The following is a 144,179-nucleotide window of genomic DNA, read 5'->3' on the forward strand; positions in this document are numbered from 1 at the left end:
AGTAAACTGGAGAACCTGGAGGAAACCCATGCAAGCTGAAAATATACAGACTAATGAAATTGGCATAATTGGCATTATTGTGTGTTGAAATCATTGGCATTATTGTGTGTTGAAAGCTGAAAAGCAATATATCATTTTGTTGCTTGCTGCAGATGCACAAACCTATCATTGCTCAATGGTCTTGACCATCATGCGTGTTGCCTTAGCTGAGTAGGACTCAGGGGATCTCCAGGTGTTCCAGTGGAGGCCAGATGCCCATCCCCTATTGTTTCCCCGAGAGTGCCAATTTCCATGCAGGTCAGCTGAGCCACAGCGACTAAACCACCAACCTCCACCCATTTTAGCGCTGCAATCATTAACCGCAATATCCCCAAAAATGCATGGGGAGCAGCCATCATTGTCACGGTCATATGTACTGAAACCATAACCATTCTGGTCAATGCCAGCATATTCCCCACGGATAGCATCACCTTGAGATGAGAGAAAGTGGAGAAAGGAATGATTTGCACTAATTACTAAAAGGATTGGAGAAAATTATTAACATTCTTGTTCTCAAGCATCCACTGGAAAATAAACTATTAGATCCTGTCCACACATAGCTGATTTGAATTATCTTAAATTTGTTTTGGTTAGCTTAAAGTACTCACTCAGAGGGTAAACATAATGAAAAATATTCTTGGATCTATCTGTCTATCTAAAATAATATTTATATTATGTATGTTTAGGTCATTTTGACCTGAGCATTGGAAGGTGAGAGAAAGGTCTTGGTACATATGAAACAAAGTGGAAATTTAAGTCCATATCTGTTCTTATTCACACTCCTAAATGTACATCCACACTCAGCCATTAGGAGAATCCTAAAGGTATATTTTCATAAATGCCTTATGTTGTCAATAACTAAGATAACATAAACTGTCATGGTTTCAAAATATACTTTACACTATTTCTGTATTGACATGAAATTAAAAGAGATGGTCTGGTATCCTAAGTAAGGAACCTAACATGGTTAAACAACATAAAACAGGTTAGTTTTATCCTGGGATGAATGCTGAGAACCTGCCTGGTTGACCTCAACATGTCTTATTTGAATAAAGATGTATAGTTTAGATACTGTACCTGCAGTGCCACTGTATATTCCAACATGCAGTTTATAGGCTGATTTCTCACCGCCGATCCTAAAATCTTGGTAATTTGCATAGACAGAACCTCCTTCAAAGTCCCACAGGTCTACTCTGAGCACTGATTTATGCTGCTTGCTTCTGGTTAGTCCCCATATTTTGGCAAGGCCCAGCCAATGGTCATCTGAAAAATATATACATTTAAAACGTTTAATATACATCCAGTTCTCAAGTCTTGGGGAATGATTCAGGGGTTAGCAGTCTGCGAGTAGATACTGTACAAAGTTCCTACAGAGAAAACATTCAATGTTTCACTCAGCCTCAAAGAGATAAGAGTCCATTGCTTAGTATACAATATATGTTATGTATTCTCACATTCTAACAATTCAATCATATAATTGAGATTATATAGTATGATTTAACAAATTCCATAGCTTTAAGCAAAACAATCACACATCTGCCAAAAATATCTAAAATGAGTGACTGCATCCATCTATAGTCAGGTCCATAAATATTTGGACATTGACAAACTTATGCTATTTTAGCTATCTACCACAGCTGTGACAAGCAGGAGGGAGGGGCCAGGCTGTGAGGACACACGCCTGGCACTGAGTTGGCTAATCAGTGGGAGAGAGGGATAAAGGAGTGGCTGGAGATGCCAAGGGGGAGAGAGAGATGCACGAGTGTTTTGTGTTTTATGTTATGTTTATGTTACATTTACGATTAAACGTTACGTTTATGTTCCCGCCTTTTCCTTGCCTGTCTTTGACATTTGTTACAACAGTATATTAGAGCTGAAATTAAACAATGAATATAAGCCAAATATGCAGACTTTCAGCTTTAATTGGAGGATATTTACAGCCAAATCCGGTGAAGAGTGTAGGAATTACAGGACCTTTTATATATGGTTTTTAAAGTATATGTGAGTTCAAAAGTAATTGGATAACTGGCTGCTTATCTGTTCCATGGTCAGGTGTGTGTTATTGCCTCATTATTTCACATACAATAAGCAGATAAAAGGTCTACAGTTGATTTAGAGAAATAGCAAACACATTAGGTGTGGCCAAATCAACTATTTGGTACATTCTTAAACAGAAAGAATGCACTGGTGAGCTCAGGAACACCAAAAGGCCTGGAAGGCCATGGAAACCAGCTGTGGTGTTTGACAGAAGAATTCTTTCCCTGGTGAAGAAAAACCCCTTCATAACAGATGGCCAGATCAAGAACACCCTTCAGGAGGTAGGTGTATCTGTGTCAAAGTCAACAATCAAGAGAAGACTTCACCAGAGTAAATATAGAGGGTTTACCACAAGACCACTGGTAATCCTCAAAAACTGGAAGACGAGATTAGAGTTTGCCAAAACACTTCTGTAACAATATCCTATGGTCAGACGAGATAACGATTAACTTGTACCAGAATGATGGGAAGAGAAGACTATGGAGAAGGGAAGGAACTGCTCATGATACATAGCATACTGCATCATCTTATGGCATGGGCGTGTACGGCTGCCAATGGAACTGGTTTCCTTGAATTTATTGATGATGTGACTGCTGACAAAAGCAGCAGGATGAATTCTGAAGTGTATAGAGTTATATTATCTGAGCAGATTCAGACAAATGTTTTAAAACTCGTTAAACCACCTGAGTTGCATTTCACTTGCTGAAGGCAAAACTGTAGGTAAAACACCCCAAGAACAATCAGGAACTGAAGACAGCTGCAGTAAAGATCTGGCAGAGCATCACCAGGGAAGAAAACCAGTGTCTGGTGATGTCTATGGGTTCCAGGCTTCAGGCAGTCATTGACTGCAAAGAATTTACAACCAGGAATGAAAAATGACAATTTAATTTATGATGTTGTAATAAATTAAATTGTCATTTTTCATTCTTGGTTGCAAATTTTTTTAATTTAACTTGTGATTTTGTTAGTTTGTCTGATTACTAACAGTGTAATTCCTGCACTGTTCACCCGATTTGGATGTAAATACAGATAAATTAAAGTCTGCACTTTACATATACATTATTTAATTTCAATTCCAGTATACTGTGTTAGGCAGCTAAAATAACAATAAATTTGTCCAATTATTTCCGTACCTGACTGTACACTATCTACAGTTTAGGTAATTCCTTATAGACAACACCTACTCTGAATATTTCCAAATCCCCACTTATATTTTTGCCAGTTCTTGTTGAAGGAAACCTTTCCACCAGACCTCCTCTGGATAACAGTCCATCCTCCATCGTTCCGCATCTCACAGTAAACCTGTAAACCACAGTAAAAGTGTTTTACTGTAAATTAACATGTACAGTAGAACAGGATATATACTGTAAATAAATATAAATAAATACATATAAATATAAATTAACATTAGTTTAAATAAACATTTAAGCATATATAAATGTTAGCACTAGTGTACTCTTCTTAGGGCCATTGCTGAAAATATTACCACCTACATTGTTCTTTATTTGGTAACAGTCTTTCAGCTGTTATCTTTGATTAGACTATTGATACTGATGTTAGTATCCTATTATATTGATGTTAGTACCTTGAAAGGATAATTAAATCCATTTGGTCGAATGGTATAGATGCCACTCGATGCATCTGGGGAAAAAAGTTTTATCTCTGTGCAGTCTGTCCCTGAGAGCGAGAGAGAGAGAGAGAGAAAGAGAGAAAGAGAGAGAGAGTTATTCCAATTCTGCTGAACCTCTTTATAAAAAGAAGATACCCACAGAATGAAGAACTTAGCCCCTTGAAGCAGAATCTTTGTTAGCCAACTCAAAAACTAACTAATTTTAAGGTGGACTCAAATGAAAACCTTGATTTATTTTTATCTGGCATTTTTATTGCAAAAAGCTCTCACAAAATGTATCATTCTTCTACATAATTTCCATTTCCTTCAGTGCAAGTGTTCCAGCACTTAACAAATGACCAGACTCCTCTAGAAAAAAATTTGGTTCAATTCTAATTTATGTCACGCTTTGAAGGGTTTCATTTGATTCATTCTTGTATAATAATGCCATTCAGCTTTGAAACAGGGAATCATGCATTCAAACAAAAACAAGTCCTAGTACGAGGAATCTGGATCTAAAAAGACTAAATGAATTAAAATAGCATCAATTATTTCAGATTAAACAGAGCATGGACATATAAAATGCATTTTAGGCTAAAATAACCTCTTTACCCTGTTTAAGTAACCATAAAATTATAGATAATAATTCTCTTGTGAAGCCATTAATCCACCCATTAATCTGAGATTTTCAATGTGCACAATATTTCATGGTTCCCTGGAGTTCTTAGCTTACATGTGTGCAAGGGTTTTCACAGGTTTTCCGGTCTCCATAAATTTCTCCATCATTATGTAATGATTTTTTTTTTTTAAATAATTGACATATCATGCACCTATTCTTTCATCTCTCTCTGATTTCCCTCATACCCAACTTCCACATCTGCATTATTAAGTGTCTCCCTTTTTGGACATTCTGTGATTCTGTGGCTTTATTTCTGCCAAAACTAAACCTGCCTACTGTCTGTGTCCTCTCAGCGTCTCCTTTCTACTTTATCAAAAACACAAAGGACCAAAATTGTAACACATTTTATTATTATGCTTATTACTTCATAAGATTGTATCTCTGGAGGAATCTGAAGAGAGAGGGAGGAACTAGACAAGAGACACTGAAAAAATATTTTTCAGCAAATATGTGAATTCATAGTGACTCACCTTGCACAACTGTAGAGCCTGTGACCACTCCCAATGACATTAAGAGCAGTCCGGCCCAGCAAGTCATCATCCTTACTGTGCTGATCATCTAAGAGGAAAAAATAAGGCACTGAGCTGCACTGAGTAAACACAAAGCTGCACTGAGGAAACACCACAATGCTTTCTATACATGGTGTCAGACTAGCAATTTTGTAGTTCCATTATCTACATTAGATATGTTTGTATGTGATATTGCTGAAACCTTCATATGAACTTGCTACTTTGAACACAGCAGACACAATTTCACAAGGAAAGCTAGCTTTGTGTGTATACACACAAAAGGCAGGGAGGAGCACCTCCTTCCTGAGAAGTTTCCCAGTTGATTAATGCATCTCAATCATATCGTAATGTTCTCAGGAAGGAGGTGCTCCTTCCTGCCTTTTATTATTTTTCACATTTGTTAATAGCACATAGAGAAGACAAGGTTTCTTTATCTTTATGCACAAGCTGATCTTAAGTTTGATGGCAAATCAGGGTGTAAAGTCAGTCCTAAACAATACATTGAGAGTAGTTACTTTAAAACTAGCATGGTGTAGAACCTTTATAACTCATATCCAAAGAAACATTAAACATGGGATATAAGTCGTATGCCAATAAACAATTTCGTCAAGTTAGATATGATAGGCTCTAAATAGAAGTTTGAGGAATAAAAAGCTCTATGGCTCCAAAAAAAATGGCCAGATTAACATTATACAAACCACAAATATTTTCATCAATATTGTACAAATTAATTAAAATTCGATAACAGTTCAATTTGCTAAAGTGAGATGCGTAGTACATTATAATGAAGGCACAACTTGTTTTGGAGCAATAGTTTTGACTATTTAGAAGCTATTAATTTTTTTTCAAAATAAAAATTTGCTAAAAAAAAATCTACCTATTACAACCCATTACTGGGGAGACATTTCTTAGTTTGCATTCTTTGCAAAATCAATTTCTGTATTTTATTTCGTCTATATTTCAAGCAGTAATTATGTTGCAATAGATGTACCTACAGTAGATACAAATTACCTGACTTTTTAATAACTTTAAAACAAGCAAGCAAATAAACATATAAAATGGTTATGGGTATATGATAATTACATTGTGAAATACATTAATCATTAATGTACTATTCCTTATATTGACTACCTTAAAGACATTATATTTATTATTTTCGAAAGAAAATAATCTGTGAATATGGGGATGTGAAACTAAATTTACTGCAGTAACTTAAAGCTACATTAAAACTAAGCCTTTTAGTAGTGTATAATCTCAGTTAAGAGCAATGGACATGTTCAAAACAGGCCACAGAGTTTGGGTTCTACTTGTGCAACCGGCTGTTTTTTTTTTGTTTTTTTTTTTTGGAAAAAGCACAGGTGCTCCCTAAATCTTGTTTTCCCATGCCTTATTCAAGATAAGCAACAAAACATAAGTGTACAGAATAGTAAATTCACAGTTCTAGTTCTGTGCTTTTAAATGAACTAACTACATATTTCTACTCACCGTGTCCGAGGCTTGTGTTAGAGTATTACACAGAAGAAGTGACACTGTTCTATTTAGTACTAGCAGTCTAAATAGTTGACCCACCCACTTATTATAAGCCAGAGCAAACAGGTCTAAATCCCTGGCCTGCCCGGAACATATTCTGTAATAGGACACATGTCAGACAAGTTATGTTCCAAAGTTCAGTGGCTTACAACTATCATATTTTCATTTGACCCTGTTTTTACTGTTTGTTTGATAACTGTTTAACAACTCTGGCTTTGTCAGGAAATAATTCACTGTTTATAATATGCATGAATATGCATGTGACTTTTTCAAACACTGAAATTGAGTAAAAGTATTGCACCTGTAGTAATTCTTCACTTGTGTAAATGTAAAAGTATTAATCAAGAAAATTACCCTTAAAAGTAAAATATGTCTGGTGAAGAACTACCTGAGTTATTACTTTACAAATTACTTTTCTTTTTGCAAGTGACACAACTAGCTATTGACACAGCTTATCTGATGTTCTGTATCTGAGGAATGTATCATTGAACAGTTACGTTAACTAACCAAGATGCAGATGTGAACACCACCTCAATTATTAATAGTATATATAGTGTATAATAGTATATCGGTGTATGTAAAATCTTAACCCACCGGAATTCTGATATAATTAAGTGAAGCTGAAATAAATCTGTTGCTAACTCATTGTTTGAAATTTCCAGATGTGAACAAAGTAGATACCCTAATTGACCAAAATAAATGTATACATGCAGATGGGTGAGAAATGGGGAAAAAACAACATAAAGTGTCTTAATAAGGTGTTGGGCCACCATGAGCCGACAACAGCTTTAATGTGCCTTAGCGTAAGTCTCTGGAATCGTACTGGATGGACACCATTCTTCCAAAAGATATTCCTTGAATTCTCGAATCTGATTGGTCAGAAGATATTGATTAACAGCAGCACTGACAGTAGTATTGGCTGCAAGGCAAATTACAGGTTGTACACTTGTTTATTACATTATCATTTCTATAGTAAGAACTTACACAGGGACTTGCATGGTGAATGCTCCACATACTCTGATGAATAATACACTGATAAAAATTAGCTTTCTATTCAACAAAAGAACATCTCTGAAGCTTTCTGTAAGGAGATTTTATTTAAACGTAATGGAAGGAGTCTTCAGTGTGAGTGCTTTGTAATAGTCAGATGTTCCTTTAAATTTTCTGCCATGGCAGAGTCATCAGAACTGAGGACTTTCTCAGTAACATGACAAGCTATATTTTTGGTGTTACTAAAAAGAGAAATAAAAGCGGAAATGTTATAAAAAAAGTTTAGAGGTTATTGAAATGTCATCCTACCCTTCAAACCCCAAACCCCATACTGATGCTTAGTAGTGCATAGTGGTTTCATTTCCTGCTGTTGGTTGTTAAATATGGCAAAAATTGTATTTTAATCTTTTTTGCCAATTTTGCATTTAAACTACTACTGTTTAAATTCATAGATAACTATTCAATCACATACCACATTTTCATGATTCACAAGGCTAAAAACTGAGAATAGCTCAGTATGTGTGAGTTGCACCCATGTCTGTGGGTGTAGGTTCAAGGTAGATGTACCTAGCGAATATCATCCCAGTGTAGATTAATAGGGCAACACGAGGATGATTCAGCAAATCATCTGATGGAACACAGAAATTATGCCGTAGTGATTTTGGTTATTTCAGTGAGCACAAAAATGGTTACTGGGATCTGTGCCATGGACAACTCTTCTGAGATTAATTACAAATGTATAGCATACATAAGTGTGTGCGTGCGTGCATGCGTGTGTGTGTGCATGTGTGTGTGCGTGTGTGTGTGTGTGTGTGTGTGTGCGTGTGCGCATGTTTGTGTGTGTGTGTGTGTGTGTGTGTGTGTGAGAGAGAGAGAGAGAGAGAGAGAGAGAGGAGAGCCCAATACGATTTCTTTGACTAGCCATGAATTCACACGTTAGTTCATTTAGGTATCAAGACGAGATTAACTGTGGTGGGACTCAGAATTTAAGACATGCTTACATTTGTAGCAGCAATGGATCTTGATAAAGAAATACTGCAGTGTTTGCAAATGCAAGCTGTTTTTGTACTAGCACGTAATCTTATGTGCTAGAGTAGCATAAAGTGAGCAGAACAGCAGATTATAAAGCCACTCGGGGGATGTCATTTCTTAAGAATATATGCATATATATATATATATATATATATATATATATATGTGTGTGTGTGTGTGTATATATGTATGTATATATATATATATATATATATATATATATATATATATATATATATATATATATATATATATATATATATATATATATTAATACAGTGCTATAGAAAACACAATGTTTTTGGTTATCATTTTTATTTATTGGCTTACATGACCACTAATTTTTGGTTTACAAAAGCAAAAGAAGCTTCTTCTTTATAGTTGTCCAAACACATCAAAGCACTCCTCAGTTTCTCATTTATCAGCTGCCCTACAATATATAATATACAATATATGAAATAGTCCTGCTCTCCAGAATTTTAACTGGCTTTAAAACATCCACAGTAGCAGATCTCATCTTCTCCGTAGTCAATCAGAACAGCCACTTAAGAAACGAAATCCAGCAGGATTTCATTTACCACACTATGTAAAATTTGTGCTTAGTTAGTGGCCATCAGAGAAATAGTTGGATCAGCTGCAGCTGTGTCATTGTATTTGTAGAAAATTGATAAGGATAGAAATAATATATTTTTTATTTTATATATTAGAACTTTGCAGACTGTCTTGATATGCTGAATAGCCCCTGGAGGTGGTCAACCCTGCTCCTGGAGATCTAGCTCACCACAAACGAATGCATTCACACACAGCTAAGAAGAATCACTAGCATTATTAGTATCATTAGTAAGTATTGATAGTGAATTAGACTAGGGCTGAAGGTTATATAAAATGCAGAGGGATTTACAGCTCTAGCTGTTCTTTTTAAAATTAAAACTGCAAGTCAAAGCAGAGTATATTATGTTGGCAATTTTCACTCAACAATGAATAAATATACATATAAATCCTCTAACATTTTAAAATCAGTAGTTCTCTATACCCCCTTTTTTAGAAGGAATAGTCACCATAATGTTTGAGGGCTTTTGCAGATATTACACAACATACAGCTATTATATACAATATGTGTGGTCTACTTATATTACTCCACAAATACAACTGAGAAGAATTCGTAAAATGCATGGTTAAAAATGCACAAAATAAAATTACATGAAAATCCACAAAATGGCAATGTTTAACACACTGATTTAGTAGGCTACATCATAATTTTTCTCAAAATATAAAACAGTTTGTATAACAAAAATCTTATGCAGTATAGATAACAGTGGGTTTCAGAGAACGTTTCAGAACCCATTGTTTGTGCAGATGCTGAAAGCACCTTTGTATCTCATACCAGTCTTGGGACTGTTTTGTACACTTATTAGACACCATTTACACTTACTCTGGTTTAAAATTTAATGGTATAGTATCTTTCTGCAGGATAGTGCAGCATGGCAGAGCTTGCCAAATTGCCTACAATTACTCAATTGCTATTTCCACTGTCATGCGAGCCGCTCCGTACTTAAATACCCGTGCTGAAATTCTTTACCAGTTTGCCCAGGTGCCATGCAACCTAAGCCAGGACATAGGAGAAGGAGCTAAAAATAATGTAAACCATCTATTGGTTAAACTCTGGCAAAGTGAGTTTGTGATTAAACTCACAAAAAGGCTAGCAGTGAAAGTCTACCAAATTTTCTTACTCTTTTAAAAAGTCTGGCAACATCATAGCAATTTAATGTATCTAATGTTTTCTTATCACTATTATCTTTATTTTACATTTCTTTTACATCTTCTATGACAAATCCCAGATGGCTTCCTATTCACTTGGTTTGCTTCCTATATCAGATATAACAATGGAGCTGAACACACTACATAGTACCCCCACGTATAGTGTACAAAGACATTTGGGATTTTGGTTTTATTTCAAAATTGTTTTTTGTGCCTGTCACCACTTGAAAACCTCCAGAGAAAATGGAAACTACTTTCCCAGGTTATGTGATGGGGAAGGACAGGCCAGTGTATGGACAGTCCTGGGTTTGAATGAACCATAGTGAACCATACTGTTGGAGAAGCGCTGGCAGAGAAGCACTATTAATGATCATTCTTTACTGAAAAATTCCTTTTGCTCTAAGATTAAATTGTTTATAAGTACAGTCTAAGTCCATCTAAACCGGGCTTTTCATAGAACAACTGATACTGACCTGGAATTTCTTAGCGGCCTCGCCTATGAGGCTGAGCAGGTAGGCGGTTGGCGAGCAGGCATGCCAGAATTATACCCGCCACCTGGGTAAAAGCAAGAGCTAGGACAGCAGCAGCAATGTGAAAGACGTTATCATTGACAAAACTAAAAACTTTCTTGAAGCAACCATGTGGGTGAATCCCCACACCTTCAATGCTACCAGTTCCTCCTTCTGGCAGCGGCCTGTTATGACAGCCTTTGCGCCGTATGCAACAACTGTCCGGTACAGACACATAATACGTGTCATTGCCTGAGCTACTTGTCAGTGAAACAGCATCCTGTACAGCCCAGTCAGACAGGAGCCAGTCATGCCAGCCCTCTGCCCCACAGCACTTCAGCGCCCTCTGAAGGCTGTCCAGAGCGTCAGCACGTCCTTCGTCTTCTCCGTAGCCCTCCACTGCCTTCTGTAGCCCGCTGCGGAAACCTCCAGCGATGTCTTCCCTGTAGAAGAGTCCTGAAAGTCCAGCAGCCAATCCCCCCATTAGCACAGCCAGCTGGAAGAAGCCATAGGTGCGGAGAAGGCAGGGCAAGTTGGCTGCCACACCCAGGCAACCCAGGAAACCCCAGGTGGTGATAGCAGCCCCTGTAGCTAGAAGTATCAATGGAGCATTGGGGTAGTGGTTAGAGGAAAGCAGCATGTAGTCGGCCAGGGATGCTTGTGCCCAGACACCTAGGGTGAAGACCGCCAACCCGGCTGCCCAGAAGAGGCAGCTGAAGATGAGTAGTGCCAGGCGTAGCAGTGGCACAATGCCCACCGCTTGGCAGCATGGTGGGGCAGGGTCTGCTTGAGGCACAGGGGGCGCCAGCGAGGCTTTGGAACCTAGTGACGGGGAGAAACGCTGATGATGATGATGATGATGATTGTGGAGGTTGTTTGGCTCCTGGAAGGAAGAAAGTGGATATCCAGGCAGAGCTGAAGGACGACGTGGCACGGATGAGGTGCGGGCTCCCAAACCGTGAGGAGATGAAAGCCTTCGAGCAAAGTGTTGATCATTTACACGATGGGGACTCAGCTGAGCAGGCAGCGAATCATAAGATGCAGTCACAAGGGTGCAGCTCATGGTCCTGGCTGCAGCTTTATCTACTGCCTGCTCCCGCTCTCTCATTTACTCCTCCCTTTTTGCCTACCTCCTTTGTTTCCCAGCCTCCGCTTAGATCCGTCACCCGCCGTCCACTGAATCTTTACAGCTAGTCATCAACAGCTAGCTCTCTGCTCACACACCCACCATAAATTGTCCACAATGAGGCGACAGTTGGCAGGAGGTTTATTTCTGACATTTCTTCCACTTGCTTGGTCATAGATACTCAGTGCCACTGCAGTGAATATAGTATTTGATGCTGTAGCTGCTACACTCTGTTTCTTTAACACAAACGTAAGGGGCGGGGGAGCTTATTGGATGTATCACTGGGATGTCACTGAGGCACCGCATCTAAAAATTGCTACAAAAATGATTACTCAGGATTAGAGTTTGCCAGTGTGTTCAATCTGTGATTTTAATTCCCCCAACAAAAATATAAAATCCCTACAATACATTTAGTAGTTGTTTTTCATAATGTTTTAATCAACACACTTGTGTACAAGCAAGCTGACTGAATTGTTATTCGGAATCAATACCAGTCAAGGGCACGTGTGAAGAAGATGTGTGAAGATGTTCTATTTTATGACATTGGAATTTGATACCCTTAGCATTCAGAAAGCAAGATACCATCATTGCGCTAAGGAAATGAAATTGTATCTGTAATTATAAAGCATGGATGGACAATAACCAAGCACGTCTAATCTATAAGGCTGTAGATGATTTTCCATTCCACAGGGGAGATATAGAGATAGAATAGGTATTCACTATATCCTTTCAAAGTCCACATTCTTAAGCAGTTTCTCATTTGTCAATGAACATTTTGGTTTGTTTGGTTTTTTTTGAGTGACATTGACACTGTATCATGACAACGCCTGTATCGAGAACCTAATAAAGACCCGTTTTCTTAAATACCATGAAGTTGAAAATGTTGTACAAGACATGAGGGTAACACAAACACACAAAGAAAATCTAATACATAATGTAAAAGAGTCACACATACACACTCGAATGGCATCTCCCTCAGCAAGATATATAAATCTCACCCCCCGTCTCTCTCTCGCTCTCTCTCTCTCTCTCTCTCTGTCTCTCTCTTTCTCTCTCAATATCTCTCTGTCTTTGTAATCAATTCAATGCGTCAGTCATCACCCTCCCTCTCTCCATCCGCTCATCCCCAGGAAAGTCATTACTGTCTTTTCCATTAATTAAATGCCCACATGAAATGGAGGCTGGTATTAGCAAAGGGCGGTCATCAATAAACCTGACACAGCAAAAGAAGCAGGATAGGCTTCCACAGCCAGTAAATGGCAATGTACTGGAGAGAACATGAAGGTGGCAGAATATCGACGTCACCTTAGATGTTTTGTTTTCTCCTTTTTATTTCATTTTAGTGCTGGGAAGAAAAATACCATATTCTTTTTTTTTTTAATTACTGAGCAAGCAAGTGTTCAAGAGTCTCATTTTCAATGGAACTTGGCCTACTGACAGCAAGGTAATAAAAACTAATAGGAAATTAGAACTTGCAACATATTAGACAGGAAAATAAGAATGATTAGTGGAGTCCAGTATTATTAAGTATAGCATGCATAAATCAAAATCCCTACAGCCAAATTATAAAATCAAAATCAATGCCAAGGAGTCAGTCAATTAAGAGAAACTTAAATACCTAACTAGTACCTGACTATGATTTATTGCATTCCCCTAATGAGGGACTTGGTAAATTCCCCAGTTTAGCTGTGAAAACTGTAGGGTTATCAAATCATTTAGTTGGTTACTGAATTCAATAAGGAGGATAATTTTTGTTGGTGTTTTGCCCAGTGTAGTCTAGGGTGTTTTCACATATGCAGCATTTAGTCATTTTAAATTACATCTTGTTGTGTTTCATTGTGTTTCACTGTGAATACAGAAATTGCACTCAGGTGTGGATTAAAGCAACACATCCAAGTATTTCCATGTGTTTCCACCCTTCTACTACTGTTGGGCCGTCATTTGATGTTGTACTGTATGACAATAAAATCTAGGCAATTAAACACAAAACTTTACAGAAACTTTACAGAATAAACAGGCATATACACTCACAGTCCACTTTATTAGGAACACCTGTACACCTGCTCATTTATGTAGTTGCTGATGTATCCAATCAGCCAATCCTGTGGCAGCAGCACAATGCATAAAATCATGGAAATACAGGTCAAGAGCTTCACTTAATGTTCACATTAAACATCAGAATGTGGAAAAGGGTGATCTCTGTGAAACAGGCATACTTGTACAGAATAAACAGGCATACATGTACAGAATAAACTGACATCAGAATAAACAGGCATAATTGTACAAAATAAACAGGCATACATTCAAATGTCACCCAAAATGTTATATTTCTTATACTTCTTCTGTCTTCTTTATCAAGTTCCAAGTTAAACCTAAGCAAAATTGCATCCGGAGAACTGATGACAAGATTTAACCACTCCAATACACTCCATGGCACTATATTAAGGGAGCTTTTACCTGGCTAAGTACCAGAAATCTTATAAGCAGGCAAATAATATTCCATAAATATCCTTCCTATTCAAACTATCTGCCCCATTAGCCCCATGTCCTCTCCGCATTGGAATTTGATGCCTAGAGTCAAGCTGATCTTGGCTTCTTAAAAGGAAAACAGATTAAGGATTAGATTGGGGTTAGTTACTAAACCCAATTTCTGGAATACCCCCGTGGTAATATCATTACGTAGGTTTTCACATATAAATATTACCACATAAAGGTTGAGTTAAAGAGAAGCTAAACATAATAGACATGTTAGTTTTAGCCCAATGCAGCATCAAGGTTTCCTACATCTATGGATTTCAGAGAAAATTTGGTACTGTTTTTGGGTTATTTTTTTGCATGAGCCATTGTTATGAAACTAGCTGGTGATGTCAAAAACTGATGATTTAGATGAATTAGATGAATCCTTAAACTCACACACAAATTTTTAGATAAAGTTGTTGTACTTTCTAAATAGTGCTCACGGTTATTTTAACAGCATGAAATGGAGAGGTGAAAAATATAAAGATAATGAAGACAATTCTTCAGTTTTGTGAAACAGTTTCTTTTAAAGCACTTTGCTCAAACTACACAACAAGCAACATGGTGAAGCTAGATTCATGTTTTGTTGTTACCTCTATTAAAAACAAAAACTGAGGAATCTGTAAGACCATTTGTTCTCATAAACAGCCTTGTCTCATTGTCCAGTAGTCATTTTGTCCTATTTCACCCCTCCTAACTGCCAGTGTACATGCATGCTGAGATCTTCACACACTGTCATACATTAATCATTCCTTAGAGCTTTCTCACCAATCCGGTGCAGGTTCCAAATGACAAGGAACCTTGGTGGTTATTTTAATTTAAAGTTTAATTTAGTTGATTCACAGTAGATTGACAGAATATCAATGCTTTGTGTACAGCAGGATTTTTAAAGCAAATCTATATCATAGGTGGCAGAGCAAAGCATTTTATACATGCAGAATAATATTCTGTTTCTATTTCTAATTAAAAAGTAAGATGGGTCTCTGGGCTTCGGCTATATGAGTTGGTTCTGTATCTTTGGCCTGGAATAACATAAAGCACCTTAAAAATTTTATTATACAATATTTAGTTGATGCAAGTACAAGAGCAGGAAGAAGGTTGCTAAATCAGTAGAAGCATTCTTAAAATATATAGATACCAGCAAGAGAAAGAGCAACGGTAAGAGAAAATGTGCTGTTTTACAGTACCGTGGGCTTAAGTAACAAACAGTGTTACAGTAGTGATTTACAAAGTGGCATTAAGTAGCACTGGATGCACACGATAGCCTGGCCCTTTTTATCTCAAAAACTTATTAGTATCACTAGAGAGCAGTTTGGCTATGTCCATAAATTTACAAAAGTGCTATAAAAACATTTGCCTACATGGCATCCCAGTTCTGTTGTTTCTCTGTCATGCCCAGTTATCTAATCTGGCACCAATGTTTCCATTTACGCCATAAAACAACAGATATGTCTGGTTTTAAAATATATTTTACAACACATGAGACAGTCTCATGGTACACAGCCCTTATTTATTTTGAATGGCAGAAAAAGAGATGTTTTAATGAAACATCTACATTGTACACATTAAAAATGTTCAGTCACCCAGCAGATTTCTTTTTATTTTTTGTCCATTTACTGTTAAACTGTTTTGTGAAGTGTAATGTTTAGGGTATCCATGTGAAACCATCCACAGCAAGAGAAAGTGAGTCACAAGTGCAGAAGCTCTGAGCCAATGTAAAACATCAGGATGAATCAGTAAGATCCAGAGGGCAAGATGAGCCAAAGCAGTATCAGGCACTGATCACATCAGAAAGAAACAGATTATTAGTTATGCTCTTATGCTAGAGTGGTTTAAAGGGTATACACTGATCAGAGTGCAGACTTGGGCAGATAGCTATAACAGCAAAACAAAAAGGAAGAGCCAGAAGCTAATTTTGTTGACTTAAAGATTGAGACTGTGTCTGATTCCCAAAAAACTAATTAGATGGCTATTCCATAGCTGGATGAGCTGTGTAGGAAGAAGGCTCTGGCCCCTGCTGTAGTATTCATTAATTTAGTTACTGATGAACCACTATCTTTTGACTGAGGCAGGCATGGTGGTTTATAATACTAAATGGTCATGGTAATATCATCAAACTTTCTGGTTCTAGTAAGAACTGCTCCCAAGGAGCGCAACAGAAAAGCATTCACCCTATCATTCGGAGATTACAAGTTCAAATCTCCAAAGTGGATAGGAGTCCAAGAGAACAAGACTGGCCATGGGAGGGATAGCATACTTTCCCCCCTGTCAATCACAGCGACACTAGGCAATCGTGTTTGTGAGTGAGCTCATGTATGTGGAAGAGGGTAGATAGTGCTTTCCTCTGAGTGTTTTACACTGGCCTGTGATGCAGCATGAGTTTGAAAAGATACAGTTGACTGACTACACATGTCTGAGAGGAAGCACATACTTGCCATCACCCAGTTATCCAGTTGGTAGCTGTGGTATGATAGGGGAGACCTGGCTGGTGGGTGGAAATTTGACCAAATTAGGGAGAAAAAACAAACATGCTGCTGCATCCTGCACTAAAAGTGCTAATGTGTAAACCATTATAGTCCATAGTTGGGGATCTCAAGAACACAATTTTCTTGTGCATAATATTAGAACAGTCTTGAAAATTTGAAACAAGGTATAGTCTTATCAGCATACAAATGGCTCTCAGCGTCAGTGAGCGTCCGTGTTTATTATCTATATTAAATTGCAACAATAAATATTTGGCTGTATACAAAACTGACCATTGTATGACTGCACGAGGAAGCATCAAAACCCTACTGGACCCTACCATCAGTTACATGCAGTTCTTCATGTGAGGTTCATGGGCAGTTTATTCAAAACTCACCGATAAAATGAGGGGTACCACTGAGGTCTGGTTTTCAGTATTAATTTTCTTTTAGAAATCAGTGAGGATGGCTGCACAATGCTGTTTATTTTCCACAGAACAAATGATATTATTGAGGGTTAAAGTTATAGCTGTGACTATGCCATGGTCAGATATGAACCCTGACTGATAATTTTGGAAAATATTGTTGCAGGATAGGAACTGACAATTTAGCAGAGCCTGGGGATCATACTGAGAATTTAGAGTAGGCAGAGATGACTTTTGATGAGACACAGAGCTTAAAAGCATCATAAATGAAAATGTAATCAGTAGTTGATATAATATGTTGTGGTAGATTGATATGTTATGGTGAACAAAGCTGCATGTCTCTTTAAGGATTTCATTACATTCCTAAAATAGAAGGACTGCCACCACTAGCATTTATATTACTCAAGAAATAGTCAGACATGGCTTTTTTACTGGCGCTGAGAACCCTAAAAGCCTGCCAGTGTGAAACAATAAATCCAGCAGTCGCCCTTGCTTTAATCCTTTTATAAATTAACTCAGCCAACTCAGCAGTAAACCAGGGGACAGCCTATTTTTCAGCTGTAACAAGCATGCTTATTAATAAACAACAAAAATACAAATGTGAAATATTCAAGTTTCAATTCGGAATCAGGTATACTGAATCAACATAGACACACTAGGTCACATGAGTGGTCTTTATGAAGGAATGGTTTTCCATTAAATTACTTGAGGGTCTTCTTGAGAATAATCTGTGAACAGATGCAATGGGAAAGTGGTCACTACAGTCACTAGCAAAGACTCCAATGTGAATAAGATGTACTAGTGAACTGTTAAGTCTAGGTGTGGTGGGAATGTGGGAATCGTTTGAGTTACTTTTCAGATAGCATGGGTAGACCATAAACTCCTACAACAATCAACACAAATCATCCCAAATATGGCCAAGCGTAATAGCAAGAGCTAATAACTCAAACTGCTGAAGTAAGATTTGTCAAAATCTGTCAAGATTGGGTCTGTAATGGTTCGTGCAGTTTTTCAGACAGGATTGTCTCACCATCACCCTCACTGTCCTGCATGTCACCAACTCTTCACACCTCTCTGCCACTCACCACAGCCTCTCTCCTTTTTCTGTAGCTTCCAGCACACTATCAACCCTTCCAGACCCTGACTCCTTTTCCTGTCTAGCTTTTGAATTAGCCAACACACACATTTTCTCTCTATTAGTTTTCTTCAGCCATTGACCTCCTCTGCCCTCTATCATTCAAAGCTAGGAAGACTTCTTGCCCTGCTCCTTGGATCTTGACCATTCCTGTCCTTGTGCACAGCATGCATCTCAAATACAAACCAGTTTTATGATGTTTGTAAAGTTGCTTTGAGAGATTTGCATTAAAAAAGGCAAAAAAAAAAAAAGAGAGACATTTTTAATTCTAGGGTTTCTCAACTTTGGCCTCACTTTGTGTACAGGGGCATTGTCATGCTGGAACACGTTTGGGCCTTCCAGTGAAGGGAAGCTGTAATGCCACAGCATACAAAGTGAGATCCACGAAGACATGGTTTGCCAAGGTTGGAGTAGAAGAACTCGAGTGTGTACAGAGCCCTGACCTCAACCCCACTGAATGCCTTTGAGATGAACTGGAATGCCAACTTTGCATAAGGCCTTCTTGTCATCAGTGCCCAACCTCTTGTGGCTGAATGATCATAAATCCCCAAACTGTGACCCCAAATCTAGGGATCCATTCCCAGAATGCTGGTGGTTATTATATCATTTAATAGTCCATATAACCATCCCTTAGAACTGAGACTGGGCCCTATGTCGCAATTTGCCTACTATCCATCCTAAATTGTATCCGAGATTAGAATTAGTGTGTCCCAATTCGTAGTATGTTGAAACAAGTATCCCAAAGGTACCTGAATGGTCTGCTATTTCCTGTAGATTTTCGAAGTGTGGAGCTAATATTGCCCACAATTCCTTGTGCGAAGAAGGAGTAGTTTGTGAAGGTTTGCCTTGCCGAATTCAAGGACGCATTTTAGAGAGGTGTAAATGAAATGTGGAAAAATAAATCAAGGGAATGGTAAATGAAATTATATGGTATAAATTATATAAGGAATAATGAATGAAGAAAAGCTAAAATGCAATGAGGAGTTGGTTTCCTGTGACAGTGTAGGTAACTAGTCAACACCATTCTCTTCCATTACATGACGTGTTAGTATGCCCCGGTACTTGTATAATCTTTTGCTACACACTCAAAAGTATATACTTTTTCTTCACAAAAAGAGTACATACGTTTAGGGTATAGTGAAAGCAGGCGAATTGAGACACAGGGTGGGATTTACTAAAATTCAAAATGGCGCCGGAAGAAGAACATCTCGACCAGCAGCAGGTCACTTTCCCTCCAGCCCTGAAGAGGGCGCACGCGCGTGAAAATTTCGCAGAAAAGTGCTTTTTGGTTTGTGTAACTGATGTGTTTCTTTACTGTTCGTTGCTTCGGTCAGCTTCACGATAATTAATAGTTAGTTAGTAATCAGCTTTTATGTGATTTTCACCATTGTGATAAAAATACATTTGGTTTCCTCTACACAGACATCATGGAAATGGCCACCTCGGAGGTCCAACAAAAAAGTAAGCCTAAAACCTAAAACCTAAAGAAGCTTAGCTGAGGAGCTAAACGCTATCGAGTGGCGGGGTTTTGACAGAATGCTAAATTGCTCCCTACTGGATGTATAGTGCGCTACATGGGCTGTATGAGCCATTCTTTCACACCCTAGATAGTGCACTTGTATAGGGAGTGAGGAGCCATTTGTAATTCGGCCAGAGTGAAGCTGGCTAGCAATTTGCATTCTGTTATTACCTGGAATAGACAGCTATTTTGATAGGAGTATGACTTAGGTTTGTGTTAGTATTGTGACTCAGCCGGTTTTAAGAATAATTAACAGGTTTAAACGCTCAGTATTTTTTTTTAAGTATAACACAAATGACCAGAGCGGTGTGTTGTTGGTGCTGTGTTGCAGCTAGCGCACTGCCTCTCTCCGCCCTGCGCCTCGTGGTGCCGCCGCTGCGCCTCATGTCTGCTTTCCTGTGGCAAGTGGTTCAGCGTCGCAACGTCACACAATACGGCAAACTGGAGCAGTTTGTCATGCTGGTGTCAGAAACAGTACCAGACATCATGAGTCAACATCTGCTTAATAAGCTCGTCTTTCATTTAAGGAAAAAGGTACAGTGAGCAGACACATCTGTACACATCTGGGTTCACTGCTCCATTCCAGATGCTTCTGATTTACTGTCCTGTATGTGCATTTTCTGTTTTCTTGCAGGTGATATTAGAGCTCTGTTTTAAAGACAAAACACCTGATGTATGGATCATTCAAGCACATTTGGACACACTACGCAACCTGACTAACAAAGTAGGTGTGCTTGTATACTGTTTATCTCGGGGTGTCAGACTCATTCAGTGTCATTGTGCTGGTCAAACCAGAAGAACAAAAAAAAAATGATAGTCTATCTATCTATCTATCTATCTATCACAGGCTCATCGAAATGAGACAGTCTGATTGGAAAACTATCACCTGATCTTTTTCCAATGTCACCTTCAGCTGTCCAGTTTCGGTGAGCCTGTGCCCTCTGTAGCCTCAGGTTCGACTTCTTGGCTGATAACCCGATGTGGTCTTCTGCTGTTGTAAGCCTCAAGTTTCGACATGTTGTGCATTCTGATATGCTTTCTGCACACCACGGTTAGAAAGAATGGTTACGTAGTGGCTACCGTAGCCTTCCTGTCCGCTTGAACAAGTCTGGCCATTCTCCTCTGACCTTTCTCTTCAACAGTGTGTTTCTGCCTTTAGAACTGGCACTCACTGGATGTTTTTTGTTTTTCGCGCCATGTGTAAACTCGTGAAATCCCAGCATTTTCTGAAATACTCGAACTAGCATGTCTGAGGACAGCACCATTGACAGTTCCATGGTCAAAGTCACTGAGATCACTTTTTTTTATCTCAGTGATGTTTGATGTGAATATTAACTGAAGCTCTTGACCTGTATCTGCATGATCTTGTGTGTTGCGCTGCTGCCACATGATTGGCTGATTGTATAATTGTATAAATGAAGAGGAGTACAGGTGTTCCTAATAAAGTGTATATAAAATCTAGCTTTCAGAATGAATGAATATTTGAGATAAATGCAGTCCTGGGTCCGTGGGTCCTATCTTGACAGCCCTGGTTTACAGTTACTGGTTTACAGTTGTTTCCATGTGTTTCCATCAATTGGTCTAATATGGTTTTATCTGTACTTCTTACAGAGCAAGGACATAGAAAGTGAAGTCATGAATAACAAATTTATAAAGATGATCCATAACATCTTAGAGGACACAGATAAGAGGGAGAGCTTCCTGCAGGTGAGACGTGGATCTCTTCTCTCTTTTGTCAGTCCGTTCAGCCTTGTTACTAACTTACATTATGCTGTTGTTCTGTCCACAGAATGTTCTTCCTGTAGAGTATGGTTCTGGATATGATGCCGTCCTTCAGAGCTTAGCCTGGGAGTTCCTAACTCGAGTGGATGAACTCCTGCCTGTGCCAAACCTCAAAGAGGTTGGTTATCAAACCTGATTGCATCTTTATTTGGCATCAGTGAATTAATAATTCATTGATTATCAATTAAATCACTAGTCTTTGGCCAAAGTGACGACAAAGCCTACTCACATGAGACAGACAGTTCAGATTGGAGCTTGGGGCAGGGTTACATCTAGTAGGTGGAGTAACGTGTGTTACTCTACATGAAGTTGATAATTGTTTAAAGCATACAAGCCCGGGAAAAGCAGGTGACATAATTTTCAAGTGCAGCAGCAATTAATATATCTGATTACTGATGTATAGCATAAAGAGAGTGAAAGTAAGAACGTGTATTAATAAATAACTTACATATTTGGGTTTATATATTCAAGAAAATGATTTTGTAATTTGACAAGACAAGATAGCCAAGAAATATGTCTAAGCTACCCTTTGTTTTTTCTGTATCATTAGATATACTGCACTCACGATGTGCAAATAAAGCTATTAGCTTAGTAACATACCTAGCTATCGTAGCATGCCATATAATTTCCCATCAGTTACCTAACATTACGTAGACATGTAGTTAGGATATTCTTGCCAAAATGCTAAATGCTTTATTATTAATGCTTGATTGTGCCTAATTTTTGCGTACATAGCTAAATATGGTATGTTTTTGTTTTAAAATACTTGTGTGTCTATACATTAAAAAAAGAAAGTAGTGGTAATGCTTAAAAAAAATCAGATTAATGTTTGTTTTTATGTGTAAACATACAAGTAGAAAAAAAACTGGTCCATCAATCCATGATCACTTCCTTATTCTCAAATCACTAGACACCATCTTGATTGTTATAGCCAATAATATAAAAATAGAAAGACGTGAGGCATAGTAACGTACATCACTACCCACCACTACAAAAGCAATAATCGAACAGCCGATCAAAATACTTGGTGGGCACATACTCCAGATGTGTAACCATGCCCCAAGTTCCAGGACGCAGTAAAGGGGTACTTTATTCCTCCAGATTAAAATTACCCTGTTCACCTGAAACTCTCAGAAGTTTTGTCATTTGCACTTGTGTGCTGTAATTTACAAGGTAAAAAAAATTTCCACGTAGATTAGGTGCTGTATTGTAGAAATCCGATAACACTGAGTTTAAATCAACAGCTTAATTAAACACTGTCAAAAATTAGGAAATGACAATCACAGCCATGTAAGCATGGACATACACATACATTTTATATCATTTCAGTGTGAATTATAGCCATTGGGAAGTTTTTAAATCACAGTGTAATGTAATGTCTGGATTTCTGCAGACAGCCTCGTGGCTCTGTGGCGGTCTGTCTGCCATGGAAGACATTGTCCAACCACTCTCTGACCCAGTGGAGCTAAGAGACGTGTTACAGCATTTCAAAACCAAGAGACATAAAAACAGAAATGGTAAGCCTCTCACAGATGCATTAGTCCAGGTTTACTGCATGCTGTCTGAGAACATTATACTCATACTCTGGTCCTGGGGTTTAACAGTAAGTTCATGGTAAGTAATGGTCTTTTTTTTTTTTTTAATAACTGTGTCCTGTGTATGGGTTGGCATTAATTCTTCCACAATAAAAAAATTGAGACACGTATTATACCATGTTTTATACAATCAACTATTTAATATTAAATTTACCTATTTATGAACAAATGTAGTGGGGTCAAAAATATCTTTGAAAACAGACTGAGTAATTGCCTTGTGATAAATTTGTCCTTCTACTTGCACAACAAGTCTCGATATATCCAGCCACAGTGTATCATTTTTAAAATTGAGCAAGGTTCAATTCCTCCATTTTTTGACCAACCATTAAGAACTGACTGGCCAGTGCGGGAGTAGGAGTAAATAAACAGTCCCCTGCGCACCATCTAGTGTAAAGTTTGCATTTAGTTTGTGCATTGTGGGTTGCTTAGAAGAATTGTATTGACGTATGAATGTGTGATTGCATCCAGCTAAGTTTAAGCACTTAAAAGACTATGTAGAGTTCACCCATAGTTCACTTTTTTTGTGCTTCAAAATCAGTTGGGTCCAATATTGGGGTTTTCTCATCCTCACACTGTAGCTGAAAATTCAGACAACTATTCCTAGCTATTTTCAGAGATCTGTGATGCAAAATTACTGTTCTTTTTTTTTTTTTTTTTTTTTTTTTTTTGAGGAAAAAAAAAAGTTTTTAATTCTTTTCATTACTGTCCACGTTACAGTGTATTACATGTTTTTCTCCATCTGTTTTTGTGCTCAAAGCTCAAAAATAATTACCTATATTTTTAAAAATTCAATATACCTTTGATATAAATTAGACATACTCTGACAGCATCAACCCTCACAACAAATAAATTGTTTTTCCCCTCTCAATGAAAACAGAGCCAGTCTTGTCTTCTGCTTCCATTCAACAAGAGATGGTGTTGCCTGCCAGTTCTATCCCACAAGAGAAAATCTTGCCTCCGTCATCCATAGCACAAGAAACCATCATTATCGCACAAGCACTTAGTGAAAATCAATCTGAATCTGACCGTGCAGCAGCCACTATAATGAGCCCTGCTCATAGTGACACCGAGGAGACGGAGCCTTTGGACAGCGTGGCAACGGAGGTCGAGACAGAACTGCAAGAAGAGGCGGTTTACCAAGAGAACAGTACAGGGATGTGTGAAGTCCAGCAGATCTACCTCACTGCAGACGGCTCTACTGTTATTGTTTCAGAATTGGACAATGGTGGAGAGGACACCTCTCAGCTGCAGTTTCTAGAACAGTCAGAAGTAGTGGAGACTCCTGAGGTGAGGGAAATAAGCATGGAGGAGTGGATCTCGGAAATAGCAGGGAAAGTTCTTCCTCTGTCAGTAATGCCCCCTTCCACTAATGTAGACGTTCTTGCAGAGGAAACAGCGTTCATTCCCATTATTGAAAGACCCCCATCTATAAAATCCATCATCAACAGAAAAAGCTCCCCTACTCAAGCAACGGCCAGCAGAAAGGTGATCACGTTGCCTGCCGAGTCTCAGGCGAACCAAGACATGGGTGAGAAGAAGCACACGTGTCGTGTGTGTAAGAAAGAGTTTCGTTACGAGTGCCAGCTGAAGAATCACATGCGCACACACACCGGAGAAAGACCGTTTCAGTGCTCGGACTGCGGCAAAAGCTTCCGCTGTCTCAGTTTCCTGTCCAGCCACATCAAAACACACTCATTATCCAGACCATTCAAATGCACACAGTGTGCAAAGACCTTCCGCAAGAAAGCCGACCTCATCAAGCATGTTCGCGTGCACACGGGGGAGAAGCCATACAAGTGCAATATCTGTGGTAAGAGCTTCTCTCAGGGCTCATACCTGAAGATTCACCGCGAGTGTCACACATCGGAAGACCTGCACCAGTGTCCACACTGTGAGAAATTCTTCCCTACTGCGTTCAAGCTGGCTGTACACATTCGCTACCATTCAATGGCGCGCTCCTACACGTGCAACGTATGTGGCAAGAGCTTCATCTACGCCAGCCTCCTAAGGAGGCACAAGGGCTATCACATGGGTGAGCGCAAGTACCTGTGCACTATATGTGGCAAGTCCTTTGTGTACATGTTTGACCTGAAAAAGCACCAGCGCAACCATGAGAAGCCACGTGTGCGTATCCCGTGCAGGTTGTGCCACAAGACGTTTGCAGGGCCAGAGATGCTGCGCTGCCACCTCCGCATCCATACGGGAGAGCGGCCCTTTGGCTGCAAGGTGTGCGGCAAAACTTTCTCACAGATCGGCAACATGAAGAGGCATGAGCGTGTGCACACGGGAGAGCGGCCGTATGTATGTACCGAGTGTGGAAAGACCTACAAGCACTCATCACACCTGAAGAACCACATGCTGAACCACACAGGCGAGCGGCCGTGGCGGTGCGCACAATGTGGCAAAAGCTTCAAGTTCCAAGGGCCACTGAAGAAGCACGAGCAAACGCACCTGGCTGAGCGGGCTGAACAAACACGCGGGCGCAAAAGGCACGAAACCAAAAATCCTTAAAGGGTGTGAGCACAGTTTTGACCTGGTATTATATTAGTGGAATTCTGAATTCCAGTTTGAAGTATAAATATCCAGAACCTGGATCAGCTTTCCTAAAGGTCAGACCAGCTTGTAAGATCATAGAAATGGTCACAAAATGGTGTTGTCTCTTTTAAAAGAAATCAGTGCTGATCAGTGAGTGAGCTGATTTACTTAAGAGATAAGTGGAAGATCAACGGTAAGATGGAACTTACCATAGAAGTCTGGTGGCGCCTACCAAGTATAAGAATGAATTGCGAATATATGATATAGAATTTCAATGTGAGATTTAGGAGTATTTCACAAGTGGGTGTTTTCATACCTAGAAAGCATATTTTCATATGTTGTTTTTTTTTTTGTTTGTTTGCTTGTTTCATTGGAACCATTTCTTTAAAATTATGATCAGTACAACCTGTAATACTAAATCTATTTTTGTAATGATCCAACTGATTGTGTTAATCAGGAAAAATGGAGGCTATTCTATATGAGGAACAGTGATCACAATAAGGAAATATTCCCAAACTCCTCGTGTTGTGCTGGGCTATTTGCATTGTACTAATTCTGTAACTAAAATGAATTCTGAATGGGAATTTTTTTAAATTCCTCATCCAAAGTCTTCCTTTGAATCAGATATTGAGGTTATGATGGTTTAGAAAAAAAAAAATCATCTCACCTCACCATGATACAGATAATAAAAAGGTCTGTGGTTTAAAATTGTGTATGTATGCAAATATTTGTGTTTCCTTTACAATTATATTTTACTTTTACACTGCATCTATCATAGGACCCCTGCTGTGCAGATATTATTCAGGTCCAGTAAAAAAGCTGGAAAATACTGTTTGGGTCCAAATTGAGATCATATTAAATTTGTTTGTTTTGACGATCAAACCATCCTGGGCTTTTCAACAGTGCAGTAACCTTCATCCAGTTGTGCTTTCGAGCAAATGACACGAATCACCCAATAGATGAAAACTGTAGATTGTTCTCCAGTGCAGTGTGTAGAACTACAGGGTCCCCAGTTCGATCCTGAGCTCAGGTTACTGTCTGTGTGGTTTCATAGGTTCTCCCCATGTCCACTTGGGTTCCCTAGTGTCTTCAAACCTCCCAAAAACATGCAGGTAGGTGAACTGACTACAATTAATTGCTCTTGGGTATGAATTAATATGTGCGAATGTCGAGTACACAGTGGTCCTTGGATGCAACATGCAACAGGATGCTTGAGTAGGTTGTAATAAAGGAGTTATCTGGATGACAACTTTTACTTAAGTAACAGTATTTTTACATAAATAAGGTCTTGACGACCCACCTCAGTTCAATAGTAGTAAAAGAAAAACAAGCCAAGAGTAAAAAAAAAAAAAGACATGAAAACATTAAATGCCTTTGTTCAGCAATTTATTGTTTCAATAGACATGAATAAAAAAATAACCTAACTGTTTTGCAATAAAGGTAGGAAGCACAGTGAAGATGATTACTAAGCAACTGTCAATTGATGGTAAATGAACCTAACAAATCTTAACTAGTTCATACCTGAAACTGAACCCCAAGTGAGCTTTCTCTCTTATCAATCACCTTCTGTTGTTTCTGACAGTATTACAATGCAGCGATACAAAGTCATTTGTCTGAAAGCTTGTCTTGCTAGGGTTAGGGTTAGACACTAGGGTTAGGGTTAGAGTTAGACCCTAACCCTAGGGTCTTTCTTAATTATTTCTATAAAGTGAAGCGCTATAAGAGCTATAAAGTGCTAGAATCACTAGTGTTTTTTTTTTTTTTTTTTTTTTTTTTTTTTGAAATTCAAAATTTGGTGGTAATGTCTCATTACTTTTGTGAAAATTGATCCAGTTGCAACATGAAGTCTGCTTTGTTGTTCAGCTGGGGTACAAGGGATCTGCTTTTGTTTCCATCTCACATGACTAGAATGTTGTCATTACATCTGCTTCATCTACATCTGCTTTGTGAAAAATACACAAGATCAAAGTCTCCATCATACGCCATACTTTGCGGTCAGGCTTCTTTGAGAGAATATTAGAACTAACACAGAACAAGAAAAAAACATCTTGGGAATAATATCTGCAACAAAACTACAAACAGTGAATCAAAACAACCTTCGGTTCCCTCTTAGCTCTAATGATCTAATTATAGGTCTGGGCTTTTTAACTTGTAAAATATTTCAGGAAAGAGATATAGATATTGAAAGAGTTTGCCTCAATCTACACAAGTTAGAAAAAAAGCAAAAGCCCCACTGCTCTTAGGAAGTAGTGAATGCGAACGCATACTGACAGAAGTGGTCATATGTCTATACAGCCAGATGGAGAGTGATGGGGCAGTGATCACTCCCCATGGCTGTATTACGAATCTTGCTGTCACACAAGCTTGGGAGCAAAGCAGCTGAGAGCACGAAGTAGTCCAGGCGCCAGCCCACGTTCTTGGCCCGTGCGTTCATCATGTACGTCCAGAAGGTGTAGGCGTTGGTCTGCTCCGGATACAGCTCACGGAAGCTATCGGTAAAGCCGGCTGCCAGAAGCTGGCTGAAACCCTCGCGCTCTTCAGGAGTGAAGCCTGCATTCTTACGGTTGCCTTTGGGGTTCTTCAGGTCAATCTCCTGGTGGGCCACGTTGAGGTCACCACACAGCACCAGGGGCTTACGACTGTCCAGGTTGCTCAGGTACGCACGGAAGTCTACGTCCCACGTTTTGCGGTAGTCGAGGCGAACCAGGCCACGCCCAGCATTGGGCACGTATGCAGTAACCAGGAAGAAGGAAGGGAACTCGGCAGTGATCACACGGCCCTCTTTGTCATGCTCCTCTTTTCCTGAAGGAGGAAAGAACGTTCAGGTTAACTGCTCTACTAAGCTCACAACTGATAAATTTAGTGCAGTATAAATAATTGTACCACAATTTAAGGCACAACTTTATTGACGCTGCACCTAATGGTTAAGAACATGTATCTGGAACTTGCCGCCATAAAATCCTATATTCCTACTGATTCCTTTACTCCCAGTAGTAATACAGCTTAAAAATTTTAATTTTATGCTGAACTGATTCATCGTGCATGCATTTTCCTTACAACTGACAACTTCATTAAAAACAGATATTCAAAGTAAATCTATATACAATAAATGAAACTCTTGTATGCTGTAAAGTGAATTAGACTTCTGGTTCAATAAACACCAGTCCAAATGTTTGGAGGCAGTTTTGTGCCAAAAGTAAACATAACATTTTGCTTGAAGATATTGTAAAGTGTGTGTGTGTGTGTGTGTGTGTGTGTGTATGTATATATATATATATATATATATATATATATATATATATATATATATATATATATATATATATATACATATATATACATATATATAAATAAATCTCATGTAGGACCATAATTTAGGACCATTATTTATTTTTTATATATAAATATATATATATATATATATATATATATATATCTCAAATACAAATAAGAAGGATTACAATGAAATTTGTTAAGTGTTTTGATAAAATCTTACTTTTTGTTCAGTACTTGTGGCAAAAAAAAAAAATTCACCCTGTAAAAATATCACAGTCCATTAAACTTGGTTTATGCTTCCGAGAAACAAACTTTGGAAGCCATTAGCATTTATAGTCTTTTAGGACAGTAGGAGGATTATAACTGTCCATCAAGCAAAGAGGGGGTAATAAACAATAAGACTGATAGGCGAAAGCATCCATTTTGTTGTTGCCCTTTGGGGGGGCAAAAAAAAAAAGCTTGAGAATGCTGCCATGAACCTTACTGAGTCCATGGGGTGGATCTGAACCTATTCCTCCTATAAGCCTAATCCTAACACACTTGCCTAGCCTGAAACACACCAAATTCTCTTCACCCTAATGGACATTTGGTTTGACTCTGTCCAGGCAGGGAGAGCTGGATCAGGTCCAACTCCACCCCCTGGACTTTTGGTTCTGCAACAAGGCATACTTTTGGGGTTTTTTATGAAAACAAAAGCCAGCAGAAGCCTGCTCATATGGAAGCATAAATCAAATCAAACACCACGCACCAATGCCATAAGTGACTTTAAGAGGCTCAGTCTTGCACAGCATGGCCACTCCACTGTAACCCTCTTTATCTTCTGAGCCTGCCCAATACTTATATGGATACTCAGGCATAGAGGTGATATCTGCTGGTAAAGCTTTCTCAGCACACTTTGTCTCCTGAAGACAAAGCACATCTGGAGCCTCTTGACGCACCCACTGTAGGTAGAGACGAACAAAATATGGAGAGAAAGAATCCATCACTAGATGACATGCACTAAACAGATAGAGTGTATTTAAAGATTATGCAATGAAAATAAAAAACAAACAAAACACAAGCTTCATATCTGACCTCCCACCCACATGAAAGTCCCAATGCAAACCTCTAGGCCTACTTTACACTTACATCAAGCCCATTCTTCTTAACCCAGGCACGAATGCCATCTACATTCCAAGAGGTTATCTTCAAGTTGGCTGGCTGGCCATCCTTGCTGGTCAGCTTATCTGGGGGATCTTCATATAAAACTGGGGCTTCGGGTTCCTTTGCCTTCTTCGATTTCTTTGTTTCTGGTTCCGTCATTTAGAAAAATGAATAAGGAAACAGTTTAAACCTACATGCACACATCATTTCATGAACTGAAACAGTGTTGCCAACTTAGAGACTTCGTTGCTAGATTTGATAACTTTTTATGCCCCTTTAGTGACTTTAATTCAAAAAAGTGCCTAGGGACAAATCTAGCAATTGTTCCCAATGACCAATCACTAATCTCCATTGTTCCCAATGACCAATCACTGATCACTACTGCCCCCACTCCCAATGACCAATCACTGATCGCTACTGGCCCCACTCCAAATGACCAATCACTGATCCCCATGGTTCCCGATAACCAATCACTGATCCCCATTGTTCCCGATGACCAATCACTGATCACAGTTATTTGCCCCATTCTCTCTCACCTTGTTCTTCTTCTTATTGGAGATATTTACAAGTAATAAAAGCGACTACTCACAACTACTCACTGATGCTGCTTTTTTCATCTGCATTCTTTATAGAAAGTAAAGTATTTTGTAAATGCATAAAAGTTTAGTTTGTGCATGGTACCATGAGCAAAAATACAGAAATAGAAAATTCTTTCTATAAGAAATAAATTACTTAAGAAATATCATTTTTTATTGTGATAAAACTCTATTCTAAGTAAAATCTTCCTTTATTTGTAATTCGACATGCCAATAATCACAATACATTAATATGCAAATGAGTCCGTGACGTCATCTAGCGACTTCTCCAAGCTCCCTTTTTTTAAGCGTGTTTTAGCTACTTTCCCCTGAAAACAGCTGGCAACACTGAACTGGAAGAAATGACTGAGACAACAGCTCAGGGCTAAACGCACTGATTATTACCTGTTCCGTTGTCGTTGCCTGCTTCTGCAGAAGCCTCCTCGTTTTTCTTGGCTCTCTTCGGCATGTTTCTGAGACTCCACACAGCACGCGCACACAGACGCACACGCACACCTGCGGGAAATGCGGACACAGAGAGTCAGAATGCTCCAAAAACACACAGAAATGCGCTTTCTACCTTCTGATTTGCGTATTGCAATACTCTGCGATATCGAGCACGACTGGCAAACGTTATATCGGTGCAGCCCTGCAAGCCCTGAGCACGCAACGAGGTCACACAAGAGCCTATTGGTAAACAATTCAGATTGTTGATCATCAGTGTGCAGTGGCTTCATGCATGAACCTTAAAAACGAGCAAACAATGTAAAGATCGCTTGCTGCCAGTGCTAAAAAATGTACAATAATACTAATAATAATACTACTAATAATACTACTACTACTAATAATAATAATAGCCTGCAGCTGAACTAGCGGCCCTGAATGAACTAATAGCGGAAGCCGCACGAAAACAATAGCAACTATTAGTTAATATTCAGAGATTAAGCTCGTGGTACTACAATATATTACTATACATTTTTTACAATTGTTATTTGCAAAGGTTGATAGTGTGTATAAAAAAAATAATAAAACCGCTTACCAAACACAGCCACACTTAATAAAAACTACTACAGGTCAGGAGTTCTGTGTTCCGCTCAGCTCTAAAGCTTTGTGCTCAAAGTGCTGCACATGTTCCCCAGCATGGTGCTGCCCAAATGTTTGCCTGACTAAAAAAAATATTTTATGTAAGCATCAACTTATTAATGTATAAATTGTTCAGAAGTCATGTCTATCTCTTCTAAATAAAATAAATCGACGATTCATTGTTGTCTAAAGCGCTTGATTGAACCGGAGAAAAATTATATTTTGTTCCGGAAACAAGTCGGACACCTATAAATGTTATTATGGTCCTGAAGGAAGCGGTTAGAAGAGGCTGCTAGTAGTGTGGGGGAGAATAGGTAAATACAGATAACCTATTTAAAAAAATAATAATTCACTACATACATAGCTGTGTTTTATACCACATAGCCATGTCGTGTGATGTGTTAAAATGTCGTGTTCGAGGCTAACACACTGCCAACACGCCTGTTTATTTGGGATTGCTGAGGTTGCACATTGCTGCCTAACTTCAGGCTGTTCGACTCCTGAAGACTGGAAGCGACTCTAATTCCGATTCCAGGTGTTGTGACTCGCTCTAGTCTTTTCCACACAATCATTTTCTCCGTTTCCTATAAAACTTTGACTGTCTACAGATGCTTGTGGTGTGGAAAAGGGCACTGGACTAGTCAGACAGTGAAATCTCTCAGTTTACATCTGGGATGCTGGAAACTGAGCTGAATCAAAATGTGTGTGCAGAGTCGACTCTGTCAGTCCTAGTATGAGTTGACAGTCCTAGTATGAGTTGATTTCCTATCATATGCAAAGCTTTCTTGTAAAATGGTGAGAGGGTTTGGATAAGGGTTTCATGGGGTGAACATATTATGCCAGATGTAATGTGTAATGGTTGTAATAAACATTTTGTAAAGAGTCACTCATTAATATATGATACATACTTCATTTACAGATGTACACTATAAGGCCAAAAGTTTGTGAACACTTGACCATCACACCCATATGTGCTTGTTGAACACCCCATTCAGGATTCATTCCCCCCTTTGCTGTTACAATAACCTCCACTCTTCTGGGAAGGCTTTCCACTAGATTTTGGAGCATGGCTGTGGAGTTTTGTGATCATTCAGCTACAAGAGTAGTAGTGCGATCAGGCACTGATGTTGGTGAGGAGGTCTGAGGTGCAGTCAGTGTTCCAGTTCATCCCAAAGGTGTTCAGTGGGGTTGAGGTCAGGGCTCTGTGCAGGACACTCGAGTTCTTCCACTCCAACCTTGGCACACCATGTCTTCAATGGGCTTTGTTATGCTGGGACAGGTTTGGGTCTCTTACTTCCAGTGAAGGAAATTGTAATGCTACAGCATACAGAGACATTCTATACAATTATGTGCTTCCAACTTTGTGGGCAACAGTTTGGGGAAGAACCACATGGGCGTGATAGTCAGATGTCCACATACTTTTGGCCATATAGCATATTTCTCAATCAAGTAATCGGGGGCTTCCTCTCAGAAAATGGATTTTATACGCATTACAGATTTTAAGAGCTGTGTCATAGTCATAAGTATGTGTGTCACTATCGGTGATTAGAATTAGCAAAGTAAAATTCACTTGCAGGGAATTTGACTTAGCAGTTGCTCCATTATCACAGATTAAATTGAAACAAAGCAGTGAATTAGAAACAAGTACAGGGAATAAGTTAAAAATAGGATAAAATAAAATACGAGATATACATTGCACAGCAGTTTGCACTAGCTGTGAAAATTATAAACCTGACTTCACTGCTATTGTTAAATCGAAAGTTTCATTAATGCATTCATTCATTCAACTTAAGTTCTCACCTGTTTTAGTTTTTTTGTAATCTGCCCCACCTATAACGATCAAGCTGTATAGCCTTACAGTAAAGGTGCAATGTTATAGTTGGTGTAATATTTGTAATCTTTTTTAAAATTCTGTTTCCACAGGAGCCATGACGGTGGTTATCGGTTTTGAGGGCAGTGCCAATAAGATTGGCATAGGGATTGTAAGGGATGGGGAAGTGTTGTCAAACCCTAGGCGTACCTATATTACTCCACCTGGCCAAGGTAGATAAATTGGCATGCTTCTCACAGTGAGTAAGCTGTGCCAGTTTTAAATTTCTATATTACAAGAATGATCTAACAGTTTATACAATATTGTCACAGTATTCAATTATAACAATAACAATACAGTGTCTACCAAGTATCATTATATATTGTATATAGAATAGCACGAAGAATAATTCTTTAGTGTCTTCTGCTGACAATATGTGTGTTAAGAATTCATCTCATAAACACAAAACTTACTGTTCCGTGAACAGAAATAGTGATCGATTGTGAACTAATGTCCTCTTAGGTTTCCTCCCAAGAGAAACAGCCAAACATCATCGTGGTGTTATCCTAACTGTCCTCCAAGAAGCACTAGATGAAGCTGGTTTAAAACCTGCAGATATTGACTGTGTAGCATACACCAAAGGTAATTGTCTAAAATCTTTAGAAGTGGTCATTTTCGACACCACATGTTAACAGTGCTTCTGTCCTCATTTCTGTTACGTGATTACATGTCCAGGGCCAGGGATGGGCGCCCCTCTGGTCACTGTGGCTTTGGTGGCCAGGACAGTTGCACAGCTTTGGGGAAAGCCATTAGTGGGAGTGAATCACTGCATCGGGCACATCGAAATGGGCCGACTGATCACGGGTGCTAATAACCCCACTGTGCTGTATGTCAGTGGTGGTAATACTCAGGTAGGAGTTATACATTGCCCTGCTACATTCATATACATATCTCCTTATTACCTGTAGTTAAAAACAGCAGAGTGAATATGGCAGTACTTGTGGTACATACTGGCTCATTAAAATTTCAAGTTTACGTTTTGTCCTTGGTGTCCCATAGGTGATCGCGTACTCTGAAAGACGATACAGAATTTTTGGGGAAACAATAGATATTGCTGTGGGAAACTGCTTGGATCGGTTTGCCAGAGTCATCAAGGTCAGCATTTTTAGTATATTTTTTCCTTCACAAGCTGTTTTTTTGGTCATTGAGAGGTATTTATACATTATCACACAGTTATTTACATTCCCTTCCCCCACACACAGATATCGAATGACCCCAGTCCTGGCTACAACATTGAACAAATGGCAAAGAAGTAAGTGTAGATACAGAAGCGTATCATGATCACTTTTCAGTGTTTTGTAATGTAATAATCATTACTAAAGGGTGCAGTGCTAAAAGCTTAAAGCACTATCGCAGTGTTGAAAACATCTTGTAGTTGTGTCTTAGCTGATCAGCTGGCAAGACCCATATATGGATCCAGAAAGAAACCAATATATCAGTTTTATTTATATTTAGATTTTTGGTGCAGCAGGTAGCACTGGTGCCTCAGAGCACCAGGGTCCCTGGTTCGATGGTGCACACAGCTTACTGTCTGTGTGAAGTTTTCCATCTTCTCCCTGCGTCCCACCAACCAAAAACATGGATTGGCTACATGAATTGCCCCTAGGTGTGAATGAGTCTGTGAATGTGTGTTGGACTGGCGTCACATCCAGGGTGTATTCCAACATCATGCCCAGTGTTCCTGGAGGAGACTCCAGATCCACCACAACCTTGACCAGGATAAAGCAGTTTCTGAAAATGAATGAACAAATACTATTCTTGGTCTGGGACAATAACATATTTCACCTTTTAGCATGCCCATCATGTGGCACTCTAATTAATTTCAATTGCATTCAAGGTAAAATAATATTTTGACTGATATAAAGAAAACAAAGCCATTTAAAAAAATATATATATATATATATATGTAAGCAGTGCCCCATGTATCAAATCAGTATGAAAGTGTTGTGTCAAGCAGATAGCATATTACACACTGAGGAGTTTTACAAAAATGTATAAATATTTATGAATGTATAAACAGCACTGTTATACAGTATGTAATACATTATATCACAGTGCTGTTGAATTCTTGAATCTGATTGGTCAGAAGATGTTGATTCATTTTCTGTACCAGCAGCTCTGACAGCTGTAATTCCAGTCACGGGTTAATATTAATGCTCTTCTTCGTACATGTTATCATTTCAGAAATAACAGTTTACACAGGGTCTTGTATTGCAGATGCTCCAGGCAAACAGATGTTTAAAAAAACATTGCTGACTGGTAATAGTTGATATGGTGAACATTTCTGCAAGGAGACGTTTATTTATCATTTATGGAAGAAGTCTCTAGTGTCAGTGCTTTGTAACAGTCAGCAGTAAAGCTGTAACTTTAAGTTTTCCGACATGGGAAAGTCTTCAGGACAGAGGGCATTTTTTTGTCTTAATCACTACAAGAGAGGGAATAAAGAGAGGCTGGTTAGAGAATGTCTGTTTATAGCTGTAAGTGACCAAACTGAAGTGATGACAAGAACTTGTTTTTCAATAAATTAAAAAAAAATGTTAGCATTCTGTGGTATAAGTGGAATAAAACACTTCAGAATGTGTGTTGTTAATATTATTGCGTGTCCTGTAAGAACATTACCTGTTGTGTTTTTTTCTTTACTTCATATATTGCTTATTTTAGCACTATGATTATTGGTCACTTCTAGGTTTTGGTTTATTGACCGGATTGTTTTTCTTTTTAAGGGGCAAGCAGTATATAGAGCTTCCATACACAGTGAAAGGAATGGACGTTTCTTTCTCTGGGATTTTATCGTACATTGAGGTAACTACAGTATATCTGTATTTAATTGGTGTATTGGTATTGGTGTATAAAAAGTTAATGTTATTTCAGCTTTACTTAGAATCTCAAACCTGCAAGCAGAATAGTGAGTGGCTGCAGAAATCTTGGCCTGAACAATAATTTTTTACAGATTCAGGCTGTGCACATTAGAATTATTGGCACCTATCTAGAGAACAGGCAAGAATATACACAGTGATTCGAATTGTCCACTCGAACAGTTAGAGACACTACATACCATTCTGTAACACAAACTCATGGTCAGTAGAACTGCTTTTTTGAAAGAAAGAACATTTCTTTATAATAATATTATATAATATTTTCTGTGAAACTCATGACAAAATTAATTAACAACCCTACACACTTTTAAATAAATTGTTAGCCTTGAAACAACGTTGTCTTTTCATTTTTAATTGCTCTGCCTAACCAAATTGTCTTCCATCGCCATGGAGAAAACTAAAGAGCTTTCATCAGATGGCTACAGACTTGCACAAGTCATGTAATACCTTATAATGAAGTTCATAAAAGGTCAAGAAGTCATCAGTATGATTCCTCCATATTTAACTTCCCCAAATGTAAAATGATCGCATTTAAACTTAGACGGTTTAATCACATTTTATTGGCTAACTGCTGCTTTGGTGAGAAACAGATTTAACAGATCGGGATCATGCATTTTTCCCCATTTGTTTTTTGAAAACTAGCTACACTCTGCACATAGGGATATTGACATGAAAGCCACTGAAGTGCAGGAGGTGAAAAATACAGATAGATCTGGTTTGTGTAATTTCCTCCCCTATTACTAACATGTTAATAATTTTTCAGTAGAACTGTCAATACATATTAAATATAATCCTATGCCTATTCATGTAAACAGCGTCTTAAATAATTAAAAGGCAAATTCTGAATACTATCTGGCACCTAAAATACGTGCGGCAATATATATAAAAAAAACCCAATATAATTGTACAGATCATGTGGTGATTTTATTTAGGAAATGTACTCACCCCTCACCCCTGAAAATAATTCCAGGCTACGACTCTGTGTATATTATGTTTTTTAATGAGAGTATTTGTCTGATATTGATTTTTTGTTTTAATCTAGGAGATGGCACACAAGATGTTGAGTTCTGGGCAGTGCACAGCAGAAGACCTGTGCTTTTCCCTTCAGGCAAGGACTGAATTCCTCTTCCTGACATAAAAGTGAGACACTGAAATATTTCTGGATGCGTTTATTTAACCTGGCAGAACTCTCTCTGCTCTGCAGGAGACAGTCTTCTCTATGCTGGTGGAGATCACAGAACGTGCCATGGCTCACTGTGGCTCCCAAGAGGTCCTCATCGTGGGAGGAGTAGGCTGTGAGTGACCCATTTTCACATTTACACATTTCAGTCATGTCACATGCTCTTATGCGCTTATTGATTGATTTTATTGATTAAGTTGCTCCGTGCTTCCTCACACAGGTAACCTCCGTCTGCAGGAGATGATGGGCGTTATGTGTGAGGAGAGAGGAGCTCATCTCTTCGCCACAGATGAGAGGTGAGATGGTGGCTTACTACCAAATGTATTTTACATTTTGTAATGTGTGTATGGGTTTCAATTGCCAAAGCCATGCTACTTCAGTTCTATCAAATACTTGTAAGGTTCTGCATTGACAACGGAGCAATGATCGCACAAGCGGGCTGGGAAATGTTCCGCATGGGTCAGGTAACAGAGCTGTCCGATTCCTGGATCACACAAAGGTAAGAGTTGTTTTGTCCATATTCTACATTCACTGAGCATACACTAGACCAAAAACTGAATAAAATTATATGAAGTTAATTTCAACTACAGATGATTAAACATACTGTATAAGTCAGAGTGGATAACACTAAGTTTAACCCTCAAGGCACTGTATTTTTCTGAATTGTTCAGTAAAGGTGTATTTTATGTTTCTTTTTGTCAGGTACAGGACAGATGAAGTAGAAGTTACCTGGAGAGATTGAGCCATATATCTATTTTGGTTTCAGAGACAGCAGATTTTTTTTTATGTCAAATAAACAAGATTTTGATATGGATACTTTGCTTTTTATTCCTCCCAGATATGATGTGTTCTTGAACTGTCAGATAACTGCTGTCAAATAATTGATTGCAAATCTCTGCACATCACTTTTTCACAGGATTGTTTTGGTTTCCATATTGGTTTAAATCCGCAGCTGCAAAAATGACGAAACGTTAATGCCGTCATTTGCGTGGGAGCATGAACAATACAACTATGTAGTGTCTCAATACTACTGTTTTTCCTCCAAAACTAAAATGTTTCAAATAAGTTGTTAGAAAAGCACCTTTTTTATATATATCTGGTACAAGTGTATAAACTAGTCATTTTCTTTCTGTCGACTGCAGGTGAAATGTATTTATTTATAGTCAGCTGCAGAATTATTGGGTGTTGGGGACAAAATGTCTTTGTGGTTATTTAGTTTAATCTCGCAAACCTTTACTTGAAGTACATTTATTCTAAGATTTTTTTTTTTATGTGACGCATTTATATTGTAATTTTTCAAGTTCACTTAACTGTTTAATGACTCTGAAGCAGCCATCCTTGACTTCCTGTTTCAGTGGTCACACAGAGGCCAAATTCCCTTAGTTGTTCATCGTCATGGGAAAGATTAGACAATACACAAATGAAATGAGACAAAAGTGTGTTGACCTCCATGAATCAGGAGACAGCTACAACATTAGGTCCTAAACTAAGAGGTTTAAAACAATCAGAGCCCAATGAACCTGCCTAGAAGAGGATGCAAGCGTATTTGGGCTCTGTTGTCAGATGAGACAAAAATAGAACTTTCTGGCAACAAACACTCAAGTATGTTAAATATGGTTAATGGGATGTTGAGCTGTTTTTCCTACAAAGGCCCTGGGAACTTTAGGCCTCATTTATCAAACTGGATACGAACAGATTTATTCGTAAATCATTCAAACAAGCGCTTACAGAAAAAAAATATTTCATGAAAATCCTGTAAATTCACAAAAACATTCCTAACCTACTCATGCTCCTGCATGTGTGTAAATTAATGCATAAGAAGGCTGACTAATGTAAACTGCAACTTGATTGACTTCAAATCATATAATTTGCATGGATTACTGCTCTTTTATATCTGGAACATACTGTTGAATTTAAATTGCTTATTTTTATTATGTTATAATTAAAATAATTATAATTATTTTTATTACGTGTATAGCATTTATCAGACGGCTTTATCCAGAGCGACTTACAGAAGTGCTCCGTAGTCTGTATCATAAACACATCCTCATGCTAGTTCACTAGGTCAGGGACTAAGAGTACCACTGAGAACATTTTAGGAAAACCAGTTGTTTGTTAAAGAATATGAAAAATAAAGAAAGTGAGCCAACACAAACCCACAAATTAAGACAAATAAATCTAGTACTTTGATTATGACCAAAAATAGCTGCTGTATTAATGAGCTGCGTCAGGAACTTGCTTTGCACTTTATGGGTGATCAAAAAACACGAGTATGAAGAAAATCAGTGTTTCTGAAACTTGTAAATCTAAAAAATTTTTGTTCAGTTTGCCTTACGGAAACATTTACACACGACTAAAGGATTGATAAATGAGGCTCATTGTTGGTATACATGGACTCAGTGAGGTTTCAGAAGATTTTTAATGAAATGCCAAGACTACAACTGGGTCATGGTTGGATCTTCCAGAAGGACAGTGATCCAAAATGTGTGAAAATTCACACAGAAATGGTTTGAAAACCACACAATCAAGGTTTTGACAGGGCCATCCCAGTCCCCAGACTAAGCCTCACTGAATGAAAACCCCTGAGGCGAGCTGAAGAAGACAGTCCACAAGAGAGGACCCTGGAGGATCTGAAGAGATTATTCATTGAGGAGTGTCTTAGATTGCTTGTTCATTGAGGAGTATCTTAGATTGCTTGTTCTATGTTCTCCAATCTCCTCTAGCATTAGGTATGATATGTGGTTTTGTTGTATAAAATGTACAAGATCAGATACAAGTCAAGAGCTTTGTTAATGTTAATGAGAGAGTTAATGATGTTCACATCAAACATCAGAATGGGGGGCTTCAATCATGGCATGGTTGTTGATGCCAGAGGGGCTGGTTTGAGTATTTCAGAAACTGCTGATCTCCTGGGATTTTCACACACAACATTCTCTAGATCTATACAGAATGGTGAAAAAATCCAGTGAATAGCAGGTCTGTGGTGGAAACTCTTTGTTAATGGGAGAGATAAAAGTATGATCAGACTGGTTCTTGCTTACAAGACTGATATATGGCTACTAAAATAACCACTCTTTACAACCATGGTGAGCAGAAAAGCATCTCAGAACGCACAACACACCAAACCATGAGGTTCATCAGGCTTGTAAAGAGTTTTCTCCTTAAAAATACGTCAGTAGAAAGAAAATGTACACAGTAATCCATTTTGAAGGCATGATGGACATCAAGACAACACTAATGTGTAGTTCCTGAGTTTATTTTCTTCCCTATTAAGTCATCAACAAATAACCAAATCAAAACATTTTAGAGGTGTGGTTTGATCGTATTCAACTTTAGACCTTAGGGAAAACTTGTTGCTTTGAAGATTATTGTTATTGAACAATTGGATTTAGTATCTAAACAGATACATTTGAGAACATCTCACATATCTACATAAAACAAAGCCAACAGTCGTCTGCCTGGCGTCATACTTTAGAAAACAATACACAACAGAATTTTACCCATGATTCATTACCGTATGTGTAGAAATGTAAAGTGACACTGGAAAGTTAAGCTGCAAAAAGTCAAGACAAGCCTAGACACCAGGTTCTAGCATTTCTAAAAATGCTGTTTTACATCCAATAGCTTTAACAAAACACATATTAGAGATTACAGAGCCATGTACCGAACTCGTCACTTCTACATTTTAATAAAATGTTTTTTTGTTTGCTGAAAAGGTGACTGCCCACTTAAAATGCCAACTTCAACACCAACATACTTGAAAAAAAGAACCGGAAATTCTAAAATTGAAGTAACTGTAAACAATTTTAATCAAATTTTAGTAAACACAAGGTTCAAAACCAAAGGTAGCAAGATAACCTGAGTTTTCCCCCCCTTTTTTTTCGGTAAGTACATTTCTCTGCACGTAGTAATAAAAAATAGACAATGGTTTTATACTTTGCTTTTATTCTGCAACACTTCACTTAAATCTCTTCCAGTGCCCCTTTAAAAAGATCTCTATTGTACATTTTACATTCAAGTTAGGGTGGAAATATTTTAAAAACAGCACTAAGAACGGAAATTAGAGCACTGATGCTGACAAAGCATGTCAGCTGTGCCCATGTAAATGCCACCCATGTAAGGTACACACATGATAGGTATGGGACGTAAACACAAAAATAAGAAGACTTCTAAAATTACAGAGGTTCCAGAGAGATGGAGGTCTTCACTGTGAGTACAGAAACACTTTATAATGGGGGAGAAAGAGCAAAACAGTGGGGCTAAAAAGCTACATTAAAGTAAAGTTTTGCCCCTTACAATAAAATTGCCAGATCTTTATAAAGATATTCTATAAAAAGTAAACAGTGTTCTCCACCATGATAAAATAAAGGATGTGTGGAAAGGTCTCCACGCCATGTTAAGTTTTAAGGCATCCATGCATCGGAGACATTTCTTTCTTCATGTGGGGAAGGGGAATTTGGAGTGAAGATGAGTGCAAAGACTGGATGTGTGTCTGTGTGTCTGTGTGTAATTGTAAGTGTGCTAGAGAGAATATAAAGGTGCGTGGAGTACGAGTGTGTGAGGATGAATTAGCCGAAGTGTGCTGTGCAAGCTGCTATGACGAGTCCGTGTACCAGACGACCTTCACAGGATCTGAAAAGACAGAAGCACACATCTCATTCACAATAGAAATACACTCCTGATAGGCAGGGGAAAAAAAATGGTTGGATACACCAAACGTGTAAGCTCTGCATCGGAGAGATGTAGTTTTCTAAAACATCGAAGGAGAAGACAGGACATTCTCTCCACCTTTACAATACTGATGTTATAGAAGCCTGACATATGCAAATTAAACATTCCAACAAACCAGTTTTATCATGCACTGTGAGCTGTCTTACGACATCCGGATTACAGGTAAAGCTTGCGTGGAGGTTTAAATTAAAAACAAATATTAAAGTGGGGGGGACGACACTGAACTGTCTCTATATGATATTACACTTCCACAATGTCCACGGATGTTTACTCAGATATTATTTTGTATCACCAGACCTGCCAACCTTCACACGGTATGCGCAGGAGCTCCGATATTTAACATCAGAGTACGCTAGTACATTCGCCAAAAGAGCAGTTCTTTTTCTCCCCAATAAAACAGGAGGCTAGTAAATCAACATATGAATCTGGAATGACTGACACGGCCACTTTTAACTCTGTAATTATAACAGACACGTCCTGGAAGTCCTGCCCTTCTCCCCATCTCACATGCTCGTGCATGTGAGATCACCCTCGCTTTCTGTCAGGGTAAAAGGAGAATGCTTTGAGTTCATTAACGTGAAATAAAATAGAGCACTGTACAGTACGTTCTGTACAGCTATCATTAGACTGCCACCAGAAATTTTCGGGGAATTTATGAATGAAAGTATTAAATATGCTGGAGTTTTTCCCCCCTTGCCGAGAGATTGTGACGCCCCTTTGTGTGCGATTCCACCGCACAGTAGCTTATTCGCAAGTTCTCAACAGAAACAATAGAAATCTTGAGTACAGATGCAGCACCTGTATGCCTACTCTGTAACATGTGCACGCAAACAGGAGTCGGATTCTGCCAGGCTTCACAGCTGATAAAATCATTACACCCTTCCCTACTCTCCTCAAGCCTGAAATGGTAGAAATGCTTTTTTATCCTGTCAGTTCTGAAAATAAATAGTTTATAGTCTTTTTTTTTTTTTTAAATGGTAAATTGCAAGGAGTGAAAAATCAATATCACACAAGCCTATGAGGCACATCACATTCACAGTTTGTGCTATTTATCCTCGTCATGCAACTCGAGTAAACTCAACTCAACTAAACAGTTGAAACAGTCTTTATTTTGGCCCCTCAGTGATGTAGAACTGGTATAAAGTAGGAAAATATGATAAGACTTGCAAGTTTGTATTTTAAGCGCAGGAGTGAAATTTCTTACCTTCTTTTTGTTTCCTGAAGACTGCACTCCATTCTAGAGAGAGAGAGAGAGAGAGAGAGAGAGAAAGAGAGGAAAAAATTTAGATAGTATGGTTAGACACAATTTTCAAACATTAAGCTCAGGCCATTTAGTAATACTACAAAAAAGTGAAAGCTCGTATTTTGGAGAAATCTGCTACATAGATCAGAATTTTCAGTTTCTAGTTTTTCAGCTAGAGTTCAAACAATAGCAACTTGGCTAAAATAAACACTGTCTCCTATTAAATGTGCGTTATAAAGTGAAGCTGAGCATGATTTCGAGTGAGTGTGTAACAACCCTCACAAAACGCACCTTGTGTATGATACTGCGCGGCTTCCATTAGATGGCGACAGGTGAGCAGCAGCTGTGCAGAATCCTCAGGCTCCTTTGAGCACTGGCTCGGCAAAGCCGCTGAGTTTTCTGAAACCATTTCTCCAGCAACGTGATGAACAATCACAGGTGGACTCTGCTCTGTAACCTCTTCAGCGACTGAAGCGGAGTTCTCCATCACTGGACCATCAGTAATGAAGCTGAGTCCCCACTGATTCTGCAGAAGTGCCCCGATGCCAGGTGGCTCTTCAGCCACGCCCCCAGAGTATCCGCCCGCCTTCACCTTGGAGGCATAACTGACCGCTGGCTGCAGCTTGGCAGGGCTGTCCTTCACCGGGAAGGCGGGAGGAGGTCTGAGCGATGACAAGGTTTCTCCCATCCACCTCTCCTTCTGTGCCTGAGAGGATTTATGGAGTTTTTGACTGGCTCCCTCACGCCGAGGGCCTCTGCCCCTGTTCTGAGCCCTGTGCTCCCTGTTCAAGGATTGTGTGTGAACAGTTCCATGTGAAGATCCTTCATGATGAGGGCTGTTTGATGTCTGATGGGGGGAAAGTGTGTCCACTCTGGCGGCACAGCCACCTCCACCTCCGCCACAGCTGCCAGAGCCAGGGGAAAGCCGCCGGTTCCGGATGTGTGGCTCAGCTTGGGGAGGAGCGACGAGGACGGCAGGGTCACACAACGTGTCAGACTCGCACACGGCATTATTTGACTCCCAGGTACCTGATACAGAAACAGATGCAATTAAAATTTTGTTTGTTTGTTTCATTTTAGAGCATTGTGTCTTGCACAGTGGGTGAGGTTTCATGACATCAAATAGGCTACATGATTTAAGCACCAGGACACAATACAATTCACAAGCATGAGTTAAAGATTAAACAGAAAACAGTGTCCTCCTTAAACCGGCCAATATGCTGACATTTTTCCCACCTCAAAACTTAAGATGCTGTAAGCATTTTACATAAACATGCTGTCCTTATGACTCAACTGTCTTTATGTCCTGGTGTGTGTGTGGAGAAATAAAGTCTGTTACAGCCCATGGGTATGTAATCAGCAACAAAATGTTTCAACATGTTACAGCTGTATTAACCAATGAGGAAACACTGCTGCAGTCCTTCCTGCCTGTCAGTCATTTTGCATGTGACAGGCAGCCCATATAAGGGTGGGCTATAAATGAACAGGAAGTGAAGCTCCAGCATGATGCATGTTAGAGTTATTGATATGGCTGAAGAGGAGCAATGGCAGAAAAAGCTGACCAAAAGTTCAGGTTGTGTTGTTCGACTTGTTCAGTGCTAACCGACAGCAAGTGTGCCACTACTTATCTCAACCATGTTAGTATCAAGAGGTGAAAAAAGACACTCAGATGTACCAGCGAGTACCATGTATGTGTGCGTGTGTGAGAACGTAGCTTATATTGTGGGTGTAGACTTTTGATCCAACCCAGCAGTTGCTTTGCAGTTACAAAGTAGACTCCTGTTTGTTTTGAACATGTACTTTTGCTCTCATCTCCCATCTTTTCTTACAATTGCACTTTGTGTGTTCTGAAGAGGCTGTTATTGAACACAGCATGTAACTACACATAAACAGAGGACCTGCTGCATTAATGAACTGAGGATGAGCTTTGCTTAGTTTTGTTACCTCGAAGTCAACTGTAGTCAGTCCACAGTCCATTAACTTCACCTATTTCCCTCTGTACGAGTTAAAATGGCGCTTCCGAGTAGCTAACTCGTTACCACAGACGCTTCAACATTCACTTCAGTTCAAACTCAAGCTCACTACATACAACCTGCTATGCTCGTTATAAGCAAATCCACCCCTTTGGACATCTTTTTAAAATTATTTTGTTGGAGCAGGGTATCATTAGAAACACAATTTACACTTGTAGATAAAAGAAGAATTTAACAAACGACCTGTTTTAGTGCATGTTGTATTAGGGCGCGCAGGAGTTCTGCGCATGCGCGTAGCTTCACCTAGAAATTTCCTAGTAGCATTAAAGGCGGCCACATTAGCTGAAGAAAGTTCGCCCGACATTTTGTGTTGCTTTGTTTCTTTACCAAATATAATTCAAAAAAGAGATACTTGGGATCTTGACTGTGCCGTGGTAGTGTATAAACGTGCTAATATGCTTAATATTTACAATGGCTAACTAGCTAGCTAGCACAGTACGCAAAGTTCGAGTAACAGAAGCTTAGCCATCATGGCGGATATATAAATATATAGATACAGAAAATAAAATGAACTGGATAATTAAGAGAGTATAAACTAACAGAGTATATAGTCTCTGTTACTCACACGCTTTCGTAAGAAAGTTTCGTAAGACTCGGCTCATTCCGGGCGTTGTTGACTCGAAAACTTTCCAACAATTTGGTGGTTAATGTTTAAAACAAAGCAGACTCACAAAACTACCTACAGCAGGCCGCAGTGTATATAACCAAAAAACGTCTCACCTGTTTTAATATGCATGTCGATGGGTTAAATCTCCGGTTGGTGAAGTGCGTAAGAGGATTATTTGCGGCGTGTTGGTGTGTTGTTTGGCGTGGAGGCTCACTCTGACCGGGTGGAAGCAGTTTAGAGCAAGTTCCGCATTTGGAGGCGCGAAGAGGGGCGGGAAATGCTGCGTTCACGTGTTCTGGAGTCGCCCTGTGCTAAAGTGTTTACGTCGAGGTTTCATAAATCAAATTCTGACTTGTCAAACAGTTTGTTTGCTCGTGTACATTTGCATAGTGTAGTAACATCAGAATGATATATTAATAATGACTGGTCAGGAGTTATTAAACTTTTGACCCCGAATGGACTTTATGAATTATCTGTGACCCCCAAGCCTTGACCACTGTACAGTTCCTGATTTATAATATAGGGCTCCTGTAACATTTGTGCAGAATAACAAACAGACCTTGCTGTTATACGAAAATAAGGGGGTGTGATGTGGCACAACGCACAAGCCGAGTGCCGCTACCCCTCCCAAAGTGTGTTATTCTGCTTATACCAGACTGATTTGCCAAAGATTACAATGTTTAATTTATTAATGAATGACACATCACACATTTTAATGGTTTATAGATATATTTAGTGTTGTGGAAAGTCTGAGAGACAAGTTAATTTCTGTTCTCAATTTCATTATAGGTGCGATAAACAGTCGATCCCTCACCAGCCTTTCTCTCTCTCTCTCTCTCTCTCTCTCTCTCAAAAAAAACCCCGCAGCATGGCATTTTTCAGGGAAACTGGAATTTTTTTTTTTTTTTAACCAAAAAGCATGAACTCCTCCTCTGAAGACTGGGAAACTTTGACTGTTACAAAGCACTTACAACTGAGACTCCTTCCATAAATGTTAAATAAATGTCTCCTTAAAAATCATCACCATAATAAAGATTATACATTGTACTCTTCATCCTCCTCTTTCTTTTCGGCATTCCAAGTCAGATATGGGGTTGTTGGACTGGCCACTGAAGCTGACGGCTCATGCTGATAACAGCAATGGTTATAAAAGTTGGTATGATCTTTCGTGGACCCTTATTTGGATCACAAAGTAGCGGCTTTTTGATTGCTGAGATCTTAGAGTTACTTCCAGCTTTTGAATTCTTATCACTTTCAAAATATGTTCTCATTACTTTCTTTACAAATAGCAGATTTATTCATCCTTCTCTGGCATCCATTCTCTCACTAGACCCTAACATATTGATGTGGTCATTGCATGCTGCTTGTTTCTACTAGCATAGGCATGGAATTTTATCTCAAAATCTTGCTCTGCATCTTTTTTTTGTCACTTGTACTCCAGATCAGAAGTTCAATTGCTTCTCACTGAGTCTCTGCTCCACATATTTGGCGCATTCTATAGACCACTCAAGAGGCAAACAGTTTATATTGGAAGGTTTTCCAAGCCTATTTAAAAGCATCTCATTGTTTTTGCATGTGCTTGCATGTGCTTATGCATGTGCTTGGAGACTCTGGTGTGTTAACTGCAGGATTTTTGTCTTGACTTTAAGACTGAGATGAATAAACTATTACTAATGATCAGCCTGGGAAAATCATCAACATGGTCAAATTTTGATATTTCCTATATATTTCTGAATATTACAAATTTCCCTGTATTTAAATATATTTATCTTTTTTCACTCAACCACAAATAAAGATCTAGCTTTTTAAATTTAGTTAACTCCCAAAAGTTAAAAAGGGAGAAAATCACTTTTAAAGATTTCTAATTCCACTGAAGGACATTCCACCTGCCTACATATGGATCTACTTAAGAAAAATAATACTGCTTTATGACTTTTTAAAAGGTTTTTAAAAGGTTTGTGCCTGTTGATGTGCTATCTGTTTTATAAAGAATACACAAATATCCGTATTATTAACCGCAATGATGAAACTGAATATCCAGTGACAGGTATATCATGGCAGACTGTTTGTATACTCTTAAGAATAGCTAAAATTACAGAGAAGAGGAAAATCAACAGTGATAAATCAACAGGTACCTAGCCTGTAATTACAACTGAAAAGGATGAAACACCACCTCACCCCTTCATTTCGGGCAGTGGTGGCTCGAAGTTTAAGGCTGTGGGTTACTGATCAGAAGGTCAGGAGTTCAAGCCCCAGCCCCTCTGAACTGCCACTGTTGGGCTCTTGAGTAAGGCCCTTGACCCTCCCTTCTCCAGGGGCACTGTATCATGGCTGACTCTGTGTTCTAACCCCAACTTTATTATTTATATATGTTTGTATGAACATGACAGTAACCAAAGTACCTTTAAAAAATAAACAGCAACAGCTTCAGAGTTCAACTGCTTGAAGTGAGGCCTACAAGTCCAGCTAAGAAACATGGTCTCATTGTATTTTATTCATCATTTTTATTCTTTAAGCCTTTATATTTTTATATATTGTTTAAAATGTACTTTATTATCTTCCTTTATTATTATTATTATTATTATTATTATTATTATTATTATTACAGGCTGCACCTGTGTACAAGAAACCTTATTTGTGTAAATGACAATAAAGTTCTTGAACCTTGAAGAAGGCGTTCTTCCGTTTACATTTACATTTATAGCATTTGGCAGATGCCCTTATCCAGAGCGACTTAGTCACGTGCTTTGAAGTCTTTATCAATAAATACATTGTGATAGTGGTTCACTAGGTCACAGACTAAGAATATCATCAGTCTAAACACTCTGTCAGGGAGGTAAGAGAAGTAGTAAGAGAAACATACAGACAACACTTTTTTTAGTGGGTTAGGAGGGCATTAGTCCGAAAAGCACACAAGAAAAGCACTTTGCACTTTGTATTGTTACTACACATAACATACTGTGTATTTTGTACATCCATTTTACACATTCCTGTATATATATTTCATAGTTCTTATTTCTTATCTTATTTCTTATTATTTCTTATTCATTTCTGATTTTTAAATTTTAACTTTAATTTAGTATTTAATGCACAGTCTAAGAGGAGTACGCCAGGTTTCCATTTCACTGCAAGTTATATACTGTATATAACTGTGTATGTGACAAATAAAAATCTTCAATCTTGAAGATATGACATGTATGACTTTATGTCACTACTGAACTGAAGTTCAATTCAGTTCCAGGATGTAGCAGTGCAACATGCGGAAAAGTTCAAGGGGGTGAAATGCTTAGGCCTGCATGTGAAAGGCAGTGCAACTGTGGTGTAGAAGCCTTCACAGGGTCTGTTCTGGCTGCTTGTATTTTTGTATCCAGCAGAGGGCAGTGTAGTCTCATTCATGCTCGCATTGTACAGTCATCTTGCAGAAGAACGCCTTGTTGTGAGCCTCATGCCAAACCGCTGATAGGGTGTATATGTGCTAGTGGTTTTGCTAGTGGACATCTTGCACAGTTTGAGGCACAATGTTGCGGTCTGCAATGGCTTTCCAGGAGCAGTGCTGTGTAAAAGAGGAGTGTGGAGATGATAATATCACTGAGTGCACCGTTAAAACCGAGGAATATGAAACCAGCATAGATACAATAACAAACGAAGGTAAGTAAAATAATAATCAAAAACAAAACACTAGGGGCTGATAATGAGCTGTTTCAGTTCTCAGTGACCAGCATAAAGCGCTTACTGGATATGACTTAATGGTTTTATTGTTTTAAAGTGTTATTAGACTGGGAGATTGGGATGAAAAGCAAAAGCCAAGGCCCAAATCCTTACACTACTGTAACTACCATAACTACCATAACTCTCAGTGCTTCTCCTTCATCCCTAACTTCAGCTGATACAGTCAGTGTACCAGTCAGTACACCTTCTCTCTACCTGGAGGACTGCCATCAAGTCTAGCTTATTCTTTTGTTTAATATATATATATATATATAGTGTATGTGTGTGTGTGTGTGTGTGTGTGTGTGTATATATATATATATATATATTAAACAAAAGAATAAGCTAGAATTGACAATGAACCTATATATATATGTATGTGTGTGTGTGTGTGTGTGTGTATATATATATATATATATATATATATATATATATATATATATATAATACACATACTATATGTATATATGTACATACTATATGTATATGTGAGTGTGTGTATATGTGTGTATATATACATATATACATGATAATTATAAATACACACACACACACATACATACATATATATATATATATATATATATATATATATATATATATATGCTAATTATTAATACATACATACATGCATGCACACACGTGTGTGTATGTGTGTATGTGTATGTGTGTGTGTGTGTATAATTAGCATGGAGCAACTCTTTCAGTTAATACTTTAGGAATAACCAACAGCCCTTAAATTAACTAGTATATGTTGGTTAAAATGACCCAGATTTCTATATTATATACAGTCAACTCCAGGATTATTGACACCATAGGTAAACATAGGAAAAGAAAATGGGTTATGAAAAATGGTTAACTAGCCAAAAATTTATGAGAGAAATATTCTTATTCAATATACACTGTATAGCCAAAAGTATGTGGACACCCCTCCTGAAGTTTTGCTAATGATAACATATACATATGTATGAGTTCAGGTGTTTCAGCCACACCCATTGCCAACAGGTGCATACCAAGCAATCAAGCACATAGCCATGCCGTCTCCATAGAATGAGTCGTACTGAAGAGCTCAGTGACTTTTAACGTGGCACTGTGAAAAGATACCACCTTTGCCACAAGTCAGTTTGTGAAATTTCTGCCCTGTTAGATCTGCCACGTTCAACTCTTAAGTGCTATTATTGTGAAACGGAAGCGTCTCAGAGCAACAGCAGCAGCCCAGTGTGGCTGCTGAGTGCTGAAGAGTGTAGCATGTAAAACTCTCCTATCCTCTGTTGTATCACTCACTACATAGTTCCAAACTACCTCTAGAAGCAACATCAGTACAAGAGCTGAGGGTCATGAAATGGGTTTCCATGGCTGAGCAGTTACACACAAGCCTAAGATCACTATGTATAGTGCCAAGCGTTGACTGGAGCAGTGTAAAGGGTAGAGTGGTGTAAAGCACTCTGCCACTGGACTCTGGAGCAGTGGAATATGTTCTCTGAAGTGATAAATCACACTTCATTATCTGACAGTCTGATGGATGAATCTGGGATTGGCAAATGCCACGAGATTGCTACTTACTGGAATACATAGTGCCTCAACCCCGTTGATTGAACACCTGTGGGATGAATTGGAATGTTGATTCCAAGCCAGACCTTTTCATCTAATGTCTGTTTTGACCTGAATAGGCACAAATTCTCACAGATACACTCCAAAGTCTTTTAGAAAGCCTTCCCAGAAGAGTGGAGACTGTTATAGCTGTGAGGGGAGGGGGTTGGACAACTCCATATTAATGCCCATGGTTTTGGAATGGTATGTTCAACACGCTCATATAGGAGTGATGGTCAGGTGTCCACATTTAGTCATATATCAGTCATGGATGACCACTTGGAGTTCCTAAACACTCAGGGTAAGGCGAGTTTTAAAAAAATATGTATATATAAATGGGAATAAGCTTCTGTTACATTTTGTTCATAAGAATTTCTAGGGGTGCCAATAATTGTGATGTGTAAGTTTGTTTTTAAAAATATGTTTTGATAAGAGATTTTCTTAGGATAAATTTACTTTAAAGGTTTCTCCTCATATTTCCTGTGTGAAATTTAAGCTAATTAACCATAAATTCATGTTTTCATAATATAATTTGTATCCATCTTTTACAAAGGGTGCCAATAATTCCGGATCTGTATATAAAGTTGATGTGCAGCTGAGGTTTCAGTTGGGTGGGTGATGATTGTGTGTGGCCGTTAAGGATGGTCTCAGGATGTTTTCTCAAATCATAAAAACTCAGACTGATGCTGAATCACATGATTAATGGAATGGACCTCATTCACAAGCAAGAAAGCTCAAAATGTTATTCTTTACTAAAAGACATTTCTTCTTTTCAGCATTATCTACTGCATTAGTTAACACTAACATTTACTAATGTGTTAAACAAGGAATTTTTAATCACACCGCCTCTATTTTAGATATTGCTGTGCAGCTGAAGGAGGAAGATGAAGAGCAAAAGGTGTCAGAGGAAACACCCAAAAACACAGAGTATAATGAAGAAACCACAAATCGAAGCTTTCAGAGGGTCCTTGTTTTAACAGAGGCAAGCAACAAAGACAAAACCACCAACAATAATTTGTACCACTGTCCTCAATGTGAGAAGACTTTTGCTAAGATGCAGTTTTTAAAAACCCACCTAAGAGTACATACGGGAGAGAAGCCTTATGGGTGCTTGCATTGTGGGAGGAGGTTTTCTCATCTAGCTTCGTTAACAGGTCACAGGAGAACACATACGGGAGAGAAGCCATATCAGTGCTTTCAGTGTGGGAAGAGGTTTGCGCTTTCCGGCTCCTTGAAATTGCATGAGAGAATCCATACGGGAGAGAAGCCGTACCAGTGCCTTCAGTGTGGGAAGAGCTTTTCTAGACATGCATTTTTAAAAAAACATCAGCGCATGCATTCTGGAGAGAAGCCCTTCTGTTGCCTTCAGTGTGGGAAAAGATTTTCACATCCGAGCTCCCTAAAAGATCACGAAGGATCACACAACGGAGGGAAGCCTTACAGCTGTTCTGAATGTGGAAGGCAGTTTTCTCACCCGAGTTCACTAAAAGTTCATGAGAGGATACATAGTGGCGAGAAGCCTTACCACTGCACTCAATGCGGGAAGAATTTTTCCCATCTTACATCGCTGAAAATTCACGTTCGAATACATACTGGAGAGAGGCCATACCAGTGCTCTCAGTGTGGAAAGGGTTTCTCTCATGCAGGCTTATTGAAGGGTCATGAGAGGATACACACTGGGGAGAAGCCGTACCATTGCACACAGTGTGGGAAGAGTTTTACTCAGTCAAGTGCGTTAAAAGTTCACCAGAGGATACATACCGGAGAGAAGCCTTACCGGTGTTCAGAATGCGACAAATGCTTTTCTCATCCAGGGTCTTTAAAGATTCACCAAAGAAAGCACACTGGAGAGAAGCCTTATCAGTGTGAGCAGTGCGGCAAAAGCTTTTACAGATCATGGTACTTAAAAGTACACCAGAGAATACATACTGAGGAGAAGGAAGTTACTCCTAGCTGAATTTTTTTGCATGGTTTGCATTAGAGACATCTATTTATTATCTCCCTGACTGCTGTGAAGAGAGTTTTAATCATTTTGAAGCTGGGTTGGGTGATGTAATCAGATATTGACGATGTCTAACATGTGATCGATGTTAAGTGAGCATCATTTCTGCACCGCTGTATGTATGCGGTGTACCAGATTCAAGTCTGAAAGTCTACACATGATTCAAAGCTGTCTTATTGAGCTACAGCGCCAGAATTCCGACTCATTTAGCACTTAAATGCAGCATAAACAATGGGCAATTAAAATACACCCGTGAGATTTGGAAATATGTGCAGAAATATACTGTGCCTTCAGAAAGTATTCACCCTCAATGATCACTTCTCTTTTGCTGTATTGCAACATCAAATTTTAAGTATTTTGCAATAGGATATTTTTCTGCTCATTTTGAGGGGCGTCTCTGCAGAAATGTAGTATTTGAAATGAAATGAAACTTGAATGAGTTGTTTAACTGTCCTCAGAATTATTTCAAAAATAAAAAGTCTAAAACCTGCTCAAGTAATAAAGCAAAAATTATCATTAGGGGGTGAATACTTTCTGGAGGCACTGTATCTGCAGAACCCTTGCTGTTTGAATGCAGAATTGCAATTCAAAAAAAAAAAAAGTAAAAGACGCATGAGTACGAGCATGAATAGGTGTACACATTGTCTAGGATTTTCTATAATTCTATAATAACTTCCCTTGCCGTTCATCATAACCTCTCCCTGGCTGAAGCAAAAGAAACACTCATCATGGTGTTATTTGTCCTCTGGAAAAATGTACTCTGAGTAACATTAGTGCTTGATCTAATGTATGACTAAAAATAATCTGTTGTAATTGGATATCCTGATTTTTTAAAAAGATATTGTTCATTATTTTTAGATATCACCCAACCCTGTATTTTGAAACGTTTTGTGTAAATCTTGTGTACATGTACTATTTTTGTGTAAATGTTTCATCTTTGTGTTTACTACTAACTGCAAAATAATGAGTTCTGTTAAAGCCTTATGACTGGTGTAAAAAAAAAGATATGTCTACTGTATATTTTAAGTGAACAGATTTTTCTGCATTAGGATGGCAGTGTATTAAATTATTTGTAAGCGGTCACTTATCAGTATAGAGTTTACATTTATCAGTATGGACAGTTTACATTTTTGGAAAGAAATACAGTGTATTAATTTCCAAATAGTTGCCTTGGAAAGAAAAAACTGTAGATTTCTTTATTTGTGGAAAACATATTGCTAGACTGGACTGCATATATTTACTGTCGTCACATCCTAACACCTAATTAAAGTGATGTTTTTACATGCTATTTATACAAGTCACAAAGCTGAGACTAAAATGATTTTAGCTGTTAGAGATATAAGGTATTTTCGGCTTAGAGTACATAAAACTATCATTGCATCACGCTTAAGGTATACATATTTATGTAATTTTTTTATTTTATGTTTACTGTTATAATGTTATCTTTCTCCTATAAATCACAATTCAAACCCCATCTTTTTTTTTTTTTTTTATGAAATATGTTGTAATATTGAAAATCCCTTGAGGGCTGTTGAATTTAATAATAATAATTATTATTATTATGTTAAGCTGATCTGCTGAGTGGATGGCATTAGTTTGTTAAGGGTACTAGTGTACTTGTGCTTCATTTGAATTGATATCTGGTTGGATATGATGATATAACATAAAGCAGTTCTACTTGGAACACTTTATTGGGAAACACTCAATTGAAAAGAATAAGCATGCAAAATGGAGTCTTTTTAACAGCAAGAGCAAAACATCATACCTTACTTACACACACACACACGTACACACTTTACAGGTTTACAATACCAGTGGCTAAAGATATGTTCTGGGTTAAAACAGATTAGGGGAAAACGTGATGTTTCACAGCCTTGGCATAGTCACTGTAAAGATCACTAATGAGCTTTAACCTAAATAACTAATGAGCGAGAGCAAAGCAGACCAGTGATTTTAAAATGGCACTGGGAGCTTTAAAGACAAACCTTACTTTGGGTCCTGTAGTGGACTGGGAACCGGTTTAAAATGTCTGATGTGGCCCCTCTTCAGTCAGCACAGTAGTTATGACATTTTGTAAGCAAGTTGTAAGCAAGGCAGAGATAAGTACAGAAAAGGTTGAAATGGAATGAAGGAATGTATGATTTTCAGCCAAAAAAAGAGTACAGGGACTTTATGGTAACCAGGGACCCCATTAACTGTAAAGTAAATTTCACTGACCCTCTCAGGACAGATTTATTTTATGAACATAATTTGTTCAAATATTAGGCTCATTATTTAAATATGTATGTATCTAAATATAATATTCTGGCTATTTACTGGAGCCATAGAGAGTTCATACCTGAATTTCAACTGTGCTAATAACCCAGTAATAGATATAATAATTTTCATAATTGTGTGTTATGATTTCCACTACTATATCAAAGTTTTAAAAAATATTCCCCTTGGTTATGTTTCATGGATCAGTTTATAATTGCCATTGTAGTTACCGTCACTATGGTTCTCAAGTGAGGCAGGCTATGAACTAAACAAACACATAAAATCTATATCTAACAATCTAAAGGGTTTAAGACTTTAAGACTTTCTATGTAAAACCTGTCTTCCCTTTTACAAAGTTTTAAAGTGTAACCAATTTAGAAAGCTGGAACCCTTAACCATCCAAAGAGCACTTGTAGCACTAAGCTGCAAATGAAGCCAAAATAATGGAACAGTAGACAAAAGATCATGATGTAGAGCTGCTTCAGGAGCAAGGAACAAGGAGGAATTTATATGTAACTGCTGCCTCTCAGCGCACAACAAAGAACACCCTGAGTTCTTTCTTTTCCTTCATCCTTTTATATATCATATGTTGATGCTTTAATCTACACATTCAATGTTGTATATAGTCTAATTACCTCTACACCGTGATGTGATGAGATGACAAGCCAAGGAATATACCTTCTGTTTTATAACAGAATTTGTATTTATTTATATTTTATTTAGCAATCACATAGCGGCAGAGACGATTACTGATTAATAGTTGTAATCAACTAACAAAATTAGTCACAACGTCAATCAGGCGTACATCTTAAAACTATTGAAAGATGCCAATAATTTTGGATTTCATTCCTACAAAACCTTTAGGCTGTGCAGACGAGGTTGTGAAGTCAATCTTAGAGCAGGAGTTACCCTTTTTATTCATGCTTTAATAACTGCACTCATGTTTATACACCAAACACACCTAGGTTCTGTTTTTTGGATGTAACCATTATAATAGACTGCACTCCTCCAAGCAGAGAGCAGATTATATGTATCAAATTCCATGTTGAAATATAATATTACTACAATTAAAAATGTTTTATTCCCCTTGCTCTCACTAATCATTGTGTTGCTGAAAAAAAAGTAATGTAAATGAAAATGTCTTTTGGACACTATATTTAATGGTTAAATACATGCATGGGAACATGGGGTCGGTTGTCTTCAGTCTGGAGGTCATATCTCTTAAATTAAACATATAATAAACAAACTTGTACATAATCAAAGCCCAGAGTGTCCTGCACAAAATGAATGGAAAATTGTAACATCGTTTTGTTAGGATGAAAAGATATTCAGGGTGCAGATGGTATCATTGCCTTCTCACAGCTCCGGCGTGCCCTGTGCTTGGGTTACTGTCTGTGCTGAGTTTCTGTGCATGTTTTCCTCATGTCTGTGTGGGTTTCCTTTGGCTTCTCCAGTTTTCTCCCACCTCCTTAAAACATGCCAGTAAGCAGACTAGCTAAGTTAAATTTCCTCTAGATGTGAAAGTGTGTATGTAGTGCTCTGTGAAGGACTGGAGTCCCATCCAGGATGTATTCACGCCTCACTCCAAGTGTTCCTGGGATATGCTACGGATCCACCATGACCCTAATCTGGATAAAGCAGTTAGTGAATGTGCTCTATCCTGAAAGTCCTGGGCGAGTGTGTGAGATGATATTCAGCGTGAGTTTGAAACAACCAACCTCAACATCACCATTTTTATACCTTAATAAATACCTTAATAAACCTAGATAAACCTATATCTAGAGGATACCTAGTCTTAGTAAAAGAATATTTTGCTTGAATATAAAATTAAAAAGAATTAACTAAATTCAAATCAATTTACCAAATTAGTTTTAATAGCTACAAAGGCATTTTATACAGTTGTGTACTTCCAACATTGTGCAACAGTTTGGGGAAGAACCACATATGGATCTGATGGTCAGGTGTCCACAAACCTTTGGCTATATAGTGTATAATAAATATAAATGAGTAATTTGACATTTAAATGTCGTTGCTTTTGCGAGACTTTTAATTTGACATCCAATTTCGTCAAGTTGCTTTTACTTGCTTTCCTTATTGGTAGCTTATTGGTAGCGTAACTGATAAACGTGCTTGTGTGCGCATTCCTGTGCATTATATACAATATGAAATAAGGCTTTTGCAGTGTATGTAGTGCGCTATATATATATATTTATATATGAGGGAGGTATTTGGGATTCAGCCATGTTTACCCGCTGATATCGTGCTCTTGTTTTGAAATATTCAGACCGGAAGTTTTTTCCTCACACTGCGCTAAGAGAGTAAACCGTGTTAGTAGGCTAATGTGAAGATATTATAACTTAAGCTAACGTTCATGGCTGAGTTTGCAATGGATAAACAACAGTTACCAAAACCGGAAGACCAAGGTATGTAAATAAATCTATATAAGGGTGTGGTTTATGGCTTGTTTTGCTCATTAATGATGCTAACTGGAAGTGGTGTGACCCTGATCAGTGCTGTAATGTAGTAATTAGCCAGCTGGCTTGTTTACTGAATCCAAAGCAATTGACTACAGTATTGCAGGCAGATATTTTAGTTTAGGATCAAAGATCATTTTCTTAGCTGATTAGGATAAATCAACTGTAACTGTAATTTTAGTACTGTAAAGTCATTTCATTGTGTTTGCTGTGTAATAATTTATGTAAACACAACAGAAAGGGGAAATGAATTGCCAAAGTATTTTAACGTGCTTTCTGTAATGAACTTTATATATTTATATATAACATGCAGTGTGTTTATTGTGTTTCCTGCACAGGCTTCAGACTTCCTCTGTCCTCTGTGCGCCTGTTGGTTCCTCCTCTGCGCCTGATGTCTGCCTTTATGTGGCAGGTGCTGCAGCAGAAAAACGTAGTGCATTATGGGAAATTGGAGGAGTTTGTCTCTATGGTTACAGAGACAGTGCCACACCTCCTGAGTTACAGACAAAGAGTTCAGCTCATCCTGGGACTAAGGGCACGGGTGAGTGTGAACAGCCAGAATCACCATCTTGACATGTTGGGTGCATGTGCAAATCCTCACACACAGGAAATGTCAGAAGCAATGCGTGATGAATTTACAGGAATCACTGGTGCATTTAGAGTTGACCGCGTAAGTTTGAAAAGAACTAAAGGAAAGAAGTCGTCACTTTGTCGTCACTTTGTCGTCACTTTGTCGTCACTTTGTCGTCACTTCTGTGTCTCTTCATCGTCACTTCGTTGTCTCTTTGTCGTCTCTTTGTCGTCACTTCGTCGTCTCTTTGTCGTTACTTTGTCGTCACTCTGTCGTCTCTTTGTCGTCTCTTCATTGTCTCTGTCGCTGATCTGTAGAAGGCAGTGTATAAGAGCTGACTGTTAGAACAAGCTTGTCGGCCATCCGAGTGGTGTAATGGTATGATAGCGGTTGGCACTTGATTGGTAGTTGTTCTCACAGCTATCTGTGCCAAGGAGTCCAGAGCTACATTCTACCAGAATCGATTCCCCAAATATCAAGTAAATTAATTTCTCTATCCTTTCACTGAGTACAGCAGTGGTTCTCAAAGTGGGGTCCATGAAGCACAGCCAGCAGGTCAATGACTTTTTCCAATTTTGCTACAGTTTTCGAAACCCACATTATCAAAATTATCGTATTTAGGAGTCCAAGCCGCAAAGTCAATTTAGACCTAATGTGTTCTGGCAATAGAAAGTTGAGGAATAAAAAAGGATCCAAAAATATGATTTGAAAAAATGTAAATAATGTTCATTAAATAAATCCATATGAGAGGGTCTGTGGAATTTATTTTACAGTTAAAGGGGTCCCTGGCTAAAAAAGTTTCGAGAGCCACTGGAGTATAGTCTTTGCTGTTGTCCTCTGTTGTTGTTTCACCACATTGCTGACACTGAATGCAGGCGATGGCAGTGATATGCGCATGTGTGTTAGAGGGAAAAAAAAACATGAATATCAAGTCTGACTTCATTAATGTCACATGGCCACTTATCTGATATGTATCATATCTAGGACCATATACGAAAGTGGCTACATGGTCCTGAAAATGTGTCATTTCAACCTGGTAATGTGAACATAACACAAGACAGCAAAATTGGCGATGCCGTCTTGGTACGAGGGTTGGATCACTTCCCTGTCAATCAGAGTGACACTAACCAATCGTGGCTCTCTATGAGCTCATGTATGCAGAAGAAGGTAGAGCTTTCCTCAGAATGTGTTCAGGTGCCCTATGACACAGCAGATTGAAAGGATGAGGTGGCTGGCTTCATATGTCTCGAACGAAGCATGTTATCATCCACCCTCCCTCGTTGGCAGTTGTTGTGTGATAGGGGGAGCTAGCTCGTGGGAGGGAATTGGCAAATGACCAAATTGGGGAGAAAACGGGGTTTAAAAAAAAAAAAAAACCACAACAAAAAACAAAAACTTCTTTCCCCCAGAAAATTCGACAAGAAATATGTCAAGAAAAATGGACAAAAATGGCCAAGCAATCTGGAAGAGTTAGGAATGATAAGAATTTTTTTACAGGCAGGTATAAAGCTCAAAAAGTAGATATAGAAATTGTTAGAGAATATTGTACTGAGAATATTGTTTTGAATTTATTCATTGTACTTATGTGAAAAAAAAAACTTCAGAAATTGATGCCTGCTGTAAATGATTTCTGTTTAAGATGATCTTAGAGATGTTACGCAATCCGGACGACGTGAAACTTGTCCAGATCCACTTGGACAGAATGAGACTTCCTGATATTCCAGCTGGATGCCCAGTAGTGAGTAAAGTTCTGCTGCTCATGCTTATTATGAGCCGTGTTTCACAGACACGGATGAAGCCACGTCTTTGGCTTTGTGTCCATTCACCATTCAGAATGACTTTATGCTTAGGCTTAATCCAGGTCTCGGAAACTGACCAAAACTGTGCGAATACAAAAAGATGTTATGCCTTTCTCCTGATCTTATGTAATCTTTTCAGGTTGTAGATTCAGATTTGGAGCTCTGTGTGTCTAACTTTAAGGCACTTATCCTTGCACTGTTGAAGGATCCTGCAGAAAAAGCCTATTTCTTTCAGGTGACTAAACTAATTTCCATTTAGTTTTCTTTATCATGCCTATACTGAGTCTGATTGACAGCTGAATGCTAATCAGTTTGTCATGATATTTTTCGTTTTTTGCTTCCCTTTCTTGATTTTCTGGTGAAGGAGGTGTTTCCTGTGGAATATGGCCCACGGTACGACACGGCATTGAAGGAACTGATGTGGGAACTGCTGTCCTGTCTGGAGAGGCTTTTTCCTGTTCCAGACTTTAAAAAGGTGCAATCCGTGTGCTGTGTTCATTTTAAAGAATTTAAACTCTAGACAAATCACGTTATAACATTTTGAACCGTGTCACAGCCTTGTTAGGAAGCATGCTAGCTCAGTTAACATCCACACTCAACATGATTACATGATTAGGTGCTTTAAGCAGGGTGTAAGTCTAATTATCATTAGTTTTGTCAGCATTACTTTTAAAATGATAAAATTTTGTATTTATAAAAGACTTTTTTCTAGATATTCCATCTAGTACTTCTAGTACTGCACATTTTGAAAAACCTCATGCAGTATCTTACACATGTCTTCATTACGTAAGGAATAAAACACAGTGGGGCATGCTGTTTTATAGGAAAATAATCAATGACGAGATGTATGGTGTGATGTCATTACCACCCCAAAGTTTATTATTTTCCCATAACAGCGTACTCCAAAGTATTGTATTCCTCTTATACTACAGCACTTTTCCAATGGTTAAAATTTCTTAGTAAAAGAACAAAATATTATACTTTTATCATTTTATAGTTACATTTAATGTTTTGAAATGTCCATGAAACAAGTTCGATCCTGTCATCATTTATATTTTGACAGTTATAAACAGTTGTCCCCCTTCCTTTTTTGCTCTTTCTGTTGAAGTTAATAAGAATGCAGCTCATCATGTTACTGAGACACACAAAGCCCTTTATCCTGAAGGCTGAGTTTTACCTCTGCCTGTTACAAAGCGCTGCCACTAGAGTGTCCTTCTAAAGACACTAAATATCTTCTAACGGAAAACTTCACCTTATTAATAATTATAAATTTTTTGTTATTTTTAATAATTATTCTTATGCTTAAATTATGTGTCTGCCATACAGGTAACTGTGAATTACCTTTTACTATAGAAACGATAACTTGAAGCCAGCACTACTATCTGAGCCATGCTCTTATAGAAACTTAATCAGCACATTCTGACCAATCAGATTTGAGAATTCAACAATGATTTGCTATAATCTTTTAGTTAAAAATGTTCTTTGTTCATGCCAGAATATTATCAGTAGAACATAACTATTGAATACCATTAAATGAACTGAATGAAACTCAATGTGTTACAGACTTTATCTTGGCTCGCTCCTGCCCCTGTTGGTTTGGATGAATGCATGCAGTCTGAACCAAAACATCTGAAAGCACTGTTTCAGCAACACAAAGTCATCGGCAACGTGGACCATCAAAACTGGGCCACAGGTTCCACATCAGGTAAAGTGTATCTTAGACTAAATCTCCCATATTAACATAGACCCTCATCAAGAATCTCTGTGCTGTGGTTTATTGTACACAACACTCAAGTGTCATCACACATGGAATATAAATGTTTAATCTTACATTTAGGATTTATTTCTGAACCTACTCTGAAGTTAGAAATAACATGTATAATTAGAGATATATTTAACTGTCTTTTAAACCTAGTCTGTATCCATTGCATCTGTATTTTATGGTGATTATCATGGGCAATAAGTTTAATATGCTTCCCTGTACTGAATAAAGAATGAGAAATCAGTGTACTTGAAGGTTGCTGATATTACAAGAGCTATTGTTGAGACTGTCAACAGCTACTCAAACAAATTTCAGTTCAGGAAAGCACATATGCTACAGATTGAGTTCAAGTTGAAAAAATTAATGGAATATTCCTTTTAACAATTAACATATACCAAAAATATACATGTGATTGGATATGACTGATCAGGGGTCCACATACCTTTTGGCCATATAATGTATTTACTATTATTCTTTTTACTTGAACCTGCAGGCACTCTTCCTGCTACTTCAGGGGACTGTATAATTTCCTCGCTTTCCGTCCCTCCATCGACACACATGGCGGTCACCACCGAATCCATGGTCTACCACATCCAGCCGACCACTGTGACCATCCTGAGCCAGAGTGCCCTTGGCCAGTTGGGCTCTGAGGCCATCATTGTGACTGATTACACTGAGGTCGAGTTGGGTAGTAATGAAGTGGCTGAAGAGTCAGTGGACAGGTGCGTAGAGGTGCACGCCGGAAGCAGCTCGGTGGTGGCGGTTCTCAGCAACGAAACTGCTGTAGAAGAAGAGGAGATGATTACTGTGAACCAACACGTCGAACTTCCCAAAGACCCAGAGAGCAACAGGAACAGTGAGGAGGAGAGAAATCTTTGTGAGAAATCTACACAATGTGATATCAGAGACGGAGGTAGATTAGCATCCTTCACTGATCTCAGGACCACGGGTAATGATAGCTCAGTGTCCACAAAAGCTGAAGAAATTGCATCTGATGGAGAAAGACAAAATAAAGATCTTAAGGAGAGAAAGAAAGATGAAACACAGACTTCTGTTTGTCAGAAGGATGACCAAGAACCTAATACTACTCTTAATAAAGATAAGAGCTTGCCTTTAGTAAGCAAGGACCAAGCAATACCAGAGCGAAGGGGACGTGGAAGACCGAGGAAGAAAGCAGTAGCACCAAAGGTGCTTCAGAACGGAAGACGAGGGAGACAACTCAAAGCGGAAAAAGCCACAGAGAAAAGACTTGTGTAAATAGTCCTTCTTTCAACAGTGGTTTTTGTCTTATAAACTGTTTTATTAATTAATTGTCTTACTGTCTAACTTTTATGTGTTTTTGACAGGAAAAATGAAGACATTGGAGAAAAAACAGGTACATCCCAAAATATATAACAACCTATAACTCTTATGTGAGCAAAAGAGTCAGCAGTAGCTATAATTATTAATTAGTTAATATTCTACATCTAATCAGTGTGCTATGTATGCACTGTGCATCCCTCTGGGACAAAAAAATGAAAAAGACATAGAATTTGGTTTCCTTTTTTGCCCATTTATATATCATGGGTGATGCAAACTTTTGCTATTTACAAGTAATTAAATATTACACTACATATTTATATCCAGTCTATATAATATTTTGGGGAAAATATAACACAATATACAAGTTAAAATATTGATTGAACGTTTTTAACATAAGAAAATATGTTATGTGGATTGTACCTTATCAACATAGTATGTATTCTTCTTTTAGATGGAAAGACTAAGACAGTCGAGACTGGACACAATGGTATGGACACTACAGTCCCATCTTGTGATCTAAGCCCACCAAGACCTCATAAAGCTGACACACCAGAAAATCCTCGTGCCCGTTACGTGTGCGACACGTGCGGCCGCAAGTTCACCCGCACATCCGATGTCCGACGCCACCAGTTGACTCACACAGGTGAGCGTCCGTTCCGTTGTGCTCACTGTGAGAAGACGTTCCAGCACGCATGGGACCTGACTAAGCACTGCCGCAAGTTTCACGGCGAAGCCACGTTCTCTTGCCGCCTCTGTCCGAGCCAGTTCATCAATTTTCGGGCCTTGACTGCCCACCACAAGAAGAGCCATGCCAGTGAGTTGCCCCACTACTGCTCCATCTGTGGCCAGACCAGTCCCAGTGCGGCTGCTCTGGTGCAGCATCGGAAAACGCACAGTGCCACTCAACAGTACCTCTGTGAACAATGTGGTGAAGGCTTTGACACCTTATTGCAGCGCTCAGTCCACAGACAGAGCCACCGCATGCACCGCAAGTTTAAATGTCCTCAGTGTGACAAGACATACTCGCGACAGGCCGATGTCAAGCGTCATCTGCTGAGTCATACGGGTGAGCGACCCCATCAGTGCAACCTGTGTGGAAAGAGTTTTGCGCTCCGTGCTGGCCTCCAGAAACACCAGCTCACTCACACAGGTGAGAGGCCCTTCCCTTGCCCTCACTGTCCCAAGGCATTCAACCTGCTCTCCATTATGCGTCGACACGAGCGCATGCACACGGGAGAGCGCCCGTTCCTGTGCTCGCAGTGTGGCAAGCGCTTCTTGTCGCTCGGAGAACTCCTCAAGCACGACAAGTCGCACACGGACGCCAGGCCACACTTGTGCAGTCAGTGCCAAAAGAGCTTCAAATCCAAGCGGGCTTTGCGGGAGCACGTTCTCAGCCACAGTGGTACGCGCCCATATGCCTGCAACTACTGTGACAAGAAATTCTCTAAGCCTTTCGCCTTGAACCGGCACCATTTGATGCACACAGGTGAGAGACCCTTCGCATGCTCGCACTGCGAGAAAACCTTCCTGACATCAGCAGAGTTGGCCTTGCACAAGCGCGTACACACTGGAGAGCGGCCCTACATCTGCCCAGAGTGCCCGTGGAAGTTTCGGAGCTCCTCAGAGTTGGCGCGTCACAGGCGCACGCACGGCCAGCAGAGAGCGTACCCCTGCAGCTGCTGTCACAAAATATACACTAGCACATCCAAACTGAAAAACCATATGCGAATGCACACAGGGGAGGACCACACAAAGTGCCCTGAAGACATTAGCCATACAGTGGAAGTACAAGAGTCCACACTGACAGAAGGTGATGTGGCTGACACCCTCTCATGATAGACTTGGAAATGTGATTTTGGACACATTTATATTCTCAGTGAACATTGAATAGACTGAGACTTGAATTTGTTTCTGCAATGACGTGTAATGGATTCACTATATAATGTATATTAAACTAAATATTCTATACATAGGCAGAGTCTAATCCAGTTTTTCCTGAAGTAAGACCGTCCACGTTTGGTCTATTCTAGCTCTTAACAGTCCTGATCAGTACCTAACCAGTTGGGTGTGTGAGAATTTGCATTGGAACAACCAGTGATGTTTTCTTCATCTGTAATTTGCTATATTCTGAAGCACAGAATATGCAAAGGTGTATTCTTTACTTATTTTCATAATTTCTTTTGCTTTGGCTGCACAGTTCTAAATAAAGATGATAAGGGTCATTAAGTAGTGTAGTGCTGGTTTATATAAATTACTTTTTTCCTGCATTATAGCAACATGGATTGTCAAAAAAAATCTTTTTCAGTGATTTGGTAGATGGTTGATTCAAACACAGATTGATTAGAGAAGTGCTTTGATGCTTTGTAGTCTCCAGCATCAGGGTGCCTTCAGGTAGGTCTGTTTTTGGCTTTGCAGGCAAGAATCCTGAGTGTTTTAAATCTGATTCAGGCAGATACATGAAGCCGAGTGGAGGAAAGGCAGTAATGAAGTGATGAAGTGATAACTTGATGAAGTGGTAAGTGATAACGGACTGAACAAGCACCGGAGTGATGATAGACACTGAGTGATGACCTCAAGGGAAATAAAGAGAAGTTTGAGTTGATAAACATTTTGGGGAGTAAATCAGGGGATAAAAACTTTCAGTTTTTAATGCGATATTTAAAGGACACGTGATTATATAACAATATAATGATTTCAGGGGTAGACTATGATCCTGACCCACACTCCTAATCAGTAGGTGGCGGTAATGCACCTAAAAGTTGTATGCCGTCCGCCATTAAAACATCAAGAAAGAAGAAGATAGATAGATAGATAGATAGATGGATGGATGGATGGATGGATGGATAAATGGATAAGATGCTGCAGTGTGGTCATCCTGACGCATGGTGGCGCTGTGAGAAAACCTGAGGAAAGTTTCTACTGAAACATCCGGGGTTGTGCTTGGGCTGTTCAACGGCTCCGTGAATTTCTGGTGTTTTTAATGAAATGAAATGACATGGAATGAAGACTGTTAAAGCTGTCCTCAACTCAGTGCTGTAATTATAAACAACGAAATTACTCTTCGTGCCATGTTTAAGCGCTGGAGCCGTGTGAAGAAGTTTGTACACTTCTGAAGTAAAGCTACACGTTTATCTGGAGAATAATAATTCACCTAGCCGCTGTAGCCTAGCTGGAATGATGGAAGTCGGAGTCTCAAGGCAGCAGGACACTAAGGGTAACTAACTGCTGTTAGACAACAGCAAGGAAATTTCTTTCTTAAAAAAAAAAAAAAAAAAAAAAAATTCGTTGTCTAATAGTTTGAGAAATTAGTTGTTTTTAAGCAGTTAGCTAAGAAGCTAACGACGGCTGTTTGGTCGAGGGTGAAGTCAGTTCTGAGGAAACTTTACTCATTGTACTGGCTGCTCCCAAATCAACTCAAGTCAGGGTTTGTTTACTTATTTACTACTTCTGCTTACTATTTAACAAGGTACTGCTCAGTTTTGGACGCGTCCATTAAGTCTAAAATGTAGGTGAACGCTGAAGTGAATCTGAACATAAAATGTGACATTAGATAATAGAGAGAAATAAAAAACAGAATTTAGGCTACACTGTGACTAAAATTAAAAAAAGATGCAGGAATGTTTTGTCATTGGTTTTAAACTAATGTTTCATGTATGTTCAGATCATTTCAGGGGCTACCTGATGTGAGGAGTGCACCGATCCAATAAACTACTGATATCAGAGCTCAGAGTCTCAGTCAGTACCTGATTACTGACACTTACACACTAACCAAGCTGAGTCTGTGCAAGCTTGTGCTGTGAAGTGATAGGAAACATCTACGACAGCATTTTAGGGCCACAGTTTAATAAAAATACAAGATTTCGAAAATCAAGCTGTGTCTCGAGATTAAAGATGTCATTTTTATGAGGAAAAAATCATAATATATGAGATATTTAGAGAAAAAAAATAGTTCAGGAATAAAGTCAGAATATTAGGAGAAAAAAGTCACAATATTTCGAGAAAACAGTTATAATTTTTTGAGAAAAAAGCCACAGTGTTTTGAGAATAAAGGTGTAATATTTTGAGAATAAAGTTATAATACTATGACAGAATGGTGCGTATCAGCGCAAAGAAAATAAAGAAACATATTACTTTACAAATATTGATATATTTAATATAATAGCACATTAGCACCAGATAATTATTAGCATTAGAACTTTGAAACGACGGTACAAGAAATTACATTTATTTAAAAGAAAGAACCACACAAGCTCTCTCTTGTGGAAGGTTATCGATGGTCACATCTGCAGTATAACAGCTGGAACTCACACTGAGTACAGCAATCGATCCTCCAATGCATTATCTACACACCCACTATGAATGGCACATGAATGGTAACCATCGATAGCCTTGAAGGTGACCACTGCCTGCGATTTCTCCTTCAACAAAAGAAACGATTTCACCAAATCCTCATCGTCTCTTATTTTAACACACGTACCATTTTGTCGTAGTATTATTGCTTTCTTTTCCTTGACATATTACAACGAATATTCTCGAAATCTTCCAAACACCAGAGATAGTGATGGCTGCACGTTGTAAGACAAGTTGTCTCCTCTGTTCATGTGCCAATTCTGTGTCATGTCAGTCAACATGACAAATAAAATAAATAAAAAAAATACATCATCAGTGAATCTGATCATAAACTGTGTTAAGTCTGATCCAGCATTTCAGACCAGCTTCAGATACTGATCAGCCTTAGGTTGGTAGATACCTAATACACATGGGAACCACGTGTGATTTACCAGGAAATGTTTTTATACAGTTCTTGCCATCTTAACAGACAAGAGGTTTCACATGTGTACAACCTTTTGCTTCTGTATGAGGTTAGGATTAGGTTAGAAAGCTGCTGCTTTCTTTTTTTTGGGTGCCATTTCATATGGACAACACCCAGACTAGCATTTTGAGTGCTTTAGCTGTAGGTTTGGGTTGTTCATAGTTATGACATGGACACTGAAGAGACTTGCCAGTGTGCCTGCAATTAGATATTAGAGCTGGGATTAGTATTAGTTATCTTTGAGCTCTGATATACTGTATATTTTTCATGTTTTATCCATTATATTTAATTCAGTTTTATTTTTAACAATGGACATTGTCACAAATGAGCTTTACAGAAATATATAAATTCCAGATATAAATTTAAAATTTACAAAAAATGTATCCCAAATGAGCAAGCCAGAGGTGACGCCGGCAAGGAAATACTCCTTGAGTTGATATGAGGAAGAAATCTTGCCTATCCTCATCTGGGTGACGCTGAATAGTGCAATTATATATCATTTCTCCTCTATAACTGTACACTATACAGTCAAAAATTGCTAGTTGGGTAAACAGGAACTTAGGAGCTTATGAGCAGCTTATTACTATGAGCATCAGAATCATTTCTGAATTCATTATAGTTTTAACTTAAAGTCTATTGTGTTGAACTTATCAGCTGTTCCGTGAAAGAGACTTGAGTGCAAAACTGTTCTTAGCAGTATATGATGTGTACTCTTTGGGATCTTTGTTGCAGATCCTCTTCTACTGCCCTCTCTGCGCCTCCTGGTCCCACCTCTGCGACTCATTTCTGCAGTCCTGTGGCGGATTGTGCAGCAGCAGGATGTAATGCAGTACGGGATGCTCGCAGATTTTGTTTCATTGGTTACTGAAGCTGTACCGGAGCTCTTTAGTCCCACGCATGCTGTTGAACTTGTTCTGGGTCTGCGAGCAAAGGTGAAACCATTACTATAAAATCTTCATTGTTGTTGTTTTTTTTTTTTGGTTTTTTTTTTTGGCCATTTAATAGATATTAGAATTTTGCAAACAGATTTGAAGTGCACATTAAATTTTTATTTGAAAGCTGGTCCATTTTTAAGCAGGTGCTGTTTTGAGTGTGTTAATGTTTGACTTTTGGTTTTGTTCCAAATCCAGTGCTTTAAAATACAGGTTTTTTTTAGTCCATTAATCACAGTTTCACTGCCATACAATTTATCTTGCATAACTCTTTGTTTCCAAGGGATGTGTTACTAAAAATCTTTTAAACACATGTATCCAGCAGTTGATTTATTGACAAACTCTCTTCTTTTCTCTTCCACTAGCTAATTTTGGAGCTGTGCTACAGGGATGAAACAGTGGACACACGTTTAGTCCAGCCTCATCTCAACAGCATTCAGCTGGTTCTTCCTCTGGTCAAACATGCAAGTCAACGACTTTAACCTAATAATAGAACATCCACGTTATCATCTACACATTGACTATCAGTTCCCTTGATTCATACATGAGAGTGTGTCAGGTAACCAGGCTTCTGTTTGGTCGTACAGGTGGACAGCACGGAGGTAGAAGAGACAGGAGTTCACTTTGTGGAACTGGTTCAAACACTCATCAAAGACACTGATCAGAGAGAACACTTCTTCCAGGTCAGAAATACCTTCAAGTGCTACATGAGCATTTCTTTAATATTAGAAACAAAAATCAGATGTTTGGGTTCTGGTAGTTTTTAAAGTAAAGCTCTTCAAATAATTTTCCCCTGGTACAGTTATAATGTAATAATGTACACTCATTAGATACTTTATTAGCTGTATTCCTGCACATTCATGCAATTGTACAATCTGTCATTTGTGGCAGCAGAGCAATGCATAAAATCATGCAGACATAGGTCAAGAGCCTCAGTTAATGTTCACATCAAACATCAGAATGAAGAAAAAATGTGATCGCTGTGACTTTGACCGTGGTGTCAGACTATAAGCACCATAACATTACCCCAGTTAAGCTGAATGCAGACTTTTTTAACTCAGTATTTGTTCACATTTGTAACTTGTTGACAGATATTAATTGTAATATTTTCATGTTATGATAAACTTCAAGCTCATTTTTTCCCCACAATCCCCTTCTTTAAAACAGTATATTGAGACTTCAAGGTAGTATATTTTTGATAGTTAAAACTTCACTTACAGAATTTTTAGCTTTAATAATTAAAGATTTACTTTCTTCACTTTCCTCATTTCATCCATTCAGTTTTTTCTTATTTATTACATATGATTAAAAACACATTTTTGTAATCTCAGAAAAAATTGGACTAGAAATGTCACAAGCATATTAGTCCTGGATTTCAACAGCAGTTATGGTGAGACCTTGTGTACAGTATGAGGACTCTCTCTTTCTGCTCTCTGTAGAATGTGTTTCCAGTGGAGTTTGGACCCAGCTATGACTCTGCCCTTCAGACACTGATGTGGGACTTCCTGTCCCGACTGGAGCACTTCCTGCCAGTGCCAGACCTCCTTCAGGTGGGAAATTTTGAGTGGGATTAGGGTCTGCAAATTTTGTTATATTGTAATACTAGAGAAGTCAGTTTGGCCAATTAAGCACTCAATAATTGATAAAGTATCCATAAAATGTCTCTGTACCTTTTTGGTTTCAGACTGTGGCCTGGCTCAGATCTGAGTCTTCTGCTTTAAAAGACTGTGAGGAATCCATCAGCAACCCAGATAGCTTGAGATCACTGCTCCTTCACCATAAGTGCCTTGGACATCTGGACACTTGTGGTCGGTAATCGTAAGCTTAAACCTGGGGTGCCTCAAGGTTCCGGGGGTCAGAATTCAGCACACCTACAGTCATTTCCATGTTCTGACTCTATTAAATTTACTAAACCTGGTAAATAACTTATGGATTAAACCAGGTGTTAATCAGATCTCCAAACTGCAAGATGTGAAAATGTATGTGGCACCTATGACAAGAGGAAAAATACGAATATTTGAAAGAGTGTTTAACAGCTCGCAGCTTAGAATTTTTTTTTCTAAAATGTTAATGATGCTAAAATTCTTTAACAGAGAAGTACTAGTATATGTTAGCAAACTTAGTACCATACACTCACCTACCACTTTATCCACTTTATTAGGAACACCTGTTCGCCTGCTTACTTATGTAATTATCCAATCAGGCTCCAACCAGGTGATGATTTTACAATCTCCAACTGTCCGGGTTCAGTGAGTCTGTGCCCACTGTAGCCTCGGCTTTCTGTTTTTGGCTGACAGAAGTGGAACCCTATGTGGTCTTCTGCTGTTGTAGCCCATCCACCTCAAGATCCCCCCCCCTATATTTGCAGCAAGTAGACAAAATATTGAATAAACAGCAGAAAATTAGGACTATGAAGGTAAACTCTGGAGTCATAACTGTAAATGTATTATTTTTTTTTTTATTCCACAGTATTCCAACTGCTGTTTTTGGCACCCTCCACTTAAAAAAAAAAAAAAACACTCACAAATCATGCATGTACATGTGCCAAACAATACAAAACTCTCAGCTAGTTAAATGAGAACCTGACCAGTTCTTTCTTATTTTCCTCCTCAGCCTCCTCATCGTTGCCGAGAATTGGTGACTGCATTCTGACTGCTCTGTCTGGCAAGAGAACCCGAGTGGCTCATGTGAACTCGGGTGATAGTCTCAATCCTCCTGCTCCCAGTGAGATACCTGTGTGTGTAATGGACGGAACCGATGTTGAGACTGTTGTGGTCACATCCGAATGGACGGAGTTTGAATTACATGCAAACCAGACTGGAGAGGACAATAGTGAGGATGGTGATAATTTACCCCCTGCTGCTGACTGCGATCAGAGGGAGTCACGGTCTAATGGAGACCCTGAGGAAAGAGAAATCCGGACTGAGAAGCACACTGACCCTGAGAATTATTTAGGAGAATCTGCACTGACGCACAGCAAACACGATGATTCTGTAGGTTGCACTGAACACAGGACTGCAGAAGCAGAACAACTGGAACGTAATGCTAAGGAGAGACTGAGTCTGTCCCGTAGCGTCACACCTCCTCTGGAGTCTGCACTCACTGTGCCTGTAAGCGCTGCTGATGGAGCTGCCGTATTCACCATCCCCGCCGGCACCCGCAGATCAGCTCGAAAGCCTAAGAAGACTTGGAAGTTGAAATTGGTTAGCCTCCAGAAGCAGAAAAGAAAACCTGGCGTGATAACCGGACAAAATCGAGAGAGAACACCTCTTGCACCTATGAGAAACTCTGGAACTGTCACAGAGGTAGATGGAGAACATATGACCTCAGATAACAGGTCAGTACATGGATTTTATTAGTGTGAAAGATGTTAGATTTCTGTTTAGTATTTGGGTCTACTTTATATAAATTTTATACCTATTGTAATACTTTACATATTGTATTGTCTTTTACATTATTTTAATCTATTGTGATACTTTACAGTGAATTGTTCATCTAGTATGCAATGGTTTTGGACTAACGAAGTTTGTTTTTCTTGTTTGTTTTAAAGGGATGCTGCTGAGCTGCCTGTTTCTCCTGGTCTTGTCACAAGTGACGGAAATACAGGTTAAGTCTAGTCCCTCTGTTGTTCCGTATTACTATACAAGTAACGTTCAAGTACTTTTATATGCAGTATCATTAACTTGATCACTTGTTTTTTGGGGTAGTGGAGTTTTCTTGCCAGACTGGCAAGTGCATTTTTGCTCATGTAAATTTAAACAGTATGGAGTAGTTAGACCCACCTCGGGACATCCATACACCAGCTGACAGTGTAAACCTTCTTACTTTGCATTTATATCATATTGTAAACAGACTTTTGATGCATCTCTCCCCACCTTTACTCAGGTGTCGGACAACTCTGGCCATGAACTAGAAAGAACCCATCATCAAAAAATGCCTAATTAAATGCTTGTATTTCAGTAAACATTTTTAAACCTTCATTCCAGAGAACCAGGACATTGATGCACTGTCTGTTTCTCTGTCCTTTTTCCGGTCATTTCCGCATGTGTCAGTATGGAATGATTAGGCTATTCAGTTGGTTTAGCATTTGTACAGAACATGCATTTAATGATGGACACTTTGAAGGCAGTCCCTTCTCAGTTTGTATACATGCAGACGTGGAGCAATGTGGAAGAATTTAAGCTAGCCTAGTTTTGTATTTATGTTTATTCATCTTTTCCTTCATTGTGACCACCATACAGAACAATGCTAACACCGTTGTTGAAACTGTTTTGCAGAGCTCTCCTCAAAGACATTCTCCTGCCCTCAGTGCCCATTTACACACATTCAGGAGCGATATGTGAAAAGTCACATGAAAAAGGTCCACCCGGTTTCATCAGCGACTGAGAAAGAGCCCCATGTGTGCCAGGTGTGTGGCAAAGGCTACCGCTACCCAGGCATGCTGAAGGCGCACGAGCGCAGCCACACAGGCGAGCAGCCCTTCCAGTGTACAGCGTCCCACTGTGGCCGCCGCTTCTCCTACATTCAAGCACTGCGGCGCCATCGTTTGGTACACAGTCTCAAAAAAAACCCTCAAACCCCCCCTGGTGAGCCTCTTCAGGAAGCTGAGCTCAAAAAAGGTGAACCTCAGAACGATGAACCCTGGATGTACACCTGCCTCTATTGCAGCGAGAGCTTCAGCTCGCTCAGTGCTCGCCGCGAGCACCACAAGACACATCCCGAGGATGATTTGAAGCGCTGCAACGACTGCGGCAAGAGACTGAGCTGTCAGGCAGCGCTAATCAGGCACAAGCGAGGCCACGTGGGCGAGCGGCCGCACAAATGCCTGCTCTGCAGCTCCAGCTTTGTGTGCGCTACAAGTTTCAAGCGCCACATGCTTGTGCACCAGCCCGAGAGGCCGTACCGCTGCAGCTGCGGTAAGGGCTTCACATACAAAGGCGCCCTACTCTCCCATCAGCGGACTCACACAGCCGAGAGACGCTACAGGTGTTCTCGCTGCAGCAGACGCTTCCTCTACCCCGGAGAGCTGAGAAAGCATGAGAGGACACACTCGGACGAGAAACCGTACCTGTGCCCGCACTGTGGCAAGAGTTTTAAGAGAGAGAGGATCCTCCGTGCACATGTAGCCGGCCACACCGAGGACAAAATCTTCAAATGTTCCTTATGCAACAAAACGTTCGCATATAAAGCGAGCCTGACCAGACACGAGCTCACTCACACAGGCGAGAGGCCATTCCTCTGTTCAGACTGTGGCAAAACCTTCTTTTCATTCGGGGAGCTGCTGAAACACCAGCGCTACCACACAGGGATCAAGCCATTCCAGTGCTCACACTGCGACAAGAGCTTCACGCAGGCCTGCTACCTGCAGCTGCACACCAGGTACCACACAGGAGTGCGACCCTACACGTGCCCCCAGTGCAGCAAAAGCTTCTTCACTTCATGCCGCCTCAAGAGACACATGCAGATCCACACAGACGAGAAGCCATTCGAGTGCACTGAGTGCGGCAAGAGATTCAGGCAGGCGTATGTGCTGAAAGTGCACCGGCGCACTCATTTGGAGAAAGAACTGAGAGTTTAATGGATGAGACTTTGTTTTGACTGTTTTTTTGTAGTTAATAATAATGAAGCTGACTACTTTTTGTTACATTTTCATTGCAAAACTGATGCACTTTCAGTACAAATCAGTAAATAAATTTCCTTTTCGGTCAGCAACAGCAGGTTGAGTTATTGCATGTGGACATGAACTCTCATGTGTTCTGTTAAATTCAGCAGGTTTAGCTGGAAGAAACAGCAGTTCCTCATCTCAATGTTTACAGCTAGCAGAATGCATTAAGGAAGAAAATGCACAGATGACTGCAGATATGCCTTACATACATACATCACACTAGTCGTGTGACCTTAGATAACTAAGACATACAGTATGGCCAAAAGTATGTGGACACCTGACCATCACATCCATCTGTGCTTTTTGAACATCCCATTCCAGATTTAGTTGCCCTTTGCTGTTATAATAAGCTCCATTCTTCTGAGAAGGCTTTCCACTAGATCTTGAAGATGCCCACATACTTTTGGCCATAGTGTACATTAAAATTAATCTAAAATTAATTTGAAATAACAACTGATGTACATTTATTTTCAGTAACCCTGTTATCCTGGTCTGGTGAATCCAGAAGATTCACAGGAACACTGGGTGTGAGGCGAGAATAGACCATGTCACGTCAGTCCATCACAGGGCACCATGCGCACACACACACACACACACACACACACACACACACACTCCTAGGGGCATTTTAATGTATTCCACGTACTAGCATTATTTTGGTAGGTGGGAGGAAACCCATACAGACATGGGGAGAACATGTGAAACTCCACACAGAGAGTAACCTGGGTTCAGAATTGAACTGGAGCTGTGAGGCGGCAACGCTACTCACTGCACTACCATGTCATGGACAACTTCATCAATATAGCCTATGCATACAGCAAAGCCTCCTTCGAAGGCTGGGATATTATGAGAAATAACATAGCAGCTTCATTTTAAAATCAGATAAAATTCTTATACATATGCTTGTGTACCAACAGCTAGAGAACAGTACACCATTAGTGTCATTTCTATTTAGCCATAGTACTTGGTGTGCACTATTTGGTTTGGGATGCAGTCCTGAACATTAACTGAAGCTCTTTACTTGTATCTGCATGTTTTTATGCACTGCGCTGCTGCCACATGATTGAATGATTGATAACGGCATAAATGTGCAGGTGTACAGATGTTCCTATTAAAGTGGACGGTGAGTGTACCTGGGAGGACGAACCTCCAAAGTCCATCTAAAAAGCTTCAAAAAATGTTGGTGCACCTGAAAATCTGTCATTCTTTATTTGTCCACTTGATGTCAGCACTGTTTCATTAAAAGTGGTGCACTTGCCAGTAACCCAGTAATCTTTAAGATTAAGGCCTTAAGTAGCATTAAGGCCAGCATCTATGTATTATACTCTAAATCTGACCTGAATATTCAGGGGCCAAAAACATCAGTTAAAAGTACAGTTTGATTTTAGTGCCTGAACTAATGTGTAGCTTTTGGAAGAAAGCATTGTTGATTGGGGGGAAGCTTTTCCTGCTTTCTGTGTTTCTGTGCAGTCAAGAGAAAAATCAATACAACACCCTCAAAACACAAAGCCGCAAAAGGGCAGATGCCTGTGGGTGTCTGGACTGAGTTCCCCTGCTCCTCCTCCCTGACTCTCAGCTTCGGAGTCCAGCTGTGTGAGCAGAAAGAGCAGATTGGCTGTAGTGCCCTGCTGCTGTGCACTGACCTTCTGTATAGTGCTGTGGATAGAAGTTGCCCTTTTGCAATGATATATGATTAGCTTTCTCTACTTGTGTCTGAATGTAAAGGTACTAATTATGATTTTGTTGTAAGGATTTACAGAGCATACAGTTCTTAAAGATTGAACAACAAACACGTGCCCATCAGCAACCCCCAAAAAAGGATCAAGAAAATAGTAATTCTGAGCCTAGGTTAAAGGAAAACTTTGTATTCACAAAGAAAATTACTTGAACTACAACATTCTGGGATAATTTTAAAGACAGCACAAAGATCAAATGATAGAAATGTTTTAAAATATATATATATTAAAAAATGATGGAATATATTAGTTAACTCAAAAACTCAAAAAATTAGTTAACTCTGCTTTTAGTAAATAACTTGCTTTTAAATACTTTGAAACTCTGAGAAATACTAGTATTTGACTGTATTCACACTGTACTATATGTAAATATGCTGGACTCCAGAAGGGCCAACAGATATATCTAGTTAACAACACTAGAATAGATAGTATCTAAATATCTAGTTAATTAGAATAGATATCACTTCATCCATCATTGGTTTTTGCCCTTCAGTAAAACTCAGGTTAAAAAAAAAAAAAAAAATTCAATTTGTTTGAAAAGCTTTTCATGTCTACCTTTACCTATTATTCACCAAAGACCAGATCCATACTTTTCCCATTTTCAGAATAATTAGTTTGTTGAATTGATTTGTACTCTTATAAATTAAAAAGCAGAGTAATTAAGATGGAAGAAAGGCTGGAAGAAATGAGTCTCCTGTGGCCTGGAACTCCAGCTTGAAACCGGCTAACCTGTTAAATACCAGGTTATAAGCAACGACTGGTTCAGTGTAAAATCAGTCAGGCTTTTGACCAGAGTGAAAAGTCATATGTGGTTTATATTTATACTAAGAATTTGCAAAACCAGAAATAGGAGAATGAGAAACACAAGGAATGCAGGAAACTAAACAGTTCAAAAGCTTAGAAATGCATTACAAATGTGCAAGATTTTGAAATTACATTTACAAATGAGCTAATGAGAATAATTAAGGCTAATTTGGGCTGTGTACTTTGGCACATGAGCAAAGTAGACCATGTGGTAGTATCACTCTGACATCATTTTTCATTTTAAGGCATTAAAAAGTGTAGCAAATGTGCAGACAGGTATGGCAAGATGCAATCAGTAGACTTAATAACAGAGGACATCTAGCATCAGTGGTTATACATTACGCAGCAGAGGTTTCTTGATGTTCCTAGACCATATAAATGTTGGCTTTGATTTTTAGTACTGAATGTTGTACTCTATTGGAAGCCTTTGGAGGTTTCTGTCTGTAGTTACTCATTGTCTATTACTTTATTGTCTTGGTCTGGATTTCATCTTGGCAGACTAAAGTTAAGAGTGGTCTCGATTTCTGAAGGTTATGGTCTTAATTTTAGTCATGTTAAGCATTTGGAAATGCATGGACCTTAATCATATTGCATATGATTTCAATATATTTTTGTCTGGTTTAACTCTAAAAATAACTAATATTGCATGTGATTTGTTTTATAATGCAAATATAAGGGGTTGTATTATTAGGTGAAATACTATAACATATGCTTGAAGTAAACTAGATGGCAGGCATGTATTATTTACATACTGACAGGAGTGGGAAAATGATCACGTTATTAGTTAGCACACTGGCCACGTGGACTGTCTGTGTGCCGCCCGGGCCTGTGTTTTGGTTGCCTGGGCTAAGCCTGACTAGGCTAAAAAGTGGTAGCTAACATAATGTAATAATGTATGGTTAGCTACTGTAATTAAGTGCATTAATACAGACTAAGAGAAATGAAGGAGTATATGAATTCTCTGTGAAGGTGTGTGTGCTGTGTGAAGGGGTGTGTTCTGTGTAGTCAGTTATTATAAAAGTTTCTCACATCGCATGTAAAAGGTTTTATTCGTGTCTGGCTAGCATCTACATTTTCCCTGTGCATTGTACTAGCAGGACATCTTTACACTGTACTTTATTTTGCTCAGTTCCATCTGAGTGAGGTGGGAAAATCATAAGTTCTGTAGTATGAGAGAAACTGAGTTGGAGAAAATTTGTTTCAGATTGAAATCTATTTCCATCTATCATCAGTATGACTCAGTATACTGTACATCCTAAAGACATCAGAACAGTGAAATTGTACGTGATTGAGATAATGTTCATTTACATCGCTGATGGAATTGTCATGAAGAACTGATAATTATCTTCTGCTTGCGAGCTTGTGTATTTGTAGATCATGTACATTCTCTGCAACCTGCAGCAACGCTAAAAGGATTATAGCACAAGGCTGTAGTTTCCAGTCTTGTCACATTCTCTAGCTTCACTTCACAATCACATTCGATTAGTTTGGTGAAATAATCCCTTAATACCCTAAGATGGGGATTGCTTTTGCAAACATATAAGCATAGCAAATCAGATTAATGAAGAGTTATCAAATTTCAAAGTGGGAACTAAGACAAATGTTCTCATTTTTGAACCTCGAACATGCAAAGTAGTAAGCCACTGTGGCTCAACTCATCTGTACGTGTAGTTCTATCTATTTATCAGACATTGTAATGAGGTGCTGAAGCTATTTGGCCTTATTTGGAAGTATTTGGCAGTGATCAATGATTGATTCAAGGAAGATGACAAATAGTACTACAACTATTGTAGTATATGTTCAATCTGATGAACCTAAAGTCAATTTAAAGGTGAGTAGAGATGTCTAACTGCCCTTGCTTGGACTACTCCAGTAGACATAACTACTCAGGTATGTCAGGTGTCTAAATAAATACCTGTGTTGTAATGAATGAGAGCCATACTGTTCATACTCTACATAAGCTGTTACTCATTTTCTTTAACAGATGATGGGTGAAAGCTCATCCATAAGGTTTAGACCACTTTTCGATAAACATGGATTAGAAGGCAAATGTTTTTAGCCTGATATTTTTCATTAGATATATTTTTTTTAAATTTCGATTGCTGTTGCTTTGCCGCAGATGTTATGATCTGCTAATATTAAATGTAGCAAAATCTATTAAAATCTGTTTTAATTAAACATATTAAACTGTGTAACATTATCATAAATTATCACTGTTCAGCATATAATATCATCTAGGTCCATTCTCTGGGGCAATTTTTAATATTAATTTACCTTCCCTTCTTATGGTTTCAGAAAAGATTTATATTATGAGTTCTTTAAAGAGAACGAATCTTAGTAATGTGACCAGTTACCAAAGGAGTGACTATGAACCTCAAACTAGAAAGCTGCTCTTACCATTAAAACATCATCAGTACATCTGTAATATTGCAAATAAATATTAGACACTGCTCCATCAGATCCCCTCGTGAGGAAAATTGAGCTGTAATGCTTTAATATGCTTCCTAAAATTGGAGTGTTCTTTGGAGAGGGTAAGATATAAATGGCAGTGCATGCATAAAGAGTCCCGCTCAAGCTTAATGAGCTAATCTGTTTAATGCTAACTTTGTGTCACCCAAAGAATAGCTTCATGCCTCCCCACAGACAGCGAACTGCAGCAGGGGGATAAAAATAGGGCCCTAATAGATTAATTAGGTTTCTGTGATTTGTTGCTCTGCTGTTTTGAAGCAGACACAACAGCTGGAAGAAAGACTTCCCAAAGCAGTGACAAATAACAGCAATTTCTGTAGATGCACAACCATCTTTCCAAACAGAGGGAGCAAGTGGCAGGGCAAGAGAGAGATGACAAAAGCGTATAGGCTACATATAACTTCATCTATATTGCCTATGTAAATATAAAGGCATTAAGCAACTCATCATACCACAGACAACAGCATCAAGATCTAATTCAGGCAACATCAGTCTACTGTAATACAATTACCAGGTTTACACAAATTAAGATCAATGCAAAGCAGGAATGATAATGTTATCAGCTCAGTAAAAATGATAGAAACTGTCTGGCTTTACTTTTAACCCACCAGAAGGCAGCTAACACAAAACTCCAGCCAATAATCTCAGAACAAACCAGAAAAATAAAAATATATCTTGAAATATCTTGAAATATCTAGCTCTTTTTGCACACCTCTGTGATTGAGCTGATGTAACAGTAAATACTGTGCACTCCGAGAGACTACTAACTTATATTTCAGGTTCCTCCAAATTGTACAGTAATAAGAAGAACACAACGAAGACATTTAAATAGTGAAATGACAGTCTTTAAATAGTGCCAGCAAATTATTTCCATTATTTAACTTTGTACACTCCAAAAAAATGACATCTTTACAAGTGATGATACCTTGAATATATTCAAATTGATCTAATATTTCTTATGATAAGATTACAATAAACCAAATATGAGATAGTTAAAAATATTTCTAGCCATTTTTGCTCATTTCAAGCTGGAAATAGTCTTGTTCTAATGGCAGGTCATTTTGCTCATTTTTAGCATTTATTTACAGAAAGAAGCAAAATTACCTGCCAATATAATAATAAGATTTAAAGCTTGAAATTAGTAAAACAATTTATAGAAATACGTTTAATAATCTTGGTTTATTGTAATCTTATAATAGAAAATACTAGAAAAATGTGACAATATTTAAGATGCTAAGATGACATTTTTTGCAGTGTATAAGTTTTGTGATTGCTTATTAGGTGAAACATTTTGTAAGATGGTTATGTATAAGTATCTAACTAGTCCATTTATACAACAGTTAGTTCTGATCCACTAATCTGATTGGTTGAGCAGCGTTCCAAGAGTGCTTATATTTCCTATAACTGGACTGGGATGTTTCACTGTGTGTATCACTCTGCTCATCTGGAATAGCTATACATAACTTTTGACTTCAGATATGAAAGCTCGTCATGAAAGATCGAAGATGAAAAGAAAGAAGGGACACCAATTTCACCAGAAGCACCTTTAATAGGGATGTACAAATCAACGTGAGCTAGCTAGTCAGCTAGTCGTCAGACTATAGTGTGGCTTCTTTGGGATCTATTTCTGCTAGCGGAGCAAAAGTAAACAGAACATTTGGCCATATTGGGTCCGAAATGTCACTTGCTTGATATTAAGTTCGTGTTTATAGAACTGTTGTATAAAAGAACTTGCATTTGTGTGATTATACTGGATATTCGTTGCTGCAACTGAATCACAGCCATACCAAATTTCTGTATACTGCATTCTTGCTCATGTGATGTTGCTAAATTATATTGAAACTTTGGTTCAGTTGGCTATTTTAGTTAATTAGTCCCTCAATGCAATGTCAAATGATGCAGAAAAAGGCAAAAATAAATAAATAAATAAATAAATAATTCTAGCAGTATGGTGTACAAATGCCGCTCATCAAACTGCCAATTTGCACAAATACATGGTGTCTGAAAAGTCAGGAACCGATGAAACCAATAAAATTACATATACTCAATTCTGTATTTATTATTTATAAGGTATGCTCTGCATGTTAACCCTTACAATCTACGCATTTTCTCAGCTGCTCTACCTCATTTTTGTGGATTCTACTCAACATATTCCCATTAGTTCCTGACTTTTCGAACACCCCGTATTACCCACCTTTGGTTTTCTGTGGCTCGGTCCTGTTTTGTCATTATGTCTCTGCACTACAGTAAAATCCCTGTAGTTCACTATATAAACATGGTTCACCATTCCTACTCACTTGTTCATTTGTTCTCACTGTTGGCTGAGTGTCTGAACGCTAACACTTGTGTAGCAGTGCTGCTCAGTTTTAACGATGTGACAGAAGAAACACACACAGGCTCAGCGAGTTTATCTACTGACAGCATTATCTACTGCTGTCCAGATGCTGAGAAAGGGCCAGGCACACTCGTCTGAGGTGTGGAGGTGACTTCTTGGCAGAAAAAAAAGAAAAGAAAAGAAAAAGAAAGCCAACCCTGGTACCAATTAGAGCTGGACTTTTGTTCACATCGCAAACCACCTGAGGTGTCTCCTACTGGGAAGTATAGAAGCAGGTGTGAATGCCCTTCTGCCGTAGTAATAAGCACCACTGCTGTGCTGCCGGAGAGTAGCTTTTAACAATCAGAGAGAGCTGGGCCACTTTAACCTGCGTCAGACAGCTGTGTGGGTGTCAGGAAAAAAAGGAATAGGAGCCTAGAAACGATCAGAGTGGTCTGAGGTCGATATGACTTCAACAGTGATGTTTCCGAGAGATTCAGGCAAAACATAATAAGCAGCCACAAGCACAAATCCAAGGTCAGCGATAATTAGGCTGTTTGTTAATTCAGGCTAGGCAGGCTTACTAATCGGAAGGTTGTGCATTCAAATCCCAGCACTGCCAAGCTGCTACTGCTGGGCCCTTGAGCAAGGCCCTTAACCCTCAACTGCTCAGTTGTATAAATGAGATAAATGTAAGTGGTTCTGGATAAGCGTGTCTGCCAAATGCTGTAAATGTAATGGAGGGTATAGGCATATTTTCTTAGAAGAATCAATAAAAACTTAATATACAATTGTGTTGAAAAAGAAAGATAGTACAGAAAATATTGAACACACTGCAAAAGATAGATCTTTATTTTTTTCAGCTTGTGACAGTAAAAAGTTAACAAGTGCAATTACAACAAAACTGCATCCAAACACTTCATACAGTCGTAAAACCCACATCAAAACTGGTGCTAGGTGTACAATAGTTTTACAGTAAGGCAACTTATCACCATCATCAGTACTCATTACTGTACCACCGAGTATGTCTCTGGCTGCTAGGAGGAGAATTTAGAGTCACCTAAAACACTGATAACAACATCACAAAAAGGTTTCTTTCTATCACAATGTAATGCAACACAATACTGTGCTTTATTGCAGGTTGACTAACTACTCGCTTTGACTATTCCTATTAACTCACCTGAAGTCAGTGCACGTTTTCCACATGGGAAATAAAGCTACCGGCAGGATTTCTACCAAAGGTGCATTCACATTGCTGCCAAAGCAAGGGTTCATGTCATGGCCACAGATAACATAATCTCTTAGATCAGTTTCAGATGCTAGCACAAGAGGGAAGAGATAATAATAACTGTATCAGCTTTTCTTGCTACTCGTATTCTTCATTCTGTCTTATATGGATATGTGTTGAAAAAAAAAAAAGCACAGATGCAGATACTATAGATTTACTCCAGAGAGCTCCAAATCAGCTGTTTCATTTCACGACAATGTAAATGCACCATGAGGCCAGCCTAAAGAAAAAAAAGCTCTATGAGGCAATAGTACCACATAATCAAGTAATTCATTAGGAACAATCACACACGTGAAATCCACCGTACGTCTTCATGATTTTCTAGCATGACATATTGCTTTATCTGACATTCTCAACTTCAGTAGTTCAGAAGTACTATTGCAAGAGTACACATATCACTGTCAACAAGTGATATTAACGCGTGGATACTGATCATATACAAACTTTCAGTTTTGACATTTTTCAAACCCATGTATTTATTATTTTGGTTGTCTGTGAAAAAAGGTTTATCTCAGATAATCAATATGCTTTTATTTTTGGTTTGTTTTGTTTTTCGTTAAGTCTTGAATTTCATTTTCATTTCTAGCCAAATTCCTTTAACTTAAAAAGCACTACAGAACCAGTACAATCGTTGAATAAATAAAATATCCTCTGCTTTTCCTGCTGAGATGTATAAGGGAACATTCAGTATCTAGAGTTTGCCTTGTGTTTACTGCAGTCTGAAAAATCTGATGTCCATCTCACCTTGTGCTGTGAGTAGTATAAGAGAACACACTTTTCTCTTGACGCAGGCAGCCATTTACATCAGGATGCTTTGCAGTTGAATGGTCAGAGATAGTGCTTCTCCTGTAGCGCAGATAGGGATCAGGTGATCAGACAACTATGTTAAGTAGGTTTCCTCACTGAACATCACAGTGGAGCAAAAAAAAAAAAAAATCCACATCACAAATAGGGAGACAAACCCAGAGAGTCACTCTGTGAAAAGTCAGTGAGCTTTCTGTGGCTATTTCTCCTTGGCTTCTCCTGCCCTTAAAAGCACAGTACATCCTAATGAGTCAAGCTTCAAGTATCTAGATGGAGAAAAACAAAGAAACACATTCTGTAACTTCTTTTTGACAGTTTTATTACAAATTCAGACTGTGCTCATAAAAAATAAGTTGTAAAAAAAGCCTATATAGTGTAGTGTGTGCAGAACATTTGACTGACAGTCCAATGTTAACCAAAATGAAAACATTTGGTCACTCTTTAAGCATCAACCCAATCTGGTACATCTGGAAGACAAACAAATTTGTTTTAAGCTGAGTTTGTAGCTTACTGTACATAAACATAAATCTAATTAGGTTGCCACCTAGAGCTGTTTACACAGGAATTATTGTTCTCATACTGTATCTGATTTATGTCTGATTTTTTTTCTTGGAAGGAAGGCTACCTCTTTATGACTTCAATTTCTACCACATTCATATTTGGACCTATTAGTAAATAACCACATTCCAATTGCTTCCATGTTAGCAAACGCAGAGCTGAGCTTCCCCAAAACACTGCTACGACAAGATCATTTCTCTCTGCATGTACAGAATGTCTTTAATAATAAAGTATGGCTAATTTTATGAAGGGAAAAGCTTTCCTTGGCAACACAATGGAGATTAAGTTAAATCTGATCGGCCAATGATCATCTTGATCATATGACCACAGTGAATCACCATTGTGACTTTGTGCCTAACAATTATTGCAGCAGTAGTAACACTGATGTTAGCCAAGCGTGTTAGTTAGCTTGCTAAAATTGCACAGAGCTGTGTTTACTGTATGTTGCAAAATGATTATAGTTTGTAAAACCTGTACATTGTAATTTTATTCTAAAAGAAGTGACTGGCAGATGACTTTTTACTTAAGTCCCGCCCCTTAAGTTGATCCAGAGGCTCCTGTCACTCGTGCTTAGCCATTTGCTGGAGTTAGAATTCTAGATCATGATAAGTGCCTGGCTTTTTACCATGTTTTAGTATTGTAACTTAATGTTAAAATATAAGCTAAATGTTCCTCATGTAACCTTTCACTCAGGTGCATGTAACGTAGACGGTTTATTTCTACCTCTGTGCTAGTTTAATTAGAGACTATGGAGTATCTGTACAAACTACAGAGGTGTCAATCATAAGAGGATGTGTTTTTTTGCTCTCATTGGCATGATATTTGATTTTCTATGAGATGAGGCCTATTGCACTATTATTATAGATGTAATTTTTTAAAAATGCATTCATTCCCATTTTAAATTCTTTTTATTCATAGTTGTACTGTGGCTTTGTTAGTTTCTATTAGATTTTTTAAAATATATTTATTCTGTTTTTATATCCTACACCTACCTTGTATCTACACTCACTGCCCAATTTTATCAGGTACACCTACCACATAGTTGCACTATAGCTGTGGATGATTTATTTATTTTTATTTTTTATTTATCGATTTATTTATTTTGCAATTGTCCATATAGCCTATTCAAATTAATCCAACCTCAAGGAGATATTTTTTTTTTTAGCAAAAAACAAATTTTGTGTTAAAAAGTGTTTATATTCTTAAAAAAAGGAAAATTATCTGCCAACAAGTCAAGTTCAAGTTTGACATGAGCTTAATAATCTTTGTTTAATAATAATCTTTTAATGAGAAATATTAGTAAATTTGTGTTTTTTCAAGATATTTTCATAATATTTCATTGATATATTCATTTAAACACACACACACACACACAGAAAATCTGGGATTTTTTTTAAAAATTTATTTAAAATGGGAATTTTATTTACTAATTTACTATTTAATATTTAAGATTCTGCACTATTTCTAGGTCCCTATTTAAATGTAAGCAAATGTGTGATATTGATCATGTTAACTGCTTTGTACAAAAGGTCAGATTTTCCTCATGCCTAATCTCTTCTATTGAAGCACGTGTTCAGACGACTCTGATGGATTTGATCCAAAATTGATCATAAGGTTTTGCACAAACCTGTGGAGCCCATGTCAGCTCGAGTGCACATTGTCATTATATATAATAGCGTGAATGTAGAAAATATTACATTACAGTGATATACACTATATTACCAAAAGTATTCGGTCACCCATCCAAATGATCAGAATCAGGTGTCCTAATCACTTGGCCTGGCCACAGGTGTATAAAATCAAGCACTTAGGCATGCAGACTGTTTTTACAAACATTTGTGAAAGAATGGGCCGCTCTCAGGAGCTCGGTGAATTCCAGCGTGGAACTGTCATAGGATGCCACCTGTGCAACAAATCCAGTCGTGAAATTTCCTCGCTCCTAAATATTCCACGGTCAACTGTCAGCTTTATCATAACAAAATGGAAGAGTTTGGGAACAACAGCAACTCAGCCACGAAGTGGTAGGCCACGTAAACTGACGGAGAGGGGTCAGCGGATGCTGAAGCGCATAGTGCAAAGAGATCGTCGACTTTCTTCGCAGTCAATTGCTACAGAGCTCCAAACTTCATGTGACCTTCAGATTAGCCCAAGTACAGTACGCAGAGAGCTTCATGGAATGGGTTTCCATGGCCGAGCAGCTGCATCCAAGCCACACATCACCAAGTGCAAAGCAAAGCGTCGGATGCAGTGGTGTAAAGCATGCCGCCACTGGACTCTAGAGCAGTGGAGACGCGTTCTCTGGAGTGATTAATCACGCTTTTCCATCTGGCAATCTGATGGACGAGTCTGGGTTTGGAGGTTGCAAGGAGAACGGTACATTTCGGACTGCATTGTGCCGAGTGTGAAATTTGGTGGAGGAGGAATTATGGTGTGGGGTTGTTTTTCAGGAGTTGGGCTTGGCCCCTTAGTTCCAGTGAAAGGAACTTTGAATGCTTCAGGATACCAAAACATTTTGGACAATTCCATCCTCCCAACCTTGTGGGAACAGTTTGGAGCGGGCCCCTTCCTCTTCCAACATGACTGTGCACCAGTGCACAAAGCAAGGTCCATAAAGACATGGATGACAGAGTCTGGTGTGGAGGAACTTGACTGGCCTGCACAGAGTTCTGACCTGAACCCGATAGAACACCTTTGGGATGAATTAGAGCGGAGACTGAGAGCCAGGCCTTCTCGACCAACATCAGTGTGTGACCTCACCAATGCGCTTTTGGAAGAATGGTCAAAAATTCCTATAAACACACTCCTCAACCTTGTGGACAGCCTTCCCAGAAGAGTTGAAGCTGTAATCGCTGCAAAAGGTGGACCGACATCATATTGAACCCTATGGGTTAGGAATGGGATGGCACTTAAGTTCATATGTGAGTCAAGGCAGGTGACCGAATACTTTTGGTAATATAGTATATATTTATTTGGCAGCATCTAATGTTAGATGATTAAGGACAACAGTTCAACAGCTCATTCTCATTCTAAAAGCTGCATTACTAAAAGCTGTAACACATTGTGACTATGTGTAAAAGTCTTTATAATAACCCCTTTAATCAGCCTGCAGGACTGTGTTTAATATGGATAAATGTGGTATAACTAAATACGTCAAGGAATGACAAGTTGTTTGCAATTCTAAAATACTTTTATTGGTGCCAGTAATTTTGGCTTTTGAAAACGATAACAAAAGAAAATACTATTATTTTAAAAAGTAGTGTTAATGAGTTTTTTTTTTTTATGCTAGAACAAAAATAAACAGTTTCTCCAGTTGTTTGAGTGTAAACTTTTTTTTTCTAATTATTGTGTGTAATGTTTATTTACTGAAACCCTGACTAGGATAAAGTGGTTACTGTAAGTGAGTGCATGAGTGAATGTTTATTTTATACAAACATTTTTGTTCATTTTTATGAAGAAGGCCAACAGTTCCACAGGGCACTTTATATATGAGCAATTGAGTCTGGAGTGAAGAGCCAGAGACTATTAGCATGCCTAATTAAACCTTAAATATTCTTGTTTATAATGACGATAAATGTCTAATTCAGTGTAGCAGACTGGTCTTTGCCCTCTCATGCACGTAGTAAAATCCTTATGGCTTTAGACTTGGTGATATTTCCATAATTCTGTTTTTCTTTGGCCTAGTTTGATACATGACTCAGTCCTCATTTATAATGCATTGCAAAGAGCTTTTAAGCAATACCAGTGTGGTACAAGGGCCAGCCAGGTTAGGTGATATGGGAGCTCTACTTTTTCAGAACAATCCCTGAGCTACACACAGTTCTTGCTGAGAATCTGAAATAATATCAGAGTCTGTCTCGTTAAATAACTTCATTTTAAATGCACTGAACAGGTGATCTCAAATACAGGTCTGCCTGAGACTACGCTCTGTTGACTTATATAGCCATATCTTACAATTCTTAGATGAGTAAGTGAAGGTTAGCATAGTGTAATTACAACGAACCTGGAAAAAGTTCATATTTTATTGTGTATTGAAATTCTTTGTCCAGAAATAAGCATGTTTAGATTTTTTAAAACACCAGTAATAAAATGGTGGTAATTTCCCATGACGGGCAGCGAGCTATACCGCCTATTGTACTTTCCCTCCAGTTTTCAGTCACAAAACACTTCAGAGAGGTATATTTAAAAAGTATACAGTAAGTATTAGTTAAATATGTAAGTATTAGTTAAAAGTATAAGTATTACTTATACAGAAAGAAAGAAATTGATTCTTTTAAAACACTGCATAAGATCGTTCCACTGCATCAACTAAAACAGCATCATTTAGTGAAACGAATTTCATGAAAAAAAATTAATCATTTGGTCTAAGGGCATTTTCACACTTATTTTTAAAAAATCCTTCCAAACTGTTGATCAATTGTACAATTTTATAAATTGCGTACATTCTATAATTCATACAAAATGTGACACAATATTTGCCTGTTTCAAACATATATGGTATACAATACACCTTTATTGCTTGAGAAGACACTCATCACAAAGCTCAACTCATTCGACTCATCACTGCACTAACCCCACTCCAAGTGTGGTTTATAAACTTAGGATAACCTGCTACATAACAGCGATGACATGAGACCCATCTTTAGTCTACATGAAAACACAGTAACCTGATATTTTATGTATGGAAGTGCTCCTAAAAATATACATCACATTATTCCATGCCCAGCCCTAGAAGCAGACAGCTTTCACACATGGTGAAGACTACAACTGAGTTCAGTTAAAGCAAACAACATATCACCATTTTCAGGTGGGCTAGAAATTGTTTCTTTGAAATGCACCCAAATTTGAAAACAGGTTTCACACTTGGCCACACATACCGCTCTCACTGAGCAAACGGCCTCAGGTTTGGAAAAACTGTCCTAAAAGCAGGCCCCAGTAGTAACGCTACATTACTGAGTGGGCTATTTCAAATCAGATAAATCCTATGTTATCTAAATCTAATACAAGGATTTACACACTAATGTCTAACTTGGGAGACTGTCTCGTCTAGTTTATCTCGACAGCCCAGAGGTGACGTATACCCTGCACCGATCCTTAATATTGTTCTCATAGTCTTTGTGGAATATACAATAATATATATAGTTTGTTAATAGACCTAATGTCTCCAGTGACAAAGAGGCTAAAAAATCCAATTCCAATTCATGGCTCCAGAAACAGGAATGCAAGCCTCATGAAAAAAAAAAAAAAACTAATAAAAACACTGTCTGTAATATTACCCTAATATTACAGGCTCCACATTTCTTCTTGAAGAGCCTGACAAACGCAGAACCTTTTCCCTGTCTTCACAGGCCAAAACACATCATTGCATCTCACGCTAGATTCCACTTCCCTGCCTCAGATCACTTTTCAGACCCATTCTAAGTGAAAGGCAAGTGGTTAATTGCCATTTTTGGAAATGCATGATATTCTGTGGATAGATTTTTGTCTATTAGTTTTACTCTAGCATTAGAATGCAAAGCTTTCACTACAGAATGACTAGAGAAAAAAATCTTATCAAAATTTGATGCTACAAAGTGAATATGAGGGATTTTGAGGCCATGTGACAGTGTTCCAGGTAATCACAATGAAAACTGGAATGTAGTGAAAACCCTTGTCCAGTAGGAAGTATAACTGGATTTTAAAACACCTCAGAGTAGGTTCAGAGTAATCCATTTTCTACATCATTAACCTTCTTAGTGAAGTCAAACATATGAAACATATGGCACAGAATAATGGATCTTTCATTCTCAGATTGCATATCCCAGATGGTAACACCTTTTATCTTCCAACAGCAGCCAAGAATGCCTTTAGCACTGGCAAATTCTCAAGGCATAGGTGTCACTGCTGTTCTGAGAATGGTCCACAACTTAAATACCATTTGATCAGCGGGGGTCCTGTGGCGGTCTCTTTCCACTGATGGACATGTAGGAGGTGGGCTGACAAATTGTGCACAGCAACATATGGTCTACAGCCAATACTTGTATAGATACCAGGTTGGTTTCCCCAACAGACACAGTGAAAAATAAATTGTATAGAATTGATGCACTTCACATTTTTAAATGAGCTTCATTGAAAATGCTACATTGTTTCAGCAGTAGACTTATTGTTTGTATGAAAAAAGTTCTTCATATTCGAGTCTTAATGTTTGATATATGCATCCACAATAAATACTTTAATTCTTTCTGCATGCTTCTGCATGTCATTTTCATAAGTAAAAAAGTAAAAAAGTAAAAACGCACAGACTATATAGCTTGCCTAGCATTTTTTTAGGTCATAAAGTATGAAAGCAATGTAACAGCAAATCCAGTGATCCAAATGTCTCTCAGTAGTGACAGTTTTAATACAGCTTTTTGGGATCCATGAGCTCAAATAGGTTGATTGCCCAGCCCATTTTAGTAAATTGTAGGGTATTAAAAAATATATATATATTTTCAGCGCTTTACATGAAGTGTGGTCATTTCTCTGCTGCCCAAAACCTTCCCACTTGACATAGCTACCTGACAGTCAAGACTACTTATTTGCCCTTTACTCATTGCCATTTCAAAGAAAAAGTAGGCAGAAGTGTGCAGAAATGTTATTATTATTATTATTATTATTATTATTATTATGTCACCACCTAATCTTCTTAGAACCCATCAGAACTGGAACCCTAAACTGTTTTATGCAATATCTGTACATCTAATGCATCTTGTTTTTAATTTTTTTACTTTTATACTATGTGTAACAGACATGGTTCTCTACCCCACTTAAAGTTACTGTTAAGTTTTTAAACAATGAACAGTTTTGTGTTCATGAGGATTTGAAAGACTTAAGTTGGCAACATTAAACTGGACATTATTAATAAAAATATAATTAATTGTTGAAATGGGCACAATATGAACACAATATGAACAAGTGCTGCATGAAAAAATAAGAATTTTGAAGTTAGGCTTAGGATGACACACAAGTTTATATAGTTTTATATGACATTATATGAAACTCTACAAAATCGCTTAGATTGCTATGAATTCTGCCTGAGAGTGGGTTAAACAGACTCACCATGCTGTGGAGGTCTGGAAGGTCAGGAGGGTAGGACTCTCCACCTCTCCTCTTAAACTCTGTCTGGGATGATGTTGTTGGTGAGGGCCTTGGCTCATACTTGTCCCTGAGCTCGGATCTCCCTCCTGTGCTATGGTGGCACTGTGCCACTGGCTCCTGGCCTGTTTCAGCCATCGACCGCCCAGTCCCCACTTCTCCAGATAGACACGACACACCTCATAGTTCATGGCTGAATAGTATAAGAAGTCCAAAGCCAGCAGAATCATGACGAAGAAACCATAAACCCACACACCAACGAGAGCGGTGTAATTACTGCAACAATCAGCAGAGACCGGGACAGAACAAAGCAGGAGCATTATTATTCAGGTAAATTCATACATTTTAATTGTCATCACATATATACAGTAGGATGAAATGCTGTGCTCCAAGGATCATGGTGCTTCATACAAGACAATGCAGATTCTCTTTTCTCAAGACTAATACAACATACAAAAAACTAATGCAAAATATAATTTGCAAACAATTTAAATAATTGAAGCTCAGCTTAATTGAACTTTGAAGAGAAAACACCCATGGCAGACATTTGTAGGGCCATATCACACTGAATAAGACACGATAAACATGTATAGCATGTGAAAAGGGTCAGATATTGTATTTTAAAATACTTATAGTAAAAAAACCTTCCTTTCTAAATACGATATAAATATATTTATTTTAAAAACCATTTCCAACCTCTTTCATGATATCTGAACAGCTGTTGGATCCATTCAATTTTAACAGAAACCATGGGATGTGAAAACTACTATTAGTATTTCAAACTGCCATTTTAAATGGTATTTAAATGGTATTTATTTAATGGTAAAAAACAAAACAAAACAAAACAAAAAAAAAACATGGCACAGCAACAACCGTAAACCAAAATTTAGTGATCAAGTAAGAAGGGTGTTATTCAGAGAAACAACCAAGAGGCCAAGGGTGATGCTAAAGCAGCTGGAGAGATCCACAGCTCAGATTGGAGAAGCTGCTTGCAGGACAGCCACATACTCCACAAAGCTATCCTAAGAAAAACATCCCCAAAGTGAAGAGTGCTGCTGGCAGCATCATGTTATGGGAACGCTTTTCATCGGCAAGGACTAGAATGGAGCTAGATACAAGATAACCATAGAATAAAATCTCTTCCAGTCTGCAACATATTTGATACTGGAGAGGAGGTTCATCTTCCAGTAGAACAACTACCCTATGCACACTACCAAAGCTAGACTGGAGTGGTTCAAAACCAAAACCTGAATGTGTTAGAATGGCCCAGTCAAAGTCCAGACCTCAATCCAATTAAGAGTCTGTCTAAAGACATGAAAACTGTCGTTTACAAAGTGTCTCTGTCCAATCAGACAGGGCAGTGTTGGGTAAAATGGGTAAAAATATCCAAATCCAGATGTTCCAAGCTGATAGAGATGTATCCTAGAACACCTGCAGCTGTAATTGCAGCCAAAGGTGATTCTGCCAAGTATTGATCCAGGGGCTGAATACTTATGCAACCGACAAATGTCTGCTTGTTTGTTTAATTAACATTTAATTAACCTTTGTGTTACAAGAATAGTTTGCAACTCCTTATTGTGTAAATCAAATGGTAAAAATCCCAGTTAAGTCCATTTGAAATTCCAAGTTGTAACACTACAAAATGTGGAAAAAGTGAGTGAATACTTATCCCATGTACTGAATCATGTACACCTATAGCTGTATGCAAATATTTTGTGAAAAGAAGTAAATACAACTTCTGCAGCAAACAATTTAAAAAAAACATTTTCTACTGTTACTTTATATTTGATGATCATAGAAAATTAAAAAAATAAAATAGTAATTATTGCATGTGCAAAAGTTTGGACACCCTTCCAGTTGTAATGTCTCAGAACCTAATTAACTTGTTAATCTCCCATATATACAATGCAAGATTCTCGCATTATACACACAGCTGATTTAAGACATTGTGTACAGTAGTATTATGTGTACTGTACAATTCAAAAATAAATTACTCTGAGTAGGACTTCCGTCATGAATTAAAAAGATGATTATTGGTGCTAAAGAGCATAAACAATTTGTTAATTGCACTTCACAAAGCACAAATAAGGGCATGTCACTTGGAAGGGCATCAACAGAGTGAATATTAGGCTGGCACATTCTGAATAGTCACATTAAAAAAAAAAAAAAACATTCTCCACTATGAAAACAATTTTTATATGAAAACAAATCATACTTTGCATACAGATAAATGTCCTATCTTCAGACAGCTGGCAGGATAAACAAGTTACCATAGCATCCAAGAGAGAAACATCTATTTATCTTTACACCAGCGTCGCTGCTACTCAGCCTGCAGGCATGCATTTAGACTTTTTTTTAAACTTGTTAAATGGGAAAATCTACTCCATTAGCATATTATGCATATCATAAGACAGTTCCAAGTGGAGGTCACAAACCAGACAGAGCTGCATGTTCTTACACAAATGATCTCATCAGGAAATTCTGTCTGACATTACAATTGTAAAGTTTCCTTTACATCTTTCATGAAAAAGCCTGAAAAAGTGCCTTCATCAGTACGTTAATATACGTTATGATGTACGCATTGTTCGAAGGTCTTGATTTGATATGTCTGCGGATTGAAGAACACCTTCAACAGATTGCATAATTAAGTAGACATTTTATTCATCATAAAATACCACTTATATTATGTGAGATGTAATAAACATTTAAACTTAATCAAGCCTTTCCTGAAAAAGTAGCTTCCTCCTGATTTTGAATCAGGTGTAAAAAACACACACACTTATTCTAAGTACAAGCTAATACTACTGTACAAGCATACAAGCCATTGTACTATTGTAGCTGCACTGACATCACAAACGAAAACATATCTCTCTCTCTCTCTCTCTCTCTCTCTGCCGATTTAATACAGCATCTCCTGGCTGATTCAATTATTCAATGATTCAATTAGAGATCAATACTGTGATTCAAAAATTTCAAAGCTGCAGATATGAGAGTCTACTTGGTGTAGTGGAGAACCCAGGATTCAAAAACACATTGGAGTTATTGAAATCTGACTTCAGTCACGCCTCATAGAGATTGACACCAAGAGTTTGGACAGTTTTTCAAAAAAAGTGTAAAAATATAAAGAAAAAGAAAAAAAAATTCCCTTTTCCAATGAACTGACCTTTTGGGCTAATTTCAGTTTTTTCTGCAGTTTTTGCACATTCAGGCAATGTTTAACTTTGGTGTATCAAAAATGTATCATACTAAGACATCACTATATTGTATAGTATAGTACGGAATTTAATTTTTTTTGTATCATAACTAACTCCGCTACATGAAATTACAAGATTAGGTAAAATAACTTCATGTTTTTGAGCTTCATGTTTTTGCTGCATCATATGTTGCATCAGTTTAAAATGAAATAAACAGAGTAATTGCCTAAGTTACTGGTACAATAATCCTTTTTTTACTCACTTGTGAGCGAAACCATCTGAGGTGGTGGTGAGGTTGAGCTGCATGATGCCCTGGAACTCGGTCTCGTTGCAGCAGTACTTGAAGGCTGTGTTGTTGTGGTGACAGCAGAACATGTAGGTCTTGTTGTCAGAGAGGCGAGGGCAGTGAAAGCCGAAGTGATAGCGCCCTTTGTGGTCAGAGTAGGGTTCGCAAACTCTGAAGTGTGCTGAAAGAGCTGCTCAAAGAAAGAATATAAAGAGGGTTAAGTTAAAGATGTTTGAGATCTTACTTAATTTGAAAACATTAAGTCTTTCAAAATAATGTGTAACAGAATTGCGGTTTTTGGGATGCATTATTTCACATTTGCACATATGCAAGTTCAATCTGAATATAATAAATAGAAGATAATGGCACTTGCCTGTACACATGCATTTGTTCTCTTTAGTAGATCATAAAGTACATTGCAAGCATTATGTAATGGCCTAGACAAATCAGTCTGCTGTGTTCCGTCTATTTTAAAATAAATGTGCAACATGTGATGAGTATGGTTTACTTCAAAAATAAATGGCCAGTCTGATTGTCTTGTATACACAGGGCACATGTTCTTCAGATGTCTTTTACTAAATAATGGAAGGAAAATTTACAACTCAAATGTTCAATACAAGCCTATGTCCTTGCATGTCTTACATCTGGGAATCTTCTTTCTGTTTTTTTTCATATCACGTTTTAAATCAGTTTTTGTTTATATAGGACAGGATGCAATATAGGATCTCGTGCAATCATACAGAGGGTACCATTACAATTTTTAATACATCCTTGGATAATATGAATATAATAATTATAATAATATAATATGAATGATTGTTTATTGCTTGCCTCCCACCATCCCCTATAGTAGCCCATCCAGACAAACATGAAGTAGTCCTGACGTCAGTAATTGCACACAACTGACATATCCTGATGATCTGTCAAAAGTTGGAATATCTGACAAATGGCACAGACCAGCACCTTGTCCGTTCCTAATTCTGCCCTTCATATACAGAATATATGTTTGCTATTGAGTCTGACTGCAACCTCAGCTGCTTGCCTCCAAGATCATATCTGGTTTTTAACAGGAGGAGTGCAGACATGCCATCATTTGCATATAGATTAGAGCTGTAAGAGAATGATGGACAGATAAATTGGATAGACAGAAAAACTCACTCGGGCGATCTCCCAGTCCAAAGATCATTTTTACAGTAATATATTTTATGATTTAGACTATAAGGAAGCTTAGATTCTTTGTCAAGCTGCTTATCTACTATAGTGACAAAACTTTTTTTTTTAAAGTAAGGAATAAAACACTTCAGGACATAATGTTATAGGAAAATAATCAGTGACATATGTGTGTGATGCCTTACCATGCCTTTCCCATAACGGCACATCCTGAAGTGTTTTACTCCTCTTATACCACAGTGATTTGCCAACATTTTTTTATTCAATAAGAATTACATGCGATACTTTTTATCTGTTTATCTCTTACATTTACTGTTGTAGAACATCCACGAAAGAAGTTAGTTCCTGTTTTCACTTACATTATAGCAGCACCACTCTCTCTTTTTTCACTTTTTCTTTCACAGTTAATAAGACCAAAAATTGCAGCTCGTCATGTTAGTGAGAAACCACCAAGTACTCTGTCCTGAAGACCTTCCCATGTTGGAAATTTTAAATTACAGCTTTACTTCTGAATGTTAAGAGGCACTGACACTGGAGACTCCTTCCAACAATGTTACACAAACGTTTCTTCACAGTTACTTTGCCATATCATCAATGGTACCCATTTTTAAAAACCATTTATTTGGACTGTCATCTGAATAAATGAAGCTGTTACTATGGAAACAATAATGAATTAGAACACCCACATTAATATTAAACCTGTGATTTGCCTTGCAGCCAACACTATTGTCAAAGCTGCTGTTATAGAAATTAATCAACACCTTCTGACCAATCAGAATGGAGAATCCAATAGCACTGTGGTATAAGATTAATTAAAAACCAGAGTAACTGAAGTTAGACATACACATAATGCAAATCTGTTACACAGTGGTTAAAAATCATATATGCAGGAATGTAAAAAAAAAACCTTCAGAAACATGTTCAACTGTTTTTCATTTCTTTCTGTCATGAAGCCTTGCTAAACGTGTTTGAATGTTCAGTCAAGAGACATCCCTAGGGAAAATTGGAGCACTACAGTAGTACTCCAAAAATATGGGCCATTAACAACCCAGAATAGAATAATTACATATTTATACATACTCACAATGGAAATGTTTTGTAATAAATGGCAAATCTTTGTGGCCAGCCATACCTCTCTGGGTGCATCCATACTTTGTAATGTAAACGAAAACAGTAAAAAGTAACTAATATAAAAATCATTCTTCTTTTGTTAAAATTGACAGGAAAGGTATGCAGTACCCCTTACTGCAATGCATTACCTAAGTACAATAAAAATCAGCTACTAATACACAGAGAAATGAAAACCTCCACCTCATGTTTATTATTCATAAGCACATATTTAGAGAATGACAACAACCCAGACCAATATTATATTATTATGTGAATGTGTAATGAAGAAACTGATTACATTACGAAACGAAACAAAGGATTTAACGTCTGCATTTGGCTCCTTGTTAATGACAATTAAAGCCCAATACCTGTTTGCCCGGGCATACAGAGGGTTGTTAATGGTCGTAATAAATTGCACTGATAGACACAAGAGCCAAAGAGCCCTGCAGGAGCACCTCTGACCCCATAAAGAGCCTTGAATAGCAGGGGAAGTTATTTGGCAGCACCTCAGCTGTGTATCCATCAACCAAACAGGCAAGAAGTCAAGCCGTAATACAAGGTTCTCATATTTAGAGGAAGAAAAGAACAGAAGGAGAAAGCCAGGCATATGAAATGAAAACCACCTGTTGAGCCCTGTTTTTCTTCTACTATGGCAGCAAAAACCAATCAATGTGTTTTGATTTTTGTTTGCTGCATTATTAACATTGTGCAGTGTTTTGGTGCTATCAGCACGACCAGCACTTGCGTTCACTTCTCACACAGTGCTAAATGAGTGTTTCTCCAGTGGGTGCCTGGGTACAGAGACACCTGCCTGACAGCCAGCTAAAATACCTGTCTCTATCTCTCTCCATGGTAACCGCTCTGATGTGTATTTCATTCAGAGAGCTGGCTAGAAGTGCAGCTAGACACATGCTGAAGTGATTTAGGAGGTAACACCCCCCCAAAACCGCCTACACCCTCCTGTACCTTCCCCCATCTATTTAAAACTGATTTTGGCACATCCACCAGAGCACGTCCTGCTTCTTCAATCCACTTCCTCTCACGCAAAATTTGTAGGAATTGTCACGAGCAGCAATGATTTCTTTGAACTTCTTTGAGCTACAAAGAAGACAGCTCATATGCTCTGTAACCCCATCTTTACCCTAACCTTACCATTTATAACTTTATAAACTCTTCCTTAAGGCTGTCAAATGCATCATAATTTGCAATACTGAGATCATATTGCTTTTCTGGACTGCCTCAGTCCTTATTACTGTCATCATGCTTATATTGGATTGCAAAAAGAGCAACCTGACTACGGGTGTAGAACTGCTATGGTATTGTGAGGTATTTTAATACTCCTTATCCAAGCAGTAAAGGCAAGGAAAGGGAAAGAGATCACTAAATTTAGTCACCAGGTATATGATATTTGTTATTTTATTCTTGGTTTTGGATTTTTGTGGCAGCATGTTTAATCTGCCAAATGTTTTTATGGATGTTTATTAATGTCTCTTCAGATCAGGAAGAGACTCATTTAGATGGGCCTGCTGCTTCATTAAACCTAGACTCAAGGTTCTGGTTGGCTTGCTGGATTTATAGAGGTTAAAATCTTCTCATGAGGGTTTTGGCCAACATGGAGACTCAGCATGTGTTTCCTGGCAAGACACGTTGGGCGTGTGAATCAACCTGGTTATGATTTTATAATAATGGCAGATTGTGTTTTTTTTGCTCATAATAACTGGCTGACTGACTGTGTGAGAGATTTTCTTTTAAAAGATATTAAATAATCACAGATGTTTGAAAGTACTCCTTGTCCTCAAATGACTTGGTATAATTGTGTCCATCTATGTTCCAATTACCTTGTCTGCCTCTGGAAAAATATAGGAGGATATGTGATATCACAGGCTTTTCATGGCAATGAAGAACCATAGTCTTGGAAGGAGTCTATTTCACTGATGAAGTTATATGGCAGATTGTTGTAATGTGCAGGATAAATGAATTTCTCACATTTTTGCCATGCAGTTGGGTGAATTTTCTGTTACTGAGCTTTATTTAAATTAGCAATGCTATTTTAACCATACCTATTTAAATCTTACTTGCTATAGTTGTGTATCACTTCCTACCTGCAGTCAGATGCACTTTCTCTGCTTCACCTCACTTCTAAATTGTTAACACAATTTTAAAAACATTTTAGAGCACTCTTACACCTCTCACACTATGTATAGAGGGCTAATTCATTCATTCATTCATTCATATTTAGTAAACCACTTTATCCTGGTCAGGGTTGTTGGATCCAGAGCCTATCCTGGGAACATGAGGTGGGAATACACCCAGGATAGGACGGTACTCCACTGCAGGGCACCATGCACACACACTCATTCACACCTAAGTGGAATTTAGCATAGCCAGTTCACCTACATGCATGTTTTTGGGAACTGCGAGCTAAATCATACGGTAAATCATGGTACTAACTGTGGTGCTCAATTTTGCAGATAATTTTGGGCATGTCTCTGCACGCTAAGCTCATTGCGTGAAACTGAATAAGAGTAGTTAAGAGAGATTAGGTTATTCAGCCACAGTAATTTCCTGAAGCACCACTGTGGTAATCTGTCTTGTGGTCTATCACTGTTTTCAGCATGCCCTCGTTGACTTGCCCATGTCCTATATTAGGTCAAGGTGGGGTCAATTTTGTTAGATCCTGCTGGCTTACGTGACTGTAGGCCAAACCTTTCACTCAATTCATTCAATCTTTTCATTCAACTTGCTTTTATATAGTCAGCTACTCCATATACACTAGGAGTATAACGCAATGCAACTACACTATATGGCCAAAGGTTTGTGGACACCTGATCATCAGACCAACCTGTGCTTGTCGAATTCCAGATTAAGTCCCCCTTTGCTGTTATAATAACCTCTACTTTTCTGGGAACCTCTACTCTGTCTGCATTTCAGTTCATCCCAATGGTGTTCAGTGGGCTTGAGGTAAGGGCTCTGTGCAGGAAACTCGAGTTCTATCATGCCATCCTTCACAAACCATGTCTTCATGGAGCTCGTTTTATGCACAGAGGCATTGTCATGCTGGAACAGGTTTGGGTCTTTTAGTTCCAGTGAAGGGAAATTGTAAAGCTACAGCATATAAAGACATTCTATATAATTGTGTGCTTCCAACAGTTTGGGGAAGAACCTCATATGGGTGTGATGGTCAGGTGTCCAAATACTTTTGGCCATATAGTGAATCTGTATCTGTTTACTACTCCAAATATCCATATCTGTACATATCCATATATTCAAAAAATACCAGTAAACACTGGGGAAAAAAGAGTTAGAAATGTCAGCACTGTCAGCATGGTCTGTGAATTCTGATTCTGATAGTTCATAATTGGTCTCAGCTAGAGATGTGTGTGGGACGTTTTTTTAATCCCACTCACAAAGTTATTATTTTTGTTTGTACCTGCCAGTGCATATTTTTTTAATGAATGTAGTTGGTTCTATTTCCCAAAATATAAGCAAACTAGTAGCTTGATGTTTCTGATGTGTCCTGCTGGATCCTTTCTGGCGTACTTTTTAAAAAAAAAAGATTAATTCCAAATAATGTATGTGTATTCGGTTACATTAATGGCATACCCATGACAGCTGTCAGAAACCTCACTGTAAGTAGCTGGAATCCTCACTAACTAGCATGCAAGTTAGTTAACTAGCATGCTAATTTACTTAAAAATAAGCTTCTGTTATACTCTCCCCCCCTGCTCTTAATGAAGGTGTATGGAAAACAGCATTGAAATATACAGCTAATTTGACATAGGGTTCCAATTTAATGTAGTTAAATTTGGTTGGACAGTACAAAAAAATCTTTTTTTTTTTTTTTTACTCCATCCATGTGGTCTCATTTGTTGGTAGATCCAACAGTGGAGCTCACCTGCAGTGGAGAGCAGGAGGAAGATGACAGCCAGGGTGTTGGAGGACCAGTGGCCTCGCATGGTCATCTCTCTGTCCTCATGAAGAAAAGAAAGGCGCAGGAGAGAGAGGGAGGTGTGACCTAACACACACACATTGCTTTCTTTCGTCTGCTTACACTCGTCATGCTGCAAACTGTTAAAAAGAAACAAATACTGCATGTGTAGAGGCAATGACTTTCTCCTGATATCTGGCCTAACGAGTCAAGAGAAACTTTAACCAGCCTAAGGGATGTGATATGGTCAAAGTATTGCACTTTAAGCAATTTAATAGTTTAAGTATAAACAGATTTCTACACAACCTCAGCTTTATTTAAATTCTGTGTAGTTACAATTACCTGTTATGTTTAAGAACATTCTTGTATGATCATTACCACACTCTCTCAGCTTTAGTCCAGGAATATATTTTGTAGTTTGCTTTCTGCCAACATTTAGCTCAGCTATGCACTGGCCAAGAAAATAAAGGTACTCCAGCTCAGCCATCCAGGTCATTAAATTGTCTAGTAGTTGTAAGTCAAAACGACTGAAACTTGCTATGACCTCTAAGAAATTTTGCATCTTATCTGAACTACTGAACTCCATCGGATGACTGGCAAAACGTCTTCAAGATTATACCACAAGTCCAGGTGTCTTGACTTACAACTACATGACATCAGGTATTTTTTTTTCTTTGTCAGGTTGCTAAGGGAAGCCTTTCTTTAGTTCAAATATTTTCTTCTGCTCAAACAACCATTATTCTCTCTACCTGACCAAAATGGAGGTCTATAATTGTTTGACCTTTTCAGACAACTCACATTTGCAGCGTCTAAGCATTTTCTATTAGTGTCAGCTGGCCTGAGAACGTACCAACCAGCTCACGAAGACATCCAACTAAAATAAAAAGAGGGTCTAATATCCACACCACAGTGCAATGATATGAAGCAGTGTTTTCTATGATATAATATTCAAATAATTTGTAAGAAAGTGTAAAAGTACACTGTTCAGAGAGTAAAAACTTTCAAGTTTTCATTGTTTTTTTTTTAAAGAAATGTTTTTATGGTAGTAAAATGACATTGCAAATCATTCAATTAACAACGAACATTAAATTGAATGACAATTTGATGGCATAACTGTTAAATGAAATTCTTTATTTGTGATTTTACAGTATTTGTTCACCATTTTCTATTTATATTAGACAGTTTTATTCAATACTCTAAATGTTCTACATTACATACTTTTTTAAAATGATCAACAAGTACTGTGAAATTACACGGCAAATCAACCAATGAACAACTAGCTTTTAAATTAATAGCTAAATAAAATTCTTGAGCTGTAATTTTGTTGTTCAAACAGACTTAAACATGAATATATATAACATTTACAGGATTGACTGCAACTTTGTTTTTAAAACACATCTTAAAACCCTGGAGAATGATGACAGTGATACAGTACATTTGACAATCCTGAAGAGGAAAACGAAAAAAAAAAATGCTGGCATTGTACTCATGGATGCTTTTATGATTGTGTGCAGTCATGGACACTGTCATGCACCGGCAGAGCTGTTTTGGACTGGTTAAAACAAGCTCTGGCAGCCATAAATTTGCTTCCACAAAACAGGTTGAGGTTTCTCTCCCAGCCTGTTTTCTCACACTGTCTATAGTAACTTGCTGCAATTAGCTGGTTGGCTCGCTTGCTAAGTCTATCTACTACTACATACACAGCTGCTTCCGCTTTTCAGTAAACGGTAGTAATTGTCACAGCTTGTTAGAGAATAAAATCAATCATATTGTGAACAACTCTGCTTTTAGTCCTTCCACTGGCCCATCACCTCTTGTGTACTCATGGCAGCAGTTGATGGAGCCAGTTCATGGAGCCAGTTGATGGAGCCAGTTGATGGACACCTGGGATCTGAATGTTTACCTTGTACTACCATCTGAACTGTGTCTAATTGCTACGTGACAAGATGGCAACAGTGGCAAGGTGTATTTTTAGTATTAGTGTTTGCTTTTCCTTTGGTGTCAGATGGAATAAACATAGTGAGACAAAAAAAACGACAACAATCCATTAGCTATGTACTTTTCTTCCAAATCAAACTGTGCTTCAGACATGAGAAAATATGAGTTCTATAAAAAAAAAGGTTCTGTAAATATGCATAAGTAACTTTGATATGGTTGAGCTCATATGAATTTTAACCACATTAACCAGAAAAACATGAACAAGAAGCAGTCTGCTATGAAGCCAAAAGATCGTGCCTATTGCAAATTTAGCAGAGCTGGATGGAGAGGAGAGTAGCCTTAGCCATGTAATGACAGTATTTAATGAAGAAAAAGAAAGCTGCGGTTCCTTAGAATGCTCATCTTTATCTGCTATTACTTTATTACAAAATGTATATTAGTGTGAAGTAAACTAAACTGTCCATTTTCCTAAAAGATTGTTTACTATGTTACAGTTTATCTATGTAAATTTTCCACATGGTAAATTACTGTAATTTACTGGTTTTCTACTGGCACTCCTTCAGCCTGTCTATATTAAACATCTCAACATACCTTTCGGATCCAGGCTTTATGGTGAACAAAATAATGAGTATTGAATAAAATATATCGTGCCTTATTTCAAACTTTTAAAAGCTAGTGAAAATAAAATGAACACCAAACACAATTTTTTTTTGAAAACTTTTTGCTACAGCTTATGTTTTGTTTGGGTCAAAATGACTTGTTTAAATTTTTTTTTTAAAAATTACATAAAATCTCATGGTCCTTAATTTCATTTATTTAATAAATACGACATTTTAAAAAAATAAATAAAAATGCAAATTAAAAATTTATGTTCAGTTCATTTGTGCCTGTGAGTAACAAGGTGAAAGGAAAAAAAAAAATTAAACAGAAAGTTTTGTCATATTCTTTTGTGCTGCACTCACAGCTGTGCACACACACACCTCAACCACGTGAAGGGCTTCTTCCATAAATACTGCTTAGGAAAATTAGAAAATGATAGTGAAATTATGATATATTGTGTATTTAAAAATTACATTTATATTACTATATTATAAAACAACTAACATTAAAAGAGATAAAGAGATACTATTGGATCAACTGTACACTGATTGCTAAGTAGTGAACATGACAATTACAGAGGTTTTAAAGTAAAGCCGAGCTTTTAGTTAACAATGATGAGAATCCCAGTGGTTTCTCTGAGCTGATATGCTCTGGAAAACAGAGACTGTAGACAGAGAACAATGCTTCCAGTCACAACAGAACTCCTACCTATCAGCCACATTACTCCCAGACAGTGAGGGAGTGGAGACAAACGTAAAAGATGATATTCTTCTATGATTCTTTCCCAACACACATGCCGTTATTGTCCCATTTCCATCCAATCAGTTCAAAGAAAACCTCACTCTCTGCGGTGCACCATCTTTATAGTGTTTTAAATAAATAAACAAATAAATAGTAATGACAAGTATATCCCTGTTGAATTAAAGCTTTGTGCCTGAGAGCTTTATTAATTAATGTGAGAAAAACTCTGCCAGCAAAAAAGTAGTATTAAATTGATTTTTTAAAACAATTATCTGCAATTTTATTTATATAGTCCAAATAGTTTTTGCATATTTACATAATTTTAAGGTCATCTGTTGACGGCAGGCCAAAATGTTAAGCATCCGAGGAAGGTAATGCAAGAGGTGAAAGTGAAGAGGTGGATCCGGCTTAGTGAGATTTGCAAACTCAAATCGAGCTTAACCAGTGACTTTTAAATCACTTTAATCTTCTTGAATTCTTAACACTGTCCTAACAGCATGCATTTTTGACTTTTATGTATTTAAATTCAGTATTATAATGGAAGGTAGTTCCTTTTTTTTATGAATTAATTTTATTGTGCAAAGTGGCTTTTTAATTTTAATTTGCCAATCCCTCCCAACCATCAAGCTAGCTCAGCTCATCATATGACTACTAACAACCAGGCAGGGTGAAGCCAGCCGGAAGGCTCAACACACTGAGGCTTGAGGTGGATGACTACAACATCAGAAGACCACATTGGGTTTCAATCCTGTCAGCCTAAAACAGGAATATGAGGCTACAGCAGGCACAGGCTCACAAAACATTTGTCTTTTTCCAATCTTCAACTGTCCAGTTTCAGTGCGCACTGTAGCTTAAAATTCCTGTTCTTGACTGACAGGAGTGTAACCTGATGTGGTCTTCTGCTGTTGTAGCCCATCCACCACACGGTTTGACATTTTGTGCATTCTCAGATGCTTTTCTGCTCACCATGTTTGTAAAGAGTGGTTATTTGAGTTAGCCATCCTTTCAGCTCAAACCAGTCTGGCCATTCTCCTCTGATCTCTCTCATCGACAAGGTGTTTCCATCTGCAGAACTGCCACTCAGTGGATGTTTTTTGTTTTCTACACCATTCTGTGTAAACTCTAGAGACTGTTGTGTGGGAAACCCTAATTAAAAGAGTTTTTCTGAAATATTCAAACTACTAGCACCAACAGCCATGCACAGTCAAAATACATTTTTACCCATTCTGAAGTTTGATGTGAACAGTACCTGAAGTAATTTTAATTAAATAATTTTCACTCATAAAATGAAAGAATATAATATGGAATGCTTGTCTGCAGTGTGTCAGAGAAGTGGAGCTCATGGTTTCATCTATGAAATCTTGCTTATTGTAATAAAACTCTTCATTATAAATTTGGGACAATTGATGACATGGAAGAACCATCAGACAGGATACAAGCTTGCTTAGGCAGGGATTGTGTATTTGATGTTCTAGTAGAAGTAAATAAAAGTGCCTGAGCAGATGTCCTCAGATACATATGGAGCACAATCTCTTGATGGGAAACATCTCAGCGAGAAAAGCAGATGCATGTTCCTCTCCGACAGTGAGTGATTCCACAAGGGACATCTACTGCCTAATGCAGGCTGTGCGCTTCATGTCACTCTGAAAAGGTGTGTGTGTGTGTGTGTGTGTGTAACAGAAAGACAGTGTGGCAAAAAGGGAGTGGTATGATGCAATAGTTTTAATGAGTAGTATTCTCACTGCAGCTCAGAAGATCTTTCTATCTCATTGTCCATTCTTGCTCTCACTCTTTCTCTGCATAAGTGTCTATCATTTCCCTCTCCCCTATCACTCTCTCCATTAACCCTACACTGTCAGTGGATCCGTGTTCAGTTTATAGCTACACTAACAACGCTTGCACTCTGAGTTGACTGTCTATCATAACCACCCCATCTTCCTGTTAAAGCTCTCAAAGGAAACTCATTAGCAGTAAGAAACATAAAGAACATAGAAAATCTTGCACTAATCTCACACTCACATTTACACAGTAGTCAACTGTTGGTCAAATTGTATCTCACAAGCACCAAAATGTAGGAAAAATGACCTAGTGAAGCATCAGAGACGATGGCACATAAGATTCTTTGAAGTTATACATCTAGTCCTTATTAATAAATCAATTAGATAAACTAATAAATTAATTAAATAAACAAAAGTCAATATAACTTAGAGGATCTTAATCATATCAAGAGAAGAGTTCTGGTATTGTTTATTTCTGCAGTGCTCGTTCTTGGCCTGTTAGTACCTCATGGTCCGCTGTGAATTTGGACATCTGCTGTGTGTCTCGGATGCAAACCAACCCTCTGCTTTTATATGCTAAAAAGAGAAAACACAAACAAATGGCACACAATAATGTCCCACGCACCACGCTGTTACCTTGGAAACACACAGACAGATAAAGAAAGCAAAGTATTTTATTTTTAACTACAGTGATTATGATCTCATTTGTGGTGATGAAGACATGAGACACTCAAGTTTGAACTCTAGATACAACGTGCCAGAATGGTATTTCTGTTTTGACTCTTTTAGATCACACCAGGGGCTAAATTGTTTTTCTTTTTTAACAGTGAACAGTTGCTTCTGTAATTCAGTGCTTTGTAGAGGTCAAATACTAAAAAAAAAAAAAACTGTTTAGTGCATTTAGTATAGAACAGTATAGTGATATAGTAAATGTAGGAAGTGTAATATAGTGAACATGTTGTTAGTATAGTGAAAATGTCCAGGCTATTTAATAAACTATGAAAATGACTTCCAGAACTGATTCAGCAGCCTGTGAACAAATGTTGTCTCCTAATCAAGGGCTGAGAAATGGTAAGCCATTCTCTCAAGGTCTGTTGTTTTACTGATTATTATCCTGTTATTGCTGTAGGTCCCTGGAGGACTAGTGGTTAGGCCTTGGCGCTCTCATCGCAGCAGCCCCGGTTCAATTCCCAGTCAGGGAACTAACCCCAGCCACTGGGGTTGCACGGTGCGCTCTCAGTGCCGGTCTCAGTCCTGCATGGGGGGGTGGTTGTGTCTGGAAGGGCATCCAGCATAAAAACTGTGCCAAATCAAATATGTGGACCAATGATCTGCTGTGGTGACCCCTAATGGGACCAGCTGAAAGAACAACAACAACATCCTGTTATCAGTGCTACGTGTTTATTATTATTTAAACTCCACTGAGGTAATCTTTCACTATTTAACCTCCAACTATGACAAAATTATTAAATGGCTTTATTTTGGAGTAGCACAGTGAAAAGCCTGTCTCGTTTAAGGTACCTATAATATTGGCTCTACTCAAAATGTATGTATGTATGAAGATTTAGACAATTACTTTCACTTAACAAGTGAAAATATATGACATAAATTTATGTAATATTTCTGAGTATGAGGTTATTATAAATCAAATATAAGAGTATTCAGCTTGTTTTTAGATGCTTGATTCCTTTTAGGCTTAGTTTTCTTAATTTTGTGGCAGATAATTTTGCTACTTTCTTGAAATAAATGTGTAAAATTAGAAAAATGATCTGCCAATACAACAACACAACAAGACTATTTCAAGTTCTAGAAACAGGTTCAATAATCATACAGTATATTTGGTTTATTGTAATCATATAATAGGAAATACTAGCTAGATATGACTCTTATTATTTTCCTATTTTTAATGGCTTAAGAATTGAATATACACATCATGATCAATATATAGTGTGTAGAATATGGCATAAACAATTTCTGTGCTCTTAGTTTAGAAAAACAGGTTCTTTGGTTTGTCCCACAGAGAGAACCTCTGTAAGGTTCTATACAGAGCCCCACAACAGTTTCTCTATTAAAGAGGGATTCAAGTAGAATATTTATTGGAATCTAAGAATGATTAACTCTTCCCTGAAGAAGAACTTTTTCCTAATACTGTACAGGAATACCTCAACAATAAATCTGTCAAATTTTATGTAATCTATGTAAGCTACCAAGTCAGATGATCAAAACTATAGTTATTGTTGATGGTGATCAGAATATGGACGTGATGTACACTCCATCCAGGAAAATAGCATTAATAAAAAATGAACCCACTGCTCTTTTTCTCTAGTGTATCCTTGGATGCAAAATGGCATTTATGGAGAGTTCCACACAGAGCTGTGCACAAAACACTGCCTGATCCTTCTCTCAAGGCCACACTGGAAATGTGTGCAAGAGTGAACAAGAAACAGAGAAAGAAATGCATAGGGAGAGAAAGAGAGCTGAGGAATGGAGAAAATAAGAATAGAAGAAAAGGTAAGAACATTAGAGATGTGTAGAGGAGAGAAGAATGGACAAGGAAAACCAAGAACCAGGAAGACAGGGGCATGAAGCAAAAAAAAAAAAAAAAAAAAAAAAAAAAAAGCTTATACTAAATGCATTGTGTCTTCTAAATTCATTATGAGATTCTTCCTTATCTGTCACACTTGCTGCAGGAAATGCAGTTGCACTACAGAGAATAAACTAATAATTACATTTAATAATTACATTTAATATTGTCATTTTAAAACAGGAGGCTGTATTATCAGAAGAAGACAAGGCAAATCTCTCTCTCTCTCTCCCTCTCTCTGTCACGCACACACACACACACACACACACACTTGTGTTCCTAAACACATAGACAGTGCTCATCCACACTTTTGCCACATGCTCGCAGCTCAAAGAAGCCCATTTAGATTCAAAACATCCGCAGGGCTGCACGCAAACTCTCTGAATTTGAATAAGTCACTGTTTACCCCCTAAACTTGAAACAACAATGCACGAAAGCAACAGCAAAGTGGGAGAACACAGTATAATGGATGTTCTCTGCTTTCATGAAACCCAAGATTGCTACAGTACAAAACTTAAAAGGTTCAGAACTGTCATTCTGCCAAACACAGATAAGGTCCAGAGCAGGTGATATATCTCCTTAATGGGCTTGGATAGACATACGCAGTGGTATCTAGTCTGTCTGAAACACATGACTCATTAGAGATTTGAACATTTTTCATGCATTCATCAGAATTCACACGTAATTAATGGCTGAATATTTCAACATAAACATAAGAGTACTTAAACAGTACCGTATATCAACAAACAATCTAACATACATTTTCCTTACAACATCATGCTTTCATTCGTATTTGTTCCGTTCTTCTCTACCACTAAATGTGGTTCCTGGAAATATTTGACATCTTTTGGCCCATTACACTTAAAAGGGAAACACTGATCAACACTCACCGATGAAATTCTCTGCGCAGTGTGCAACTAATATTAATGCTCTGGTTTTCATCAACAGTGCGTCTTTGGTAGGAGGGATTACATTGGGAATACCCTCAGATGTGTATCTGTTTGAGATAAGTGTCAGGCAGAACTAGTGAAGAACCATTTGATGTAGCACATCTTTTATGTCATGTCATCCTTTCTTTAAATATTATTGTTACCATTGCATGGTTCTTCCAAAACCAAGGAGCCAAAAAACTCTCATTCAGGAGGCAAAACAAATCATGTTTAAGCAGTTACCTCCAGATCCCCATGGTTAGAGTTTGGTGTGTGGTGTGATAATGAATAGAAGAAGAGGCTTAAGAGATCAGTAAACTGAAAAATAATATACGGAATAAAGATAAATTAGTTGAATAAATCTTAAATATTATTGTCTGTATAATTCCTATTACACTTAAATCTCTCTCTCTCTCTGTCTCTCTCTCTCTCTCTCTCTGTTCCTCTCTCTCTCATCAAAATGACTTTTTATTGCCTAGCCAAGTGGATTTGTTTACTCTCACCCACTGTTCACCTCATCAGCTCTTAGTAATGCAAGAAAAAATGGATGTCTTAACCCTAATGCACCACACATTAACAGAGAGTGTTCTTCATATCAAAGCGAAGCTCGAGTATTACACTGATCACTGGTCAGTCTTGACTGTTGTTTGCTGAACTGCGGTTGTGTTTGTAGCTACACGACATCAAACTACATCAGTTACTGCGAAACTGCGTTATATCTGAGGAAAGTCTTTTCTCACAACTGACATTTTTACCATCTGCTCTTCCAAGTTAAGGTTTGAAATGAAGGTCTTTTTGTCATGGCTTTCGCTTTCCTGGAGGCAAATCACCCCTGCTGTTTTGGTATGATGGCTGAAATATTACTCCTATTAATCCCCTGTGCTTTTGTTCTCTTCCTAAATGCATTTCTCACCTAAGAGGGATGACGTGCCATGCCTAAAATTAGTCGCCTAAATTTGGTCCCTAATTCTAGGAGAGATTTTTTTTTCACCTGTTCTGCCCGGACAATGTTTCAGAAGGGCCTTTTCCTGAATAAATATGTCTTGTGAAAAATGTGCTTGGGAAAATTGAGCTTTAAAACGTCTTAAAGTGTATAGCGGAACTGCCGGTGCATTAAGCCCCATCTGATTCACAGAGTCACAAGAGCCTTTGGGAGAAGGCACTACTCTCACACCATCTTTAAGTGCCTCCTCTTCAGTGTGATGACCCTGATTGCTTCCAGGATCATGCTGGAGAATGCTAATGGCAGAACCACTCAGCAAGCTGATATATTTGATTTGTTTTACACCTGGCTAAATCTCACTTGTACTCAAATTCAGCTTCAGCTACCATGAACTATGCTATTTTCATGCCGAGATAGAACTTTTTAACTGCCAAAACAACAAGAACACTTAATAAACATAACAACAGACATAACAACGAATCAATAGAGATGCTAATCAAAATGTAATAAGATCCAAGAGAGACAAGAATTACCATTTAACAGCTGGTCCAATGTGACCCGATTGCACTGATTTAATTAGATTAATTAAATAGAAAATAGAAAATCTCCTCACATGCCGTAGATAAAATTACTGCATTAAGTAATTTAAGTAAATGTTTTAATATACAAGTACAGTTTTTATCATGAGAATCATAACACTGACTTCCACAAACCCTCTACCATATGATAAAATATCAGAGTCATATAAATAATATTGATTGTATAATTGGTTTCGATGTCTTCAAGGCTGTACAATTGTTTATTTCATTTTAACAGTGCACAAAATCAATCTTCCAATGGAAAAGACATGCAAAATCAGAGAAAGAGGGTGGCAACGAAAGGTTTTCTCTATCCTTTAAACCCAAATGGCAATCCCTTATTGATGAGCTCTAGTGGGTATCACATGAGAGGTAGAGACTACAGTCATCTGTCGTCTGATGTTAGTTCAGAAGGCTCGTCTCTTCTCATTTGCACATTAAAACACAGACAAACAACAGGCTCTGCCTACTATCTGGAATATCTCTTTCATTGGGATGGATCTTTAGTCTTTGCTGAATACAGAGATTCATTAGAGGCAGTGATTAAACTGAGATCAAACAGAGAAATTCAACTGAATTCGTTTAAAGCCATCTAGACATGGATCAAACGCAGGGCTTCAGAATTCTACAGTTGCCCATGTTTCCATGTTTAGCATAATCTGCAGAACAAAGACTACAGAACAAAGGCAACTTTTGAGATTTTGTTCTTCTGACGATCTTGTCATGTTGATTGTGGAACTGGACAATAAATGACATATTCACAACATTGCATTTACAGTATTTCAGACAGGCATAGTGATTTGTGTGTCTACTGTGTCTCCGGTATCTCTGGTATGAATGTGTGTTTCTCTTGCTTGGACACACATGAATGAAGTTGAACAGTTCCCCTCCTTCTGGAAGAACCACTTTAAAGTAAGGAGTTTTCATTCTTCTTGGACTCAAGGCTTTTACCTACACCCAAGGCTCTGTCTCTTGTTACTATTAAGTTACAACTACTCCTACCACCAGTCTCAATCCATGCCCAGAAAGGAGAGCACACACAGACACACGAAGACAGCAATATGCGGATGTCCACTTACATATGCAAAATCAAATACACCCTTACTGTACCTTGGAAGCCACAAAGCTTTGTTGAAACATGATTATAATGCAGTGTAATGTAGTTCTGAGCATTCAGTAGTAAAGCCTGGAAACTTAAGCTCTGTGTAGTTAAGCCAGTGACTGGATCAGAAACAAGCAAATAATCCAACAGACTGATTACAAAGCAGATCAAATGATGCTTCAACAATACACAATGTCAACAATACACCAAATAATGCATGTGTGGTTTTTGCACAAGGTTTTTAAATCTGCTTGGAGCAGAGGTGAAAAATCAAACACCCAACACTAAAAAAATTCAAAGGAAAAGCAAAGTTTTTTTTTTTTTTTTTTAAAGTTGTTTTTTTACTACAAAACAGAAATGTGCTCTTACCCATGACTGAATAATTCTGGAGCCTGTGTTCCTCTTGTTTTTTTTTTTTCCCTTTGGAGAATCAGTTTGCAGCCTCGTGCAGCATATTGAACGTGTTCTTCACGCAGCCCGGATAGAGACAGTCCACTGCTCCACACATTCTACTGCTGCAGCAGCTGTGAAGTAAAAACCAGTTAGGAGTGTGTGTGGGACATACAGAGTAAACAAATGGAGAGAGAGGAGGAGGAGAACTGCACACTTTCTCTGCACTCAATCCTGCACCCACACTGGTAACACAGAGTGAGGTATAGACTGATCCTGAGAGAATAACTGAGGAGAGAGAGAGCGCACGTGTGTGTGTGTGTGTGTGTGTGTGAGTGTGAGTGAGTGGGAAAGAGAGAGAGAGAGAGACAGAGAGAGAGAGGAGGGAGAGTGATCATCTGTGCATGTATGAGGTTGTGCGCATATATCTTTGGGTGTGTGTGTGTGTGTGTGTGTGTGTGTGCATGCATTTTAATGCTTGGATATGGGTATGATGGAGATGTGAGTGAGTGTTGGGACAAAAGCCTCAGGACAGAATTTTTGTCTACATACAATAGCAGTATTTAGCTACAATAGAACACAAGTCATTACAATACCAGTGTGTGTGTGTTTTGATGTGCTCAGAATAAGTAACACATCCATAATAACATAACACACCTATATGTCACTTTTGGCACTCCTTCACCTGCACACACACACACACACACGTCTTACTATCCTTGTGAGGACCTTCCACTGACCCTGACATAATTATTAACACAGTTAATTAATTCTATGCCAACACCTAAATCTAACCCTAACCTTAACCTCAGTTTTTGAAAAACAAAAAAAGCAAAAAAATTTTTTCCCATGGAAATCAGCCAAATGTCCCCATGAGGTCAAAACACACATCCTTGTCCCCACCAAGATACTCAAACATGAAACCCATCAAAACTTCTGGCCTGATACATGCATGATCATACTTCTTACAGTAGATGCATTGCCATCACACCATGCTTTAGTGTTTAAACATACAGTATATACAGTAAAAATGTAGTTCCTATCGGGAAAAATCATATACCTTTCACAGAAATTTAGTAAATGCATCCTACATTAACAGATTTGGTGTATATTTCAGTTGTACTGGGTCCAATATCACAATTTGAAATACTGTAACTGTAATGAAGGATAATGCACTGTATGAATACATAATATTCTTATATAATAATATATAATAATATGACATGATTGTCTTTAGGGATTTGCATATGGTTATAAATATTGATGTCTTTCACTGTTTGGAAAATTTACATAATATACATACAGGAGGAAAAAGTAGATGTTATATTCTGCAATAAAAATGGTTCTACTACTTGCAGCCTAAAACATCACCTCTTGCTGAACAGTCTCACAGACAATCTGCTGACTTCAACCCGGGGTATTTATATGTGACTGCCTTCTATTGCAATTGCCAGTCGGCAGAGTGCCAACTACTGAAACCTCCTCAGTATAATCTTCCATATAGTGCCCTAAAGGTTTGTTGGTTTGCGTACCTGGGGAAGCTTTCATGTTTTTGTGTAGGACCATAAAGGTTTGCCTTTCTGAATTCCAAGTACAAGCACTTTAGGAAACAAGGGCCCTTGAGGTAGAGTGTATGGGAGTGCTATCTTCCAAATCTGGGTCAAATACAGATCTAATAAAGTGGCATGAGCAAAGTCAGAGGACTCAGAGAATTTCTATTAAGCAGATAATAATATAATATAATATAATATAATATAATATAATATAATATAATATAATATAATATAATATAATATAATATAATATAATATAATATAATATAATAATAGAAAATAAACGGTCCCAAAAGCTTGCTTAAAATTACAATTGGTCAGCTAATTGATTTGGTAAAGTGGCTAGGGATGTGCTGTTGGAGGCATACAGTAGATAGGTAGGAGAGATGGAGAAACAGAGAAGGAAAGTAAGAACAAATGTGGCATGAGAAGGCAAAAGCTGAAAAGCTTTCAGAAAAATGCTCAACAGTAATGGATATAATCTGCTGAGGGTTGGGGTGTGTGTGGACAACTGTGGGCTAAACCTGGTGCTTTTACATCATGAGGAGTGATTTCTAAAGACAGTTTGTTTACTCCTGTGATGTAAGCTATAGTTCAGCTATAGTAAGTTATTGCTTACTATCTGTCACTATCAAAAATGGGCAGCTCTTGAAGAAGCAAATTTTTTCTAAATATACAGTCAGGTCCATAAATATTGGGACAGTGACACAGTTTTGGGAATTTTGCCTCTGTACACCACCACAGTGGATTTGAAATGAAGCAGTCAAGATGTGACTGAAGCGTAGACTTTCAGCTTTAATTCAAGGGGTTTAACAAAAATATTGCATTAACCGTTTAGGAATTACAGCCAATTTTTACAGAGTTCCTCCATTTGCACAGGCTCAAAAGTAATGGGACAATTGAATGATAAGCAGTTTCATGGCCAGCTGTGGCCTGTTTCCTCCTTATATCATGATAAATTAAGGAGATAAAAGGTCTGGAGCTGATTCCAAGTGTTGAATTTGCATTTGGTAGCTGTTCATGGGAACTCTCAATATGCCGTCCAAAGAGGTGTTGATGCAAGTGAAGGAGGCCATCATTAGGCTGAAAAACCAAAACAGACCTATCAGAAAGATAGCAGAAACTTTAGGAGGGCCAAATCAACATTTTGGTACATTCTTAAAAAGAAGGAATGCACTGGCGAGCTCTGCAACATCAAAAGGCCTGGGAGACCACAGAAAACAACTAAAGTGGATGATTGCAGAATTCTTTTCTTATTGAAGAACAACCCCTTCACAACATCTAGCCAAGTCAGGAACACTGTGGAGGAGGTAGGCCTATCATTGTCAAAGTCTACAATCAAGAGCCACCTTCATGAATGTAAATACAGACGTTTACCTCAAGATGCAAACCGCTGGTAACACTCAAGAACACAAAGGCCAGATTAGACTTTGCTAAAAAAAACCTCTAAAAAAAACCTGACCAGTTCTGATGCAAGATTAACTTGTACCAGAATGATGGGAAGAGAAAAGTATGGAGAAGGAAAGGAAGGGCTCATGATCCAAAGCATACCACATCATCTGTCAAACATGTGGAGGGAGTGTTATGGCATGGGCATATTTGGCTGCCAATGGAACTGGGTCACTGATGTTTATTGATAATGTGACTGTTGATAGAAGTAGCAGGATGAATTCTGAAGTGTACAGAGCTATACTTTCTGCTCAGATTCAGTCAAATGCTGCAAAACTGATAGGACAGCGCTTCACAGTACAGATGGATAACAACCCAAAACATACTATGAAAGCAGCCCAAGAGCTTGGAAATTAAATGTTCTTAAATGGCCGAGTCAGTCACCTGACCTCAACCCAACCGAGCTGCTTTTCACTTACTGAAGACAAATCTGAAGGCGGAAAGACCCACAAACAAGCAGCAACTGAAGATGGCTGCAGTAAAGACCTGGCAAATCATCTCAAGGGAGGAAACTCAGCATTTGGTGATGTCCATGGGGTCCAGACTTCAGACAGTCATTGACTGCAAAGGATTTACCTCCAAGTAATAAAAATAATCCTAATATTTATGATTATATTAGTTTGTCCCATTACTTTTGAGCCTGTGAAAATGGAGGAACTCTGTAAAAAATGGCTGTAATTCCTAAACGGTTAATGCAATATTTTTGTTAAACCCCTTGAATTAAAGCTGAAAGTCTACGCTTCAATCACATCTTGACTGCTTCATTTCAAATCCACTGTGGTGGTGTACAGAGGCAAAATTCCCAAAACTGTGTCACTGTCCCAATATTTATGGACCTGACTGTATGTATGACATACAGACATGCAACAGCAATTTGAAGTTTTCATTAGAAATGAAAATGCACTAAAGACCCACCATGCCTGAAGATACAAGGAAGGCATGGATCAAGACTCCTCTCTGTCCTGGCACCCAGGTGGTTAAATGAACTGGCTGTCCAAAGCACTGAGTCACTGGATGTCTTCAAACAAATTCTTCTTGACCAAGCACATAAATGAGCAATAAAATTTTTTTGCTGTTGTTGAACTCTACTAACTCCTCTCAAACATGGTTTTAGCTTAATAGTATTCTTTAACCCTGAACTATTTGTAGTCGCATCAGAGGATGTGTTTGTGATGGAGACAACAAAGCATATGATAAAATTCATTTAAATTCATGCAAATTCATAAAACTATACTAAAAGAGGCAGACAGGCAGCAGACACACAAAGGGATGTCAGATGGGTTAGGGGAAAAAAAAAACCAGTTTAAGAAAACAAGCCCAAAAACGGAGCTGGATGGATAATGTTCCCATGGTTTGATGTTCTGGATGCTTTTGCCTTCAAAAATGTCCCTAAAATAATAAGCAGCAGGACAAACGTCTTCATCTGAACCAGCTGCTTTTTTATGTTCTAAAGATCACGTATGGTTTGCATGTTTGATGTTGGTGTCAGAGGCACAGCAAAGGGGACCGAATGTTTCAGTTTTAGAGTGTCAGGGCCTAGAGTGAGCCAGTGTGTGTGTGTGTGTGTGTGTGTGTGTGTGTGTGTCCCACTCCAGCCTTATCACAAAAAAAGCAGTAAAGCACTTATAGGACTTATAGTTGGAATGACTTTATGCAACTCAATTCTATAAAAACTCGTTATACCACAGCGCTATTGAATTCTCGAATCTGATTGGTTAGAAGGTGTTTATTAAATTTCTATAACACCAGCTCTGACAATAGTGCCAGCTGAAATTCAAATTACAGGTTTATATTAATGCTCTGAATCTAATACGTTATCTTTCCACTCCACATAATCCAAGACTAATAAGAAACTGATTTTAAAACATGCTGTTATTGAACAAAGAAAAATGGACTGTATCTTGATAAGGTGAAGATTTCTGTTAGGAGATGGTTATTTAACATTTATGGAAGGAGTCTCCAGTGTCAGTATGTTGTAACAGTCAGTAAGTTTTCCGCTATGAGAAAGTCCCCCCCAAGACTGACACTCTTGTATTCTGTAAACCACAAGACTAAACCTGTCCAGTACTTACTAAACCTGTCAAGGAATACCTACAATAAAAAGTGTATTCCCATATATGCTGTGTGTTTCTTGGCACCTGACTGTGCCTCACTTTCTGATTGATTGATTGACTGATTGATTGATTATTACATTTTTAAAGAGAAATACTTAATTTGTAACATGAGTGAAATATTTAGAGTGAGCAGTCAGAGTTAAATGTAACTGCAGAAAGTATACAATACTGTGCAAAAGTCCTAGGCACATGCAAAGAAATGCTATTAAGAAAATAACACAAATTTAAACTTTTCTGCATAAAAATATACTTTAAAGAGCAGTAAACAGTAATAAACTGAACAAAGTCAATATCCGATGTGACAACCCTTTGCTTGTTTTTGAGTAGACTCAGGTACAATTTGTAGAGGTTTATAAGGATATTAGCTGGCAAGTTTTACTGAGCGTCTTGCAGAACCAGCTACAGTTATTCTGGAGACTTTGACTCTTGCACTTACTTCTGTTTTTGCAGGTAATATCTGACATAATATAGTCTTTAATAAGTTTTTTTTGTCTGAAAAGTGGTGTATTATGTAATTATGTTATTTTCTTTACTAACATGCAAACATTTTTCTGTAACATTTAATTTTTTTGTGTGGAAATCTAAAATGTTTTTGTACTGACTCAATAATGAAGTCATAAACTTCTGTAACAAAATTTGTATTTAAAAATGAGGATGTCTAAGCCTTTTGCTCAGCACTGTAATTCCATAACCTTAAATGGTTAAAGGTATTTAGATTATTTATAATATTTCAGTATTATTCAATTTAGTAGTTATTTTTGTCTTTGAAATATTTGCTTTGCAGCTGCTTTCAAGTACTTGGCACTTCAATATAGTAAACGATCTTACATGTGTATTTTGTAAGTCATTTTTTTTTCCCAAGAGACTAATCATTTTAAGTGGCGTTAAATATGTACTGCAGCAGGCTACCGAGTCTTTTAGCTTTCTTTTTCATGTGCAGCCTGAGAGGTGCTGCTCACTGTGCACCTGTTGTCCTGCTTTTGCTCTCCTCGTGGCTTGTCCATGCACTAAGCTTCCTTATGATTTAGAATATTTCTATTTAATTGCCAGAGAGTTACCTGAGCTCAGGATCAAACTGTGAGGCAGCAACACTTCCTGCTGCACCACCATGCCGCCCTCACATTCGATCCTGAGCCCGAGTTACTGTCTGTGTGTCTCTGTAAACAGGGTTACAGAGATTTAAGGTGCATCTGAGAGTGCACAATTATCACCTAAGGTTTTAGACCATGCGATTATGTTTCCTGCTTATCCATCACATTGGTAAACCCTGTTGTAGCTGTGGTGAAAAAATACATAACTACAAAGTAGGAAGATTTTTAAGAGACCATATAGACCACATAGAAAGTAAATGTTAAATGTCTCGAATATTCAAGATTTTATATATATATATATATATATTCTTTTGATTTCCATAGTGTTTTAAAAAATAATTGTGCTGGTTTATCTTGATAGCAATCTTGGAGGCTTGATGGAGAATCCTCTTTCAGTAACAGCACTAAAAAAAAGCTGTCACAATACATTACATCAGAGTGAATATTAATGTAAAAGTATTAGCAAAAGTATGTTTGCAATTTTTCCCACATTGTGGTCTGACTATCTGATATTATTAACCCTTGCTTTGGTGTGTTTGTTGTTTTCATTTGACTGAAATAACTTAAACCTGAACTGTCTCTTTCTATTATCAGTCTGGGTGCTTTATGTGAGTATGAGTGTGTGTATGTGTGTGTCTCCCATCTCACAAACAGCAAATCTGTCCAGAGAGCAATGGGGTGTCCTTGAACACATACATTTACAAGAGACTAATAAGAAATAACTCAACCCTCTAGAGAATACTGCCAGGCCCTTTTCTATGTTCGTCAACTAAATCCATCAATACAAATCAGGCCATGCTGATATACACACTGGAGTCTCAGGGAGAACAAGGATGTCTGCATTTTACATGCCTCTGTGTAAGAAATGTGTGAGAAATGTGACCTTCAGAAAAGAGAAACACAATTGTCCAGGATTAGATAAGTTTGCAAACTTAACACACCAGGGTATAGTTCAAAGCTGGATCCATTGTTTAGTGAGTTTAGTGAACAGCTTAAATTGAAAGCAGTCTTCAGTTTTAATCATCAGTGCAGCTCAGTGTTGCTTTAAATTGAAATTTAAATTGAGTTATTGTCCTTTTGTTTTGTGAATATCCCCATGATAAAAGAACACAGTGTGAAGTTTTTTTTGATGGCGAAATTGGTTTACTTAATCCGTTCAATTTGAGACAGTAAATCTCATTTCACCAGGGATCAAACTGTGTAGTTGCTGTATTTTTTTTCAGAATGCAAGGCAAATATGAAGGATCAGCGTAATGAAGTATCAAGCCCAAGAGTGGCAAAAGCATTCTTAAAAGACCTCTGTGAATCTGGTGAGTGAGAAGCAAAGAGAATACAAATGTATGTGTTTTGTCTTTTGTTTCTCTAACACACACACACACACTGCAGAAGTGAAGTATATTACACAGTGTTTTACAGAATACTTGTACAAAAGATTGGCACAAACTAAACATAAAACCACACACACTAGTTTGGCTTTGTCATTTCTGTAGATCACATACATCTGAGATTCACGCTATTCTGATTATTTAATTCCCACAACAATAATAGCAACAACACTTTAAAGCTATATGGAATTTTAAAGAAAGGAAGCTGGTAGAAAACTTTTTTTTTTCCCCCCAGAGTATCCTAGACATAATATCATCATTGAGGTCTGGGTTTACTAAACTAAATTTGAGTCTGTAAAAACGTGTAAACTTGATAACACTTATAAAAATGTGCAAGCTGATTTACTAACAGGGTCTACTGAGGACTTTTTCAATTGAGCAAATATCTTGTCTGTTTTGCATGCTTAGCTTAGTGAGTATGTAATCTAAAGGCACGAAATACTGAGAAGAGTTTATACTTTTCAACTTCAACCTCACCAGATCAACCCATACTAGAGACAGAGAAATGGTGGACTGAGTGTGTTACTAGGTGTGAGTAAGGTTGGTGAGAAAATTGAGGTAGTAAGTGGAATATCAGACAAGCAAGACATGCATGCAACAGGTACACACACACACAAAAATCCACATGCAAGTTTTCTATTAATACTTTGCTGAATGTGTGGAACTGCTAGTTCCATAGGTAACTGTGGTTCTATGAACCCTGGATAACATCAGGTGTGGTGTATAAAACCCTAGAAACCTTCCAACTGAGAGACCTTCCAACTGACCTTCCTCACCAAACCAGCAACGATTATGAATGACAAGGGAATCTGCCACTTATCCAGGTTCATAAAACCACCAGGGGTGGTGAGATCTACATAACATATGTCATATCCTTAGGACTACCCTGAAAGGGGCTCAGAGATGATCAGTGCAGTCACACCACTGTAAGGAGTGATAGTAACCTTGTAGAATCTGGAGAAAGTGCAGGGTGACATCCAGGAAACAGCAGTACAGACTTCCTGTAGTGGCAATAATTGAGTCCAATGAGGAGGAAATGCTCCTCCTAGAGTGGCATGTTGCAGTAGGTAGGCATATTGCAGTAGGTAGGCCATTGGACTACCTATAAACAGGCTGCAACAATGTGATGGCGTCCACCAACTGCGTCCACCAACAGTTGGTCTGAGGATTGGATGGATGCCATCTGGAGCCTTTTGTTTTGTTTTATTTTATTCCCACCCACTATATAGCTCTCCCCTTTCACATGTCACCTACCAACTGGGGAGGGTTATGGCTAACACATGCTTCCTCCAAGAAGCATGAAGCCAGCTACTGCATCTCTTCAAACTCATGCTATGTCACAGTGCAGCAAATCAGACTCAGATGAAAGCTCTAACTGCCCTGGTCTGCATACATGCACTCACAGACACACTTGATTGGCTACTGTTGCTCTGATTGACAGGGGATAGAGTAATGATATGGGGTCCAGCTGATGAAGTGAAAACCAGTAACAGAACAGCTTCCTTTTAAGGGAAGCTGTTGTATTCAAAAGTGATTCCTGGAACCAAAGTCTTGGTCTCCTAGACAAGAGTGTAGACATAGCATCCTTGTGCTCCTCTGATAAGGGGCAAGAATGATGGCAGTCAAGTAAGTCATTTCAACATAGGTATTGGTGTGCCATCAGTGCACAGGATGTATGAGTCAGACACAGTGTCCTTGAGATAGTCAGTGCAGAGACAGTGCGTACATAGCTAGTTGGCATCTCCAGCTTCCAAGAGATTCAAACACTGGCTGCATGAGCGAAAGTCTTGCAGCATGGATATTTTTGGCTACCCACTTGGTATAGCATGATCTATTGGGGAAATATGGCACAGGTGAATAGAAAAAAGAGGTATGTTGGTGATGGAGGGAGTTCCAACTCCAACCCCAGAGCTGTGGATTAGTGGAGATCCAGTTAAATTAGCAGGCTCAACAATGAACAGGTCATGGTAAGTTGAGTTAAAAACATTCAGCCAAGATAGTAGCACTGCTACTTGGCAAGAAGGTGGGGAGGTATTCAGAGGATAAAATGCAAAAGAGACCCCAGCCCAGCAGGAAAGAGATGAGAGTATAGTGGAACTTAACAATGAATAATACTATATGGCATGAGCCCATAGAGACAATGCCGTAAACAGGCTGGTGAGTGATTAGCTAATGTAGGCTAAAGCTAATGAGGGAAAACAGACTCAAAGCGAACCGATGCTGTGAGAGTTTGTCTAAGAAAGTGTACTTAAAGAAACTTGATTATTTATATAAAAGTCTTTTGGTTGTTCATTGTCCATGTATTCTTTCCCGCCACTGGCAGAAGTACCATTTTCTTTGTTATAACTTTTCTCCTGGCGTTGGGTCAAGTAGGGAGTTAGGGAACCTCTCTGTATTTCTTTCAGTTTTTGTTCATGCTTATGGTAGGTGGTTTTGTTTAGGGGGTGTTGCATTTTGATTAGTATATTTTATGTGGTACATGAGAATGACCTTATGTAGATCACTGTGAGACACTGGTATAATATGCATCATTACTAATTCTAATACATGGAAATAAGCAGAGGCACTTTGTAAAAGGTGATTCATAATGTTTCTGTCAGGCTGTATATGATCAGTTAAAAGGCTTTTTGCAAGATATATTGTGCTAATCTGATACTGAGCCTAGTTCCATGTCTTAGCTGAATGTGAATTAATGTGTATTTCATGGAGCACCACTTTTCTTTTTCTATACTAGCCATTAAAATGTATTAATCTAACCAGGTTTCTCCTGAAAGACCTCAATTAACCTAGAACTGTGATAATTGCTGCTATTCAGAAGCTCCTTCATTATAAATTTCAAGCTGTACTTTTTAGATCAATGCAGGTATTTAAGGCCAGGGTTCAGTACAGCAAAGCTGCTTGTGTAATTAAAACTACAGCACAATTCGGCCTTTGATGGGATTGTTAAGTAGGATGGACTTTGGATGGCAGCAGGTGTTATCATCAGCAGAGATCTGTCTCCATGGTGATGCTGAAGCCATGAGGCGATATAAAATCATTGGATGGTTGATTCTGAATATCAGTTTGTCACTTGGGGGTTGAATAAACATTTAGATGTTTGTCAGCTTGTGGAGTTGCTCAAATGGAAAGAAAGATATTCATCCAAGTATCAAGAGCACTTTCTGTTGAAATACAAGGCAAACATCATTTCATGAACTCCATCACCATATCTATCTATAAAACATAAGCAAAAAAACATTCTTGTTTCAGTAGGCTGATATTTACAAGCTGAAGTATTAAAATCACTGATGCCTTCCCTGATGCATTCATGTGATTTTTACACCCACTAGTTCAATGAATGGTAACCTCAAATGAAAAGAGAGATGCATGAAAGAAGTAAAAATGAAAGTAATTAATCAGGAAATCACTGAAAAAGAGGAGAGAACTCTTTATACACATGGAGGATAAGGTCATACTGGTTATACACATAAGAAGGTCTAGGCTTTCACTACAATAAAATAATTCAAACTTTAACAGTCATTTTATATATATATATAAAACAGAAAAAACAACTGCAAGTTGCTGCAAGTGACCACATTATAAACATAATAAACCCATCACCGATGATATAAACCCATCATAAACCCATCACCAATGATATAAACCAAGACCAGGTGAATCTGGTAAAACATGAATTAGAAATAAAAGAAATAAGTTGTATGAAATCTGATCTAATACACTTTTCCTTGAGCTAGGGATGTTTACACAGGAGATCTGAGAGTCAAACAATTCATTTATATGTAGTGACCTATGGACAGTTTCCCAGACAGGGATTAAGCTCAATCATACTTCTAAAAGGCCCTTAAACTGGACTCCAGTGTCCAGTGGTGTCTTGGACTGTACTTACTGTACATGTATGTTTAATGTTAATCTTCAGTAATTTCTCATTCACAAATTCATACATTTTAAATTCCACTGAAATACTGAAATAATTACCTCTTTTGACTGACCAATTTTTTTAAAAAAATGTTCCTATTTGACAGATATAAACTACAACAAGCGCTAATAGAGGCCCATTGGGACAGAAATCGTACTGCCCTATCTCGCTCTAAAAACATTTTCAGTGGAGAAGAAGCAGCGGTTAAAAACAGTTAATGATAGAACTGCCAGAGTTGCATTTTTTATTTTATTTACAGTTTAAAAAATGTTTTAAATAAATAATTTAATTTAAGAAAAAAAAAAAAGGCTATGTTGTCATTAATGTAGTCCTACCTCACCAAAATGTATGGCCATGAGCCACTGCTGACTAACTCTAAATCATTTTCTGAGTCAGGGATAGAAATAGTCTTAGATTTAACCTAATCTAGATTTAAATGATCTAACTTCAAAGCCAAAGATTAATGCTAATCCAGGAGTAAATCAGGGTACAAATGAAATCTCTCATCAGGCAGGTTTAACTTTGACAAACAAAGGGTGTGTAATATTTGGAATACATCAATCTAGACCAAGCGGCACCACCAGCCAGACAAATAAATTTCACTTTTGGAGCACAAACTTTCATCTGATCAGAAGATACAAACCTAGACCATCTTGTCTCCAAGTGTTCAAAGCTTAAAGGTTTTTTGGCATGTAGCACCATTCATCATAAAACTTGTGATTTATGAGGAGTCAGTGAACCAGCAGTATTTAAAGTTCTAACAGTCTGCAAGGCAGGTTGTAAAATAAGGGGCAATTACATTTGAATACCTGATGCTCCCAGGCTACAGTACATACCAGGTATAATTCTATGAATATGGAAGCCTTTTAGAAACACCACACTATATAGATGGATGCAATATTTCCTTCAAATGTCCATCTACAGATTCTGATATGTACAGGAATCACAAGAACTGATATTCCATTAATGTTCAAGGTGTACGCAAGGTGTGACTGTGCATGTTCAGAAGCACTTTTTGTTCTAACCAAATTTTTTAAGCTTTTACAGCATTCCCTGAGTATGCTACTACAACCCGGCTCATATTTGCATTTGGTCTAATAGAGCGCATGTTTTGGATTTTGGAAGAGGTAATTTCATTGCCTTTAAAAACATTGCATTTCACACCAAGAAGTACACTTATACACTCATACACACAGACACCACTGATCTCTTATTTGAATGGACTAAATGGTCAACATCTAGTAGGTTCTTTAAAAGGTTGCTGCCTCTCCATTCCTCCTGTCAAGAGGTCAGCAAACTGGAAAATTACTTTATTTGCAGATCTCTCAGCCCTTAATTTCTCCTACTAGGTAGTATTTTTTTTTATCTTTGCATTCTTCCACAATATTTGCATTGAGCAAAAAAAAAAAAAAAAAAATCAATACTTTCCTAAAATAGTGAGAAAATAATGGTTATGTTCATGTATGTTTTTTTTTTCCTCGATATGTGCAAATATATATTTTTTTTCCTCGATATGTGTCATTATATTCATCACAAACTGATGTCCAGGCTTCTTCAGCTGATGTCTGCTGTTTATCTTTAATTATGGGGTGCGTTGAATTTGTTTGCTTTTGCTTTTCTGCCATTGTTTTAGATGAATGTCTCCAGTTCCAGAGAGATTTGTGCTTTTCTGGATTGATTCCCGGTTTTAGAAGCAACCTTTGGCTAACACAATCTCACTAATTTACACAGGTGATTTGAATTTAATTTGGTTTAGATCTACATAGACTGGAAGCATCTAATCTTAACTTAAAATTTGTTATACACTCTAAAAAATAATACACTGGCTCAACTTAAAAAATTAAGGTAACAATTTGCATGGATCTTTTTGAGTTATTTCAACTCAAGCCATTTTTGAGTAAATATTGTGAAACTTTTCTAGTTAGTCCAACTCAATTTGTTTAGAACAACCAACATGATTTGAATTGTCCTCTAAAAGCTTAATTAAGTTGAGCCAACTTAATGATATTATGTGGTCAAATTAGTTAATTTAAGCTGTTCTCTCATTTATTTTGCTTTCAGTCTACTCAGAAATGTCCATGCAAATTGTAACCTTAATTTTTTGAGTAATAGTAACTAATTTCAATTCTGTCAGAATAAAAAAAAAAAACACATCATAACATTGAAATTGCTAATTGTTTATTGAATCACGCTCTGGTGGAAATACGAAGGCAAACTATTTGTAGATTCAATGAAATTGGTCTAAATGTGTCTATCAGACATTATTAAATAAAAAATGTTCTTACGTACAAACACATTACAAGATCGTTCAAGCACTGACGCAAGAATGAACAAAATGGCGCTTCTACAATGCAGTTAATCTTCGAAGTACAACACAACAAAATGGCGCTTCTACAACAGAATCAAACTCAGTGTTTGTGTTTGCAGTGTTTGAACTAATGCTACAAACTTTCAGGGCCGATTACAGTCATTCGGCTGCCGCTGTAAAACAAAACCTAAGAAAACTGAAGACACACGATAGCTAGCGGTCAACTTCACTAACTCCAAATTAGCAAAGGGCATGCTGTAGCTAACTTAGAAGAGGCTAGCTGAAGTCAACTTTCAAACGGTCGAATTAGCAAGGGGCAAGCTGTAACATTACTTTAAAATGTAGTGTCCTGTGACAACGATTTTCTTGCACTGTGTGCCGATATAGTTTGATAGCTGTTGCTAGTAAAACAAATGAAAATAGTTAGGCTCCTCAGTATGTACCTTTGATGTTTGCACTCGCGCTCGTTCCTTCATTGTTCTGCTGTTGTTTCTCCTCCTGTAGGCGAGGTCTGGCTCTGGCATGTTTAGACAAGGTCCAGCCCTGGTCTCTGCTTTTAATGTTGCTCACTAGATTTTCAAGTTTCACTAACTTAATACTTTTTTGTTGTTAGGTGAAAGCAAGACTGTTTGTTCAAAATCCATATATTAATAAGCTGAGAGAGATTTCTTTCTATTCAGTTTGACAAACTTCGTAAAATAAGTTGTCAACTCACTAATACATGTACATGTTACAAATTTAATTTTTTATGTTGAAATTGTTATTTATTTTAAGCTTTTCTCACTAGCCACATGGGTAATTCTTAGTGTAAAAACCTAATTTTAAGAGCTTTATATTATTATTATATATTATATTATATTACTATTCAGGAATAACGGCTACTTCTGGTTAAACTTAAATCCTGTCCTGGAAACAGCCCCCTGTATAATGAATAGCAAGTGAGCTATCCAACTATCCCACTTGGTACATAGTCTTTGGAATCTTTAGAATTATCAATAAAAATGAAAATATGAATGGAAAAAATGAAATATAGAGACAAAGGTAATACAAGCCCATGCGAGGGTAAAAAGAATCTAAAAAGGGAACTATTTCTGTAAAACTGATCTAATCAGGTGCTGGATAGGAAAAGGAGAACAGGAGTTCAAAAGCAGGCAGAAACCAAAAGCAGCTGTTTTGGCTTCACTTTACGTGTATATAAAAAAGTTTTTTTTTTTTTCATGTATCTTTTGAAAACTGGAATATAAAATGTTTACTTTGTCTAAGGTTCACCAGAATGAGGCCTTTGGCAAAAAAAAAAAAAAAGGGAAAAAAGTGAACTGTTTATACAGACAGGTAACAAATTGAATAAAAACTGGTGTTTCAGTTATGCTGTTGAGAGCATTTTGCTGAGATGGTTTGGTCCACTTGTCCCTTTGAGGGAAGCATCACTGCAAATCCATATAAAATCTGACTGATCACCTTTACCCTATGATGAAACCTTCCTATCCTAATGGGAGTGCTCTCTTCCAGGATCACGATACCTCCATCAACAGAGCACAAGGACTCACTGAATGGTTTGATGAGTATGAAGGTGAGGGTAATCATATACTATGGCCTTCACAGTCACCAGCTAATCTCAACCCAATTGAATACTTATGGGAGATTTTAAACTAATATGTAAGACAGCGTTCTCCACCACCATCATCAAAACACCAGTTGAGAGAATAGCTTTTGGATGAATAGTGCTCATCTCTCCAGTACAGTTCCAGGGACTTGTAGCAACTGTTGCAAGGTGCATTTAAGCTGTTTTGGTGGCTCATGGTGACCCAAGCACTTTAACACTTTAGTTTTTTTTAATTTGTCACCCATCTGTACAGTATATTTGCATGTATTTGAAACAGTCAAGGGCCAAAGGAGTTTGTAGAACTTTGCAGTTCTGGGATTTGAGACTAGCATTGGGACTGCATGTATAATGTGAGTATTCACATATGTATAAACAGACACAAACCTTTTTTCTCCCTAATTTAGAAGCACATATATAGGCCGCTGTAAAAAAAACAAAACAACAAACAAACAAAATTTTTTTTTTGCTGCTTCCGTAAAATACTGTTCCACTGTATAAACCAGTTTAATAGTTTTCTTGGCAACAAATCATTACCGCTATACACTACACTGTTCACAAACTTCTGTGATCATTGTTATTGTTGAACTTTTACACCGTTGTTATGATCTATCAAATAAAATCAATGAAAATAAATTTGTAGACAATGAGATTCAGTGGACGTCTCTAGCCGAAGGTTCCAACCTGCCCACATCTTTGTTTACTCTTCACTCAGGCGGACAGAATGTGTGTTACCATGGAGACAGCTCTATCGTGCCAAAGAGAGAGAGAGGCAAGCTGAGGGAGATTCATTAAAATTGCTTTTTTCTCATTATTTAGTAGTCTAAGCTGATCAGTATGGCGTCATCTGCAATATTTGGAATTAAGATCGCAAATTGTTTCATTGTTAATTAAAAGAGCACAAAAATATCAGGGTATGTTTGCCATACATTATCTCACTAACAAGCTAAATACATTTGCAATGAAAAAAAACACACACACACACACACACACACACACACACATATATATATATATATATATATATATATATATATATATATATATATATATATATATTTTTTTTTTTTTTTTTTTTAGTTTAAGACAACCAAACTGCCATGTAGGCTATTAATGATAAGGACACTGATACTGAACTTGAGAGAGCACACATTCAGTCCATGGTAAAATAAGTCTCAGTGTGTTTCCAGGGCTGTAATGAATGACCATGTTGGTGCTTGATTCCTGCATATCGATAGCACAATATCATCCTGCTGTGTACACAGAGAGCAATCATTCTTCAGCCGGCACAAACAGCATACACCTCTCACAAACACACACAACGTTTAACCCAAAGAGAAAATGAGGCTATGTCTAAAACTTTCCTATTTGAAACTTCTTTACATATCAGAAAACTCAAACATGTGAACTAGAAATCATTACTATCACAGCTGGTCCATCTCTAATTGTAATTCCTCCCTTTTAGGACACAGGGGTGAAAGACAATACACAGAGAAGCAGCACTCTTTTTTAATTGCTCTACTTGAGCACTGTAATCAACAGACCATGCCAGTGTTGAAGGTGCTAAGGTGTGTGAGGGGGTGGTGGAACAAAGGGCAGAGTGATTAAAGAGAGGAAGTGAGGGCAAGTGAACAATCCACAGGGAGCGGCTTAATCATCAATCACTGGCCCGTGATGAAGTGAGTGATTTAAGCACTTACATATGCGTGCTCTCTCCTGTCTCATCAGATACAGGGCACAATCATATTGCCACTCCTCAGAATCATAATCAAACCTCCCACTTGTATCATAAATATGCAACATATGGAGATCTTTCAGCACGTGCCCCATTAACATTGCCCTCATCTATAATCCGAAAGGTTTTTCAGAGGTAAAACAGGTCTCGAATGTACAATTTTTGCAAGATTGTATTCCTTTATTGGAAAAGCACAGACTCCAGACCTTCTCCAGAACTCTACCTCTATTTCCCCATCTCCTTTTGGCTCACTGAGTGCCATTCAGGATTGCCCTTATTGCTGATGATGCTTGTATCATTGACCCATAAATTGCATTTACTGATAGGTCACCATCTGCCATTTTGGATAGAGAGAACAGTAGATGGGTCAGTAAATGTTACCACTGAAAATGGCAGAACAGTGAGAGCATCTGAAGTCCTGATATCTATCTCTATTCCAAAGAAGCAGTATTTTTTAGCAGAAAAGATGGCAACTTATTATTCTCACTGAAAATCCCATTTTTCATATGCTCAATAGCAGATCCTCTAACTTTGAGACTTTAAAGCTTAACAATTCAATAAAGGTAGAGATGTATGATCTGTGCACTGAGAGAATGCAGGATATATTGCAATGAGAGATTTCATTAGGGGATTGGGGGACCTGTAGGTAGTTGGGTCAAAATGTATTTCTGGATACTGTTGCGGAATTAAAGTGCAATCAGAAATTGCACCCTTGAGTAATCAAGCAGCTCATGAGAGGAAGCACAGGAGAAATCCCTGATTGCTGTAACCACTTTTGAATGCTGTGTTTAGTGAATATTTCCTACATTAAGTCTTAATTTTTGTCCAGGTGAAATGCTCAGATGTTGCCACATTAAATATTAAAATATGATGCCAATAAGCAGAATGGAAGAGCTACAGAACTACACAAAATTATTATGCCACACTGTAGAAAAAAATTAAATAAGTATAGGTAAGGTGAGATGAATTTCTGATCTTCATGAGCATTATATTTGTAATACCCACAGATACATACTTACCTCACAGGCCATGTTATTTCCTATATTCCGTAAAGAAATTGTATTAAGCTCCAGGGAATTGAATTATATTTATAGAAACTATACACACTCAAAAATGGGTAGGATTCGCCTGAAATTTGCAAAATAATCTAATAGAAGGTAATTTGTTAAAGATTAGTCAGTAATCAAATGTCATTTTACACTATTGTTACAAGTGTTTTAAATATATTTATAATGAAATAAGTAATTACAAATATGCCATTAACAATAAAGTGCCAGTGTGATACAGGTGAGTAAACATGGCCATGCATAGTGTGTCTCTGCAGAGTGCTGTTATATCAGTCTGTTAGTGAAAGTGCTCCTGTGTTTAGCCAAAGCAGCGAGTTATTGAGTTATTGTCCATGATAACTAGAAATGTGGCTCCATGCTATGTTTGTTTCCATCCTGTGGTGTGCTTCAGCAACCATAGCAACCATACCCTGGCTCCCGCCTTGTCCAACCTATTCATGTGTACACAAGAACCATAGCATCATCTAACAGCCAACAATCATGCAAAATGCTTCTGACTAAATTATTCCTAATCTATACTGATATTTATCTGTTTTTGTCCTATAATAATAATAATAATAATAATAATAATAATAATAATAACAATAACTGCTGTTCCATCCAGGGTGTATTCCCACACTACACCCAGTGTTCCGGGCATTAAGCTCCAGATCCACTTCAACCCTGACCAAGAGAAATTATTATTATTATTATTATTATTATTATTATTATTATTATTATTTTTTTTTATTATTATTTTTATTATTATTAATGAGGGGAAATTAGTATTCAGACACTTTTGTTTTTGTTATTTAATATATGTCCTGTGCATATATCCACTTCAAATTTACACACAGTCTGAATATAATATGTAATATTATAAATATGAACAAAAAGTATGTACTCATAAGCATAAAAAGATGTGTTTAAAAATGAAATCAATAGGGGAAATTCAGACTCTACATATATGCAGTATAAGGTATAAAATGTAATTGATACATACAGAAAATCAAGTTCTAGATATAAATGCTGCAAAAAAAAAAAAAAAAAAAGGTGTAGTTATAAAAGATGTTGCCACTGGTTTGATTTCACTGATATCACACATGCTGAAGGTGAAGGAGCTTTCTAAAGTTCTCAGGGACAACTTCATTAACACTAGAATGGAAAAAGCTACAGAGCCGTAGCAAAGTCCTTAAACACCCCTGTCACAATAATTGATTTGACAGTATACAGGTGTAAACTAATTGTCCCTGTCCAGATGTGCAACTAATGATAGAGTACTGATGAAGCAGGTAAGAGAAAAGCCAACAGTCACTCAACTCATCTCATCATGTTTGGAGAAAGAAGGTTTATGCATGTGATCCCAAGAACACCATGCCTACAGTGAAGCATGGGGTTGGGAGCATGATGATTTGGGGCTGCTTCTCTGCAAACCATATTGGGGCATTACAAGGAAATATGAATGGAGTGATGTACTGTGCCATATTAGAGGAGAATTTAATCTCATTGGCCAAGAAACTGAATCTGGGGAGAAGATGTACATTTCAACAATAGAACAACCCCAAACATACGACCAAATTAATTCAAGAAATCCTTGCATGGTCTAGCCAATCTCTCTTGCCTTGAATCCTATTAAAATTTATGGAAGATTTGGGAAGTGTTAGGCCATCAGATGGACCATCATAACCTTGGGGAATTGAAGAAGCGAAATGGGCCAAAATTTAACCACAGTGCTGCAAAAGCTAATTACGTCTTACTGTAGACATCTCAAAGCTGTAATTGCCAACAACAGCTTTGCAACAAAATACTAATTTTGGTAAGTTGTGGTGTCTGAATTCTTTTTTCCTATCCGTTTCCTTTTTCAACATATCTTTGTTTATATTTATGAATACATACTTTGTTCATATTTATAAGTACAATGTCAAAAGACATTATGTGTGTAAATTGGAAATATTGGATATATTCACTGGAAATATATTAAATAACATAAACAAAAGTGTACAAATACTTCTTTCTCCTAACTGTATATATAATTATTCTGTATAATGATCACTTTAAGATCACTATGTATGCAGTGATTAAAAAGAATGTATAGGGTTTTCCTTTTTATTCAGACTCAGTGGTGTATTTTCTGATCTTTTCTTGTGCTCTGGAAGAACACTTTAAACTTTTTTTTTTGACTTAGTTCACCACTGATGCCAGAGAATTGTTCTGTGGCAGATGCAAAAGGAACAATAAAACAACAAAGAATGGTCAAGTGCTTAGAGAGACATAAGCAGCTCTGAGAATATTTATGTTATTATATTAAAATGAAATGTCAGCAGATAACTTGCTGAGCACTGAAGGTTTTTATCCCATTCTAACAGACCATCAAGTGACTCAGACTCAAGGGACGCTAGCTAGAGAGGTTTTGGTTGAACACCCACTGGAACACCCACCACAAATATTTTTAATTATACTGTTTACTGACCATGTATCTCTTCCAATCCTGTGATCTAGTAAGTATCCTACTGCGATTTGGCTACTTTAATCCCTGCTTGAAAATGGAAACCTTGTAATATTCTTGTCATATGATTTGAAACTTCAAGTGCATGAAATAACGTATGTGAATATTTTTTTTTAGTGTATATTCAACAAGACAGTTCCAAATAATCTCAGTCATAGACATATCATACAGTTCATCTGTTGACAGAAATGAATCATTTATCCTGTCCTGGGAAGTTTCCACACTGGCATGTCACTTTCCAAAATAGCGCAATTGTTTATACAGAGCTGACATTTTGCTAACTAGTCCTTCTGTGTGAATGTGATGCATGGCTCTGTGTGGAGATAATGGAAACCTTAAAAGGAATCTCTTATTGGTGCTTGGGCAAGAGGGAGATGGGATGAAATGCAGATGAGTAGAAGTCAAGTAGATGCTGTTTTCACATCCAAACCTATTTGGATAGTACATTACATAACATAATGTATAGAATTATACACTCTTTCCCTCTGTGTGACTTATCATTGTCTGACCTGATGCTGAGTAATTGTCTAGGGGAATAATGCACCATACATATGAATTCATGTTTTAATGGCACTTATGCTAAATACATCATGGAAAATAAACAAGTGTAATGAAAAAAAAAATCTATTCTAAATCATTGTGTGGTTTAACTTTATTAGTTTGGCACCCAAATTTAATTCAGAAGAGGCATTTCCAGTATGTGAGGCGACAGATTAGCCTGTAAACCTTTGGTTCTGGGATATTGCATGCCACATCCTGAGGAGCATTTTAAGAAGCCCTGTGAGTGTCACCAGCACTCATTCCTTGCTCTTATCCACCAATATTGGTCATAATAATAGTCCCTCCCCTCCTGCTTGATGGTATTTAGACAGCCATTAATATGCCTGTCTTCTCCATTCTTGTCTATGATGTGCACATAATACCTGTCATAACACTGGCAGGTAGAGTGAAAAGCATTGGCCATTTGGCACAAAAAATAAACACGTCAGAGAAGAGTCTGCATGCAGAGATAATGCCACAAAAACCAGTGCCAAACACACCTTCACAAAAGGGCTCTCACATCACACTGGGCCCCCTTCTGTGTGCCACAGTAAAGAAGGGATATGTAATAGAGTATTTATTTAAATTCATTCAATGCACCAGCCATCTGGACACTATGAAAGCTGAGTCTGGGAGTGGTTTAAAATGAGCTGAATGCTTGGGAAATATGGTAAAAGAGGAAGGGCTTTTAAAGTAATTAAGTAATTTTCTATACCACTGTTCGATTCCTTGATTGTGACTCGTCAAAAGGTGTTGATTAATTTCCTGTAAGATCACAGTTCTGACAGTAGTGCAGCTATAAGGCAAATCACAGGTATATATTACTTATGATATACTGTATGTGCTTGTTCTGACACATTGGTGTTTCTGTAGTAACAACTTGTATCACAGGTGCTCACATGATTTAAGTCTAACAATAAAATGATTTTCGTTATATTTAACCACGTAAAATATCTAATCACTGCTATTCTCTAAGAAGAATGTTTAGTTAACATTTATGGAAGGAGTCTCCACGTCAGTGTTATGATGTCTTCTTCAGGACAGAGGAAGGTCAGTAACATTGCAAGCTGTTTTTTGTCTTATTTGCTAGAGAGAAAAAGAAAGAGCACGGTTAAGGAATGACTGTATAGCTACTATAACATAAGTGATATCAGGAACAGACATTGCACTATAAATACATGTGTATTTGTATATAAAGAAATGTGTCATTGTTTTAATAGGTAAAAAATTGTATTCATTGGCAGATTGCTCTGCTTTAAGAGGAATAAACATATGAAAATAATCAACCCCGTTGATTATTTTCCTGTAACACTATGCCCCATCATGTTCTATTGCTTATATTTTCTCAAAAGTTATCAAGTTATCAAAGAAGGAAGGACTGCAAGCAGAGAAGGCAGAAGCAAACAAGAGCCGACAGGTAAATCTTTATTTTACTTAACAATGTATGAAAAGGTGACTGACTGCTAGCAAATAACATTATCATTAACATAGCTACCCATTCTATGTGGACACCAAACAGTAGATTTGACATAAATTCAGTGAGAACTTTGCTAAATTGTTTAGCTCCATACATGATTTTGAAATTGTCAAGTAATTGTAACCTAAGGTTACTCAGTGATTTTGTGTTATTTTATTTTTGATCTTCTTGTATTCAACAGGTTTTAACCTTTTTAAGGGTTAAATTCATATACTATACACAGTGCTTATAAAAAAAACACACCCCTGTTAAAACTGCAGAAGTTTTTAGGTTTTTATACACACACACACACACACACACACACACACATATATATATATATATATATATATATATATATACAGTACTGTACAAAAGTCTTAGGCACCCTATTTTTTTAAGTACATGTTTTGATATAGATTTTTATTTGATGACTTCTACATTACTGATTCAGTACAAAAACATTTTAGATTTCCAAACATTAGTTTTCCAGCACAAAATTAAATGTTCCAGAAAAATGTTTGTATGTCAGTAAAGAAAGTAGCATATTATGTAAGAGACCACTTTTCAGACAAAAAAATATAATGAAGACTGCTGGGTTTTGCTGCAAAAATCAGAAGCAAGTGTGACAGTCAAAGTCTCCAGAAGAACTGTGGATGGTTCTGCAAGATGCTCAGTAACACTTACATCTTATTTCCTTATAAAACTGCACAAATTGTACCTGAGACTATTTTTTGTTAAAGCGAAGGATCGTCACACCAAATATTGACTTTGTTTCATTTATAACTGTTTACTGCTCTATATAGTATTTTTTTTTTATGTAGAAAAATTTAATTTCACTATTTTTGAAGGCATCTTTGCTCTACAGCATTTCTTTGCATGTTCCTATGACTTTTGCACAGTACTATGCATATATATATATATATATATATATATATATATATATATATATATATATATATACATATACATATATATATATATATATATATATATATATATATACACACACACACACACACACACACACACACACACACACACATATATATATATATATATATATATATATATATATATATATATATATATATATATATATATATATAAAATTTATTTATTTATTTATTTATGTATTTATTTTATAATAAAATAAAAATGAAAATAGACAAATCAATAGACAAATCAATGACTCAGGGTTTTGCTTCTTGGAACTGTAGATATGTAAATGGTAATGAAATCTGTAAAGCTGCTTTGTGACAATGTCTACTATTATACATTCTATACAGATAAAACTTAATTGAATTGAATCTAAACTTAGCCTGAGACAACAGTAACATTAAAAGTATCCTGTGCTTGTGCATTGTGAGGTCTATTGATTTATGGAACAGTTTCAGAGAGAGAATGCTGTGGTGTAGTACACAACGTTTCTTATATATACACAAGTATGCTTATATATACAAAACACACACACATGTTTCAAAGTCAAATGCATAGGTATTTCAAAAAGCTTGGAAGGTACACTCCCTTTGTCTTTACTGGTGAGAGACTTCACTGGTGGCTGTTTGGTTGAAAAAAGTTGCTATCCCAAACTAGGAATATGTAGTGTTTAATGTGTTGGGTGTTGAGATTAGCGTGAATAAGTTGTGTGATGTGGATACAAACACATATTGATGTGTTTTCTTGGTTTGATGTGCACAGTAGACAGTAGACTTATCTGTAAACCTTTTTTGTTTGAGGAAGATCTGTGTCTGATAAGGAGGAGTGAAGAGGAAAAGCAAAGAAAGATGAAGAAGATTCAAAGAAAACAGACAGCTTCTGTGTGATCACCATGGCTAGCTAGAAAGGACATGCATATGCAGTATTTTTGGTTTTGATACATATAACTAATGACTATTTGGGTATGATGACAATTAAACAGGATTATTGTTGGCACATGGCCTCCACTTTGTTTCTTCTGGTGCTCTCATGGCCTGTTTCTTATTGCTATTCACAGATCTGATTGTACATCCTTTCAATACAAAATATTGAGCTGACAAGTTTATCTTTACTTAAAAATGTTAATGTCTGGGATGACTCAAAAACTAGTGTGGTGTCCAAAAATATGTCATATTCACTACATAGTGCATTAATTTCAGAGACTGCCATTTTGTGTACTTATGGTAGATCCTGTAAAACATAGTTGAGAATATCCAGTGCACTCTTTTAATCCCACAATAGACAGTATACAAATGATGGACCATAGTGGCCACAAAATGCCAATTATATTTTTCACTTGGGTTGGAGCAGTTGTGGGGTGATCTCAGTAACTTTGACTGTGGCATGGATGTTGGTATGATGGGCTGGTTTGAGTATTTCAGAAACTTCTGATCTTCTGGGATTTTCACACACAGCTGTCTCTAAACAGTGGCTCAGTTCTGCAGGTGGAAATGTCTTATTGATGAGGGAGGTCAGACTGTGTGAGCTGACAGGAAGGCTATGGTAACTCAAATAATCACTCTTTACAGCCATGATGAGCAGAATAGTATCTCGTAATGCGCAATACATTGAACCTTGAGGTGGATAGGCTACAACAGCAGAAGATCACATCAGGTTCCTCTCCTGAGGCACAGACTCACTGAAACTGAACAGTTGAAGATTGAAAAAAAACATTGGGAAGATCAAGCAGCCATCTGTGGCTGGCAGTATTAAATAGTGTGGCAAGAGAGCATAAATGGCACTGTTCTCTGGGTGGGAATGGTAGCACTATATTCCCTGTCAAACAAAAAGATGCTAGCCAGTTGCAGGCATCTGTGAGCTCATTTATCAGCAGATAGTGCTCTCCTTCAAGTGTGTTCAGCTGCCCTGTAATGTTGCATGAGCAGCAGTTCAAAAAGATGAAGTGGCTTTCTTTACATGTCTCGGAGAAGAATGTGTTTCTCTTCACCTTGCTTGTGGGTGGGAAATGACAATGACTAAACTGTTGGTAAAAAAAAAAAAAAACAAAAAAAAAAACAAATACAATTCTTTATTATTTCTGAATAATGGAGGAAAAACATACATACATCATAGTCATTTTTGTCTGTAGAAATGAATACTTCATGCAATACAAATCCTAGCAAAAACTCACAGGGCACAATAAAAAAAAAAATCTGAATTAATGAATGGTAATGCTGCCTCACCACATAGCCACACAGCCTGGGTTACAACCAAGGACACAGGAATCCTCAAGGGTGTGAGAATTGAAATAATAATTAAACATTCATGAGCAACTACAGTTGGGTTTTCTCTCTGCATCCGTGCCAGCAACGTCTAGATGACCTAAGGTTTCACTCTTCTGGCAGACAGTCTGATAGAGAAACCTCAGCTACATACCAAAATAGCACATCACATCACCATTTACATTTATGGCATTTGTCAGGCACCCTTGTCCAGAGTGACTTACATTTTTATTTCATTTACACAGCAGAGCAGTTGATGGTCAAGGGCCTTGCTCATGGGCCCAGCAGTGGCAGCTTGGCAGTGCTGGGATTTGAACTCATGACCTTCCTATCAGAAGTGCAGTGTCTCAGACACAGTCTTGTTATGCTGCCACTTCCCCACATCTCCTGCATTCCCTTCAGAGCTAGCTCCCAAAGTGAACCAATCATTAAAAAGCATGAATTAAATTATGCTTTTCATCGAATTACCCAGTTTTGATTAAAGTAGAAGACTTAAATTAAAAGAGATCAGTACTCCAGTCATCATTAGTCAACAATACCTTGTCAATACAAGTGAAGTACTTTCCAATAAAAATGATGCATTGGTGTTTCAGAACAGCTGACAGGGGACATGTTGGTCTCTTAGAGGGCATTGCTAATGGAGTGGAATGTAAGGATTTTTGGCTCATGATGATTGGCTTATGAGCCATTTTCAATTCTGTATATGAGCCATTTTATCAAGTTGTAGAGATATCAGTGCAAAAAAAATTAATTGTTTGGATTGCATTCTGTAAGTCACTTAGAATAAAAGTGCATGCCAAAGCTATACACATAATGTAAAATGCCTGAAAGGAACTTTTACTGCTACTGATTACTTTGGTATATATATATTTTGTCAGCAGGATTGGCATCTCCTCATCCCTGAATCACATCATGGCAGCTGTGAGATGGCGCAATATGGATGTAACCCAGATAAGTTTTCTTACACTCAAAGTAAGTAGGCCAACGTCAAAAGGAAATTTGAAGTGATTGCTGATTCTCTAAACAGCACAGTCATCACTCATGGAGAATGAATATGCTTTTGTTAATGGAAAACATTATCACTCCTCACATTAATGTGTAAGTGATCTGTGATGTATATTTGATTCTGGCTAACCTGGTTGCAAGATGGCTTGGATCAATATTCCCTACTTTTATTGTGGGACTGATAAGTGCTCTTCCTCCAAATGGTGACTTGCAGAACTGTAGCAATCAATAGATGTGGAATTATACTACCGGATACAAGAGTAAAATAAACTTTACTTCTACCAAACTTTGTGATTTGTAATGTCATTAAGTCAAACTGTGAGTCTGAGACAGACTCTGCTCCAAGTAATATAAAGGCTACATGATAACATTCCATGTCTAATACCACAGATAGCAAGCTAGTCACAAGAAAAAGCTCTGTATTACGTTTACTTAAGACTATTCGTTAAAAACCTTGAGGAAGTTAGTTCATAGCTAAGAGGAAGCTGGAATAGGTGTTTCAGCAGTGATGCCAGAAACTACCAATATGGCTAGCAATGGAAGCAATGGAATGGAGGTCCCATCAGGGTTAATACATTAAAACATGGTAATATGAAGGGTTGGACAGTATTTGCCAATGTATAGTATATATTATTTATAATTAATTAACAGTTTTTAATAATTATTTACTATTTAACTGTATTACACATAGGAACCCTTACATGCATTGATCTGTTACTTGTATTACCTGCCCTACAATTGCTGTGCAAAATTGGTGGAATATTGATATCTGTCAAATAGCAACATTTCTAAATGTGTGTGTGTATACATATACACAGAGTCCTTGTCTGTCATTGTGTGTTCTAGAGAGATAAGAGCACAAACATACTCTGCTGTAAATAATTATATATATATATATATATATATATATATATACATATATATATATATATACACACACACACCCACCTAACCCCTGAAAAGCTGAAAGCTATGTAAAGGGAACCTGAATCTGTCCATGGTATAAAACACACATTATACTAAAGGATGATTGAAAGAAGATGATTAAAAACCATATCAATATCTTGCCGACATCTTGCAATGTAATTGAGACCTACAGTATAGGCACTACTTCCAATGTATCCAGCTGTGCAAGAAATTACCTGTTTTGTATTAGAAATGTGGCATTATGAAAGCAAACTTTTTTTTTTTTGCCTTTATTATATCCTACTGAAAAAATGACTATTGATGAACTAACTACGCTGTTAGTCCTATCAAGATCTCTAAACACACAATGGCCTTCTTTCTTTCATTCTACAGCTCTGTTCTCCTATTTAAATGACTTAAGTGACATTGCCTGATTGCTACACAATGTTCATGTGCTTCAAGAAAAAAAAATTCACAGTTCAAGTGAACTCATTACTTAAGCCTGATTTAATACTATTATTGTTTAATGTTGATTTTTGTCTTCTTTTCCACGAACACCATTTTATTTTTATGTTCTCTCATTTTAGAGGATCACATAGCACAATATGTAGAGGATTCTCTTTTGGATGATATATTAGGAAGAAAAGCTTTTCATTAAAATAAAGTTAACTATAAGAAACATGGTCAGATTATAGCTCAGTGCAATATTTGACTTTCATTAAGACCAGTTACTAGAATTAGTTCAACTATTCAGTTTTGGCTCAACAATGGATTCAAAATTGTACCTTGAAAACATTTTAGAGTACTTGCATTTTTTTTTAGCTTAGGTGGGAAAAACAAAAATTAATGAGAATTCACAAAATAGGTATAGTGCACAGAGGAAATGGCTCTACATTGTGTTGTGTCACATGTTACTCACAATAACAAGAAACACCATGATAACTAGATACAGTGACAAGGCAGGCCAAATTCATAATGTCACTTTTCATTAGTGTGAAGCCAGAATGAGTTAAAGGGACAATCAGGGCCGGGTGGAGTTGTAGAATTTTCTACAACTGTTTGTGCTCTCATGAAAAGCAGATGTTCTGAGGAAACAGAATGCAGACCTCTAAAGATGGTGCACAGAAAAGCCAAGACCGTTACAGACTGCTAGCTGTCTTCAGTCATAGTGATATTTTCCCAACCCAACAACAGGATTTTGTGACCCAGCTAGTGATGTGCAACTATTTGACACCTTGAGCCAGCTCTTCAAGGTGAAGGTTGGGAGCCGACTCACATATCTAAAGAGCTGTATATGCTTTGGCTGAAAATTCTTCAGTATTTGGAAGGGTTGTAACGATACACTCCGGTCAGGAGTCCATTTGATTCACAAACCTGGATTCACGATTCGATTCAATTCAATTCAATTCAGTTCTCAGAGTATTTTGAACACAATATTAATGAAGAAAAATTATGACTGAAAAGACTCCTTTTTATTTCTATATAATAAACAATGCAAAACAGTGTGCATTTTGTCTGTATATAAATAAATAAATCAAATATTTCTATAAACAGTGGTTTAATATTGTAAACAAAATGTATTACTTCACCATATCCTAAAAATAAATAAATACACTTATAAATTCTCAAAAAAATGTCTGGTTGAAACATAATGAGTTCTGTAGCAGCACCTGAGGCATCGTTTTAACCAGAAATAGAGCTCCAATGTCGGCTAAAATGCCCAATTTCCACTGCCTCTTTCTGAGGCACTGTAGATTGCAGCAGCTTGGGGCTGGTGCCATTTAAAAGCTGCTGAAGCGATCTTTTTAAAGGTTATAATGTGGTTGTGTAGCCACATAACCCATAATGCATGTTGGTCAATGTGATCTGGAGCTGCTGGTCACTTCACAAGTGCAGATGATTCCAGGTAATCTTGCAGGCTCTTCATATTTTTTTACTCTATGGCTTGAGTAGATCGAAACCTCAGTGTTCAAAAAGTGCAATTGCATTAGATGCATAATTAATAGAATGCTGATTTACATGATGTGAATTGCACATTTCCACAATGCACATTTTCACATATTTGCATCGCATGTCACTCTGCGTCGTTACAACCCTTGTATTTGGTATTCATGAATCTTTACTGCCATTACACTGCAGTCATGACATAAATGCATCAGGTGAATCAACATAACTATTTAGAGCCTGTTCTAGCGAGAATACTAGAGAATACATTGATTCTCCTTTGTGTGTGAGTGAGGCAACATCAGGGTTTGACTGCACTGCTGCTTGTTATATGTGTGGAGAGGAGTGTATTGGAGAAGTAAGTAAATATCAGGATAAAAAAGACAGGAATCGTCTTGGAAATCTACTGTAATGAAAGTTAAGCATACCCACAACAGGTACAATAATATTAATAGAGTTTTGTATATTCTTGCTGCATTCACATGGGTTTTCTCTGAGTTCACAATGATAGACACTGGATCACCTGCAACTCTGACCAGGTTAAAGAGAGTACTGAAGATGGATAGACTTTATGACAAATGCAAGGCAAGGTCTAGTTATACTGTTAATTAGATAGTACAGTAAGTATCAGGTAAGAAAAGGCCAACAACTTTAGCTGGTTTTGTTACATAATTGGCAAGGAGGGGTTTCGGAGCCAAAAGAATCAGCTCTTATTGGTGAGTTCACCTGACTGCTCTGACTCACTGAGCCAGAATTCTCATCACCCAGCAGACAAGGAGATGCTTAGTTCAC

General features: G+C 37.8%; 10 protein-coding genes across 13 annotated transcripts in view; 5 read left to right on the forward strand and 5 right to left on the reverse strand.

Annotated features, from left to right (window-relative positions):
* Positions 1-6,481, reverse strand: part of LOC113531803 (angiopoietin-4-like) — a 7,275-nt gene extending 794 nt beyond the window's left edge. Inside the window, exons 1-6 of the mRNA XM_026922708.3 lie at positions 6,359-6,481; positions 4,835-4,922; positions 3,662-3,753; positions 3,261-3,378; positions 1,117-1,302; positions 1-470 (exon numbers count right to left, since the gene is read on the reverse strand). The exon at positions 1-470 is cut by the window's left edge and continues 794 nt beyond it. Of these exons, the coding sequence (XP_026778509.3) occupies positions 166-470; positions 1,117-1,302; positions 3,261-3,378; positions 3,662-3,753; positions 4,835-4,922 (789 nt within the window). The 5' untranslated portion in view covers positions 6,359-6,481 and the 3' untranslated portion in view covers positions 1-165. The remainder of the gene's footprint in view (positions 471-1,116; positions 1,303-3,260; positions 3,379-3,661; positions 3,754-4,834; positions 4,923-6,358) is intronic.
* Positions 6,482-8,754: 2,273 nt separating this feature from the next.
* LOC113532240 (tetraspanin-7) lies at positions 8,755-11,979 on the reverse strand. The gene has a single exon (XM_026923527.3). The coding sequence runs from the start codon at positions 11,798-11,800 to the stop codon at positions 10,667-10,669; it is 1,134 nt and encodes a 377-aa protein (XP_026779328.1). The 5' UTR covers positions 11,801-11,979; the 3' UTR covers positions 8,755-10,666.
* Positions 11,980-19,604: 7,625 nt separating this feature from the next.
* si:dkey-14d8.1 (zinc finger protein 69 homolog B) lies at positions 19,605-26,496 on the forward strand. Its single transcript, XM_026923613.3, has 7 exons — positions 19,605-19,818; positions 20,208-20,410; positions 20,511-20,600; positions 21,488-21,583; positions 21,666-21,776; positions 23,052-23,175; positions 24,131-26,496. Exons 1-7 carry the CDS (start codon positions 19,785-19,787, stop codon positions 25,762-25,764), a joined length of 2,292 nt encoding a protein of 763 aa, XP_026779414.1. The 5' UTR covers positions 19,605-19,784; the 3' UTR covers positions 25,765-26,496.
* A 661-nt stretch (positions 26,497-27,157) lies between these two features.
* apex1 (APEX nuclease (multifunctional DNA repair enzyme) 1) lies at positions 27,158-31,962 on the reverse strand. The gene is made up of 5 exons (XM_026923617.3): positions 31,822-31,962; positions 31,188-31,298; positions 30,193-30,353; positions 29,813-30,005; positions 27,158-28,590 (listed from the first exon to the last, which is right to left on the reverse strand). The coding sequence occupies exons 2-5, from the start codon at positions 31,249-31,251 to the stop codon at positions 28,076-28,078; spliced, it is 933 nt and encodes a 310-aa protein (XP_026779418.3). The 5' UTR covers positions 31,252-31,298; positions 31,822-31,962; the 3' UTR covers positions 27,158-28,075.
* A 97-nt stretch (positions 31,963-32,059) lies between these two features.
* osgep (O-sialoglycoprotein endopeptidase) lies at positions 32,060-38,605 on the forward strand. Of its 2 annotated transcripts, none has more exons than XM_026923615.2 (12): positions 32,060-32,179; positions 33,789-33,908; positions 34,198-34,317; positions 34,411-34,586; positions 34,735-34,830; positions 34,938-34,987; positions 36,459-36,537; positions 37,654-37,719; positions 37,816-37,906; positions 38,012-38,087; positions 38,192-38,290; positions 38,494-38,605. In XM_026923615.2, the coding sequence occupies exons 2-12, from the start codon at positions 33,794-33,796 to the stop codon at positions 38,531-38,533; spliced, it is 1,008 nt and encodes a 335-aa protein (XP_026779416.1). In that variant the 5' UTR covers positions 32,060-32,179; positions 33,789-33,793; the 3' UTR covers positions 38,534-38,605. The 2 variants fall into 2 exon arrangements, with proteins under 2 accessions (XP_026779416.1, XP_026779417.1); XM_026923616.3 differs by lacking the exon at positions 32,060-32,179 and adding an exon at positions 32,192-32,400.
* A 2,426-nt stretch (positions 38,606-41,031) lies between these two features.
* Positions 41,032-46,676, reverse strand: si:ch211-214j24.10 (uncharacterized protein LOC558894 homolog). Its single transcript, XM_026923619.3, has 4 exons — positions 46,519-46,676; positions 44,057-44,794; positions 43,727-43,759; positions 41,032-42,423 (listed from the first exon to the last, which is right to left on the reverse strand). Exons 1-4 carry the CDS (start codon positions 46,532-46,534, stop codon positions 42,386-42,388), a joined length of 825 nt encoding a protein of 274 aa, XP_026779420.1. The 5' UTR covers positions 46,535-46,676; the 3' UTR covers positions 41,032-42,385.
* A 3,159-nt stretch (positions 46,677-49,835) lies between these two features.
* Positions 49,836-57,992, forward strand: LOC113532293 (zinc finger protein 135-like). Its single transcript, XM_026923614.3, has 2 exons — positions 49,836-50,053; positions 52,561-57,992. The coding sequence occupies exons 1-2, from the start codon at positions 49,924-49,926 to the stop codon at positions 53,658-53,660; spliced, it is 1,230 nt and encodes a 409-aa protein (XP_026779415.3). The 5' UTR covers positions 49,836-49,923; the 3' UTR covers positions 53,661-57,992.
* A 194-nt stretch (positions 57,993-58,186) lies between these two features.
* On the forward strand, positions 58,187-66,091 carry si:zfos-932h1.3 (zinc finger protein 189). Its single transcript, XM_034313399.2, has 9 exons — positions 58,187-58,384; positions 58,774-58,976; positions 60,646-60,744; positions 60,945-61,040; positions 61,170-61,280; positions 62,369-62,510; positions 63,061-63,820; positions 63,914-63,942; positions 64,321-66,091. The coding sequence occupies exons 1-9, from the start codon at positions 58,333-58,335 to the stop codon at positions 65,703-65,705; spliced, it is 2,877 nt and encodes a 958-aa protein (XP_034169290.2). The 5' UTR covers positions 58,187-58,332; the 3' UTR covers positions 65,706-66,091.
* A 635-nt stretch (positions 66,092-66,726) lies between these two features.
* si:dkey-14k9.3 (C2H2-type zinc finger protein) lies at positions 66,727-75,326 on the forward strand. Its single transcript, XM_034313391.2, has 9 exons — positions 66,727-67,083; positions 69,415-69,614; positions 69,980-70,078; positions 70,202-70,297; positions 71,054-71,164; positions 71,299-71,422; positions 72,228-72,951; positions 73,165-73,220; positions 73,892-75,326. Exons 1-9 carry the CDS (start codon positions 67,044-67,046, stop codon positions 75,190-75,192), a joined length of 2,751 nt encoding a protein of 916 aa, XP_034169282.2. The 5' UTR covers positions 66,727-67,043; the 3' UTR covers positions 75,193-75,326.
* An 8,100-nt stretch (positions 75,327-83,426) lies between these two features.
* Positions 83,427-113,962, reverse strand: shisal1a (shisa like 1a). Of its 3 annotated transcripts, none has more exons than XM_026923776.3 (6): positions 113,613-113,961; positions 107,613-107,683; positions 102,018-102,190; positions 95,819-96,032; positions 92,327-92,638; positions 83,427-84,960 (listed from the first exon to the last, which is right to left on the reverse strand). In XM_026923776.3, coding segments are annotated over exons 2-6 (705 nt in total). In that variant the 5' UTR covers positions 107,618-107,683; positions 113,613-113,961; the 3' UTR covers positions 83,427-84,959. The 3 variants fall into 3 exon arrangements, with proteins under 3 accessions (XP_026779577.2, XP_026779576.2, XP_026779578.2); XM_026923775.3 differs by lacking the exon at positions 83,427-84,960 and having other exon boundaries at positions 92,323-92,638; positions 113,613-113,767; positions 113,851-113,962; XM_026923777.3 differs by lacking the exons at positions 83,427-84,960; positions 107,613-107,683 and having other exon boundaries at positions 92,323-92,638.
* Positions 113,963-144,179: the final 30,217 nt, after the last annotated feature.

The sequence above is a fragment of the Pangasianodon hypophthalmus genome, chromosome 18 (assembly GCF_027358585.1).
Source record: "Pangasianodon hypophthalmus isolate fPanHyp1 chromosome 18, fPanHyp1.pri, whole genome shotgun sequence".
Lineage (NCBI taxonomy): Eukaryota > Metazoa > Chordata > Actinopteri > Siluriformes > Pangasiidae > Pangasianodon > Pangasianodon hypophthalmus.

What these genes read in the sequence shown, in the direction of transcription:
- si:zfos-932h1.3 (XM_034313399.2), top strand. Translation starts at nt 58,333, where the DNA reads ATGGCTGAGTTTGCAATGGATAAACAACAGTTACCAAAACCGGAAGAC. An exon ending in ACCAAAACCGGAAGACCAAG is followed by an intron (nt 58,385 to 58,773) that starts GTATGTAAATAA and finishes TTTCCTGCACAG; the next exon opens with GCTTCAGACTTCCTCTGTCC. An exon ending in AGACATTGGAGAAAAAACAG is followed by an intron (nt 63,943 to 64,320) that starts GTACATCCCAAA and finishes TTCTTCTTTTAG; the next exon opens with ATGGAAAGACTAAGACAGTC.
- si:ch211-214j24.10 (XM_026923619.3), bottom strand. An exon ending in CGCGCAGTATCATACACAAG is followed by an intron (nt 43,760 to 44,056) that starts GTGCGTTTTGTG and finishes CTCTCTCTCTAG; the next exon opens with AATGGAGTGCAGTCTTCAGG. An exon ending in CTTCAGGAAACAAAAAGAAG is followed by an intron (nt 42,424 to 43,726) that starts GTAAGAAATTTC and finishes CTGTCTTTTCAG; the next exon opens with ATCCTGTGAAGGTCGTCTGG.
- si:dkey-14d8.1 (XM_026923613.3), top strand. Translation starts at nt 19,785, where the DNA reads ATGGAAATGGCCACCTCGGAGGTCCAACAAAAAA. An exon ending in AGAGGGAGAGCTTCCTGCAG is followed by an intron (nt 21,584 to 21,665) that starts GTGAGACGTGGA and finishes TTCTGTCCACAG; the next exon opens with AATGTTCTTCCTGTAGAGTA. An exon ending in GAGACATAAAAACAGAAATG is followed by an intron (nt 23,176 to 24,130) that starts GTAAGCCTCTCA and finishes CAATGAAAACAG; the next exon opens with AGCCAGTCTTGTCTTCTGCT.
- apex1 (XM_026923617.3), bottom strand. Translation starts at nt 31,251, where the DNA reads ATGCCGAAGAGAGCCAAGAAAAACGAGGAGGCTTCTGCAGAAGCAGGC. An exon ending in TTAAGAAGAATGGGCTTGAT is followed by an intron (nt 30,006 to 30,192) that starts GTAAGTGTAAAG and finishes CTCTACCTACAG; the next exon opens with TGGGTGCGTCAAGAGGCTCC. An exon ending in TAAAGTCACTTATGGCATTG is followed by an intron (nt 28,591 to 29,812) that starts GTGCGTGGTGTT and finishes TTCCTCCTTCAG; the next exon opens with GAAAAGAGGAGCATGACAAA.
- LOC113532240 (XM_026923527.3), bottom strand. Translation starts at nt 11,800, where the DNA reads ATGAGAGAGCGGGAGCAGGCAGTAGATAAAGCTGCAGCCAGGACCATG.
- si:dkey-14k9.3 (XM_034313391.2), top strand. Translation starts at nt 67,044, where the DNA reads ATGATGGAAGTCGGAGTCTCAAGGCAGCAGGACACTAAGG. An exon ending in AGAGAGAACACTTCTTCCAG is followed by an intron (nt 70,298 to 71,053) that starts GTCAGAAATACC and finishes TGCTCTCTGTAG; the next exon opens with AATGTGTTTCCAGTGGAGTT. An exon ending in TGGACATCTGGACACTTGTG is followed by an intron (nt 71,423 to 72,227) that starts GTCGGTAATCGT and finishes TTTCCTCCTCAG; the next exon opens with CCTCCTCATCGTTGCCGAGA.
- osgep (XM_026923615.2), top strand. Translation starts at nt 33,794, where the DNA reads ATGACGGTGGTTATCGGTTTTGAGGGCAGTGCCAATAAGATTGGCATA. An exon ending in ATTGAACAAATGGCAAAGAA is followed by an intron (nt 34,988 to 36,458) that starts GTAAGTGTAGAT and finishes TTTCTTTTTAAG; the next exon opens with GGGCAAGCAGTATATAGAGC. An exon ending in GGATTTTATCGTACATTGAG is followed by an intron (nt 36,538 to 37,653) that starts GTAACTACAGTA and finishes GTTTTAATCTAG; the next exon opens with GAGATGGCACACAAGATGTT.
- shisal1a (XM_026923775.3), bottom strand. An exon ending in CCTCCTGCTCTCCACTGCAG is followed by an intron (nt 96,033 to 102,017) that starts GTGAGCTCCACT and finishes TTCTTTGAGCAG; the next exon opens with CTCTTTCAGCACACTTCAGA. An exon ending in TCAGATGGTTTCGCTCACAA is followed by an intron (nt 92,639 to 95,818) that starts GTGAGTAAAAAA and finishes TGATTGTTGCAG; the next exon opens with TAATTACACCGCTCTCGTTG.
- LOC113532293 (XM_026923614.3), top strand. Translation starts at nt 49,924, where the DNA reads ATGTTGCGGTCTGCAATGGCTTTCCAGGAGCAGTGCTGTGTAAAAGAG. An exon ending in AGATACAATAACAAACGAAG is followed by an intron (nt 50,054 to 52,560) that starts GTAAGTAAAATA and finishes CCTCTATTTTAG; the next exon opens with ATATTGCTGTGCAGCTGAAG.